Raw genomic sequence first — 134,038 nt, 5'->3', positions numbered from 1 at the left:
TCGGGGGTGGCCGGCACCGGCACCGGCCCCGGCACCGCCACATCCCGCTGGGGCTCCGGGAGGGCTCCCGCTGCTGGCTGCACCCAGATTGCCGGCATACCAAGGGCGGTGGAGAGTTTGTCGAACTGGCCCGTGTGGTGGAGAGGAGGAAAAAGGACCGGGCTCAGTCACCAGCCTGCCACGACTCCAGTCACCGGCAGCAGCTGAGAGGGTAGTTCCAAGTGCCTGGTTCAGTCCCGCCTGTGCCACGGAGTGCGTTTGGAAGCTCCTGCCGCTGCCTCCACAGCCCCGGCTGTCAGCCCACAAAACCGGCCCGAGAGGAAAGGTGGCGAGCAAGCACAGCCCGCCGTGCCCACGGGGAGCCGCGCGGGCCCCGTCCCCGGCCGCCTCCTCGGAGCCCGCGGCGCCAGGCTGCCCCGGGGTGCTCCTGCTCGCAGCAGGGAGAAGGGGGAGAGGACTCGGGAGCAGAAAGCCCCAGCCCCACAGCTATCCAATGAAGATACTCCTGGCTTTTGAGGAAGCCTAAAGCACCTTCAACTGTTACCATGGAGTCTCTTCCTCCTGCTCCTGTTCTATCTGCCCTTTGCCAAGGTAACCTCAGAGAGCTGGTTTGATCCACCTGCACCAGGGCACAGCAGGAGAGAGACAGCAGCGACTCCCAGCCTGGCCCCAGTGGCTTAGGTTCATCCCAAAGCCATAGGTCCTGGACACAATGGACACCTCAGGGGCTGTGCGGAACAAGAAGAGATGTTTCTGACCCTCAGGGCCGCAGCAAGCAGCTCCAGATGCTGACACCAAAGGCTCAGTCAGACAATACAGAAAAAATCCCATTTTTTAACCTGCAGATTTTGAGCCAGTCTTCAGATCTCTCTCCCTAGGGTTGAACCAAGGGAGCCCTCACCTCTGCAGGAGCAAAGCAGGGGCCAGCAGCCATCTCAGCCACCAGCATCTTCTTCTCCCAGTTGTCTCTCAAGACTCCCAATCTCATGTGGGCTCAGGAGGGTCTCATCACCTGCACCTCTCTTCAACAGGCTGCTTCTGCTTGGAGACAGTGGCCACGTTCTGAGCTGGAAAACCATACTGAGTACTTTGGAGCAGACTTGACATGTGCTCTTCCATCCTGAGAGCAGACACAGGCGAAAGGAGTGGGCTGCAGACCCAGGAGGGAGGTGCTGGATGCGTGGTCTCAGCCTGATACCTTCCAGCAGAGACCAGGACTCTGATGCCTCCACAGCACAAGGAGTGGGGTCAGAGCAACAAGGGACAGGCCTGAGCAGCTGATAGGGAGGACAGGCTGAGGAGCAGCAGCCGTAGTGAGGACAGTTCTCAGCATTTTGTTCTCCTAAAGCCAGGTACTAAGTTTATTTTCCTCTCCAATAGCTGATTAAGAGGCTGGTTAGGGGAAGACAAGTATTTCATCGTCTGACTCAGGACAGGGAACTGAAGACTGCTCTCTGTGATGCTTCTGGACAGCTGGAAAGGGACGGGGGGAGAATGTCTGTCCATACTGGAAGTGACCAAAATAACGCAGCAGTATCAGAGGGCAGACAGCCCATCACAGCCAGAGTGTGCCACGGGATGCTGTTGTATTTAAATAAACACTTTGGGAGGGCCCAGATTTCTTCAGCTCTTCTGAGACTGGCCCAGCTGAGGGTACAGCCTGACTCATGTCCTCCTTCCTGGGTGAGCCCAGTGCGATCCAGCTGGCTGCTAACCCGCAGGGTCCTTTCTGGGAGCACAGCTCTCCTGTGGGATAAGCTATGGCTGGAATGTTGTAAGGCACATAGCAGGGGCTGCTGCCACAGCTCAGTTCCAGAGCACACGGAGAGCTGGGTGAGGGGATGGGAAGCAGGGACAAACTTCTGTGTAAACATTTCCAGGAATGGGGCAGCCACAGCTTCTCTGGGCACCCTGTGCCAGCGTCTTGCCACCCTCAGGGCCAAGAACTTCTTCCTAATCTCTAATCTGAATCTCTCCTCTTTTAGTTTACACCTTGTCCTATCACAACAGGCTTTGCTAAAAAGTTTGTCCCCAGCTCTCTTGAAGCCCCTTTTGGCCCTGGAAGGGGCTCTGGAGTCTACTTGGAGGTCTTCCCTTCTTCAGGGGAACATTCCCAGCTCTCCCAGCCTGGCCCCAGAGCAGAGGGTCTCCAGCTCTGGAACAGCTCGGTGGCTCCTCTGAACTCTCTCCAACAGCTCCAGGTCCCTCTGCTGTGGGAGCCCAGGGCTGGGGCAGCTCTGCAGGTGGGGTCTCACCTGAGCACAGGGGCAGAGGGGCAGAATCCCTCCCTCCCCTGCTGCCCACACTGGGATCAGCCCAGGACACCGGGGGTCTCTGGGCTGCCAGTGCACGTTTCCAGGTCGAGTCCAGCCTCTGGCAGCCCCTCCTGTTCCTTGGGGTTTCACTGGCTGTAACTGAGCGAGCGGTGTCCTCCGTCACCCCCCTGCGAGGGCTCCGAGCTGCTGTGAGCCTTTGAACAGCTGGCAGAGGCTGTTCGAGGGCTGGCTGCGTTCTGCCTCTGGGAGGAGTTTGCAATGACGCCACCAAAAAGAAAAGGGGAAAAGGAATTCTGTCTGTGCCCGCTGCATGGAGAAACGTTTCCACACAAGGTGGCACCTGTCTCCTTCCTTCCAGTCTCGAGCCGGAGACGCTGAAAGGCGCCTGGAAATATTCTCTGAAAATTAACTCCTGGTAAACGGGATGCAGAATCTGTCATTAATTCCCTCATTAGCCATCGCTTTTCGCTGGGCACTCAGGCAGGCACCGCAGGAATTGCTGCAAGTCAGCGCTGGGGCTGGCCAGCAGAGATGGGGTGACAGCAGCTGCCTCCACTCCGAGTGCCCGGCTCTGGGACACACAGACATCCACCCGGAGCCTCCCAGCACCAGGAGGTGCCTGGGACCTGAGGGGGATCCCTGCCCAGTCCCCACGTGCAGCACTGCACATCCCACTGCACATGGGCAGAGGTTTATGTGCTCCAGATCTGACAGAGATTAACGCTCTGTGCCCGTAATTTAAATCACAATTAAGGAATTTTAGAATATCTCTTCCTACACTCTGCAGACTGGTGCAGGCACTACTAGTATGAAATGGTTTTGCATTCCCATGCAGGATGCTGGAGAGGCCTGCCTTCCACTGCAGGGCTTTGCTTCTGATCCTGACCTTTCCACTCAAGGAAAATGCAATTATTGTTGCATATTAGAAATGCAGCGTAGCTAGAACAGCTGTGGCATCAAGCAGTGAGGCAGTACCACCACTCGCAGGCTAAGGAAGGAGCTGGGCTGTCCTGTACCCCGTGCCCTTGGCACCTGCACAGAGCCCCTTGGGCACCCACAGGAGCCCTCAGCCCAGCAAGGGGGCCCTGCACAGAGATGCTCCTGCTGAGCATCTCCTCTGGCAGCACAGCCAGCAGTGCCATCCCACCCAGCCCTGCCCCACAGTGTGCACACCTGAGCACAGTGGTTTTAAGCCTTAACCTTGTGAAGCACGGAGGTGCCAGATCCCTTACTTGCATCAAGGTCCTTGGTCCTCAGAGCTGCAGAGAAAGGCAGGGATCTGTCTTGAAGGCTGCAAGAGACCACTTTGATTTTCATGTGATTATTTTAATCCCTATCATGCTTCTCCCACCTGTCTCCAGCTCCATGGTCTCTGCCTGCCCTGTGCTGACCCAGTACCTGGGGGCTCAGTCTCCTATGTTGGTCAAGCATGACAGCAGGTAGGGAGGGGTGCAGAACAAACTCTCCCTCTCCAGCCTTCCTGGAGGAGAAGGAGAAAGGACACAGGGGCAGAAAATATGATAAACACAGGGAAAAGGAAAGGAATTGTTTGAAAAAGGAAAAAAAACCAAACTTCAAACCTTCTTGGTCTACCTGGGTTCAGGGAAAAGGGAGGAAAGGCAGGGATGGTTTTGCTGCAGTCTTCCATGTATGTCCACAGGGCACTGAAATGCAGAGCCGGCATCAACAGAAGTAAGTGCCTCCTCTGGAACCAGCATTTTTTCCCTTTAGCTGTTTCCATTGCAATAAAGTTGGATAAAGTAGGGTCTGGATGCTTCATTTTGAAATAGTGGGGCCAGTGTAAGTCTGCCCTTACATGGAAGCCCCTAATGCCCCATGGAGTGCAGGAAAGTGAACAGCTGTGCTCAGTGAGCTCAGATCCTGGCAAATCCAGCACATGAGGTGATGTAGCAGCTGCCACCAAGACCACCACACTGCCAGGGCTGAGGACCACGTCCTGCCATGCTCCAGCCCTGCACCAGCTGTGGGCACTCCATCCGTGTGGGGCACACAGGAAGGAGGGCAGCTTGGGGGCACAGTGCTGGGGCTCAGCCGCCCAAGCCTCCACATGTTTCCTGATGGGAAATTGTTCCTAGTCCTGTTTCTGAGACGTGATTGGGCTTGATGAGCAGCGTGGCTTTACGAACTGTGCTCAGCCTTGCGTCATTTGCCTTATTGTGGCCGAAATCTCCTCCCAGCCCTCCCTCCTGCCTGCACCCACAGGCACCAGCGGCTGCAACAGGCACCCACAAGCCCAAAGAGTGAAAGACAAAAGGATAAAAATACCGTGTAAGAAAAATAAAAGAAAAAGGAAGAAAAAACCCAGGCACCATCTGGAGAGCAGAGAAGTACCGGGCAGGAAGGGAGCAAGCAGAGAGGGGCTCGCTTGCAGGTTCCGATTCTGTGTCTGCTCCCACCACAGCTGGCCTTTGGAGCTACACCCTACTCTGTCACAGCAAACTGGGCATTTACACAAACCTCTGTGGGTACTCCCCGCAGGCAGTAGATCACCCATCCCTGTGGGGTGGGAAGGGTTGGAGCAGCTCACCCACCCCTGCAGTGTGGAGGGAACAAAAAGCAGCATGGAGGAAGGCAAGGGGGAACCTAGCCCAGAGCGGATGAGAGGTCCCTGTTGCCAAACTGCCCCACTGTTCATCTTCCTTCTCACCAATTTCATCCTGCCTGCAGGCACAAAAGGAACTCAGCCTTGGGAGAAGCAAGATGCCAGAAGCAACATTTCCTGCTGAAGTGTAGCCATGTGGGGCCAGTGAAGGCATCTGTCCAGGATGGGCAGCATCAATCCATGTGGAGCCAGGCAGAGCCAGGACAGGACCTCTGCTCATGCAGCAAGCCAGCACCAACCACAGCCAGAAACTGGGTTTAAACCTAAGCTGAACCCATTTCCCAAGGTGTGTGCAGGGCCGGCCTGGTACTCCTTGAACCTGCAAGGGCAGACATGCATGGCTGCCACCCTAGTGTCCTCACCTCCTGGGTAGCCCAGCAGGGCAGGACGCCCAGAGCGTGGGCACAGCCCTGGGGTAGGGCAGACAAATCCCTGCCTGCTCCCAGGGTGAATCCCACCTGCCATGGGCAAGGCTGCAGAGAGGGAATGGTGGGAAGAGTGACTTGTCCACAACTCTAAGGAACATTCCTGCAGTGGAACAGCAGCACTCTCAGCCCCTCCTGTGGAGTGACACGGGACTGGCCGATCAGCAGCTCCTGAATAAATCCTGAATAGTAACACAGATCAGGCAGCTGATTTCTGCCTGAAATAAATGGCTTTGCAATAGTGCTTCCCTCAGGGGAAACATGTTCTGACAAGCTGCGGTTACTCTAGTGCCCCGAGGGTTTGTGGAGCCTGGTTCCTTTGGGGACTGTTTTACTGTCTGCTCCCAATGCCAAGAGCAGCTTTATACCAATAATAAACAAGGCAAAACATGGAGCCAGAGCAAACAGCTGATAAAAATCCACATTTTGCTTTCCCAGCTCCGCAGAACAGGCCGGGTAAGGGGAGCAGGAAATCTTTGTGCCGCTGGCACATGGCCTTCCTCCTGCCAGGTAAAACACTCCCCGGTGCTTCTGCTGCTCCCTCATGCCGACTGCCAGCAATCATCGCTAGAGGAATGCACAAGACATGCCTCGGACTGCGAATGTTCCTCAGCTCCCTGATATTGCAGCAAAACTATGAGGCTGAGCACAGGCTCACATGCCCTGCCGGGGTGGTGGTGGAGGAGCTCACTCCTGCGACGGGCACCACCTGCTCCTCCTGCCCAGCCCGACCCGGCGGCCACAGACAGGGCTGAGCTCCGGGCTGCTGGAATATCTCACGCAGCAGCAGCTCCAGGGAGGCGCAGCAGCAGCACGGCGGGAGGGAAGGCAGAGACGAGCCGAGTGAAGAAGGAGCTGCCGGGGCTCCCTGGGAGCAAGGCTGCAGAGCCCTGGCAGGACACGGCAGGTGCGAGCTCCCTGCCGCGCACAGGCTGCCATCGCTGTCTGTACTAAAATAGCATTTAACATGACGAGAGGTGTCGGATGGGCGCGGGGAGCGCTGGCTCTCCCCATCTCTTCCCTTGCCGAGAGCCTGTCTACAATGCCATATGTTATTCTGCCGTATACTTCATCGTGCTTTATTTGTCATCCTCTAGCACATATGGTAACAGCTCCACTGCCTGGCACTTGGAGAGGCTGGATTTAGCTCTGAATCAGGCACAAACAAACACTCACTTGGGGCAGTGCTCTTTGCTTCTCACTATCCCCACCTCCCCACACTCCCTTGAGGAAGAGAAACAGGCAGGCAGCTGGGCTAGATCAGCACTGCAGGTCCCTTTCAACTGAAAGCATTTTATTTTAGTATTTTATCCTGTCCTAGTCCATTATTCTATTCTATTCTATTCTATTCTATTCTATTCTATTCTATTCTATTCTATTCTATTCTATTCTATTCTATTCTATTCTATTCTATTCTATTCTATTCCATTCCATTCCATTCCATTCCATTCCATTCCATTCCATTCCATTCTATTCTGCAGCCTCTGCCATGGAAAGCAGGAGAGACAGGAAAAGAACAGCCACACTTCAGTTTGGGATTTACTGAAAGCCATCCCAAAGAAGAACAACCATGAGAAAAATAATAATGGACAGAGGAACCAAAAGTAAGGGACTGCTCATACTGGCCAGGCAGGGAGCTGACCTGAGCCAGACAGGCCCTGAAACCTGAATGGCCATGGTGGTGGCTGCTGTCCCTTCTCTTCAACGTCACTTCTGGGAAGTCAAAAGCACAATCCAACCATTTCCCTTGGTGCAATCATGTTTACTTAAACAGAACACACTGGCTCCTTTTACCTTGGGCACAGCAGGGACAAACACCGCAGGAACATTTCTTACCCACCAGTTCTCAGCCTGACATTCCAATAGAGCTGTGGATCCAGGGGCTCTGTCCCTGCTCTTCAGCAGGAACACCCTCCAAAATCTAGCCCCTTTTGCCAGCACAGGGGAGGGTCCCTGCCTGGGACGGAGCACACCAGGGGCAGAGCCTGAAGCAGGGCAGGGCAGGGGCTTTGCTGACCACCAGGCAGGGATGTCCCAGCTGGTTGTGCTGGAACACTATTTTTCATAAGAAAATATTTAAGAAGTTGTCCATGTGCTTGGGAAAATTGTTTTATCGTGGGATGGTTTGAACCATGCAGGTGTGCATCCTTCCAGGTATGCCCAGAAATACTCTGCCATGGAAGGCAGGCAGAGAAAGGGGAGACAAGGAAGCACTGCCTTTACCAGCGCAGGCAGCATGTGGGAACGCTCATGCCCTGCCCCAGAGTCACTCAGGTGTCCAGCTGTCTGTCCATCTGTCCACACATCCATCCACCATTCTGCTGAACCCTTTCATCCCTGATGAAAGCCCTGCCCAGCCATGCTAGAGGTGGGTGCAGGGCCGGGGCCTCATGTTCCTCCAGGCAAATAAGACCGGAGAAGGAGGAGAATTCGCAGGAAGCCTCAACCTGATCCCACCTCCCCCAGAGCACAACCAGCCACCTCTGGCAAACAGCAGCAAACCTTTTGCTTGTTCCCCAGATCAGGTAACTCTCACTGGACACAACTGGAAGCTCTGCATGGAGCCCACTGCACAATCTGCTGTGCACCTGAAACCACAGCAATCACACCAAGTGACTTCAGGAGGCAGAAGGTGCGTGCAGCCCCAAAGAAACTTTTTCTGTGCCCCTCACAGAAATCTGGTGCTTTCTGAAAGGGAGAAGAGTCTCCAGATCCTCATTCTTCAAGAGTGCTGAGGAGCGTCAGTAATAAGTCATTTTTGGCAGGCATATGTGAACAGCATCCAGGGAGGGAGAACTTCATCAGAGCAGAGAAATCCTTCCAGCCTGCCTTGGTATGACTCCAGAAAGCCTGAAATATCCCTGAGAGCTCTGCTCCTTCCCCTTCTCAGAGATATCCTGATCCTATTTTGGACAAGGTACCCAATTTACATGTTCCCAGGACACTGGCTTGCAGTGTTTGCTTATTTTTATACAGGGTTTTGCAATTTAAAGTAAATTTGGGTAGCAAAATGGGCATTTGCTCAGGGAAAGACTTCCTCAGTTACAACAATTTCTGTCCCTCCCCATTAGGAAAGCAGGACTGCTTCACTGCCTGAATGCAGGGTGCCAGTGAGCCCCACACCATGTGCTTTCACCCAATATTTAATTACCTATCACTTCTCTAATTATCAGAGGTTCCATTGACAATTCCCAGAGGTCAACAGCAAATGCCAGATTCTGCCCCTCCAGCAGCTGCCTAAAATAACTTCCAGGGCAGTGCCTCCTGTCATTGGGACAGGAAGCAGGAGCAGTATCTCCAGTCTCCTCCTGCTTCTGCGGGAGCATCACACGCTCATCCCACAGTCCCACGAGCACTCTGGCTGCTCTGGACTGGGAGCTGTGCAAGGCTGTCCCTGGCACACAGAGCACTGTTCTGACAGGCTCCAGCTGAGATGGGGCTGGGTGGACCATGAGAGCCAACAGTGAGTGCTGTCTGGGCATTGCTGAGAGTGAAATTAGCCTCCCCAGGCCAGGCTGTGGTCCAGGAGCTGTTCTGAGCAGGGCTGGAGGTTGGCTACAGCCCAAATTCCAGTTTTGTGCACCCCAGACAAATGCAGGGACGTTTTGGATTTGCACCTACTGGGGCCAGAGAATGGCCCAGCTGGTAGAAGTGTCCAGGCCAGCAGCAGTGGCCAGGCTGTCAGTGTCCTTCAGTCCCCAGGGCCAAAGAAACACAGCCCGAGGTGGGAGCACAGCAACATCCAGCTCAGACAAACCATGTCCCCAGGGTGCACATGTGCAGCCACGTGCTCGGTGCCCTTCCCACCGGCCAGAGGGCAAAATGTCACCTGAGGGCCAGCAGGCCACTGGCCCCAGCCCCAGGGCCGCCAGTCAAGGTTATTGGTGACGCACCTGCCGAAAAAGCCAGCCTAGGCGGAACCATGCCAGCCAAGGAGGAACCTTGGCACACACGAGCGGGTGGTGGGGCAGGGGGACTGGCCAGTGTTGACCTTGGGAGCTGCACAAAGCACAGGAGGTATTTAACCTCCTGCAGAGCCCCTTGAAACCTCTTCTGCGCTCTAAACCTCGACAGCTGAGAACACAGGCAGTGTTTTCCTTACCTTTTTGGCAGAGTATCACTTTCAGCTGACTCTGACGGAGCCGCTATGACCGAAACAACAGGTTACTCGAGGTGAGTAATGGGAACATCTGAATCTGTTTTAAAAAGAGAAGAAAAATGATCTCCGTGTTTCATTTAAGCCACATTTATAAAAGTAACCTGCACTGTTAGTTGCTTCCCATCTCTTACAGCCGGTGGAAAGGGACAGCAAGCTGGCCTCTGGCTGCCTGCAGGGTCTGCACTCACCCTGCCAGGCAGTTATTTGGGACAAGTGTGAAATCCTGATTCGCTAAGAGCTCAATAAACTGTCACATAGAAAATAGCACAGTATATCATCCCTGGACATTGCTGGCAAAACCCTATGAAGGAAAGAGCTAAGGAGCCATTGACAGAATTGATAAATACTGAGACATATTTTTTGCCAAATACATAGATATAATAACAGACATGTCAAAGAGGTTACCTGGAGAAAAAAGACAGCTGGTCCAAACACCACACACACCTGGCTTGTCCCTTGTCCCTGTCCCATCCCTTGTCCAACACCAGGGCTGTGTATACCTTTGCAGAGCTTTCAGGCTGCCCTGTGCCCCACTTCTGCCTGTCCCCTTCCTTGTGGGCACTGCCTGGTGCCCCAACCCATCTCCTCATTGTCTCCCTGCAGGAGTGGGCTTGTCCTTGTTAAAAACCCACACCTGGACTTGATGGAGGAGGATGTCCTGTACCACTTGGACTTGGGAACGAAGACGCACGACCTGCCAGCAATGTTTGGGGACATAAAGGTAAAGAGCAGGTCCAAAAGCGAGGCAGCAGCTCCCCCCTGCACAGGCTTTCCAGCTGTGCATCCCATGGTGCTGCCGGCCCATGCTGGGCCCCGCTGCTGCCAAAGCTCCCATGGGGTGGGGTCTGGCTGCTCAGCTAAGGGACTCTGCAGCCAAAGCAGCCTGGCCAAGGAGGTTGTCTGTTGTTGTTTGTTTTGGGCAGAAATCACAACAGAAAATCATCCTTTTAAAAACCTGTAAAACCTGATTTAATATTGGCCCCATGTTGGAGGACAGACAGAAGAGGCATTTGTCCAAAGAATCTTGATCATCATCTACTGGAGGCAAGAGAAGGAGAATGCCATATCAGTTTTGGCTGAGCCCTGCTGTCAAAACTGACTTGTCACGATGGCATCCTCTTTAATTTCAAACCAGAGTCTTTCCCTAGTTGTGCAGGGGAAGAGCCTCAGTGCCCAGGGCTAGAGCAGCCTTGCACAGCACAGCGTGGGCTCCTGTGCCCTGCACCCTGGCAGCAGGATCAGCACTGCCCTGGCAGCTGCACACTCATCCTCCTCCTACCTTCAGCAAGCATATTTCCTTTTAATATGTAAAATTTGTCCTTTTTACTCCCTGACTTTATGGCCTCTGTGCCATCAGCAGTGCTCACTAATTGCTGTCAGCATTGTTCACAGAATAAATTAACCAATGAGCTCCTCCAACATCTGGGTTTGCTTTGCTATCAGTGGTGATACTACCAGCTCAAATTTGTGAAATTATTTTAGATTTTCTTGCCTAGGACTGATACCCAAGTCTGTGCAGCTGTATGGCTGCCCAGACCCAGGGTAGTCACCACCCTGCCAGAGTGACAGCCTGGGTTTCGTGACCCTCGGCTGTTCCAATGTTCCTTGACAGATGGTGAGGAAGCGGCATCCAGCTGCTTTGTCTGGGAAGATGTGCCTGGCACAGCCACCACTGCCCCATTCAGGCTGACCGGGGGTACTTGTTCTAGCTAGGTACCAACACGCCGGTACTTTATTCCAGTTTGTCTGCGTCGGCGGCAGCCCGAACAGGATGCGGGCGTTTGCCCAGTTCATGCGGCAGGAGCTGGGGCTGGCGGGTGCCGGGGAGGACGTGGCTGACATCTGCGCGGGGTCGGACCGCTACGCCATGTACCGGGCAGGGCCCGTGCTCTCCATCAGCGTGAGTTCTGCGCCGCGTTCGCGGGGCCCCTGGGGCTGCGGCTGGTGGGGGCCGTCTGCCCTGGCACAGGGACGGGGCTGGCACCACCTCTCCCTCACATGCCCTCGCCTCCCCCAGCACCCACCAGCAGAGCTTTTTCCTCTTTTCGCTGTTCAGCCGCTACCACCAGTGCAACCTCAGCCATGGCAAAGCTGCTCCTGTTTGAATAGCATTCTCCTGCACTCTCCATTTGGAAAGGGCCGCATTAACAACAGACATGCACGTGTTCTGCTTAGCTCAGTTTGGGAGGCAAAACCACTTCTCACCACACATGAACTATGAAACACTGCTGGGAGCATTACATTGATACAGGCTCTAAAAGAAAAAGCTGGCCTTATTATTAATTAATCTTTCAGAGCAGGATTTTTGGCACTGAACAAAGGAAAAAGCAAACACAGGCTGTGCTGGGGAGCACTCGCACCCAAAACTTTGGTCCTGACACCATTTCTTCAGGCACAAGATTAGTCTGAAGTGTGATTCACAGCAGATGGAATCACTCACACAACAGAGCTTGTGTTTCGTCCCTCTGACAAAACCAAACCAATCCTGACCAAGGGAATCAAGCCTGAGGGAATCAATCTGAGAGGATCCAAGGGGGAGAACTGCCACAAGATTTGCTGTTCCCCAGCCTGGCAGCAGCAGTGACACGGCCAGAAGCAAACCCTCACTGAGCTTGTGGCCACGCACCAGCTTTGGCCAGTGCAGCAGGGGACACGGGGCAGAGCACACGGCTGCCCTGAGAAGCATCATGCAGAGCTACTGCCAACATCACATTTCTGCAAGTTGCTTAGAAACACAACTGAGCACAAACACACAGGGGCAGGAACACAGATTCCAGCTCTGAATATTTACAATGAGAATTAATTTTTTAGGCATCGGCAAATAAGCCAGGCTGATGTTCCAGAATAACAACATGCAAAAAGATTTCATATTTAAAACATGATACAAGGCAAACAGAGCATTGGTCTCACAGCAAAGAGAAAGGAGACAAAGCAACACAAAAACTGGCTTTTTTTCCTTAATCAATGGAGCTTCTATACATGCTTCCTTCAGGTTTTTGAAGGTGATAGCAAAACCAAAAAAATGCGAGGTATTTTCAAGAGGAAAAACCAAACACCACAGCACCAAACACTTTTTGTACTTAAAAGTAAAGCTAAGAAAAGGATGTTGGTCTAGCAACGGAACAGAAGACAGATGACCAAGCAACAGAGCACTGGGCAGATGCAGCAGAAGCCCCAGCAGCTCCAGGCCTGCAGAACTTCTGCCAGCCCTGGGGAGCAGCAGCAGAGATGGGAGTGAGGCAGCATTGTCTGTGGAGGATGGGAACAAGCCAGCAGTGGGGAGCCAGCGGTAACCAGGCAGGGGCTGGGGACAGAAGGGCAGCAGGGCAGGGAATGTCAGCCAGGAAGAAGGACAGGCAGCCTGCAACACATGCAGCAAACACCTGACCCTGAAGCCTGTCCTCACCAAGGGACACAAACCCTTCCATTGTCCATTGTTCCCAGCAATGTTGCAGAGATGCTCCAATGTGGGTGAGGACAGGCTGGAAGGCACATGGAGAAGTGGAGGCTCAGGTTGTTCTTGCTGAAATTCACCGCTCCCAGAGCACGAGCAGGACACAACCAAGTGCGAGTCAGCACATGGTGTAAGGATTCACAATGCATGGGGAAGGTCTGGGAGCATTCAGATGTTGGGAAGCATTTGTGGACCTCCCTTGAAGGACAGGCACCATCTGTGTGCCCACACAAGGTCCCTAGGGATGAACACCAGCTCTACTAACTTGAAGAACCTTTAAAGCATCGAGGGGAGGAGAAGGGGTTAGACACCTGGACAGACTAAAAAGACACCAAGATGTCTCTTCCCCCTCAAAAAAATTGCTGTTGGCATCAGCAGCAGAAGAGGCCACGGCATAACCCTGAGCTTGTGGCAGTCACGTACCTGTACCCTGCTGCAGCCTCGTGGGGACTGATGTTTCTCTTTTCTCTCCTTCCAACAGCATGGAATGGGCATCCCTTCCATTTCTATTATGCTTCATGAGCTGATCAAACTGCTGCACCACGCAAAATGCCGGGACGTTACTATTATACGCATGGGTACTTCTGGGGGCTTAGGTAAGCAATTCATGGTCTTTCTTCAGAGCAAAACAGCTATTATTAAAAAGAACTCTCAGCAATACGTCATGCAGCTCTGAACTTCAGCATTTTTCCAGGTCTCTAAATATCCATCATGGTATTTTGTTTTGGGTCAAACCCAGAGAACGTGTGGTGACTGGTTTGGCAGAGTGCACATCCTCACAGTGTACAAAGGCCTTGAATCCACTACAGCCATGTGTCACTTTCCAAGCAGAAAACCTGGATTAGAGGTGACCCAAATGAATCCATGCCTCCTGGCTGAGGCAGTGGTGCTGGCCATCCCATCCCTGCACAAGCTGGTAGGGGATACAGGATCCCTGCAAGCCAGAAGCAGCTCAACTCCTGTCACTCAGCACATTCTCACAATCACTTACCTGGTGCTGATTCTGTACATTTTACTTGTACATCCATGCTACTTCATGAATTTCAATTATTCTCTGACGTCTTCTTTACTTGCTGAAAAGAAGAGCCCTGCAAGCATATATAGATCTATTGAGATTTTCCGATTGTGCGGAGGTTTGGCAGCAGGACACAGGTGTTATGAGCTCTGGCAAGCTCAGCTTCCATTTCCACAGGGATCGAGGCTGGGTCTGTTGTGATCACTGACACGGCCGTGGACTCCTCCTTCCAGCCACGTTTTGAGCAGGTGGTGCTGGACGACGTGGTGGTGCGGAGCACCGAGCTGGACAAGGACCTTGCGGAGGAGCTGCTCGCCTGCAGCAGGGACATTCCCGACTTCCCCACGCTCATTGGCCGCACCATGTGCACCTACGACTTCTACGAAGGTAAAACCAGCTTTGTCTGTCCTTCCTCACCACGCATAATGCCAAGTCTTTCTACTCCTCCGTGGACAAAGCTACCCAGGGAACCCAGGCCCCAGAAGGGCTGCAGGCAGAGACCCACATGGTGTTGGGGGGCCCAGGCAGAGCAGGAGGCACCCCTACAACACACAGTACCACTGCTTGCACCTTGCTGAGTTTGCTACCAAGCTGCTCCCCTACTACGAGACTGTCACTTCAGAACTACCAAACACTAGGAAAACATTAAGTTGCCTGTGAGATTTCCGTAAACAAGCTTTGGTTACTCTGGAACCGTTTCCTTTGCAAAATTAAACGCTGATTGCAGAATAGATGAAACGTAATAAATGAAGAATTAATAATCTGAGCACTATTTATAAACCTTTAGATCTGCTTGCAGATGCAGCCATCTGTGTACTGCTCGAGTCCATATTTTATTTAAATAAAAAGCCATTTGAGAGGATTAAAGTAGGAGCAGCAATAAACTGTAGGGTGGCCCAGGCTGGCCAGCCATAGGTAAGCACTTGCCTGCCCCAGGGCCTTCAGACAGTGCAAGAGGAGGAGCTGCACGGGGCACAGGTCTGCTCTGAGCGCACAGCAGGACAGCCAGAGCCCCCGGAGGGGTTAGAGCAGAGGCTCGGGATGGCTGCCCTCACTGAACACAGCGTTTGTCCTGCCTGCAGCAGAACCTGGAGCTGCAGTAGGGGAGCACCAGTGCCCTGGGACCAGCTCCCCGACCACACCGGTGCTGCCCACACCAGGAATGCCTCTGTAAGTGGCTCCAGCTTCCATCCGCAGCAGCCCCAGCAGAAAAATTAAACCCACATTAAAGGGGTTTCCTCTCCTCAGTGTTCCCATTCTGCACAGCGTGTTGCACCTCTTCTGCTGCCAGTTGGCATTTTTGGGATTTAACCTGGCAGACTTTCACAGCTGATATGCAGCAATGGCATGTCCCCACAGAGCACAGCATCCCCTGGTACCTCCCATCTGGGGGTGGACTCGACCTTTTACCAATGTTGAAACCTGCATCATTCTTTACCCTGCACAAAGACACATCTCCACGGCTTTAACGCTGAGGGGAATACGAATTAACCACCTGCTCACAGGAAGACTTTGTGGGCACTGCTGGATTTCCCATTTGCAACTGTGGTCCATGATGCCATGCAAGGCCAACAGTGACAGTTCTCTGCTTCCTTTCCAGGTCAGGGGAGATTAGATGGTGCATTATGCTCTTTTTCCAGTGAAAAAAAGTTGGAGTACTTAAGGAGAGCTTATGAGGCCGGTGTGAGGAATATTGAGATGGAGTCCACTGCATTTGCTGCCCTGTGTGGACTGTGCGGCCTCAAAGGTGAGTCTTGTCGCTTCCACCTCCTCCGGACACACAGGCTAAACCCCCTCTAAGGGTCCTGTTCTGTGTCAGAGGGCCAAACACACATCCTTAATGATTTTATCTAGACAAGAACACTAAAGCAAATTTCATAGTTCAATTAAACCCAAGCGTGCATTAGGATACCTAACTGCGTGCTGGACAAACCAACAGCTCGCTCCCTTCCCACCCCTCCTGGCCCCGTCCTGGCCGTGCTGCCGCAGCCCCTGAGGGTTTGGGGGCAGCAGAGCCGCGGCTCCCGGCGAGGGCCGGCGAGGGCCGGGCGGCAGAGGGCCGGGCAGCAGGGCCGGGCAGCAGAGGGCCGGAGAGGGCCGGGCAGGAGAGGGCCGGGCGGGCGGCAGAGGGCCGGGCGGCAGAGGGCCGGGCAGGCGAGGGCCGGGCGGCAGAGGGCCGGGCGGCAGAGGGCCGGGCGGCAGAGGGCCGGGCGGCAGAGGGCCGGGCGGCAGAGGGCCGGGCGGCAGAGGGCCGGGCGGCAGAGGGCCGGAGAGGGCCGGGCAGGAGAGAGCCGCGCAGCAGGGCCCGCTCCGCCCAGGGCCCGCTCCGCCCAGGGCCCGGCCGCGGGCTGACCGCGCTCCGTCCCCCCGCAGCCGCCGTCGTGTGCGTGGCGCTCCTGGACCGGCTGGAGGAGGACCAGATCCGGGCGTCCCACGAGGTGCTGTGGGAGTACCAGCAGCGGCCGCAGCGCCTCATCGCCGCCTTCATCCGCAAGCGCCTGGGGCTCACCCGCACGGACTGAGGCGGCGGCACCAGCACGGGGCCCCGCGCCGGGAGCGGGCCCGGCCCGGCCCGCGGAGCCCGCTCCGAGAGCGGCGGAGCTGCGGGCCCCGGGCTGCCCGGAGCCAGCGGGCACCGCGGCGCGGCTGGGACCGCGCTGACACCATCTGCGCTGACGGCAAGCTCAGGCTGTGGAACGGAGCTGCAGATTCCTCACTCCCGGCTCCAGCCGCCGTAAAGGACTGTCCTGTTAGGCTCACTCCTGTCCACAGCGATCTTCCAGGAAGGAGATCTCTTTGCTTTGGGCATAAAGACAAAACCTAAGTAAATGACATGAAAATTAATCCATATTTGTGACCAGCCAAGGGGTCTGCAGAGCTCTGCTGGCTGAGCAGCCTTGGTAGTGCTGTGCGGAACTCTTTTACTGACCTGCATGTTCTCCACGCTCCGCTGTTTTGTGGACCTTCCTTGAAGGACAGGCACCATCTGTGGGGGTTTCACTGTTTTGTGAAACCCTCCCACCCCAAAATCCTCATTCTGGCCTCGCTATATCACTAAAGGCCCCGACTTACTGTTGCTCTGAGGTAGCCCAGACTTCTATAGACTTCTACTCAGTCTCCACCCTGAGACATTAAAGACATGAAAACAACCACAAGTCTCAGCCTAAAAATCTGTGCCCACTACTTCAAAACCAATGTCTGTTCCCTATAAACTTTCTTTTTGATTAACATCTTGGTATTTATAAAATATGACAACTATAATCTCAATTTCAGTGGTGCAAATTTTTTTAATCTTGTAGATCTGATTTTAAAGGCAAGGGGAAAAAAAATCAATTGCCTAGGTTTGGGATAATGCCTTTCTGGGAATCGTCTCGCAGCCAGTCTGTTCCCCACAGCAGAGCACTGCTGGTCTCCCCACAGGAATAGCCGGCTGTGAGGTGACCAAGTGTGTTTTAAAAATAATGAGTTACCCCAAAGGAGATACCAAAATAAAAAGCACAAATATACACAGAATTGTAATTTTAGCACAAGCACACCAAGGCTGAGTCCAGAAGACATCACTGCCCCAGCTCAGGGCAGGCTCTGCAGCATTTCCCCACTAAATGCAGCTGCAACACTGGGATTATGCTACTCCTGGGCCGGCCCTGTGCTCACTCTCAGGAGTCTGTCACACCAGAAAATAAAGAAATAAAGATCCTATCTCTATTTATAATTTATACTGAAAAACCAATCTGCAATATGAAATTGAATGGTTCGCAGTAAATATGATGCAGCAAGTTGCCTTCTAAATATAGACAAAGGTTTAAGTTTCATCTTACCATAATCAAGGAATATTAGAAACATTCATGGCAATGAAGATTTTATAACTAAAAAAATCAAATTCTCAAGAAACCTGGAAAGAAAATTGTAGGATTTATTCATGTAACATAATAAAATCTAAAGTAACTGCTGTGCAAAACTATTTTGGACTTCTGCTGCCAGTGAAATCCCAATAATTCCTCCTCGAGGTGCTGCACATCAGATTGGCCGGGCTGTGTGCAGGAGTCCTTGAGCAGTCAAAGGGACGTGGGCAATCCCGCTGCAGGAGCACACAGCCCAGCCTCTCCGGACCGCACCAGGCAGGCGTAACGTGCAGCAGCCCAGCTCACAAGGGCTTGGTGTGCTTTAGAATGGCTGCACACACAGGGAACTGAGCAGTTCTAGGACAGCCAAAGGGAATTCAGGATTTGCATATCGTGGGCCAGACCAGAGCCCTGATGCTGCTCTGCCCCTCAGATGAGACGTGCTCTACATTTCAAAAGCTGTAGATTCCATGTCTCTTCTTGGAAGCTTCGGTGGTGGAAGTTTTGACAAAACCTCTCTTGCATAAAGTGTTTTATGCAGTCCAGCTTCTCGGAGAGCGAGCTCAACACGGAGCCTGGGGTCAGAAATGACCTGTTAACAAAACCACAGCAATGATCAATAGAAGCCAAAAAGCTCCCTGAGGAGCTGCTGCCTTTGCCCATGCTCTCCGTGCACACAGCCCCAAGTGCAGCACCGACTCCAATCTCCCCCTGGCTGTTCCTACAGAATCCAAGCCCTTCAAATGTCGTTATGGTTTTTCTCACAGTGTCGCCTTGTGCTTACATGGCAGTGCCACTTCCTTTTGTCAGAATGACAATTAATCTGAAGGAAATTACTTCTTGAATTTGTCAGAAGTTTATCTGACAAAATTTGAAAGCCTCTTTCCAATCCCTGTTCCATGTCGTGCAGTGGGACTACACTGCAAGTACAAGGAAGAGCGACACATTGGTTCCAGTTCCAGCATCACCTCCCATTGCCCAGAGCTGCTGGACACCAGCACTGGGAACATGATCCACAGCCCCTGCAGCACAGGAAGGAGCACAAGGATGTGCTGGGTGGGAATCACATACTGCAGCCCAAGCAGCACCAAAACTGTCTGGAGTTGAAACACAAAGAGCATGCTGAGAATTAAGGCATAGGCCCCAAATATCCATGTTCAAAGCATCTTTAAGTTTTGTCAGAATCTCGTACATTGGTCAGATTTGGGGAATTTTAATAACCAAGCAAAACCCACATCTTTCCATTACCAAACTGAGAACCTTTAAAATGTCTTAAAATGGGCAGTGCTGGACAACATTAGCTATAAACAATGTCGAATTTCATCTTATTCAGTGCCAAAAGAATAAGACCACAGAATTACACCACAGAATTGTATCAGAGCACCTCTCTTTTCATAAATAATTTTCAAATTCCAGAGTGGGAATAATTGCAAATACATTGACTTAGAAGATAGGGAACAGCGAGGGAATTTAAAGATATCAAGATGTTCCTTGAGTGCATTTGAAATTGAGGGAGCAGCCTCCTCAGCAACCTGAGTGCCCTGAACCACGAGTACAGCCGGTTCAGTTCCTGATTCATTTACACAGCACAACGACAGCCCCTTACCTGCTCTTCGCTGTACGTGTGCAGCCTGAACAGGGGCTGCTGCAGCTCAAACTCCTCCTTGGCTCCAACGCCCATGCGAGCTTTTGACGCCACCGTGTCAGCCACCGCTCTGGCTGGATCTAATTTCGCAACAATGGCAACCTAAAGACGCGGTATGAAAGTCACAATTACTCTGCCTGTCTAGAGCTAAGGTGAGAGCAGGCCATTGTCAGGAGTGCACCCTTTGAGAACACCATTATTCGCTTCTCTGCAGTGACCCTGTACCAGCGGCGCAGAGCCAGCCTGGGCACGGCAAGGGGCTGTGAGGGAGAAGCAACAGCACCCTGAGCTCTCCAACAGACGCTGGCACGAGCTCCAGTGTCCAACCCAGTCTCTTCAAGGAGCCAGCAGCTCAAAATTCTGCAATACCCACAATTCCTGGAAGCCCAGACTTTCTTCCTTTTCTTTCAATGGAAACAAAGGTGTTCAGGGTGATAATTCACAATTTTACAGAGTCACTGGCAACAGCATTGAGTTATATGCCCCAAATAATACAACTTTGTTTTTTTCTGAAGTGCATCTGCTTTAACTGTGTAATTTCCTGTGGCTAGATCAATATCAAAGACTCCCAGACACTGTATTGTGCCAGAGTTAATATTTTTCATTGCTTACTCTCTTTGTGTTAAAATATTCAGATACAGGCTAATACTACTTTGGAAAAATACAGAAAGATACATGAGCAAAATAGCTAAAGTAAGAAGCCCATATGAAGAATGGCAAAAACCAGAAAAAAAGTACTTTAAATTGCATATGATATTTTTTTCATCCATCTCTTTAATAAAATATCACCTTTGTATTTACAGGCTGCCCAAATCTAGACATCAAATGACTTTAGTAAAGATCTTTCCTCCCCCTCCCCATACAAACATTGTACATACTTTATGCAGCAGCATTTCATTAGTGTGAAACAAAGAATATATGTGGATAAGACAAGTATAATGAAGTGGGAACATCAACATCCAGGCAAAGGCCCCTCTAGAAGTATTTTCTACTCTAGCAAGAGAATTGACTCAGTGGGAAGAACTCAACAGATCATGACTACCAACTAGCCTCTTTGGAGGAAAAAACAAGGAGATTACATACAAAAATGCAAATTAAGACAAAATTACTCTTTCAAAAGTCAGCAGTATAAAAAAATTACCCTAGCACTACTTTTACTATGACATTAGAAGCATTAGTGAGCATTTTAATTACTCAAATAAGTGTGTTTTTTTAAAAGTAATGTGCAAAAGTTTCAGAGACTTAAATATCTCTGAAGAAAAGTCATCCAAGGTGTGCAAGTTTCCAGAATTTAAAAAGAATATAAACTACTCATAAATCTTGCCTTAGACTCAAGGCAGACTTAAGGTTATTAAAACAAACAAAAACCAGAAAAAATCACAGAAGAAAAATCACATCCAACCTGGAAAAAAACCGTCTCTATCTCCTCTCAGATATCAGCAGCTCCTACAGTACAATTTAATGTCATAATATTCCTGTTTTCAGAGCTACAAAGGACACAGGATTTATGACAGGAGAGAATTCCTATCGGTCAGCCCTAAAGTGCCTTTCACCTTGTTCCCTTATTTGCTTTTGAGATTGTTCTTTTATCTTTGCCTTGCCTGGCAGTCAGCGCAGCCAGGGCCAGCCCACCTGCTGCCGGAGCGCTTCCAGGCGCTTCTCCTTCTCCTCCTGCCGCCGGGCCTGGAGCAGGGCCAGCTCCCTCTTCTGCAGCAGCCGCTCCTCCAGCAGGGCTCGTCGGAACCGCACTCTGCGGGCACAGGGAAGCGCTGGGCAGCGACCGCGCCGCTTCGGCGCTAAACTGCTCGGCTCTCTGGACACCCCTGGTGGGGCCGCGGTGGTTCATCAGAATGCCTCAGAAACACCAAGGTGCTTTTTCATTCCAACGTGTTCTTTCCTTGGGGTTCCTCGGTTTGGGTTTGTTGGGCAAGAGGAGTTTGGGGAGTTGTGCTTTTTGATTTGTTTCTCGGTGGGTTTTGGCCGGTCAGTTGTTCTTTTAAACGACTTGGCTAACCTTTCAGATTCCGTGTCTAGACCACAGATTTTCTCTAGCATGCTTTATATAGCCCTGGTACTCTTTTTTTCTCCCCCATTTTCTTTGCCAAGAAGAAATGTTCTCTCACATCTGTGTATGGCAGAAGAAATCTTTCCTATAACCCTTTCCATTAAAAGAAACACCTCACTCCCAGTCTTGTCACTGGAAAAAGGAAAAAAAACTTGAGACTTGCACCCTTCTTTCAAAGGAAAAAGCTGGAGGTTCACACCAGTAACTCCAGAACTTTACCCACAGCACTACTGTGCTGCTCCAACCTTCACTCAGGCATTTTTAGACTATAGTGCAGAGTCTGTTCCTTATGGAGCTATAGATATTTGTTGGGATGTCACTTTTAGTCCTTCTACAGGAGTTGCCAATGCCATGCTTTGAATTTGGATAATTACTCTCCTTTTGCCCTTCAAGTTTGAACTTGCCTTTAGAGAAATTGAGACGAGACAGCCGCTTCAACTACAATAAAACATGTATTGTTATTTTCTTACTCTCCAAATTTTAGCAATTTGGAGAGTAAAAAGTAAGTTCAAAGGAGAGTTCAAAGAGTAAGTTCAAAGGAGCATAAAACTTGTGCTCTAAACTGCAACAATCAGAACTAAACCTACAGTTCTGCAGGTGGCTGGTGAAGACCTCTGCGTCAATAACCCAATCACAATTAGCAGGACAAACAGATTTAGCAGGACAAACAGGAGTGTGGTACAAGGCTGCCTGAGGATATCCCAGAGAGGCTTCCAGTTTCTGACATTGTCCAGTGTAGTTTAGGCAGAGAAATGCTACAGCAGCAGTGCTCAGGGGTCATTCTGTGCCAGGGAAAAAGCGTTATCTGATTTTTATATGGAGAACATTTAATAAAAAGCAGACTCTTCTTTTTTGAAAAATGACAAAAATTATACTGAAATCCTTTCACTCTGCTTGAGCTGACTATTGTGATACATGTTTTAAAATACTCCAGGGTTATCAAACATGAAATTAAGTACTCTGGAAGCTTCTGTGCCAAGCCAAGAAGGAAGGCTGGGGGGCACTTGGCCAGGCCTAAGGTCAAACACTTTGTGTGCCCCTGGCAGTTTTCCTGCCCAGGGGAATACAAAGCAGTGCTAAACTGAAGCATTCTGCGGGCAGAGCCAGGCACCACGGGTCCTGTTCTGTGGCTGTCATCCTCCACAGGCTGCAGAGAGCGCAGCCAGCATTATCAAAGGTGCAGTTCATTGTTAGCAGGCAATGGCCCAGTGATGAAATCCACACCCAGGGAAGGCAGACACCTTGGAAATACATCTTCACCTGCACATCATGTTCCTAAGCTGGAGCACCCTTCCAGTACTTTTGTATACTTGGCTTTTATACTTGGTTTCAAGTGCCTTTAATCTCTTATTTTGATCTGGTCAGAGCCCTGGCTATTGCAATTACAAACTAAGACCTGAATAAACAGAACGCCTTAGACTCTGTGATAGTAGGTTTTGTTTTTCATAAACAAACCCAATTAGTTAATGTTAAATAAATTAAACAAATAATTAATTTCTTTTGATTAAAAGCAATTCAGGATAATAGCAGAGTTTAAAAAAAAAAATTTTTTATACCTGTTAGAAACTCTATGCACTATCCAGGCCATCTCCTGTACTTGCAATAGTCAGTCAGCCCATTTTTTTTCCTTTTCCAAAAGACCCTGAAAATGTTGGATCAGAACTGTAGTGCCACCTGTGCCATGTTTCATGAGTGTTCTGCAAAGACTCAAACCCAGTTTCTGTGCTCTGGCAGGTGGCACATACCAGGACACTGTCAGTTTTGCAGTGCTGCTCTGGACGTGACAATGCCACATGTGCACCTGAGCCTGGACAGAAATGTTTCATTTTGTACAGTAGGTCAGTTCTGAGTGACAGAATGCACAACATTTACTGACTTCTGATTCACAATAGCCTGAAGGGGTGATTATTTCCTCCTAGTAATTCAAATACATGTGTGCCTACTCCTACGAGCTAAAACCACTGCAGGCATGTTTAAGGAAAGGTGGAGATATATTTGTGGCATAAGGACACAGACTTGTAAATTAAGTTGTCAGAAAGCTGTCCTAACAAAGTAATACTCAAGTAGTGTTTCCCACAGAATCCTTACGACCAACTTTAATAATCTAATGCCAATGGCACTTTAATCCTATTTTGATTCCACTTTTGATCCACACAACTTGGTGGCTTCCTCTATGTAAAAAGAGTCAGCCTGTACTTGGAGAACAGTTATAACCAGACTACATGCAGGGGTTTTATGGTCCTCTGACAGAGGGATTCCTCTGTGAAATCCAATATTTCTTCAACAGGCTGTGAAAGGTCATATTGTGCAACAAAGACTTGGCAATTCAAGCCTGATCAGGCTCAAGTCCTAAATCCCATCAAACAGGTGAAGAGCATCTACAACTAGATGAGCAATTCAGGACTCCCTAAGATAACAATAAATATCTTTGAGTTTGTTAATGTGTCCCTTGCACTTGCCCCTCACACAAACCAAACCTGATTATAAATCATTATGCAAAGTGAGATATAGGTCTTATTACTCAGCTACATTTTATGACAGTTTAGTGCTTACAATGGTCTGAAATTTTGATGGATGTTAATTAATTAATTCAAACTGAAATAAATTGCATCTAGGATACAATCACCTAGGATGCAATCTTACTAAATGGTTTGAAGCGTTTGCCAAACATGAAGGAAAAAAATATATTATCCTCAATTTATTCTAAAAAAGAAAGTCAGGAGATCAAAGCAAATTGGATTATGAGAAGATCCTATTGATACTAAAGGTATTCACATTTAATTTCTTTTACCTTTCTCTGTCTTTGGCTGCTTGTTCAGCCATTAATTTTCTCAATTCCTCCAGTTGTTGTAGATCTCTTTCCTCCTGTTCTTGCCACTTGAGCTCTTTCTCAGCCCAGTATTTTTTCAGCTAGAGTTTGACAAAATACAGCAAACCAAATAACACTCATTCCAAAGCCCAGACAGTGAGAACAAAGCAAGTAAGAAAAGCATTAAGTTAGAGATTCCAATTTTGATCCTTTTAGAATAAAATTTCTATTTTAGAGCACTACATGCAAACAGAATATTTACTAGGAGACCAAGAGGGTGTGGAGCTCCCACAACAAAAGTAGTAAAATCAGACTGTGAACACTAATTTGAATATATTTTTCCACCACAATTTGAAGACCACCACTTCCATTCTGCTTGCATTCCCCAGAAAAGCAGCTGCAGTATGAGGTTATCAGCCATTTCAAAGACCTAGGATGTAAAATACTTCAATGAAACATATGACTGCTGACCCCAAACAGCTGCTATTCCATCTGTGCATTGGCTGTTCTATCTAGACATTACACACAGCAAGAGAAAAGTTTGCACAACCAGAATATTTACAGATAAAATGAATATTGGTGGTGGTTGGGTCAGCACTGGCTCCCTAAACCTCTTCCTTCCCTGTGGTTTTAGAGCCACCTGCCACTACAAACGCCGTGTGTACAAAGGCAAATACACAGAATGAGCTGGAACAAGAAGAGAAGCAGTGGCAAAGCTACTCCTGACCTAAGCAGCAACCCTCACTAAATGTCCCTCCCTGTGCCACCGGACTCGGAGGCAGAAGCTCAGTGGAACAACCACACGGATTTCTGCCTTATCACTTCGGTTAGAAGGCCAACACAAATACTTGGCACACAGCTTGATTTTCTAAAGAGTTACATTCACTACAGTGCATTTTGAGCTTCTCTTAAGCTGCATCCACACCATTTCCCAAGGAGGCAGCACACAAGCCCTGGGAGCATTGTCCCCCAGGAGCGCCCCTGCAGCTGTGCTGCGCTGCAGGCACCCTGCTGCCGGGCTCCCCTGCTGCATTGCAGCACACAGCTGCAGCACTGGCAGCTTCCCTGCTGCTCAAAGCACACACCTGTGCAGGCAGACCCTGCTGTGCCTCTGTGCTTCTTTTGTGACACTGACACACTGACTTGCTGAGGCTTTTTTTTCTAAGAAATGCAATAGAGTAACATCACTGGTGTGTCAGCTCAGGCAGCTTTAGAGCTGAAATGGGCAGGAGAAAGACCTGACTAATCACTTGCCCATCTCTGCATCAGTACATAATACTTTACAAGAATACATGTGCTATGAGATCAGCTGTAGATTTTAGAGGCAATGGTACACATTAATATGTGCAAAAATGTATAAAATTTTCTCATACTTTCTCTTTATCCTGAGCTCTACGGATGGTTTCCTGTTCTCTCTGTAGCCTTTCTCTCTCATCTTCCTTTTCTTTTCTTCTGGCAGCTACAGCAGCTTCTAGTTTAGCAGCTTCTTCCTGTTGTGCTTTCCACTGTAGAACCTGGAAGAAACAGTTGAAGAGACAGTCCTGCAGCAGACTGTGTAACACTGATCCTGCCAAGCTGAAGCTGGGGAGGAAACTCACATAACCCTCTTACAAAATAAGTTTTATAATCTTATCAACAACACAACCATTTAGCAAGCACCACCTTTCTGCATGTTCACATGCAGCTCCCAGCTGATAGCATAATATGCAATGAAATCACATATGAAAAGGTTTTAGGCAAAATTGCTAAAACCATCTCAGTAACTCACATGTCCCTTCAGCACTTAGAACCTGTGCAGGGATGGAGACCAAGAGTCACAGAGCCGAGTCCACTTGAGCCCTTAGCACAGGCACTCCTGTGCCAGCTCCCTGCTCACACCCAGGGCTCAGTGCAGGGACAGGGACATCACCTCTGTCAGCACAGAGGGTGCAGCCCAGTCTGGAGCCCTGCTCAGAGCCCTCCACACCCGACACCCCCCTCCTCTGCGGGAAGAGAGGCACAGCAGGACAGGGACACGCTCCCTGCACCCCCTGCTGCAGGGCCTGCCACACTTCCCAAAAACCTCCTGGGGGTGGCACGGGCCACCCCGCCCAGCGTGCCAAAATCCCTTCCTGACACAATCCTGACTGTGCTGGTTAAAGCACACAGCTCGTCCCCATCCCTGGCCGTGGGCAGGGACTCATCTGCAGGGTCCCGGCCAGCGTGGCCCATGCACCTCAGGGCTCTCACAGCAGTTCTGTGCTCATCTGTTTCACACTGCTTTCTACAGCATCAGTGATGTCTCCTTTCTGTTGGCTTGCCAGCTTCTTTTCTAATGGATTTGCCAAGCACTAACAGAACTCTGCCTTCCTCTAAGGAGCAAGCACTGCAGCCGTTTTTCAGCTGGTTTTCTACACTACAGCACTTAAATACAAAGATATGAAAATGCTTATAATTTTCCACTTTTTCTGCATTTCACTGGCTGTGTGTGCAGATTATTAATTCTTCTGGTTTGTGCTTATAAAAGATGTTCTGTGTAGAAATCCAGCACTCCCCATGGTCCAAAGTTCTCAGAGAGCTGCATCTATAAACAATGCCTTGCTTGCCCTGCTTCTTGCTAAAATAACAATTAGACCTTTTTCTTTGCAATACACTGAACAATGCTGTGGCTTCTCCTGGAGTGCAGGCAAAGTGATAACGTGAAAATAACCTGAAAATGCAGGTGTTGCAAAGAGGACAGAGCCAAGCTCTTCCAGAGGTGCCCAGAGACAGGGGGAAAATAACAGGCACAGGCTGAAACACCTGAAATTCCAATGCATTCATCACTTCCCTACTGGTGGCTGGGTGAACACTAGAACATGCTGGCCAGGGAGGTTGTGGAGCTGCTTAGACCTGGATTCCACAGTCACCAGCTGTACCTGACCCTGCTTGGGCGGGGGTGACCTTGGGGTCTGGAGAGGTCCCTTCAGCCTCAGCTGCAACACCCAAATCAAGCTTCCCACACACTTGAAACTTGTGACACCAGGGCTGTCGAAATTGAAATCTTCATGTAGCAATTTTGCCAGCAGCTTGTTCATGCAGTTTAGTGGTTTAAAAATCTAAAATAAAATTGTTTCAGTTACCTGTCACTTGCCACGCTAATGAACTTAAAAAGAAATGCTTTGAAAATGAGTTAGAAGAACATGCAATCCTTTCTACCTTGCTTTTGAAACAGACTGAAGCAAAACCATATATAGAAAGATTTAAAATCTGACAACAAGCAAACAGTGAATGAAATCTGCAAAAAGCATACTCAGATTGGAGCTAGGATAAGCTGCAGGAGCATTTGAAGGAGCTTTAAACTTCTGTAATAACATCACAGATTTTTCTCAACTGGTATGAGGTAACAGTCAGATTATATAACAAAAAAATTGCTTTTTGTAAGCCTGGATTTCCCTACATCCTGCTTCCCACTCCTTTCAAATGCTCTGCAATGCTGAGGTCAATGCCAGCGGGTGCACTTCATGATGCAGCCTCAGTTCCCTCCGTGTCTTCCCTGGATATTCATTTATCTATTAACCAGGGACTTGTTTGGTTGTTTAATTGGTTTGATTGCAGCCATTAGTATGGCAAGGCCATAAACTGGTCTCAACAAAAGCTGCATTTCCCTGATGCTTCAGGGGAACCAGTGCCTGGAAATGCCCACGGAGAACAGAGCAAACCCTGCAGGGAGCCTGGGACGATGGCAGCTGACTGAAGGAAGCAAACCACACTGAAGCAGTGAGCAGACACAGACACTAATCTGTCCTGGGATCATCTCAAGCCTCCCTATTAACCCATTTCATTGCCAGCAGCCTGCGTGGTGCATGTGACACCTCACCCTTGTGGTGTGCTGAGATCACCTTCTGGGGCTGTTTCCAACAGCTCTTTCCTTGCAGCCCTTTGATCCAAGTCAGAAATCAACACTGGGGCACAATCTAGGTTTCTGACAGCTCATGTACAAACAAATGAGCATAACCAAGTACCAAATTCAGAACTTAACTGAGCTGAGAAAGCTTTAATCACACAGTAGTGTTCCCCAGACAGAAGTGGTGGGCCAGTAACTCAGTGTGTATCTCCCCTCCTACAATGCTCCCTACTCTGCCCTAAATCACTACTAACACATATATTTACTCAGGGGGTAGAACATGGTTTCTATTTTTTAAATTTCAATTCTGAATCTTTTTCATTTTTTAGTTAGGTTTTTAAATGTATGAGCCCAAGGCCAATCATAAAAATGGGTAACAAGAATACCAGAGGAGAGTTTCACTGTACCATATTTGTTCACAATACCCAGTTATTATTTTCTGTATTCAGCATATGAAATTAGTTTATATTATCCCTGCTCCCTCCCATGTTTGTCTAATCCACGCCTTTTCATTAGGGCAAAATAAGAATAATTTCCTTTAAAAAAATTTATAATTGTGACAAAAAGGACATTGTTCCAACAAACACAATCCCCCCCCCAAAAAAAAACCAACAAAACAACAAACAAAAAAGGAACATTGGTAAAAACCAGAGAAGCAATGTATACAAAATATGTATAATATGTGACAGTGTTTCTGTAGGCTGGCCTTATGCCATGGCTTTTCCAAGAACAAGAGTTGAAATCATATAGGATAAAATGTTCTTAACCGAGCAGAGGTAGAGTGAAGTGTAAGAAGTAACAAAAATTAGACATTAACCAAGTGATTCAAATACCACTATATTTCAATTTTAAACCACATTTGAACATTAAAATCCTCTGTGCTAGAGAGCAGTTCTAGTCTCACAGCCCCAGATCACTTTGTGCGCCAGGCAGGGGAATCCGAATCCTCCAGAGGTGCCAGGAGGTTCCCAAACCCGTCCTGTCCATGTGGTGGCAGGTTAGGAATGAGGATCTGGGCTCTGGCTGATGGTCAGACAGGACAGAGCACAGCCTGACCTGCATCTCCTGCCCTGGGCAGCCCCACCTGGCGCTGGGACAGCTCTGCAGGGAGCATCTCCTGGCCTGTGCTGGCCAAAAGGGACCACCTGATGCTGAAGTGCCAGCCTTCCCACAATTGAGGTGTGCCAAGAAAGCCTGCTGCATTAATCAGGATTTTGTCTCCAGAAGCAGGATCATGTCGGTCTGGAGAGCAAAAACCTCCCAAACAATAATTCTGCTTCACTAGAGCAGCAATCTGGGACCACAGACTGCACCAAAAAAATTAACGTGTTCTTGATTGCATTCTTCCATTCCTATCAGTTCAAAATCAGAAGGGTATCTTTTACTGTGTCAACAGTAAATATTTTATTTAAATATTAAAAAAAATCATAGCAGTTAAACTAATATTGAAAATACACTGAAACCTGGCTCTCCCACTGCCTGTTCCACAAAACTGTTTTCATTTTAGCAGTACAAGCACTGCCAACATTAGGTTCTGAAAGTTTTTAATTACAAATGGCATTTCAAGTACATTTCACAGTTCATGCATTATTAGAGGAGGTTTTGCCGAGTGAATTATTAAATTGCTGTGCTGAACCAAATGCATACACACCTTTTTTCAGTTCATTATTTCAATATTGCATATTACAATAATGTAAAGTGCACTACAAACTAATTAAAGTAATAAATTAGTTCTTTCACTGTAACATCTGAATAGCAATAATGTATTTACCATTCACCTAATGTTACCGATACAACTCTTTTAAAGACAAAACAATGCAGAATACCACAGCACCATGTGAAGTTTTCTGTTCAAGCAGCCATGACTTTTTACAAACAGACACAAGAGGTGGCATCAAGCTCCTCAGCTGGGTACCCAGGAGCACAGGGCAGCTGGCTGTGCTGGCAAAGGTTGAGCAGAGGCAACCTCAGCTTTGGAAACAGAGGAAAACGTGCACAAGGAACCAAAAGGATGCAAAATCCTGGGAGGAAGGGTGTCAGAAATTACTACCAAGAGCTCAGATCACTCTGTGCCACGCAGACATACTAAGCTTGTAGAATCCAAGTTCTAAGCTCCCAATAATTGTGTGATAAAGCCAGTACTGTTTATCACAAGGGAAGGCATAAAAGGAAAATCCTCTGAGATCCCACTCTCATGTTTTCTAGCTCACTTTTTCAACTGTATAAAATGACACAATCTAAATGCTCTTCTAGTATCTCACAGAGTTTTATTAATCTCTGAATCACTTCTGCTCATCTTTCCTTATTTATACTATAGTTTGCAATTTTCGTTTTCTTCTTCCAATTGTTCACAACTGGTTCTAAGAATCCCTGGGAAAAAATTTAGGGAGTCTCTTCAAGAAAAATAACTTCACAAGTGAAGATTCTACATGGTAGAAGAAACCACAAAAAAGAAGAATCACAAAATTTGGCTAGTCATGGAAGCCCACAGCAGAACAGAGCCAGCCTGTTCGTGGTGGGATCACAGGAACACAGCAGCTGCAGGTCAGGGCTGCATGGTCACAAGCAGCAAAATGAGATTATGAGACAACTAGAGATTCAAACACTATTTAAAGGAGTTCAGTATTTTAAAAATTTCACGCATAAAAAAAGAAAACAGACAGCGCGTCTCCCCACTTTGTGCCACAGTTCCCACAGGCTGCTGCACAAAGCAGGTGGGAGATCCCAGGGAGCCAGAGGCACAAAGAACCATTCCACCATTCCACGTTTCCCAGTGGGGCCAGCACAGGCTGCCTGAGCTGGGTGTTAGGTGTGCGTGGCATGTGCACCAAAAGCCAGTGCAAGTACCAGCACATTGCCATTGGCTGGCAAAGCTCCATGCTGGGCTACTGAAGGTGCCTTGGAGCACAGGACAAGCCCAGCAGCTTTTGGGCCAGCCCAGGCAGTCACTGAGAAGCAGAAATAAGCCCTGGCCAGGATGGGCACTGTGCTGTACGGGACCCGCAGCACTGCTCAGTCACCTCGGCTGCTCACATTGTGCTCGGGAGAGGGAGAAAGCTGGGAGCCAAGACAGCCCCAAAGCACACCGAGAAATGAGCGTGGTCTGATAACCACAGCGATCCACTGCCCAAACCAGCTCTGCTCCTCTCCTCTCCTTCCTCTCCCTGCGTCATCACCATCTCCTCTGCTCAGGGTCTTGCTGAATATAGAACTGAGAGTTATCCCATTTATGGCAAGTCAGAGATACCTCTTGGTTCTTCCAGATGGAAGCCGCAAGGCACAGAGGGGGGAAAAAGCCTCTCAATTGCAAATTTGGATTTAAACCGCGTCAACTATGACATTTTTCCTTCGCATTTTTAAAATAAGGGCTGCAGCCAGAGAATAAGTTAGTGACCAAAGAAATTCTTTTTCTAGAGAAATGGCCACTTTAGAGCTATGCCTTTCTCGTGTGTTCTGAAAAAGAGAAAAAAGCAAAGCAGATGTAAAAGGTGATTAAGTCATAAGAAGTCACATGCTGAAGAAACAGCAGGATTGCAACACCAGCCCTTCAGCAGGGATATTGCTCTGGGTCCAGTTCCTGATGGACACATCATCGAACAAGGAAGACGATTTTGTTTAGATTTGGCAAGCTTTTTATTTCTTCACACAAGATCATTGCTTTTTATCTCCTCTAGAATGGGGTTAAACTGAGATCGCTACAAGATTAACATGGAAAACTCGTTAAAAGGTGACTTTCAAAGCCAGCAGTGCCGCCTCTTTACTTGCAAAGTAGCTCAGCCATTCATACTTCAGATGGAAGCAGCACATGCTGATCTGTGTCTCCTGCCTGAGCAATTCCCTGCCATTCCGACATGCACAAAAAAAGAAAACATTTTTAAGAAAATGGGAGGGAAACGTAGAAGAAAAAAGCATTTAAAGACCCAGTCTCCCATGGAAAAGTAAGGATTCAGTCAATTTCTCTCAAGAATAATAGAAGTTAAACACAGAAATCCCACTTGGGTTAATAGGATAATAAATCCCTTGGATATAAATATTTTACAAACTAAACAGGAACATAGAAGTCTGTGTTACAAAACTAACCAAGTTTTTCAAGTCACTAACTGTATGGAAATATCTATCCAACAACTACTAAAAAGTAGTGCACTTCATTCCCAAAAAAAGTTTTTTTTTCAAATATACTTGCATTCACCCACAATTTCTCCATACAAACTCTAGTTCACCTGCTCAAACTCTTCCCTGTGTGCCAGGACTAGGAAGGGGATGGATGTTGCAGCCATTCCCACCTGCAGGACAGAGCGTGACCCTGCCAGGGCCTGCCCAGTGCAGGACACACACGCAGGGTTGGGGCAGGCCTGGCAAACAGGGGATTTGGGGGGCACTGCGCCTGCTCCAGCTGATGCCAAGGAGCAGGAGCCCCCCAGCCCTGGGGAGGGCTCTGTGCACACCTCAGGTTTCACATCTCCAGGCAGGACTTGCTTGCCAAGACTTCAGAAGCCACAAGCAAATTGTGTCCCAGCAAAGCTGACATTGCCGAGGAAACTGGGATGTATGGGAGACCTGCTACTGATGTGTAATTGTATTAACTGATAATAATAAAAAAAGACTTGCACTATTCAAAGCCACCACACACCAAAATAAAAAATATTAACAGTGTTATTTCTGGAAATACAATAAGAATAGGAAGTGTATCTGTGTATTCCTAAATGGAAAGCTAATGAGATGGGTGCCTCAGGGTGTGAATACTGGAGCTTATAAAAGGGAAAAAATTAAAGTGTATATTAAGAACAGTTCCCTGGAGTCTAAAATATTACAGGGCAGGGGGAGTTCATCCAAACAATATGAAAAAGCCATCATTTTTTAAATTTAGAGAGTGCTTTTTTATAAGCATGGTACGTATCATTTTTCTTTTCTCAGGTGTCAGTAACCTCCTGAAGTGCCACAGAGGTTTTAAAAAGCCAGTCTGTCAGGGGCTGCAGAAGGAGGTGGGAGAAGTGCAGATTTGCACAGGAGCTCCACATGAGATGCCCCTAACGCAGAACCATTGCTGTTCAGGTTCTGCTGAGATGCTGAGGGCAGAGAGGTCCTGCTGTCTGTGCTCTGTGGGTCTCTGCCTGCAGCTCTGGGTCTGTCACGCTCACACACTGCAAACCCGTGCCAACCCCAGCAGTAGGAGCAAAGCCCAGCTGCCTCCACCCTGCTCAGCAGAGAGAAGGCTGCTCCCTCTCCTCTCCTGGGCTCTGTGTTACTGGACAGTCCTGACACCACACAGAGGGGAAGCTCTGACTTCAGCAGGTACAGACATCCACAACAACAAACTCCTGTGGTATTAACAGCTGCGGGTCTGAAGTCTCCAGTAACTTTCAGCTCTAAAAACCTGCCCGTTTGTCTCTAAACTGGGGGTTCTTCAACCCTAAAAACTTCTGAACACCACCTGGAATCACATCCCAACTCCACAGGGTCTTGAATGACAAACAATAAATGGTAAAAGCTAACAATTTCTGCATCTGACTGGCCTACACAGGACCTATGAGAAGAATTAGAGCAGCATTAGAGCATTTGGCAGTAGGATAATTAAGAAATAATACATTTACAAGTTTGCTAATCTCAGAAGGTAATCTTGTTCTGGCTGTGGTTAGAAAAACAATGGAGGTTCACATCCCTAATAGATTTTTGACGATCCTTGTGCTCCACAGGCTACCTCTAAGAGGTTAAAAAAAATAAATACTCGAAAAGTGGTTAAAAGTAACTGTTTTGATCATTAGCAGAATATTGTCATTAGTTACATAAGTGTTGAAATCTGAAAAAGGGATATGAAAGAAAAGCACTTGAGCACAGCCCTCAGTCATGCCATGAGGAGCAACACCAGGTACCAATTTCAGTGAGGAAACTGGTCACAAGGGCTGTGATCAGCCCTGGTAAAACTTGGGATCCAGAACAGGAGCAGTGCCATTCCCTGGGGCTGCCAGCACGTCACATCAGCTTTGCTCAAGGCAGTGTGTGAGCAGTTCATTTCTCACAGCTTCTCCGTGTAGTTCCTCTCTTTCCTCATCCAGCACTATTGGGAACATCTTCCTGTTCTTGACAATGGGAATGCCAACATTTTATTAACATGTGTAAATATTATATAGGCTTAAATATTCACACATGCATAACCTTAGGTAGGCTGCATTTCTATTTACAACTACTTATTTAAATTGCTTCCTTTAGATATAGAATTCTCTCTTCTAGACCCATTGAGCTCTCATATGGATGATCCTTTGATTCTTTACAACTGCAAAAGTTTGGTGCAGCTTTGCTTGCCTGAGGTGCCACTTTGCTCACTGATGACCATTCTAAGAAAACACTGTGGGCAAGAGCAGTCTGCTTGTCTAGTTATCCATCCTCAAGTAATTTTAGGTGTCACTGGACAACTTCAACTAGATTTGAAAGAGAAGTGCTTCTCTCAAGCACACTCCAGCTCTCACCAGCACACAGGTAGCTGAGCAGGTTATTTCCCAGGCTGAGGCCCTGCTCCTCTGAGCAGCTGCTGTGGGTTGTTTCAGTGATCTCAGAGCTCTCACATCAGCCCAGGGTCTCCTCCCATGCAGGACCCTGCAGCCCCTGTTCCCAAAAGCCTGCAGTTTAACCCAGGGGTCAGGCAGGAAGCTGTGACCGTGTCCTTGGAGGAATCCAAAGGAACAGGCTTGGAGCTTTGGCAAACTGCCCTCAGCAGCTTCCCGTGGGCACCCAGGGCAAACATCAGGAGCACAGTGGGAGGAGATTAACAGGAGATAAATCAGGAATAACAGCATCATGTGATGGAACACAGGTACAGGAAAACGGGGGGAGAAAGACTGGTGGAAGGGCAAGCAAGGCAAGCGTGCAGAGACAACCTCTGCAAGTGCTCCACACCTACAGTGCAGTGCACGAGCTGGGTCTGACCCAAAAGACACAATATGTCAGTGCTGTGCTCACCTCAGACTACTACATCCAGCTTTATTAGGTCTGGATTGAAGACTTATTACTGAGTCACAGCTGGCTCATCTTTGAGTGTCAGAGTCCTAGACACTTGCTCACATACATTTTGGAGAAATATTGTAGCATCCTACAGCTCTTCAGTTCACCACAAACATGAGTAGCTGTATTTAAAATTTAGGTTATTATAACTTCCTTGTATTTTTTACGTCCAACAAATGAATGGGTCAACTCAGTGGTGAATAGACAACACTTCTGAAAAAGAGAACCATTCTTTTAAGTACCTTACTATTCAAATATTTATTCTTTTTAAAATTTCCTTCAAAATGACCGGATTATAGTCAAAGCACTGGATCTGATACCTCTGTGGAATTTTTTTAACATTCAGCTGTATACTTCAATGTTGATCTCTTCTGATAGTCACAGCATTTAAGCCAGTGACCTGACTACATGCTGAATAGAGATTTTTTTTTTTTACCTAAGTCTACTGTCACATTCTTTCTTACAATACAGGAAAAGAAAAGGAAAACAATCTGCACGATGTTTTATACAATTTGCAATACCGCTCGTAATTCCACCTAATGCTTTTCTTTTTGAAATTAATTTATCTTAGCCTCTGCCAGGATAAGAAATGCAAGAGCTGCTCTCCCAAACTTCACAATGTGTTGCAAGAGATTTTAGCATTCGAGTGGGGATTAATCCTGGAGCACAAAACGAGGGAAGAAGAGATTTAAAGGCAAGCAGGCACACAGCTTTGTGCTGGGAAGGAAAAAGCCCCCCCTAAGCAGCACACACAGGGGATCCAACCGCCCTAATGTCTGCTGCTGTAGGTCTTCCCTCTAGTCTTCTCTTAAAATAATTTTCTATGAAGATGGGAAGTACCAGATTACAAATATTTTAAGATAGATTCAATAGAAAAATAAGGCTTGGAATGCATGCAGACACCAACAGAATTTGTGGTGTAATACAGCAAGTACTTCAAACCCCAGCTGTGAGGCAGCACCTCCTAATCCTCTGAAAAGATCACTCCTCACTTCTTGCCTTACCTGCCTTGCAACATGGAAAAATTTGCTTCTCTGTGTTGTTTAGGAAAAGGAATTTTACAGAGATTGAATTTGTTTTACACAGTGTCTGCTCCAGAGCCCTGGGGGATCAGATTCCCACAGCTCAAAGCACACCAGATCTGAGTGACTCTTGATCACTCAAAGTGTGATCCCTCAGGGTTTGTTTTGTTTGTTTTCCCATGAAAAACACAAAAATATGTACCAGGCATTTAGTCTTTAAGAATGTACACTGTACCCTCCCCAGCATTATCCATTTCACATTTTATTTCCTTCAGATGGCTACCATATGGCCCTCATGATTTATTTCACCTGAGCTTCTTCAGTTTTTTCAAACTTCCTCCTTAGGAACTATGATTTCTGTTAAGGACACACATTGATCTTCCGTGAGATGGAACTTGGAAGAAAAATTTGAAAGTCCTTTCCCCAAGTAAAAACTGCTATAAATATTAATTTAATTAAAAAATAAAGCAGCAGAGAAGTTATTCCTCCCTGTCAGTCACAAGACCTAGAGTCTCACCAATGGCATAGGTGCATTTAAAACAGCTTTAAATCATGTTTTCTTTAGTCAGTCTACTGCCCCTTTGGTTTGTTGTTGCCAGAGGAAGAGAACAGTACAAAAGCTGGGTGGTATTGCGTGGTTATTGCAGTAACTACACCAGGGCACAGCCTGTTGGTTATTACACCTCTGTCTCTGCGTGTGCCATCGCTTCCTGTCACAGATGGGCTCAACAGAAAAGCTGTGGCTCTCTGAAAGCTGCTGCAGAAATGGAGGAGATCTCTGTCCCTCTCAGTCAGATACAGCCTCCTCACGAGCACACCCAGGGTTTGCTTACAGGTAAATCATTACAGCAACTGCACTGCCCCTCTGGGAGGGGAGACAACTAAGATTTCCTGATGTGAAACTGCAAAATGTTGTCAATCAATGGTCAAAAAGGAAAGGTAGAAGGACAGCCCTAATCCCTGATTTCCAGTTCCACACCCTTTCCCTCAGAGATAGACTCACTTTTTACCCATCTTATGGATCTCTCTCAGGATGGAATTTACCTGTGTGAATTGTACTGGACTGAGTTCCATTTTACCTGCCAGCAGCTGCTTTCCATGTCCAGCACTCAGTAGTTGTAAAGTTCAGAAGTGTAGAAAGACAAGTCTGTAAAATGAACTATAACTGGGCAAACTATGAGCTTTCAAATGCATATCCCCATCAAAGCAAAACAGAACCCATGGATATATTGAGAATCCTTTCTCTGAAAATGAGTGAGCTCTGTGCCCAAGCCCAGCTTCCGCCCTGCAGCCCTTTCAGTTGTGGAGCTGATCAAAACAAGGTCACAATGATATCCTCCTTTAATGAAAGAAATGTTCCTTTTTCATTCCACTTTTCTGGGAAACAGGTGAGTTGATTTTGTTCAAACGTTCAACATTTTAACGAAGACCCCTTTGAAAACACCCTTGAAAAGTGCAGGCCTAATAGGTTTAAGTTTCAAACAGTTCCTGGAAACAGGAGGTCAGAATCCAAAAATCTTTCAGACAATGTCAGTGCATCTGTGAGAATCTTACATGGAGACAACAAAGTACTCCAAAACCAGCTTGTTACTTCTTGTGCGGAAGAAAAGTAAAAGAAACAAAGGAAAAAAAGTGGCTCAAATTCACAGTTCTGGAATAATTGGCCCTTCCATCTCTGGTTGTGCGGGTAAGAGACACACAGGCATTCCAGAAAGGAAGGCCTAGGTAAAAAATCACCAAACATCCCCTCAGCTCCAGAGAACCACTCCTTCCTGCCCCTGGCTCAAGGGAAGGCTGACACAGGAGTCAGAGCAGGGTACTCCCCACTTAGTCATGCCCAGACAGTTTCTAACCCTAAAGTGTTTAGATTCAAACCTTCCTACGCCAGAACAACTCCAGAACACAAGACAGAAGGGCTTTTGTGTTATTGCTAACTAAAAACTAGCATCAACTTCAAAATCCTGCCTCACAGAACAGGTTTTACCATGCTTCTTTCTCGTAGGAAACCTGAATCAAGTGTTTAGTGTTTCACTGAAAAGTGAGGGCACAGCAGAGAGAATATTGGTAAAGTGAGAATAACACATCATGCATGCTCTCAGATGTTCATTTCTGTGCAAGTCAAAAATCACAGAGAACAGTTTAAACAAATCTTAACATGCCTCATGCCCAGAAATGGGATTCCTCCTACAAACACCTTAGGCATGAATATCACAACATCTTCCTCTTGCGTCCAGCCTCCTCCCACTTTACCCTATTCACTTACCAAAACCACACAGGTATTTTTATCTTTTTTCACCTCTCGCCACAGTAAATCAGAATATTGTGAACCTTCTATAACAAGGCCAAACAAGTTATGGGATCCATTATTTCATGTCTTAAAAAGCATTCTTTAAAAAACCCAGATGGACAGACAGATACCCATTATTTACCTGAAAACAGATTGGTGCTAATGTAAAAACCTTCACTTTGAATGCATCTGTTAGTACAGATTTGGCGATGGATTTATAACCGAACGTACCTTTGCTTTCAGATCAGCGCAGATCTCCAGCTGCCTTTGCCTGGAATCAGCCAGCGCCGCCTCTGCCTCGTGAGCAGCAGCAGCCTCAGCAGCAGCAGCCACGGCCCTGAGGACAAAGGCTTTCCTGACCTGAGCCCAGGCTGACAGCAAGACTCTGCGCTGGTTCCTGATGCGATGGTAATGATCCCGAGCCTTCTCGTGAGCAACCTGAAACAGGAAGGCATTGCAGAAAGGCTTAAAAACTATTTGTTAATAAAATTATTATTCTAGACATTTTTGCAAACCTGGCTGTAGCTGATTTAGGTCTTGTATCACCAATATTCCCACGGAATCCACAGCGCAGGCCCAGGGCACTCTGCCAGGTGCCAGGGATGTCACTATGTCCTGGTGTCCTGGGCAGTGACACCCTTCAGCACCACAGCATCCCCCTGGCCCACTGCTCTCTGTTCAGCTGTGCTTTTACAATGGGAATAAATGAAATGCAACAGTCCCTCCCTGCCCTGAAGGACATAATATATAAGTAGGTCCTTCAATATATCTCCAGAGATATTGAACACCTCCAGCAAGATGAGGCTTTTCCTAGCAAATTCTAATCTGCACAGAAAGGGGACACCAATAACAGCAATTGTACAAAAGCAGTACAGGGGGGAATCAGCTTCACTTCTTTCCTAGCAGGAAATTTGGAAATAAAAATCTTAGTTGGCCAAGCAGCACAGAGCGACCACCAGTGTCACCACTTAGCAAAAACAGGGAGTGTTTAATCCAAAATCCACTTGCTTTGGCCTAACTCAGTGGGGTTCATGAGGATATTCAAAGTTCAAAGCCTTGATGGAAGCAGTGTCAGGTAAGGCTGCATAGAATGCTGCAGCAGAGTCTTGAACCTGTCTTATATCCCCAAAATATATAGGGATGAATGAGATTCTAGAGGTGGCTGGCTGCTCTCAGGTGTCAAGGGGACCATTCCAGATGCTAATTCCAGGCCTCTGGCAGGGAGCAGGGGGTGCTGAGTCACCTGGTGCCTGGCTCACAGATTTTCCTATCAGCCCTGGCTGGCTGAGGCTGCACCTCGAGCTTCCCCACGGCCAAACCCAGCACTGTGCCTCAGCAGCTCCCACTGCCAGGGCTGCTGCAGCCAAGACCCTCCTGAGCAAGGCAGGGGCTGGAGTTTGCTCCTCCCGACACAGAGCTCCCCCAGGACCTGCTCTGGGACCAGGCTCTGACCCCTGACCCCTCTGCACAGGGGGAAGGAGGTGAGGAAGGCTCTAGGCTGCTGTTCCAGTGTGACACAAACATGTTCTAAGAACAGTGGTTTAACGTTTCCACAGTCATCATGCTAATAGTCATACCAAGACATATCAACTCAATGTAGAATCATGTTTTTAAATTTTAAATGAACCTTCCAAGGTGTAGAGAAACCCTTTAATAGTGTTTGTGCCTAAAACATACCTGCATTGTCCAAAGCACATGACTATTCAGCCCTGGGCAAAATTTCTGAAGTCCACAAGAACTTTATTTTTAGTGAAACTCTGGCTAATTAGCAGTATCACTTCACTGTCATTTCCTTGCACTAGACACTCCTCAAACACAGGGAAGTAGATGGTCTAAAAATACAGACAGAGATAAGAAAAGCCTCCTACTTTCCTTATGACATCCTGAAGTGTTCTGGCCTCGAAATGGGTTTCTCAATTAGCTGCTATGTGCTTATTCACTGTGGAGTGCAAGAGGAGTCAGCAATCAATTTGAAAGCATTATGTATATAAAAATAGCCTCTCCCTTAGAGTGGGAGATAACTTTCTACTTTTCTTGCTATATATGTGCCACAGAACAATTAAAATAACTATTCCAAGACAGTGCAACAAGGCTGTACATCCTCACAAAAAATAAAAACACCAAGAGAAGCAGAGTGGCGTAACACAGCTATAAAACTGTCTGGCAGAAACAATGCTAACAAATTATTTTTGTGAGTTTGGCTGTAAGAGTATGTGGAACTAAAAAATCTGCCCAGGAGTTGTTTTGAAGAGATTATAGGTTTTAAAATTCCTGCATTTTAAAAACACAGATGTTTCTTCTCTATTGCTCACAATAACATTTATAATTAAGAAATTTTAAAATGAAAAAAATTTAATAAACATACATTCTTTAATACAACCGTTCACTACATAGTTTAAGAATTTGCATATTTGAATGAATAGGTAAACCAGCACTGACCAGCTCCTGCCTGGATTTGTGGGGAAGATACCTCTGCAGCATATCCAGGTACAAAGTCCTCCTCCTCTGAAGATCGCTTGGGTACTGATTGATAACAGTCTGGAAAACCCACTGATCTTCTTCCTTCCAGTCACTGTTCCTATAGGAATACAAAACAATCCATCCCAGTATAACTTAACCCCTGAAAAGGAGGAGTTTGGTTCTGGACAGCCCAGCCCCAAGTGGGCTCACAGTCCTGATGCTGTAAACTGATGTTGGGTTAGAGGTGACAAATCAGATTAATGAAATAAAGCAAACATACATTGCTTTGCTGATATGACACTTACTGTGTCATCATTTGAGAGATTTGTTCTGTTTCTAATCTGGCGTTTTACTGGGGAATGTCACTGTGTTTCTCAAACGTGCCACATAATCGGATAATCAGTGACCCCACAGGGAAAATACAGCGTAAAAAGAACAAGATGATCAGACTCCCCCACTGAGCACTTAATAAATGATCAAAAAGGAATGCATGAAGTGACAATCCTTGCACACAGCTAAATGAGGATCTAGTTTACCAAACTCCTAACAGCCATAAATTCATCAGCAAGGCATAAGAGTCACCGTCTTTTAGAGTAGGATCTATAGCAATCAGCTTGCATGCCTCTGTCTCAGAAAATGAGAGCAGCAAGAAGTAACATCCATCTGAAAGAATACCACAGGCTGGGATGCAGATTTTTAGCCTCAATCTGAACTCTTGGCCCTGAAGGGATTAATGTCAGGCTGTCATTGTCAGCATTAACATCCAAGCAGCAACACTGAGTCAGACCAAAGGGTCTCTGGCCCAGTGACCTGGTTTCAGAAGTGACTAAGAGCCCAGGGATAATTAAAAGAAGGCAATCATGAGACTCTACCACCCCCCAAATTCCTGCTGCCTCCAGCTGCTGCAGTTCCTGGACTCCCCAGGCCAGCTGCCCTGTCTCAGTATTCCATAGCACTGCATCCAGGGAGGTGTTGGAACAGCCTTATCCTTATGCCAGCAGAAAGAACAGGTGCTTCCAAAAGGGGATTTTAAAACCTCACAGGTAATTAATATTAAGCTCGACTCCATGATCTACCATTAAAGGAATCAGTAATTCTCCTCTGTGAGTCCTGACACACCTCAGTATGAGGTGGCACCTGAACATGCCACTTCAGTGACAGTAGGGAGACAGTTCTAAGAGCTGAGATTCGTTTTGTAACATTTTGCTTTGGATGTATCTGCCCCTGAAGGTTGGTGAACGAACAGAGATGTGCCTGCAGAGGGGAGTGGGGCGGGGTGAGATCCCCCCTGGCCAGGGATCACCGCGGGCACTCAGAGCCCCAGCCCGGCCAGCTCCTCCCTCCCGCACCGCTGTCAGCTCGCTGATTGATATTCCTCTAATGGCCAGCTAACCACCAACCTCTGCACTGCTCAAAACAAGGACAAGTCATTGTGGGAGATCCTTCGGGGGGCAATCAGCTGGGGAGAGAGCTACAAGTACTTTATTGTAAGTAGGGACAAACCGACTGCCAATGCCTTGGTTTGTCAGCTGTGCCAAAATTTGTCAGCTGTGCTGAGATTTTGTCAGCTGCGCTGAGATTTTGTCAGCTGCTCATAGAAAAATAGTGAAAAAAAACCCAAACCCAACCAAAAAACCCAGAACAGCATGACCCAGCCCAGTATATTCATAGCCACCAAACACATGGAGAATTTCAACATATCCTGCTGGGTGAATCTGAGATGTCACCTCACTTACACTTCTGTAAAATTCCAGAAAGGAATATCTCATCTAAAACAAGTCTGAAAAGTGCCGACACGTTTGACATGAATATTTAAGGTATTATCAAGTTTCTGCACTGTCAAGATATTGACAAACATTTGCCAGGCTGAATGCCTGACCCAAATTTTAAATGTAGAGCTTGGTTTTCTTGTATGCAGCATTGTACCAGAGCACAGCACAATCTCTATTTTGTTTCAGAGCTGAAACACGGCAATTGTCTCACCCGCACAGCCCTGAGGCAGCTGCTTCCTTTGAACCAGATTCACCCAGCGCTAATCCCCGGCTTTGCACACTCCAAGGAATGCAAACAGCTCCGGGGGAAGCTCCCTCTCCCCGCTGCAATCCCGCAGATCCCTCGCTGTAGCGGCGGGGACCGGCAGCGGGGACCGGCAGCGGGGACCGGCAGCGGGGACCGGCACCGCGCCGCGTCCATCGGCAGGAACACACCGTGCCGCTGTGACAGTGCCACAATGCCACTACAGAGTGCCACCGTGACAGACACACACGGTGCCACCCTGACAGAGTGCCACAATGCCACCGCACAGTGCCACCGAGACACAGACACACACAGTGCCACCGAGACAGAGTGCCACAATGCCACCGCACAGTGCCACCCTGACAGAGTGCCACAATGCCACCGCACAGTGCCACCGTGACACAGACACACACAGTGCCACCGTGACAGAGTGCCACAATGCCACCGCACAGTGCCACCGTGACACAGACACACACAGTGCCACCGTGACAGAGTGCCACAATGCCACCACAGAGTGCCACCCTGACAGAGTGCCACAATGCCACTACAGAGTGCCACAATGCCACTACAGAGTGCCACCGAGACACAGACACACACAGTGCCACCGAGACAGAGTGCCACAATGCCACCACAGAGTGCCACCGAGACAGAGTGCCACAATGCCACCACACACACAGTGCCACAATGCCCCCACACACAGTCACACACACACAGTGCCACAGCCACGTGCCCCCAGGTGCCAGCCCAGCCCTGCTGTCCCCGGAGCGCTGCCCATTGCAGCACGAACGGCCCGGCAGGGCCCGCAAGAGGAGCTGACCCCACTCTGTGCTGCGCTCCCATTCCTTTGAAAGGGTGCTGCACAGCATGCACTGCTGAGTCTGCAATGCTCCATTCATCCCTCTGTGATTTAAATAATTCAGACACCCTTGGAAATTGTGGAAAAAATATAATAGTGCTTAGAGAATCATTCTAACACACATCAGTCCAAGCCCATAATTTGTGGGATAACTCATGACCTGGGTATTTCCCAAGCACAAACATTTGTGTTTCAGCAACATCAAAAAATATTAAATTAGATTATAAAATATTGTAATCCTTTATAAGGCTTGGAAAACAAATCCAAGCTCTTCTTCCATTTCCAAAAGCAATGACTACTGCAATGTGTATTCTACTGTGAATGAAAATCACACAGAATACACTAGACCAGAACATTATGTTATTCTAAAGTTTCTGTTTTGAACATTTTATGTACATTTACTAAATTCTCTGTTCCAGACAGTCTGAAGTCTTAAAAAAATGGGATGTGCAATGCCAGAGTAGCATTAACTGAAGGTTTCTTTACTGTACAATCAACATATGATGACAGAGGAAGTGAAGTGGCCAAGTGACCCACCTGAAGTGACCAAGCTATTCTGTTATCATAGAATCACGTGCTACTGAGCAACTTCTCAAATCACAGAAATAGGAAAAGAATGTTTTGCAGGAGGGTGTGTGGTCTCTCTGGGTACAGAGCAGAGACAGTAACTGCAAAGGCTTTGTTAAGGCTGTATTAACCAGCAGAGCACAGGGGATACACACCAAGGTCGAGGACCTGTCACTCCATTTCTGACAGCATTATCTGTGCCAGTTGATTCACATTCACATGATGAATTATGGAATACTTCAATCACAAGGCCCCATCTTTGCAAACTCATAGGATATCTCCATGCAAATTAGCCAATATAAATGTAAGAAGCGAGTTGAGTTTTACAAACCCATACCTTGGAAGCAAGCAATGCTATAAGAACAAAGTCTTTCTTTTTTTTAAAATTGAAAACTCATTTTTAATCCTGTTATGGATAAAATCATTGGAACATAAATAAGCAACACATTAAAAATTTGGAGACCAGAAGGCAAACAATAGCCCCCAAGGTCTAGTTTTAAATCAAATGCCTGGTGGTTCATTTATGATTCCCTCCATTTCCAGTTCTCAGGACTGGCACACTGGCCCAAACTGGGTCCATGGCCCTGCAGGCTCCTACAGCCCCAGCAGATTCCTGCCCCACCACCAGCATGTCCCCCAGCTCCATCCACTGCATTCTTCCCATCCAGAGGTCACACCCTCCTTCCTTCAAAGTGCCACTGCACATGTGTTCAGGCTACAACTGATTTTCTTTCCATTGCAAATATGGCATTTTATCTTTAAGTCCCAATATTATTTAATTATTGGTGCAAAATTAGCTAGCTCCAGACCTAAACTCACATGGCCTATGATCAGTGAAAATACCATGGCAGATTTTTCAACCCTTTTCAGAAATTGTGTTGTCTATATCCACACCTGTCTATTGTTCAGTAGCACACATGCTGTGTGAGTCAAGGATTTTAATTTATTAATTTTCGCCAAAATTGTGTTGATCACAAACTTTGACGCAGCTTTGATTAAAACCACTAGGAAGACTTTGTACATATTTACTGATTTAGCATTTGCCACAGGTCTTTCTCATTGAGGTTGTTAAAACTTCTTCTGTAAGAGAAATCATAACAAAATATCAGAGAGATCAGCAAAAGAAGTGCTTAAATTTGCCATTTGTGGCTCCATAAATCAAAACAATTTTCAATAAGTATCATGTTCTGACTGCTAGGATGCTTCAGCAATAGCATATATGTTTCAGGTACCACAAGAAGATTATACAGAATATTTGTACAATCTGTACAAAGGAGCAGTAGATAATAACATCCCTTTCTATGGCAGCCAGCATCTTCAGCCTGTTTCAGCACACCAGACTCTTTCAGCAGCAGGGACAGAACAAACTCTGCACTGTCTGTGTACACAGAAAACCAATTTGGAAGCAACATGTGATTGTTTTACCAAAGAAATTCAGGGCCCTTCCTGTTCTCCCCAGTTTCTCCTGCCCAGGCTTCAAACCACTCCACTGGCCTACTCCATCTTAGTCTTTTGACACCCTGAAGCCATCCAGAGGAATATCAGGGATGGCAAAAACAAAGGCCATGCAATGTCTGCAACTCAGTTCCTCCTGGACTCTATACAGCCTCAGCAGAAAGGCTAAGCTTTATATTATTAATACACAGGTTTATTACACTTCTAGATCATTATGAATACTGCTCTTTCAATAAACATTTTCATTTACAGAAAAATCTCTCCTCCTTTTGGTTATCTGAATCAGAGCTATACACATCTACATTTCTTTGTGATGTCAATTACTGCAGTGATCCAAAATTTGTGCAAAGATTGGTCCTTTTTGTCTGCTTGATTGATAAAAGCCCTGGAGGTGTGTCTTGGAAAAAGACTGTACTTTTCTGTCATAACCTTGCTAGTGTAATTACCACAGAGAAGGAGCAATTTCCATTCCTGCAAGAGCATATGCAAAGGACATTTGATGCACACCAGACTGTTGGTTCCTTAACTCACCTGACCCATTGCTCATTATTTTAGCTGATAACTCTGGCAAGGACTGCCTTCACTCCAGCTGTGAGAGCACCACTGTCCGAGCCCAGGGCTGGGCAGTGCCCCCCTGTTTGCACAGATCCAAGCCACAGCGAGGGGCACAGCCACCACAGCACCACTGTCCAAGCTGGGGCTGGGCAGTGTCCCCCTGTTTGCACAGAGCAGAGCCACAGCGAGGGGCACAGCCACCACAGCACCCACTGTCCAAGCCCAGGGCTGGGCAGTGTCCCCCTGCTTGCACAGAGCAGAGCACAGAGCAGAGCACAGCCACCAGAGCACCACTGTCCAAGCTGGGGCTGGGCAGTGTCCCCTGTTTGCACAGAGCAGAGCCACAGCGAGGGGCACAGCCACCACAGCACCACTGTCCGAGCCCAGGGCTGGGCAGTGTCCCCTGTTTGCACAGAGCAGAGCACAGAGCAGAGCACAGAGCAGAGCCACAGCGAGGGGCACAGCGACCACAGCACCACTGTCCAAGCCCAGGGCTGGGCAGTGTCCCCCTGTTTGCACAGAGCAGAGCACAGAGCAGAGCACAGAGCAGAGCACAGCCGCCAGAGCGCCCACCCAGCGCCGCCAGCCCCGCTCAGAGCTGGCAGTACCTGCACACAGCCTCCAGCTGCTCATCCACCTCCTGCAGCCGGGCCCCAAAGCCACGGGCCAGCTCCTGGTACTCCTCCACCACCAAGGCCTGCAGCTCGGGGTAGGGGCACTCCAGAGACACCAGCTCGGGAGGGATCTCAAGGAAAAGCCCGTTCTTCTCTTCAGAAGAGCGCACTAATGCCTGCAATGAAGAAACGCTGCTCAGGGCGCTCCTCTGCAACATATTTACCCCCTCAATCAACTTCTACTTGAACTTTTAAGGAAAAGCTTACATTTTCTTTGAACTCTTCAAGCTCTTTTTCCAAAGCCAGACTTTCAAGGATGAGACCTTCCAAAATTGCCTTCTGTTGATTCTTCATAAATTTGATCTATTTCATGAAACACATTACTGTTACTCTTTCTCTTGCTTCAATATGAAAACTCTTATTTAGAAACAGAGTCAGATTTCCAGCCCTACACTGCTACGCTTTTACAGACTTTTGAGCAGATTTACACCACGATAAGAAGAAGGGGGTTATGGCACACCCTGTATGTGAGTTATAGTCTCAAAATTCAACAAAAAAATAAATGAAAATGCTAAAAATATGGTGATAGTAAATTGTAAAAATAAAGTTAAAATACCAACCTGCTGTAACACCTCAGCTGCATTGATCTTGGGTTTCTGACAAGATTCTTTTGAGAGGTAACGCTGCACTTGAGACAGCTTGAGTTTCAAATCCTCCTTTAGCTGCCAGACAGGAACTAAAGTGTTTGTTTGATAAGTGTCCCACTCCTTGGACAATTTCTGCTCTGTATGAACATAAAGCTTTCTCAAACACACAAAAAATGTTACACAGCACTGTGCTCTGCAAATCTAAACCTGTCAAGGAAGGGATTAAAAAACCCAAACAAACAATCAAGATAGTGTTGACTATAAAAAAAAAAATTAAGACATTAATAAAAAATACTTACCTAATTCCCTCAAATCAAAAAAAAAGTTGTTCTTATGGCTTTCTTCATCAAGAAAAGTCTTCATTTCTTCTTCTGCTTTTTGCCTGAAGAAAATGAACATGTGTTTTGCAGAAGACTTAATTTCTTATTCATTACATTTGCAAGAATGATGAGCCTCAAATACTCCAATAATTACATTAAAAAGGAGATTCTTTGCATGGGAAGGTATGAAGTGAAGGCCTTGGACACAAAGATGGTAAAGAAGCCACAAATGCTCTTGTTGAGTACACAGGGTAATGGACAAGAGCACTGTTAATGTCCCCTGTTGTGTGACCTCAACACACAGCCTAGAGACAGCCTCTAAAGGAACTAAAAAGCATCTGAAAACTTTTGATACTCTTGCAAAGACACAGCTTCAGATGCTGCAGATCAACTGAACAGCTCTGAGAGCAATGTTCCCTGCTCTCCCTGCCCTCAGGTGAGCTCTTCATGTCACAGACCCCTCTCCATGCGGATCACAAACCTTCATTCCCCACACAAAAATACCTTCAGATCAGGTATTATAATCTTTTTTTTTCTCAGAGCCCCTTGAATCAATTATGCCAGCCCAAAAACTCTGTCTGCTGGTCTCTTTAGTAGTCACTCATTCAGATTCCTCAGCCCTTACCTGCTCTCACTCAGTCTTTTATACTCTTGCCACCACACCTGACGATGCTGTTTCAGCAGCATTTGCTCTTTGCTAATTTTTGAAACTTGCTCTGCTTTTTTAATCTGCAGGGAAAATTAAAGGTTGTGTTTTGAACATATTCAACAGCTTTATCAAATGCCTTTACATGGAAACTTTTAAATACAGAATGATGAACCTAATAGCTTTTTTTAAAACTGTGTTTTGCTAAAGAACAATGGGGTCAAATGTAATCAATTTACATTAAATAAGTTTGTTGCATTTCAAATCACAATTAATGAGAGGAGAAAGTGAAAAACAATCAGTTTTTTTCTCTCCTGTCCCATCCCTATGTCCCTGGAAGTAAAGATGAGGAAGGATAAGCAGAAGAACAAAAAACACACTTTCTTACAGGTGGGAAGATGAAAGACTGAAAATACGTCAAGAAAAAGACTTTCAAAAATGTATTACTAAAAAAGAAGTTTTTTACAACATCTATCCAATTAGAGAGGCTCTCAAACTGAGGACTTCACAAAAACATTGCTTCACACTTTGGATAAAATAGGAATACCTGCTTTTGAAACAGATGGAGTTCCTGCTTAAACCAGAGGAAAGCCTGCCAGGGGAAGGCGGCTGAAGTGGGACCAGCTGACTCTGGCCAGCCAGCAATGAAGGAAAAGGGATCAGGAGCCTGAGAGAAGCGGTTTCCTCTGACCCTCCTGTGCCCTGACTGTCTCTGGCCCTCGTGCCTGCTGAGGACAAAGCTCCCTCCCACTTTCCTTGGTGCTCCCTTGCCATCCCTTTCCTCCAGAGCTGCACCCAGCAGCTCCCACAGCTCCTGCACTGACCCTTTTCCCCTCCCCAGCTCCCCCCTCACACAGATACATTGTCCTATGGCAAAATAGCAGCAAGGCAAGAAAAATGCATGGGAAAGTCTTGTGTTACTTCATAACAGGGAGAAATGAATAAAGATCTCACTCCACATCTAGTTCAGCAAAGGAATGATGTTTCAGGTCAAAACTGCTGGAAACAACCTGCAATTGTCCTGCCCAGGGCAAAGCTGCACAAAGCCACCAGGAGCCCCCTGTGTTCACACACACCAGGGCACTGGGCACACACACAGAGAGAGACGTGTCCCCTGCATGTCCCCACTCCTGTTCACACACACCAGGGCACTGGGTGGGCAGACACACCCAGACACAGACGTGTCCCCTGCATGTCCCCACTCCTGTTCACACACACCAGGGCACTGGGCAGACACACCCAGACACGGACGTGTCCCCTGCACGTCCCCGCTCCTGCCCCGCTGGGCTGGACACGGCGCAGGAAAAGGGGTGGAATTCTCTTGGCAGCAGTCACACACAGACCAGGAAAGCTCTGCAGTGGCAGTCCCTCAGCCACCCCCAAGGAAGCTGACATCCCCCTCAGACACGGACACAGCTCAGACGAGTGCGGAGCCCTGGGGAGCAGCCTGGCTCCGGACAGCGCACAGGGCAGAGCCCGGTGCAGGGCCCGATGCTCCTGCCTGGCTCCGAGCCCGCCCTGGCGCTGTGCCTGCGGCGAGAAGCTGCAGAGGGGCCGTGGGGACGCGGTGTGCCTGCGGTGGGACACGGGGGCACAGGAGCTGCGCTGGCCTGGGCTGCACGCACCCGTTCCGGGCCTTCACTCACCGCCTTACAACGCTTGGTATCAAAGATCACGTCTCAGCTTCCTTGCTTAAATATTTTCACACTCTAAAAGTTACTTATGGTTTCCTCTATTTCATGAAACGTGTTACTGTTACTTCTTTCTCTTGTTACAATATGAAAACTCTTATATGAAATCAGACTTAAGCAAACAGAATACTGTATTTAAAGCGATTTGAAGATAGTTACGTTTTCAAACCAATTCTAAAACTAAGTGGAACGAAAGTTGAAGTACCTTTGTATGTAAAGTTCAACATGCTCTTGAAATTATTTTATAGCAACAGCATTGCCATTTATGCATAACTGCTGCAATATTACCTTTTTTCCCTGTGGAGCTGTCTTTTTATTTCTTAAGCAGTCAGCAGCTGATTTACCATTTGTTTCTTTGGTTCTACCTCAGAGGAAGAGGAACCCAGCTCTTCAAAATCTGAATGGCTTGAATCAGCAACAAAAAGTAGTAGGTGGAACACATACTAGTCTCTCTGGAGCTTCCAGCCTATATATTTTACTACCTACTCAGTTGGAAAACACTTGAGAAGGTGAAAAAACAAAAGAAAGATGAAAAAATAAAGCTTGAATGAATTCAGTAGAATTTGGTCTTGCCAATCCATGACCAATATCTGCCAGAATTGTTGATATACGATACCTACATGCACTAAAGAAGCAATATTATAAAGGAAGTATTGTTTTTTCTCTCATTCACCCTTCTCTAGCATTAAATAAGGCTCCTCTTGTCTTTACCCCTTGAGATGTTCTGCACCAATTTATACCTTTCTGTCTGCTACACATTATCATTTTATGGCTGTTAAACATTTTTAATCGTCTTTTTAAGATCTACCTCTGCTTAAGTTTTGGAAATCCTCATTTCATATCTTTTTGTTTGGCTTTTTTTTCTGGATCAGCCTTCCCTTCTCATTTAATCACAGAAATTATTCATTGCTCCCAGGATTATGTAATAAATTTGGGTGAATTTCCTCAAGGCAGTAAAACACAAATTTTTCCTGTCTTCTGAGGAAGTAGAATCCACACATCCTTGCATCCCTGATATGAACAAAGTCCCCCCATTGACATGAACACATCCAGATCACAGTTTAGCTATGATAAACTTTCATATTTGACCCCCTCTTGCTGAAAGAAATATGGTCACTGAATTCCAAAACCATTCGCATTACAAATAAAACAAAAATCATACCTTTAAGTGAATTTGTGCAGAGGCCATTTTTGCCTCTGTAGCAAGTTCATACAGATGTTTGTAGTCAACAGGTTTGTACTTCTGGCTGCAAAGAGCATTTCTGGCAGGAACCACCAAATTGTCTAGTTATCATATAAAACACATAAGGACATTTCAAATTCTTGAGAAATAATTTAAGTGCAAGGCATAAAATGAAAGCTGTATAGATAGAAATCAGAACCAATGTTTTCAACACTGGAAGTTTTCATACCAATATCATTAGTTGGTGAATGACAATTTGAAGCAAACAAACTAATATATTAAAGTCAAAATTGTATCAGAAACAGTAACCAGTTTGTTTACAAAAAGTTAATTTGAAAAGTCTTTAGTTTACAAATGAATTTAGTTATCAATTCATTTTAAACTGTGTTTACAGGCATTGTAATGACCTCTAATACAGAAATACCAAACTTTCAATAAATGCACCCTTCTTGCACTGATTGGAAAACTGCCTCAATGTTTTTTGCAACCTGGGTTGAGCAACAGGAGTAGTTTTTTTCTAGAAGGTATAAAATTGAGGTACAATTACAACTGTAACTGAACTACCTGAACTTTTGTCCTAGCACTGCGAAGCCCTCGTGCACAGATACTCACTCATCCTACCTAAGCCAGGGGGCTTACAGGGATAAGGGATGGGCATTTCCTTACAACCTCTGCTTCAGTTTCCCTTAGCAGTGAAATTGGCCATTATGTTTTGCATTCCCTACTAAGCCCCCGGCTGGAAGTGCTGTGCTTGCCGTGTGGTTTTACAGAGGGGTAAAAGGTAAAATAAATCCTGCAGAGCCATCCCACGATCCTCCTTCAAGCCCCCCCCAGGCCTGTCATTTGCTGCCTGCCTGCACAAGGCTGACAGCACATCTCCAGACAATGCCTCGCTGGGGAAGGGTTTTTCCAAGTGCCCCTGCCAGGCAGTGCCCTGGGACAGGCAGAGACTGGGCACTGAAGGACGGGAGCAGCCCTGGGGAGAGCAACTTGGGCATCCTGTGGGCAAAAAAACTGGGCATGAGCTGGCAAGGAGCCCAGCAAGGCAGCCTGGGCCTGGCCTGCAGGAGAGGCAGCGTGCAATTTAGGTATTAATTTATTTTATGAATGGTGCCAGGGAAGGTGTTCTGCCCCTCTGCACCTGGACCTGCAGTGACCGACACTCAGCTCCAGGTCCCTGGCACAGGGGGACAGAAACCTGGCCCAGAGACCGTGGAAATGGGCTGGAACATTGCTCCTGTGAAGACAGGCTGAGAGAGGTGGGGATGCTTGGCTAGAAGACACTCCAGGGAAACCTTATTGCAGCCTCTTGGTATGTAAAGGGCGATTATATGGGAAACAGAAAGGCTCCTCACCAGGATCTGTAAGTGACAGCGCGGTGGATACAGACAGGAACTAAAGAAGGGATTGTTCCTGGCAGGGTGGGCAGCCCTGGCACAGGTGCCCAGAGCAGCTGGGGCTGCCCCTGGATCCCTGGCAGTGCCCAAGGCCAGGCTGGACACTGGGGCTGGAGCACCTGGGACAGTGGGAGGTGTCCCTGCCATGGCAGGGGTGGCACTGGGGGGGATTGCAGGTCCCTTCCAACTCAAACCATAACCAGAGTGCTATAACAGCTCCTACATGAGGCTATTCATTGCAGAGTGCTTCATAAACAGTCAAGAAAACAATTAAACATGATAGCATACATACCTCCACCACTATGAGCTGAAAACAATGTTCCATGGTCCAGTTCACCCATTCTTATTTTTTATGTATTTTTTATACCTGTTGAGAAACAAACATACGTTTTGAGAATATCAACATTGCGGATGCAATCTAAAAACGCTTTCAAAAATATCTATTTTTTTTTGAGAAGAGGTCCATCTCACTAAAAATGTAATTAGACAGAAATTCCTCCAGTTTATCTTTCACTTTAGGAGAGATTTCATGTGCCTCATACCATTTAGCAGCCAAGAAAAGAAAATACTATTTCCTTTATGCGTTTGTAATGCTGTGACATAGCTCATCTATTCTTTGCTTTATGCTTTTCAAAATATGAGTCCCTTGATCCAGATGTCAGATCAGGTTTTGAGGTGTCCTTTGCTTTATAGAAATTAAGCCTGAAAAGATCACTCCTTCGTTTGGAGACTGCTCAGGTCCCTTTAACCCCTCTGTAGTAACTCCTGTGAAACCAGGGCAGGTGTTTGGGCAGCAGTGGCTCAGCTCTTGGTGAGCAGCATGTATCAAACACCCACATCACCATGGGTCAAACGGAATGTGTCAGATGCAATAAGTTACACAACACAGCAAAAAAATGTCTCGTTTGTGTCAAACCCCTTCCTTTCAATTAAGCATGCATTGGTGTCATCCCAGGTCTGGCATAGAAATAAAAGCAATAGGTCCACCTGAGGTGTTTCAGCTGAACTGAATCAACAGCTGAGTCACACCAGAAAGGAAAGGCCATGTCCAGCAAGGCTGCCCACGAACCCTCTCCCTCAAACCCAGCCATACTGTGACAAAGTTTCATACACACAAAATTCCATCTCTCTGCCATACCTTTGACATTTGCCTGGTCCCACAGCAAGCAGCAACACAGCAAATAGTAGAGCAGCAAAATTTATTCATTTGTGGAGTTATTTCCTCACTGTTCTAGTGAGACGAACTAGGCTATCCCTACAAATTCCAAGGATGGCACAATGCAACAGGAAGGTGGGAAGGAAGACCAGCAGAAGAAATGTAAAGGGGACTACTCTGACAGAGAGCTATTAATGTCAGTCAAATAAAAAGGTGAGACTGCAATTGAAGACAGTTTACAGTGTACTTTGCTGTGAGCTGTTTGACACTCTGCATCCAGCTTTCTGCTATAGACAGTCAGTCTTCCTCCTGCCTGCTTTTTGTGGTTTCTGATCATCTGAGCGAGGCTTCTACTGATAAACTTGGGAAGGGAGTACCACAGTGACTCTCATCCACACCATATAATGAAGGCAAAAACAACACTGATGGAAAATTGGGAGTACTCAAAAGCTCTAAGGAGATTGGATCCATCACAGCCACGTCCCTCTATTAAAACCCTTTATTACTGCTCCCTGCGCAGCTGCCGCATCAGCGTCATTCTCCTGTATTACACGTTTGGGGAACCATCATCCTAATCTGGGTCCATCTGGCCAGCTTTAAATGACAAGCTTCTAACACAAGACATGCTGTCCTTTTTGAAAAATAACTATGGATACTAGAAAGATTAGCAGGAGCAGAGCTACGCCTCTGGGTTATTTATTTATTTACTTGTTCATTTGGAAAATTGTTAATATCATCTTTCTATTGACATGTTTCTGATTTAATGTCAGTATTTGAACAAAACTTCACATATATTAACCTTAGCTTCACCTCCTTTCACAAGAAACCAAGAATAGATCTCGAGAACAGAACTGATGCAAAAAAATATACTGGCCATTTTCTATAAATTTAGGGCTACTGTATTTGATGAACCAAGCCCTTATTCCCTTCTACCCAACCCATTTCTCTCTTCCACAATGATGTCATACATTTGTATTTGATCTCAGCCTTTCATGGGCATTATTTTCTTTTATTCAACATTATGACCTAACTAAAACACTGAAAGTGAATGCTAAGATGGTTCTAGAAAAGGACAAGATCCATATAAATCTGCATTTTATCTTCAGTAACTAATGAACATACTAATCAAAATTATAAAAACCCTGCCAGTTATATTTATTTCTGCTTTAATGCAGATATATCTAGAAGCATCTCCAATACTATAAGCCCAAATTCCAATACCCTGCCTCAAAGCTTTGCTCAAACTTCATTACAGGCTCTAGGCTGGGAGTCTTGATGCATCTTAAAAAGTGCACAGGATCAACCAGCCACCAGGCAGAAGTCCCTGTACATAGGAAGCTGTCCCCCAAGAATGCCAAGTCAGCTCTGCCTACAGCCAACCACAGCTAAATCTTTTAGCAGCAGTACAAAGCATAAGGTTTATCAAATCTCTTTTTCTGTTCCTTTGACAATTTAGTACTTCACTATTCACCAAACTCTTTTAGGCAATAAAAACATGTCCTCTTAAAAGATTTCATCTCCAATTCAACCAAACTCTTCAGTACATTCTTAATGTAAGCCCTTGCCGATGTCTGAGGTATATGACCCATGTTTATTCTTACATATGGAAATAGCCAATACCGAGGCAAGACTCTCCTTCCTTTCATTTAAATAGAAATTAAACTCCCCAGTGTCAGTCAGCATTCCTGGAAGAAGCAAAGCCTGGTGCTTACCACATACTGCTCCTGGGGATGAGTCAGGTCCAGCCCAGGCCCCAGTTCCACACCTGAGTGCTCCCAGTGAGTTTAACCAGTGATTTAAAAAGTCTAATTCCACTGTCTCCATTCAACAAGTTGTTTGCATACATAAACCTGTGCAGATCTGGGTCACCAGTGCCATTTGCTCTCCCAACTAAAGTGCTGCTCATCAAGTGAAGGACTGATGGATTTCTGGCAGGGAGGCACAGTGCTTAACGAGCCAGACATGCCTTTTGAAACAATTTCTTGTGCATGTTTTAAATCACTCGCATTATTAAATGCAAAAATCAATAATATGAATCAAGTCTTCACAAAGGACAATTTAGTAGTATCACCAGTGGCAGTACAGCCAGTGCTCCTCAGGTTTGTGTGAAGAAAGGATGCAGAATCCTGTGACAGCAGGTGCCACAGTCCTCTCCGTGGCTCACCTGATGTACTGCTGGGGCTACACCACCAAAACCCAGAGCTGAACCACAGAGTTACTGAGAGCAGCATCAACAGGAACTTGGATTATACATTAGAGCACAGGTTCCTAGAAAATACAAACTCAGGAAAAATCCCCAAACTCAGAAGTCCTTTATTCTCAGCGCTCTCTTTTGAATATCTGGCTATGCCTTGAACATTTTGTGGAAGGCTTTTTAAAAGATTTTAAAGTTTAATGGAAATGTTAATCGCTTAGCTACTGCATGTTTTCATTTAAAGAAAAAGCATATTAATATGCAGTTGTTGAACCCTCTGATCCTAATTATTGTTAAGGAAAAGAGGCAAAGATTCACTCCCATTGTAGGGTGTAGAGTACAAATAACAAACAAATAATGAGCTTGATCCCTTAATCAGATCCTTTCTCTTCTAGTTGAACTAACTATCTGAAAATGGCACCCATCCAGAACGTGTTAATCTTGCACCAGTCAATCCTTTCCACAGGAAGAAAATACACAGTATAATACTGCTATCATTCAGTGCCAAAACAATTTCTATAAAAATCCCATTGTTTGATTGTAATTTAAATTTACATTCCCCTAAAGAAAGAATTATAGCTCTCTTTGAAATAAAGTCAAGTCTCAGAAATGGTATGTTCCCAAAAGAGACATAGTCCTTTTTGTCTCTGATAATCTCATTACTTCCTCATTAAGTAAAACTTAATCCAAATTAGGAAGATCAATTTGAGTAACACTTAAAACAATCAGCTTCATGGACTGCTCTGTCACACTGCAGGGGTAGGGAATAGCTCATCTGCTTTCTGAGAATCTGCACATCACAAAGGAACTCTACTTCCCCACCATTCTTGGAATATTCTTAGAAAATCCAAGAGAAAAAAACTTTAAGAACACTTAGAAAAAACATTGAAACAAGCAGATAAAAAAAAGGAAGCAAATGCTTTAGAAGTTGGTAAGTTGACACAAAAAGGATAGGAAATGAAGTCACCACGTCACCTTGGATCAAGTGAGTCAGCTGGCATTTTATGTCGCTTTGTTTTGAAGAAAATGTGCACAATCCATTTTCAGTGACCAGACGCAGCTGGCCTGCTGCAGCGAGCACACCTGGCGACTGCAAGCTTTAAATGAAAGAGCACGAAATGAGAAAATGCTCTGAAGCCCTGAGTAGTTAGTCGTAGAACATTTGGGGTTGGATCTTAAAGCTCATCCAGCTTCAACCCTCCGTGGCAGGGACACCTCCCACTGTCCCAGGTGCTCCAGCCCCACTGTCCAGCCTGGCCTTGGGCACTGCCAGGGATCCAGGGGCAGCCACAGCTGCTCTGGGCAATTCCTGGCATGAGCCTGCACAAACCTGGACAAAGTCCAGCTTTGCTGAGCTAAAGGCAAAAATTCTGAGGCATCATTTACAGACTTCTGTAACGCAAGAGATTTGCAGAATTTTGTCATATGTTGTTTTTATTAATGTTCTATTTTGATTTCTATTTATTACCTCCATGTACAACAAAAGCTAGAAAATGAAACAATATGCACAAATATATGGAAGAATAATTGGGAGTTGTGGGGCCAAGTTATCCATTACAGGACCCTACAATTTTTCTCCATTACTTAAGAAATAATAAATGTCTTGTTAAATTGATCTGTGACTGCCTGGCCTGTAAAGCATACCTGCTGTAGGCTAGGCTGTGTGCAAAGGTTTGTTTGGAATGGTACAGTGAGCAACTCACCCTCTGCTGCTCTGCATCCATCAGAAAAAACACTTAAATCTACAGAATTCACTTAGCACAACAGAAGTAAAGGTGCTGTTACACAAAACTGCAGAGAATCAACATTCCCTGCAATACAACAAAGTACCTGGGCTCTGTACTTCTTATCAAGAGGCAGGATTTGCAATGTACCACAGGAATTGCAGAAACAGATTTCACATGCAACACCACTGGGCCAGTGGAATAAGGATGCAATTTAACAGGCAGGGTTAATTAAGGAGCTAGACCTCAAAAGGAGCTTCAGCAGATCAGTGTGTTCTGCAAGAAGCATCACATGTACTGAGCCATCAGATACTGAAATAGTCAATACTAAGTAGTAGCAGAAGTTCAACGGAAGATAGTTAAAGAAGCTCAGAGCAGGCTGAAGCCATTGAGTCACTTTAAAAGGAAAAAAATAAGAACAAAAACATAACTGAAGACTGGACTTAAAAAAAATCTGTGCAGCATATTTAATAACTGGATTCCATTTGTTAAACTACAGCCCCATTACTCTTCAGATAAACCAGCCAATGTGATTTTGCTTCCATTGCTGCAAAATGCACAATTGGAAATATATAGTTTGAGAGTCCTGGTAGCTTTATTTTCTATATCTAGCTAGATCTCAGATTTTATCAAAGCAAGAAGGGAAACAGGAGTCAGGTTCCTTATTTAAGGAATTAAAAAGGTGATTTTAAGTTGTCGTCACCTTTTGCACTTGCCTCTGCCTTTACTGTTGCCTTCTTTCATTTCATGTTTAATGAAAGTATTTCCTCCTACCCCATTTTCATGCTAGTTTTGTTACTGATGATTTTTGCTTAACAAACCCAAATCTGCATGGAAGGGTTCCCTGCCCCACTGCTGGAGGCCCCTTCCCCACAGCCCTGCTGACAGACCAATTTCTGCACGCATTTCCTAACGAACTGCAGGCAGAAGTCAGCTGGCTTAGTTTATGTTGCTGGCAGAACAGTTTAACAGTGCTTCAAGAACACGTGACTCTGTCAGAATAAGCCCAGTTTCTCCTTAAGCCAAGACACTTTTCCCTGTTTAACCCAGAGAAGCTGTGGCTGTCTGGAGCTGCAGCCCTTTGCACTTTAGAGCAATACTGCATCTCACCTGCCCGAGCTGCACACCTCACTGCCCACTGCCAGCTGCAGGTGGGACACACAGCCAGGGCAAACCCCTCGGGGCAGAGAGGATCCTGATGGACCTTGTGAGGCAGTGCTGGCACCAGCTGCTCTCTGGCACTGTCCTTTAAGCCAGCGCAGATGATTTTTGCCTAAGCAGTGTAGTGGGAGTCAGAGCAGAATGTTTGTCTGCAGCCTATGAGAGACAAGCCAGAGGGACAGATAATTCATGTGATTTAGGAGCCACTGCAGCTTATTTTGTCAGGAGCATCAGTATCATTTTGTACAGCTTTTGCCAGCTCTGCTAGGCCAAGTTCCCAGAGTTATGTGCAGGGAAGCATTTGGCACAACTTCACTTTAAATTATTGCATAATGTTGTCTGATATCTTACTACAAAAAGCAACTCATTCTTGTCTGGGGCCTCTCAGTCACAGCCATCAGAAACGTACAGTCCGTAAACATTAATTAAATAATCTTTCTGCATATTCGCTTTGTTGCCTCCTTATTCAGAAGTATCTCTAGATTTCAGCCTGACATTCTGTATCCCTGGTTTGGTAAGAAAGATTACAATTTGGTTAATTTCTCAACATTTTTGCCAGCCTCATGTACAAACTAGTAAGAAGATAGGTAATATTTTGTTCAGTAACTGTAGCAGTTGGTAGAAACTGCAAAGGATTTTAGCAGACCTTCCCCTGCCCTAGAGCAGATAGAAGTACCTGCCTTGCCCAGAGCTGGGGTGCTGAGGGATTTTTTATTTCTTTGCGGGCTTTGGGGAGACTTGTTGTGGGCTTTGGTTGTGGGGTTTTTTTTGTTTTGTTTTTAAGGTTTTTTACTCAACAATTACAAGCTTAGGACCTGAAAACCCACAGAACAGACCAGCTGCTGATGACCTTGTCTTTACATCTCACTCAGCATTTCCTGCCATCTTTTCTCCAAATCATTCTCTTGGCTGTTGCCAAGCTGCCTGCTTATTTCCAGGTGCTGCAGTATCCTGGAGGTACCCTGACTTACAGGTGCACACCTGATGAAACTGATTTCATCAGTAGCTGGCTTCAGCAGCACAGCTCACTTAAGGACATCCCTTCTCCTGCTGCCCCCCTCCACTCCTGGGACCACTCTACCAGCTGAAACCATAGCCTGGACAGGATTCACAGGGCTTGCCAAGGACAGGTGACTGGGCTACACAACAGGTCAGCAAGCTGCTGTTGCTCACACCTCCTCCATTCTGGTGAGACAGGTACCCAGGGCAAAAGAGGAGCCCCCAGTCCTGCTGCACACAGCTGCTTGCACATTCCTTGGTGCAGGCATTACAGGCAGCAATGGTACGCTTTGGGAGACTGATCCCCCTGAAAAAATAAGGGCATGTGTGCCAGGGAGGTTCCTGGGGAAGCAGGATCAGTTCCATGATGCAGCCCCCTGCATGGCTGCAGGATCCTGGTGCTGGCACTGGGAAAGCTGCAGAGAAGTATCATTACAGGGCATTATTGTCCTTCCCATGGCAGCTGGGCTTGAGCAGAGCACCGGGCCCTGCAAGGAAGGCCAGTGGTCACGCTGAGCACTGTGCACCGTCTACAATCAAATACTCCTACTTGATGCTTCAAAGCCATGCAAGAAAAAAGGAAAGTGCAAACAACCTGTCAGGATCCAATAGTTTTTCCTTGATATTTTGTTTTACCACTGGGAAAGAGTAATATCTATCCACAGCAGAGCAGTAATTTTGAATGGCACTGTCTGAAACAGAACATTTCTATAAAGCCCTGACTGAAAAAGAAAGATGTCAGCCCACCACTTTCCTCAGAAATATACCTGTTAGGTGCCTTATCTCCCCAGTTAAACAATAAAAAGCAGGAGAACATTTAGTGCTTTCTATACCAAATGAAATTACAGTTTCAAAATTACCCAAAATCAATTGTATTGTGATTGACTGAGTTGCTGTGACATCAACACAATGGCTTGCAGTAACTTTTGAAATCAAATTGTATGTTTTAATGAGAGGAAAAAACCCCCACATATCTAAATAACTCCCCCTGTGAACACTAAACAGCTGTTCATGTGTTGTATTAGCCTGCCATGTCATCACTCTCTTCTCCCAACCTTCATAATTTCAGTATCTGGAAGAGATTACAGTTAAAGCAGGTACCATTAAATAGCTTCTAGCAGAAACCAAACCACGCCCCCCAACCTCCCCCAAATAACCCCCCAAAACCAAACCAACCTAATTCACAAAAACAAAACAAAAAGCAGAAAAAAAAAAGAGAAAAACAAAACACCAAGAAACAAAGCAACACTGTTTTTGTGACTGATATTTATCACTAAAAGATAAGCATGTCAACATTCTGCAAGGGCTGTAAACATCTGTGGAATATATATATAAAGCAAGACTTGATTAAGGATAGATTAAATAAAGCAGAAAAACATATTAATGACTGGAAATGCTGAAGAAGCACAGCAGCAGCAAAACAACTAGCAAATACCTGTCAACCACATTGCTATCCAAAGCACTGGAAGATGAGCACAGTCAGTTTAAGGGGTCAGATTTAAGGCTCAAGAGAAACTAGTACAGTCCCAAAGGAAAACATGAGACTAGGTTGTTACAAATTGCAAACATAGTGGAATCATGGCTTTCCAAATGAGAATGATACTGACCATCTTACTTGCAAGTCTTATCCAGAAGGTGAATAAAAAGAAAATGGACTTGTTTGCTGCCAATTTTAAAAATTATGTAAGAATTTAAACTTTCTGCTAAAGGAATAAGAAATCAAAGAATCAGCCTGCATGCAGCCCTTTGCATTGGAAAGTTAACATGGGGTGCCTTTCCACAGCCGATGTCATCCCTGTTGGACAGGGCTGCTGCTCTGGGACACTCAGCAGGCAATTAGATAATGTATTGGCTGCTCAGGGTGCCAAAACTAATAAACGAGCCATGAGGGTATGACTAATACCAGACAGAATGAAACAGCCTTTCCTCACTGACAGTCATTCAACAGATTTCCAAATCTGACAGAACCTCAAAACGTTACTTTCAATTCTCTCTACTTCTTTTGTGCCAAAACAAACTGACTCAAGATCCCTTTCTCCTTCCCAACAGCATTTCTTACCCTTTCCCATCTCACCCCACAGGAAACTCTAAAGCACAGCCAGACGCTGCAGTGCCTGGCTCTGCAGGGATGCAGGGCACCTGGAGCAGCCTGTTCCTGATCACCTGGAACCAGCCAGAACCAGGAAGGCCTGGGGATCCTGGGGGTGGCATTGTGCCACATCCTGCCTGCAGGCTGTGCCTTCCACAGCCCCCACAGCGACATCCAGGAATTGTCTCTTTTACTGAGGGGCAAGTGAGCCTCCTCCTTTCCCCAAAGCTGTTAACTCTGAAAGCCAAGCCAGCATAATAACACCCAAATTACAGGTGAAAACCAGTTGAGACTGATCTGAAGCTAATTTAATTAATCCAGTACACCTTTGGAAGAAGCAACTTTGCAACTAAGGAAGGTCACAGTTCTCACACATTCTTCACTTTCTCTTCCCTTTATTCTAGATCTAGTTAGTTCACATTTTATCTTTCCTTTACTCCAGTTCTCCACTCTCATTTTACCCTTCTACCACTTATTTTATTTCACACCTGCTACTTTATTTTCCTAAGTTTCTATTGTTATCCCCGTGAGCTCCTGTTTCCCATTTCCTAGACAGGGATCACCATTTTGGTTTGGTAATATTTTATATGTAGTTCACATGGCATAAATCATGAGATTTTTCCAGAGCAGTGAGGACTCAAGACTCCTGTTTACAGCTGCCAAGCGTTTTCCATGTGGATAGCATCATAATGTAGAAGTTCCTACTGCATTATTGAACATACAAATAATTATAGAAATAGCAACAAAAACCTCAGAGGTTAAATACCTTACCAAGAGCCTACATGGTTTCCATGTAGCACATTATAATCCAACGGGGAAATTCAGAGAAGGGACTATAAGAGTTTACAGGTCACTCTCCATATCCACCTGCCTCCTCCTTGTTACCTGCAGCTCCCTCCTAGCAGAGGCTAACGAAGGACATAATTCTACCTGCAGCATCAGCACCAATTAAAACACATCACGAGTTCATGTGTCCTTATGCCTAACATAAAACTACCGTTCACCCCATCAGACACTAAACCAAAAAACTGAGCTGGATGGAAAACAGACACAAATTACAATGCGGATACTTTTTTCATGTTCTTTTACAGTAGGCTTTCTACACCATCCGCATCTATCCAACAGGGGAAGAGGGTGAGTAAAACAACCTCTTGAGACAGCAAGAGCTGCTGATTCAATCGCCATTTGGTTTTGGCTCCCCCGACCCATTTACAGTGTCATTCAATGAAGTGGACAGTGTCGATCGCTATCGTACCTGCCGGGCGGGAGAAGAGAATTAGTACATGGAAAACCAGTCACACCTGGGCTGCACCGGGACAGGCTGTTCGGGAAGGAGAGGAATGGCCCCAGTCAGATTCCCGAGACACACCGAGATGGTGAATCCAGGACAGGCATGGGATGCAAAAAGTTGATCAAGCATTTAACACGGCCAAAACCTGTTATTGAAATGTTTTGCGGCGATTTTAGGACACTGGCTTTTCTTTTCTGCATCCATGATTCCTCACGCGCCATCAAGAGAGTTCGGCTGCTACTGGAAGCTTAAAATGGTAGGATGTTAAAACACTCTGGAAAGCGTTTTTCCATCTTTCCCAAACACCCGGACCTAGCCCGTCGGGTCTGAGCAGCGCCGCGGGCTGTGCGTTCCGCCGGTACCGGGACGCCGCAGGTCACAGGCGCGACAGGTCGGGCGGGACCACGGGCGGCCAGCCGCTCCAAGCTCCCGGCTGAAGCAGAGCCGTCCCGGAGCCCGTGGCACACGGCGACGGGCAGACGGGCCCGGCTCGGGGGCTCGGCGAAGCCCCCGGGGCTCCGGGCTGCTCCGCTCCCCGGGGCTCCTTCGGCGGGGCAGGAGGCGGCCAGCACCGCGGGCACCCCGCACCGGCCATTTTACAGCCGGTTGCTCCATCCATCCACTCACACACCGCTCGCCCCCGCCGCGCTCGGACACTCACCGCCACGGGTCCGGTGGGTGGCGCCGGAGCAGCCTCCTGTCCCCACAGGCCGTCCCGGCGGAGCCGCCCCAGGCACGGGTCGGGTCAGGCTGGGGTGGGGTGGGGTGGGGTGGGGTGGGGTCCGGTCCGGTCCGGTCCGTCCCGGCCCGTCCCGTCCCCGCCGTCTCCCCCGCACGGCATCGGTAACCACGGTAACCTCAAGTTGCGCCGCCATTGGCGGGTTTAACGCGGAGCAGTAGCCAATGGGGCGCCGCCCCAGGCCGCTCCTGGCCAATGGGGGCGGGCGCCGGGCCGGGCGGCGCGTGACGCGAGGCGCGGGCGGGGCGGGGCCGGCGGAGCGGGCGGCGGGGCCGCCACCATGGAGACCCCGGGGTAGGGCGGGCGCGCCCGGCGGGGCCGCTCCGCGCGGTGAGTGCGGGGCACGGGGGAGCCGCGGGCTGGGGCCGCCGCGCGGGGGAGGCGAGGGGGCGGCGGGGTGCGGCGAGGCGGGCGGCACGGGAGGCGAGGCGGCGGACCCCGCCGGGGCATCGGGGCCGAAGAGCCGTCGTCTCGGGCGGACCCGCGGGCGGAGCACCGCGCACTCTCCGCGCCCGCGGGGCCGTCCGGAGCCCGGTGGAGCCGCCCGGAGGGGCCCTACGGGTGGAGGTGCCGCCGCCCGGCCCCTGCCCCGGGCGCTGCGCGGCACCGGGCGGGAGTGCGGAGCCCGGGCCCGCCGGTGTCCGCGGCCGCGCCGTGTGCGTGGGGTGTGCGCGGCGCCGCGCCGGGAGCTGCGAGCCCGGCGGGGCCGCAGCGGGCAGGGCCACCGGGCCTCGCCGTGCCCGCAGCGGCGCGCGGCCCCGGGCGCGGGGCCGGGCGGGCACACGGCGGGTGCTGCGGGGGATGGCGGGGTCGGCGGAGCGGGCGGGGGCAGCCGGCAGCGCCGGGCCCTGCGCGCCCGGTGTGTCCGCACGGGGCGGCCGCGGGGCCCAGTGTCCGCCCCGGTGTTCCCCGCAGCGCCAGGCTTCGGCTGCCGCCCCGGTGTTCCCGGGGGTGCCTGGCCCCGCTGCCGTCGCGGTGCTTCCTGCGCGGGATTTAAATATGGATTTTTCACCCTTCGTGTGACCGCGGAATGAGCCGCGCTCCCGCCGCCGAGTACCGGGAGCCGCGGAGCATCCTCGGCCCGTGCAGCGCGAGCACGGCTCTCGGGGCTGTAGTAACTTGTGGCGGTGTTTTCTCCCCCGTCTCCGATCGCATTGGCGGGGCTGGCAGCGGAGCAGCACGTGCGGGGCGTGGGCGCGGCGGGGACAGCGGTGGCCCGCGGGGACAGGTGGCCGTGCCGCCGGCTGGCCGTGCCTCGGGCACGCTGCAGTGTGTGCGAGAACAGAAAGTGCTCTGCAGGTGCGGGTTACCGAGTGCGACTGCCGTGCCTTGGGCTGGGAGAGCTGGGAAATGAAGTCTCGCCGCAATAAAATAAATGCTGATGCTGAACCCAGGCTGTTTAAGCACGGAAAAACCAGAGCTGATGACTCAAGCCCCCTCTGGTCCATTTCTCCTCTCGGCTGACGCTTAGGAGACATCACCAGTTCACGGGCAGAGAACTGAGTGTTTCTGAAGTGCCTCTGTTTGCCCCATAGACCTTTGTACTTTTTTTTTTTTTTTCTAAATAGCCTCCTGCTCCCTGTTAATTTTACATTAGTCATTGCTTCCAGATTCGACTGTTTGAAGGAAAAGGTGTGGTTGGACTGAGAGCACTAGTGTTGCATGAGCTGGCTTTTCAGTTTTTTCAGCATTGTCAGTTTTTGATAAATTGGAGTTTAGAGATTAGGAGATTGCAAGGATGATAATGTTTCCCCCTTAACTAATAACTGTATTTTTGAGGTCACCATCAAATAATTTGTTCGTTGCGATAAAGATATGGGAACTTACTAAATGTGCTTGATTAGTTTGTGAGGAGACAGTAATTCAGTCATGTTCATCAGATTTAAAGTGGGGGGAGTGTGTGTTGGGGGCAAAAGCTTTTTCTTGGCAGTTATATCCTGTAATGTTTCGGTTAAACATTACAATGTTATATGCAAGTAAATGTAACCTGGCCGTGGAAAGGTAGGTTGCAGTAACTTTCTCCTTCTGTTGAAATTGCTTGTGAAGTGCTCTGCTGCTGCTGAAATAAGATGATATTAATATTTTTAATTAAGGTAGAAAAGCTGATAGGCCTTTTCCAGTAAAAACTGTGTCTTTTTCCCTTTCATCTTGTTAGATGTTCAGCACAAATAGCAGTACTGATACCAGAAGTTCTGCTTTGAAACACAGTTGGAGAAAGTTTTGTGAGAGTCATCTTCTATGAGAGGGGAGAATTTGTTCTAATTTTTCTTAGAATGTCAACAAGATAATACCTTTTGGAGGTTGCATTTTTCAATAGTAATGCAGATCCTTTTATAATGAACAGTTGAATTCAGTCACACAATGTAAACAAGGAAAGTTATAGGATGCACTACCTTTTTATAGAAGCTTCTTGCAACAGCAAAACAGTGTCTGTAGTGCATTTTGAGGTATTTTTCAAATTCAGTGATAGCATATGCTATGTACAAATGATAGTACTCTTAATTAGTAATGTGTGTTTGCTGTTTAGTGTAGAAATCTGCATGCACTGAGAGAAGACTCTCTGGAGAAAAGCTGCATTTTAAATGAACAGAAAACATAAATAAGATCTTCATGTACTTCTGCTTCACTTTATGTAGATTACTTCAATACATTTAGTACAGATGAAGAGCTAAAGCAGTTCTGAACTATGGGACTGTGTGAGTAATGTCTCCATTTTTTTACGGGGATTTTTTTTTTCTTAATTTTGATGCTGAAAATAATCAAGTCCTGTTACATTTGGTTATTTGTTTGGTGCATAAAAGCAATGGCTAGTTCAGGGAGTTCAGTGAACTTAACAGTGGATTAGTTTGCTTTAGTACCAGGTTTAGTGCTTAGTGTAATGTGGTACCGAAAAGTCCCCTAAAAAAGCAAGCAGAACTTGTGATACTTGTCTGGAAAAGCATAGTTTGAGCCTGTTGTTGGCCATAGTGTGTGTGGCTCTCAGTTCCTTTTCTGTCACGTTCAGTCAGTCGGTGAGTGTGGGTGGGCTCCGTGGCGGTGCCCGGTGAGCGGAGCCGTGCCCGGGGGCAGAGCACGGTCCTGACAGGCTGCCCTGGGCTGGGACCCCGCTCCAGGAGTTCCCAGCGTGTTCTGCTGCCTGGCACAACAAGCATGTGGACATATCCCTGGGAGCATGTGTTGGTGCGGGTCAGAATTCTGGAATCTTCAGCATTTTTGGTTAGGTTTGGTGGGGTTTTTTTCTCAAGCAAAAATAAGACGTTAAATCGTTATGAAAATGGCATGTACTGCCAGTCCAAAGTTAAACTGGTTTGAGCTTTAGTAATGAGGTGGGAAAGGAGAAAGGCCTGGCATAGCTTGGTGTGCGAGTGACCAGGAACCAGATGTGAAACTGGGCTGTTGGGCATGGCCAGTAGCTATCACTTGCTACGTGCCTCCGCCTCGATTGCAGTATTGCTGACAAGAAGGCAGTTCAAATGCTAGCGAAGATGGGGAGTGAACGCACAACCATGGGCCAGCCCAGAGCCAGGGCCTGTGGAAATGGCCCTTCCCAAGGAGCAGGCTGTGCTGGCCCTGGCAGCAGAACCTGGGAATGGAGCTGGCGGGGATGATGGCACTGAGGGGTCTCTGGGCGTGCTTGGGAGCTTTGCTGATTCTCAGCTGCTTTTCCTGAGGCCTGCGAGATGTCCTAGCTCATTGGATAACTTCTCATGCTTTTTTATCCAAACAGAATACTCATTTATTCTGCTCGGGGGAGGTTTGTGGAGGGAGGGGAGGAGGTGGATAAAGACAGCCAAAAACTGCCTCTGGTGACCTTCCCAAAGATTTTGCTTGCATGAAAGAAAATCCCAGTGTCTCGTCAGTGAAATCTCTGCAGCTGGCAGCAGCATTCAGACCTTTGCTCCTCTCACCCCCCGCTGCCCTTAGTACCTCTCTCCTTTATTTTGAGGCAGATGAGAGAGGCCTGGATTTCAGGAGGAAGGAAGGAGTCCATCACTTTCACAGAAGATTAATTATTTTCTTTTTTGATAGTGAAATATCCAACTCTGTCATTGAAGGGGAAGGCTGAAGGAGAAGGGTCTGGGAGTGGTGTGTCACGGCAGCTGAGCTGGGCCATGGGAGGCTGGAGGCTGTGGTGCTCGGCCATGGGGCAGCCGTGTGTCCAGGGGCAGGGAGGGCATGGAATGGCCGTGTGTCCAGGGAGCTGTGCAATGGCCGTGTGTCCAGGGAGCTGTGGGATGGCCGTGTGTCCAGGCCAGGGAGGCCATGGAATGGCCGTGTGTCCAGGGAGCCGTGGAATGGCCGTGTGTCCAGGGGCAGGGAGCTGTGGAATGGCCGTGTGTCCTGGCCAGGGAGCTGTGGAATGGCCGTGTGTCCTGGCCAGGGAGGCCGTGGGATGGCCGTGTGTCCAGGGGCAGGGAGGGCATGGAATGGCCGTGTGTCCAGGGAGGCTGTGGAATGGCCGTGTGTCCAGGGAGCCGTGGAATGGCCGTGTGTCCAGGGAGCCGTGGAATGGCCGTGTGTCCAGGGAGCCGTGGAATGGCCGTGTGTCCAGGGGCAGGGAGGCCGTGGGATGGCCGTGTGTCCAGGCCAAGGAGCTGTGGGATGGCCGTGTGTCCAGGGACAGGGAGGCCGTGGAATGGCCGTGTGTCCGGGGCAGGGAGCTGTGCAATGGCCGTGTGTCCAGGGGGCTGTGCAATGGCCATGTGTCCAGGGAGGCCGTGCAATGTCCGTGTGTCCAGGGAGGCCGTGCAATGGCCGTGTGTCCAGGGAGGCCGTGGGATGGCCGTGTGTCCAGGGAGCTGTGCAATGGCCGTGTGTCCAGGGAGCTGTGCAATGGCCGTGTGTCCTGGGCCAGGGAGGGCATGGAATGGCCGTGTGTCCAGGGCAGGGAGGCCGTGGGATGGCTGTGTGTCCAGGGCAGGGAGCTGTGGAATGGCTGTGTGTCCAGGGACAGAGAGGGCATGGAATGGCCGTGTGTCCAGGGAGGCCGTGCAATGTCCGTGTGTCCAGGGAGGCCGTGGAATATCCGTGTGTCCAGGGAGCTGTGGGATGGCCGTGTGTCCAGGGCAGGGAGGCCGTGGAATGGCCGTGTGTCCTGGCCAGGGAGGCCGTGGGATGGCCGTGTGTCCTGGCCAGGGAGGCTGTGGAATGGCCGTGTGTCCAGGGAGGCCGTGCAATGGCCGTGTGTCCAGGGAGGCCGTGGAATATCCGTGTGTCCAGGGAGCTGTGGGATGGCCGTGTGTCCAGAGCAGGGAGCTGTGGAATGGCCGTGTGTCCGGGGAGCTGTGGGATGGCCGTGTGTCCTGAGGCAGGGAGCTGTGGAATGGCCGTGTGTCCAGGGAGGCCGTGCAATGGCCGTGTGTCCGGGGGCAGGGAGGCCGTGGGATGTCCGTGTGTCCAGGGAGCTGTGCAATGGCCGTGTGTCCAGGGAGCCCGTGGAATGTCCGTGTGTCCAGGGAGCTGTGGAATGTCCGTGTGTCCAGGGGGCTGTGCAATGTCCGTGTGTCCAGGGGGCTGTGCAATGTCCGTGTGTCCAGGGAGCTGTGCAATGGCCGTGTGTCCAGGGAGCTGTGCAATGGCCGTGTGTCCAGGGGGCTGTGCAATGTCCGTGTGTCCAGGGAGCCCGTGCAATGGCCGTGTGTCCAGGGAGCCCGTGCAATGTCCGTGTGTCCGGGCAGGGAGTGACTCCAGCACAGGCTTGCCTCCTGCAGGATGGGCTGTGTGAGTCAGCCCTCCTTCCTGCAGAGCCGGTGGTGTCTGCTGGAACCGGCCCGGCCAGTTCCCTGCTGCCTCTCCTGCCTCTCCTCCCTGCCTGTGGCTGCCGGGTTCATGCAGAACGTCTGGGGGTCTCTGCAACTTTCTGCTCCTCTTCATTGCATCCCACTCTTACGGGAAAAAAAGATTACTTTGGAAAACTGGGAAAAATCCCTTCTTTGAGTATGGTGTCTTTAAACAAGGCGCCATTTTAACAGAGTTTTTGGCATGCTTTTGTTATACGTGTGTTTTCCTACTTTAATTTTAAGCAATTTTACTATATTAAGAAAAAGAAATAGCTATTTCTCCAAAATATCTCCATCCATCTCTTACAGATCTTCCCCTTTTTTTTAACTTTGCACAGCATTTTAGAGATTTTACCTAGCTAGGTAAGAAATTTCCTTACTAGGAATTGAAGACCAGTCAGCTTCCTGTTTAATTGATTTTAAAAATAATTTAAAATATGTCTTTATTTTAGTAGAGGAAATGAAACCAGGAGTTGTTACTTAATTTGAGAGTCATTAAACCACTATTCAAGCAATAGGTAAAATTAACCCCCCCATGTAGTGTTCTAACTGAAATGTAGTGTGTTTTTGTAAGCCTTCAATTAACATTATAGTTGATCTAATGTTTTGACTGATGTTGCGATGAATTCATTATTGAAGAGCAGAAGGGAATCTGTTGTAAACTCTTTGAAGGTGCACAAGTTGAAACTTGCATTCTGCATCACAGCTCAGTGGGGGGATTTTTAATGTATTTACTGTTTGTGGATGGGTTGGTGGTTGTGGGCAGTGCACGAAATCCCCCTGTGGCTATGGGATCTATGGGATGTGTGGGGCAGGTGGTTCACAGCCCCTGTGCAGGCTGTGGGATGAGCTGGCCTTCAGGGTTGGCAGAGTTTGTGCAGAGGAGTTTAGGGCACCAGGTCAGAGGAGTTTAGGGCACCAGGTCTCCACTCCCTGATAAGGGAGGTGCATCTTGGAGCATGGCATTGCATGGGGGAGCCCTGATGGGATTTGCTTGTCTTGGGGCACCTGGCTGGCAGTAGGGGTAGCTGTGCATCAGGTTGGTCCAAGAAATGCCCTTAGACTGACTGGGGCCACCTCCAGAGGCAGCAGGAGCGAGAGGGAGAATGTCCTGGGAGGAGGTGGAGGGGCTGAAGGTAGGGGCAGTTTTCCTAGTGCAGGTAGGGCAAGGAGTAGCACAGTTCTGGGAGCAAGTGAGGAAAAGAAGGAGCTGTGGTGTGATGCCAAATATCACCTTTTGTCCTATGAGGTCCAGCTGTAAGGCACAAGGAAGAAGCATTAAAAAATTTCTGGATTTCTGTTTGTTTCTGTGGGTGCCAAAAACTTTTCCTGTCCTTATCTTCTTATCAAAAGCTCATTTTCTGTCTGTGGTGTGGCAAGCCAAAGACTATCATCTGGGCTATGCTTTTAACAGGTTTTTATAAATGCACTCAAAAGCATTTGTATTACACGTGTCCAAACAGAAAGCACCTAATCTATCCCTTAGTTTGCTCTATATGATGTAACTTAATGCCATCTGTGCTAGAAATCTGATGTGAATGGGAGATTTCCATTTTCTGGTGGATTTCTATCCTCTTCCCCAGGAAGGCAGCAGCAGGCAATGCATCCTAGGTGCTCTGAAAGGAAACCTCTTCGGTTCCAAACCCATGTTCTTCACTGTCTTGCCTTGGCAGAATTTCTTGTTGTGTAGCCTGGGAATTAAGTGTTGGCACACTTGTTATCATACAGGTAAATCTGATTGGTGAAAACTAAAACCACAGAAACTCACCTCTCTCTGAAATGATTTCAGACAAATGATAATTCTTTAACTTCCATGTCAATGTGGCAGGCTTAAAGCTGAAGCATTTCATATCTTTCACAAAATGAACCCAAGGTAGTATATGTAATGTAACTGATTTCAGTGGCTTCTGGAAAGTGGAGCACTGAACTGTTAATTGGAGGCATTCTGTGTACAGGCATGTTTATTTAATGGTGTTCAACAATTGTCTTCTGCTAATTCATGCTCAAGTCTTGTGTTGTATCTAAAGGTACAAAGGGAAACAGATCTCAGAAAGACTTAGTATTTTCATAATGTTTTTATTAAAAAAAAATTACCTATATTCTTATTGAGAAATACAGAGCAGTATTGAAATTTTAGCCTATTGTGAAAGGAGATTTAATTTGTATCATACTGGTGCCTAAACTCCAAATTGACGGGGCCCTCTGTGAAGTAGAGGGAAGGAAGTCTGTGCTCCACAGAGCTTACAGGGAGAAAAGCAAAACTTATGAAACAACTGGAGAAGATACCAAGACCATGCCTTTCTGTAACACACGCCTTATCCAGGGTGCTTGTGGGCCAGTACTCAGCCTGGGCTGTGTAATTTGGTTCAGCCTTAATCAGATATAATGACAGAACTTGCCACCTGTTGCTGCTCCATAGCCTTCATATCCGGCTCTGTCCTTGTAACTAATGTAATGAAAATACCCAGTCCCATATTGCAGCTGAAATTTAAAATACTGGCAGTGAGATGACTGATACAACGCATCACTTGTTCCTGGGAGCATGTTTATATTTTGGATGGGAGATGAAAAAACATTGACCCCAGAAATCTCAGACTAGCTTGTAGACTTGTGAGATGTGCCCATTTGCCCTGTGTTATTTGGAGTTTTCTTAGTTTTGGTATTGTTCCTTAGCATAAATCATAGCAACAGCATACACTGAGATTTGGGAAATTGCACTGTCATTAAATACATTCTTTTCCAGAAGATACTTTTTTAAAAAATCCTAGTTTAGTTTTTTCCACAGAATAGCCAGACTGGCAGAAAAACTTCCTGTGGTTCAAGAACTTGACACTTCTTAAGGAAGTTCTGAAGTTCTGGTAGAGAGCATTGCCTGTTGTGGGATGCTTTTTGTTCAGGCTGACGTAGTCAGTCTTTCAACACTCAGAGTTTTTTAATTTAGTTGTGGAACCCAGGTTATTTTTAAGCAGCAAAAAAATTCACCAGGTCATGTTCTGACACTGAGACAAAATCAAAAACTGCAACAACAAAAGACCCAAATCCTAAAAGAAAAAAAAAAAATCCTGAAGATATGTGGTTAAAAAGTGTTGAATCCAGGAACTGGATTTGTCTGATGAGCTACTGAGTTTTATTTTGGCTAACTTGAGTGCTCTGAAAGGAACCACCCACTATCCATTGGGAGCTGCTACTGCATTGATCCAGTCTGGAAATGTAGTCACACAGTGGAGGAGGATAACATTTTGTATTAAACTTAATGCATTTATTGCTGTTCATAATGGGTAGATTTTAAATATCTCATTTACTGTTGTAAATATAGATACAAAAGAAGATATCCTGAATCACAACTTCCTGCTTTTAGGAGGTGTGAAGTGCATTACATTTAGGAAGTCTTGCCTTGTTAGAATACAGCAAATGCTATTTTAGTGATACAGTTCATTATTAGTTAATATGGTAATATTGAATTGTTTTGTATTGATAGTATATTGATTTAACCTGTAATAGAAATATTAACATATTTCAGACAGAAATTTGAAATGCTAAAGGAAGTTACTTTTTTTTAGATTGCAAACATAATTCAAGTTATTGCAATTTTTCCAGAATTTTCCTTTGTTTTCTCAATGCCTTACAGAGTCATCTTGCAATAGAACAAAAATGTTTTACTATGGCAATATTCCAGGGTTTTTTTGTTTTGTTTTTTTTAGAAAGTTGAAGAATATGCTTTATGTGCAGCAGGACGTACCACCCCACAGTGTGCACACCTGGTCAGGTGTTCCCAGTTCAGTAGTGTCCATGTGGTGAAGGCTGTGTTGGTCAGGCCTGTGTGCACCTCTCAGGTAGAGCAGCTGTGGAAGTTCCAGCTGGGAACACCAGTGACTGCATGAAACCCAGTCTGCACCACTGCAAACAAACCCCTGCACAGGCTGGCCTGCTGGGGCTGCTGCAGGAGCACCTGGAATCCTCAGCTCTTCACTGAGTGCCAGAGCTGTTTTCCCAGAGTTTACTGAATCCTGTCTTTCCAAACTGATTGTTCTCCAACTTGGTGCTGTGATTGAGCACGGTGAAAACAAAGGACTCTGCTGCGCAGACACTTTGTGTTTTGAAGCGTAAGCGTGACCTTTTTCCTTGTGCGTGGAAGCTGATTGATCATGCTGTAGAAGAATGCCCTGGTGTTAAAAGTTCAGACAGCCTTTCCTGCAGCTGTGCAGCACTCAGGAAGGCCTCATTGCACAGGCCAGCAGCCGCCTTCTGCTCGTGTGGGATGTCCTCACAAAAGGAAGAACTGCTAACTCTGAGCAGATCACTTCTAGAGCTGCTCTTGCTTCTCTTGGAGCTGATAATTGGTTCTTCCTTCCCCCAGGTTCCCTGAAACAGGCAAGCCTTTGGAAGAACTTGTTACTGTTGTCTGCATGGCAAATAGCCACCTGCCTGTGAGGATTTTCTTTCCAAATATTTGACATGTCTGTCTCACTTCCAAGTCTTTAGTGGGCAAACTTAAACATGTTGGAGGAAGGGGAGACAGGCTGTGCTGCTGCATGGATTGTGTTCAGCTGTTTCACTTGCGCGGGATCTCCGGACTTAAAACTATCCTCTAGCTCACTGAAATGGTTTGCATCTTGCACAGAATTATAGCCAGAAGAGAGATTTTTATCTTGGAAGCAAAAATGCCTTGTAAGTCCAGAAATTCAAGGGTGGTGCGTCCTTTTCCCTAGTACAAACATAAATACTACCTGTGAAAGCTCTGCTATGTCATGCTGCTAATGGCCAGGAACTAATTAACAGCCAGCCCCAGAGCCTCTGCTCTGGCAACTTACAACAGCCTGGGGCAGGAGCAGAGCAGGGATATACTTGGGATGTCTACACAGGCTTCTTAATTTCTAAATTTTTACAACATTTATCAGCCCTCCCATTGTACTGCTGTCTTTTGGATTTACACTTGTCAATGTATTTTATTAATTCTTCTGCCAAAGTATGAGGTGAAAATCCTTATAGAAGAGTTTAGTCTGTTGAAATTCTAAACTCTTAAGCTTGCTCGACCTGTATTTTAGAACCAAGTTTTAGTTGGTTCTACTCAACAGATGAAAAACCAATGTTCTGCAATTTCTTTTGTTGCAAGAATCACTTGTAGTTGGAGCTTTTAAAAGATTCCTTACAGACTATGGGAAAAAAACTTCTGGGAAACAGCTAGTGCTTGGTGTTCCTTCAATGTACTTATCCATTTTACACAGCTTTAAAAAAGATATTGTAAGTTGGAATTTATCTCCTTTACAATTACGTCCCCATAGTTGAGCTGAATCTCGTGATTCCAGACTTGAAGATGCAGTGTCTGTGCAGCCAGCTCATTTCCTAGTGGAGGCTGGGAGAGGGCCCCAGGGTACAGAACACCCTCTGCTCAGGTCCCTGTCAGTCGGGATTAGCCAGGGGGATCTCTGCTCTGCTGCACTGGAGCTGTTCTGAAGGGTTTGTGGATAGCTCCGTTTGCCACGTGCCTGTGATATTTGGACCTTTTCAGTCTCTGAAATGGCACACTTCAGTGGGAAGACAATGCTTGTCACGGAGGATTTTGGAATACAGTGCTTGTTAATGCATTGGCTGGTCTCACACATAGTGCATGGAGCGAGCAGCTCTCTGCTCTGTAGTGTTGGGGACTTTGTTTGCCTTTCAAAGGCCCTCACTGATGGACAGCCTTGCATGCTCCAAAGTTCAGCCTTCTTGCCAATGTACTTTTTCAATATGCATGTGAATCAGCTTGGTGTGTTAAATTTGTGAGACTTATGACTTCATAGATTTATGAACACTAATGGCAGCCTTTTAGTTTTAGGTGTGCATCAGTTTTTCACTCGGTTTTCCTTGAAACAAAAGCTGGTGTTTGATGTGATTAATCTTGTCCAGGATACTGGCAGTGGGCCTGTGAAACTGACTGAGGTGGTGTTAATGCCTGGCTTTATTTCTGTTTTGCCTTTTTTGTCTTGAAGTGTTTGTTAGGAGATGCAGTGACTGTGCCTCTCACCTGGCCAACACTGATCATTTCTTCTTCTAGATTAAAGAACATGTCTGTCAGACTTCCTGCAGTGTAGGATCTGTGTGGGTTTACACGGCAGATTCAAAGAGATTTGTGACTTGTGTGTGCAGGGTGACTTGGGTAGGAGACAATCAACATGTCCCCCAAGTTATTGTTTATCTTGGCACAGCTACAACTGTGATGCTCATTTGGGTGGGATACAGCAGTTGTGGCCTTGACTTGCTCCTACACTGGACTGACAGGATCAGATCCCTCTTTATCCCAGGTGAACTTAAACCAAGATGTGAAGTCTTGACACAGTAGAGGAGGGAGACAAAGTGATTTGAACTAATGGTTTTCACATGCCAGCTTGTACTTTAAATGAGGTGGAACCTGAACGTGTGATGTTGTGGGTATGCAGACGTTCCTGGCATTGCTGGAGTGCTGTGGGTGGATGCTACGTGCAGTAATAGCTTTGGTTGTTACTTAGTTGAGCTACTGTATGGAGATACGGGTGTATGTTTTATTAGAGTCCTAACTGAAATGGCCCTGCCACAGGAGGAAAGCAAGCAAATCACCTTGAGTTGACCTTAACATTTTCCAGCTGCAGAGATGCCAGCAGAATGTGAATCAAAACAGTGCTGCCTGTAAACACATCCCAGAGGAGCCAGCTACTTTCTGCTGGTTTAACTCTGATTGAAGGAGTTTGACTCCCCTTAAGGTAGATATGATTTTTTATTTGTACAAATAAGAAAAAATAAGTCAGATGTACTGGTATGATAGGAATCCTCTCTATGGATCCTAACAGTGCAATTACAACAGTGGAGAAAATAGCCACCAGTAATTCTGTTCTCCATTGGTATATTCACTGTACTTTTTTACTTTTCCAAAATGTTCATTTCACTGGGCAATTTCCCAATTTGTAGCTAGAGTGATAAATTTCTTTATGGTCATTTAAGACCTGTTTGGCCTTCTGTCAAATGTTTCCTTATCCTTATTTTTACACCAAGTATTAATAGAAAACAATATCTTCTCAGTCTCTATTTTGAAAGGTTTCTGGTGATCAAAAAGGAGGATTTGGTTTCTTTATCATCATGACAGCCTTTGAATTCAGGCAGACCAGCAGAACTTACTGCAAATGTGAGAATCAAGGCCTGTGCCAGGTGCTGAGTTAACTTCAATTTCATTCTAAGGGGAGCAACACTTCAGATTCTCTGCTGGAAGTGTGTTTTTGATGCCCTCTACGACAGCATGTGCTGTCACTGTGGCCATCTCACAGGAGCAGCTATGTTCTTCTCTCCATTTACCTCTGGGTGATGCCCTTGCTGTCTGTCACAGAAACTTTCTTTGGTCACTGTGTGTGGCTTGGGTAAAGAGCATTGGCAGGATTAATGCCCCATGCCCTTCTTGCCTGCCAAACCCCCCCCCCCCCCAAATTTGGAAGATATGAAAGCCCATTGTTTTGCCAGTGTTAAGAGTGATCAATCACAAGGCAATTCCTAGTGGAGAAACTTCTGTCCCGATGGAGAAGTTAATTCTGCTTCTTTGTCTTCCTTCCCTTAAGCAGGCTGCATACATAATGATGGTCATTTGACAACAGAGACTCTGTTTACCTTTGTCTGAGATACCTGCTGGCCTGTTACCTGGCTGTGTTTTCTCTGCAAACAGATGTTTCTGTCATTCTTAGTTGCTGTGCTGCTTTAGCTTGCTTGTCTCCAGCTTTCTCATAACTCCATTATTATTTGACTTGGAAAACAGCAGCAGGCAGGTAGATTTCTCCTCTCCCCTTAGGCTAGGAAGGGAACATCAACCTTCTTTTGCATTTGTATCTCTTTTAAAAAGTAGGTATGCTTCCCAGATAAGGACTCCTCTATTAGCGTAGTTACGTGCCTCTGTGTGTCATCCCTTCCACTGCTTTGGATAGCTATGGATTTGTTTGGGAGCAGGAGATCAGCCCTGCTGGGTTCAACTGGTGCATATCACAACATTGCTTCCTATTTTGTAAGACTGCTTCTTCTTAAGTCCACCACTTAAGTTACAGTTCTGCCTCCTTGAATTGTCTTTCCATTTAGAAATTGAATCGGTCCATAATGATGTGCTCCGTAGCAATTTTGGCAACTGATTTTTTTTCTGTTCTTTTAGGCTTGAGTTTGTTGAGTAATCTTTTTTATTTAACTGCATTTTTTTGTCACCATATCCATTAAATGAATAGCTGTACCCCACCACTGTGCTGATTATTCATGCCTCCATTGATGTCTTGAGCAGCTGGGTCCCACAGGACCAAGATTCTGGTGGTATCTCTTTCTAACAGAGCTCGCACCCCAAAGTGTGAGTGGCCACTACTAGCAGCTGTCTCTGCTGTTGGAGATTGACTGAACAGCTTAAATGGCTATGCTGTAACCTCTATCTTTTGTCATGTGAGGAAACTCCAGTTACAAAACTGAACAGCCTTCAGCGAGGTAATTACCTTCTTTGACTTCTCTTGGTGACATGACTCTTCCTATCCTCCGGTCAGTGGGTCTTACAGTTCACTGATGGATTAAGATTGTAACTAGTAAATTACAAATACGACAGAAGTCTATTGTGAAGACAGTGAATTGGTAGCTTACTAAGGAAGCCCTTTTTTCCTGTTGGAAGTTGGTAGCTTTGAGCATGCTGTACTTTGTACCAGCGCAAGTTTTTCAGTCTTTTGCTAAGAGGGTGTCTGTGAGATTGGGTCATCAGTTCTTTAGAATTCAGTGTGAAACCTGCAGCTCATATTGCCATTCCAGTAAACGGTTTCACTTTCATGAAGACTTACGTGAGGATAATGGAGTCTAAAGACTTGTCCCACCCCTGCATGGTGTTTGTTCGCCTAAGGTGTGGAACAAGTAACCAGCCTTGTGTCAGAGCTTTGTCCCATCCTACCGCCTTTTCCTCTCTTTAAATGCTTTCATTTCTCATTCCCCTGCAGGACAGGGCTAGTGATCTTGGCTTTGAAGGAGTATCAGGCTGGCTTCACCAAGATGAGGGCTGGCTCCCTGGCACTGCCTGTGGCCTGAGAGGCAGGCCTGACCCCAGAGGCGCAGGTGTGCCAGCAGTGCCACAGTGCTGTCCCTGGTGCCAGGGCCACAGCAGCAGTGTGTGGCCAGGACAGTACTCCTGGGAGGAAGCCTGGGCTGTTCTGGGCTGGATTATCAGCCTGGCAGGGTTCTGCTCAGCCCTCGTGCTGTGTTTGGGTGGGGGCTGCCCTGCCTCAAGGCAGCTGTGCTCGGGTCCCCGAGTGCCCAAGGACAGCACCTTTCCAGGAGGTGACCCCAAGACACATGGGCAGGGTACTCTGTCAGTTCAGTTGGAAGTAAATGCTGTCTTTTAAGGTGACCATAAGTGACAAGAGACTTCTTGCTTATTCCTGGGCATATCCTTTCTGTGGCTCACCAAGAGGATGATGACAGGCAGCAGCAGCCATCGGTATTAAGAACAGAGCAAAATGGGACAAGGTAATGTGTGTGCATGTTTACCCTGCTGTACGGGAATGTGCTGATCTGAAGTCTGCATTAGTGACCTTGCTGAGGGCTACTTTTAAATCATATAGAAAAAGATTTTGACCATATTCATCAGAAGATGTGTGCTGAGGGTTTTTTGGAATTAACCAGCAGCATTGCTGTAGAGAAACAACTTACAAAATCTATTTACATTTTAAAGAAGTAGTTTCTTTGAAAACCTTATTTGAAATAATAATTATGTGCAGACCATATATATATATATATATATATATATATATATATATATATATATATGACATTTTTCATCAAGTTTTTATTGGACTTTTCTCAAAAAGTTTAACAAAAGAAGGGCAGTGTTACACATTTCTTTTAAACTCAGTGTGTGTAAGGTAGATTTTTGAGCCTACTTTTGCCCCTCCTTGCTGAGCATGTTCACATTTGCTCTGGTATTTGCAGCTTTACCTCTTTGGTCGTATGACAACTGAAGTAATAGAGAATGTCCTATATTATATTAAGTTAAAGAATAAAAACCAATGGTTTGAACCTCTGTAGAATTCCTGTGCTATTGCTGAAAAGCTCAATTTTAAATGTTTTGGGTTTGAAGTGGTGTCTCACAAATAGGCAAGAAAATGCTATTAGGTGGATATGCATTCTGTTACTATCTGTGATTTATCCTGCTGTCTGTGATACCAAGAAGATAACTAGCAGCTGCCTCGGAGCACCTTACTGAAATGGTTCATTTTAGCAGCATAAATGGTTCGTGTGCCAAGTATTTTCAGCTTGTGCAATCCAGAGGTTGGGGTGTTGGTGATTCCTGCCTTCCGCCCAGGCCGGGGCTCGGTGCTGCATCCTGCCACAGGGGCCGGTTCCTGCCGGCGCTCCTGCCGCCTCTGCCGCGCTGCACGGCCCCGGGAAGGACAGCTCAATAGCAGCTCTCTGAAACTGTAGATATTCTTATGGAGCTAAGGAAGACATTCTAAAAATGGAAAGATATGCTTCTAACTACAATTACCCCGTAAGCGTTACATAAAAGAGCAATAAAGAGCAATCTTGCAAGTGGTGGAAGTGCATTCTTTTCTGCTGGTGTCATCCAGGAGTGTATTTCCTGAGTTGTTGTATTGACATTCTCCTGGACTTGCAGAGAGCAAGCAGGAGCAGGCTTTCTCAGGTTTGAAAGTGGAAATCCCCTAAAACACTAATTAATTGTTGTATTTTTTAAGACTTAAAATTGCGTAATTTTCCAACTCCCTCCTTGTTACTGAGAGGCTTTGCTTTTTAGCAAAGCTTTTAAACCCTTCATTCTGAGATTTGTGTTACAGCACAGTGAAAATAACTGGTTGAGTTTGTATCTTCACTGTTGGTAGATTTGCTTATTTAAGTATATCAGTATTAATTGTCAGGCATATCTATATTTTAAGTGTGAACATTTAATTTTTTCTATCATATGTAGATGTGAAGTGATCCAAAAAATCATGTTCGTTTGAATTTGGAAGGGCAAAAAGGAACCCCTGTATTCCATTTAGAGAAGACAGCAACACTTGAATAATTAATGTCATTTATGTTGTCTGATACTGGCAAGAAGGTAGCTGTAGCTCTTTTAAATATTATCCTTGATTATTGTTTTGTCTTTCCTGCAGTGACTTCAGTATTTTGGCTGTTACTGCTTTTCCCAAAAGTCTCTGCTTTATATCCGAACACAGGCAACTTCTGCATAAAATTTGCTTTGCTTTGGTTGCTTTTTCTGACTTTTCAATTGATCCAGCTTGAAATTGGATGCACAAAACTTCAGTGAAGCAGTCTGGGAAGATTGTGCATTTTCAATGCAGTGCAAAATGGAAAAGAAGCAGGAGGGATCAGTAAGGTATCTTTTTTTTCTTTTCCCTCTCTTTTCTTTGCCAGGGGAAGGTACTTTGATTATAGGCATCCCAGCTTTGTGTTTTCCTCAGAGCTGTTGTTTTGCAGAATCTGCTTTGATGCAGGACTCGGTTCTCTGTGTCACCCCCATCACCTGGAGTGTGGGTGAGGCAGGGCTGTGTGTGGGAGGCGATAGGAAATTGGGTATTGCTGGGGTCGATGAGCAGACTTCAGTGTTTGGCGTGTTGGGGTCAGTTGGTTTTGAGCTTGCTGTTTGTTTTAAGCTGCATTCTCCTGTAGTTCCTGACTCTGCATGCTGGCCCAGCACTCCCTGCTTTGTGTGTCCCCTGCCCCAGCCCTGCCCTATGGAATGCCTACAAGTGCCAGCTCCTGCTGCTGTCCCGGGGAGCCTGGGCACAGCTGGGACAGAGCCCACTCCCAAGCTGCCTTTCCATGCAAGTGAACTGCTGCTTTGGTTTCAGCTTCCTAAGGAGGTGGGTGCCCTGGTCACCTCCCTTTTCTCCAGGGCTCTCACCTTGGCTTTCTTGGTTGGGCCTCACAAAACCACATGGCAGTGTCAAGACTTTATACCAAATGTGTTTCCCTAGTGCTCTTGTCATTGAGCAAAATTAGGTAGATTTGATAAAACAAGCCCATGCTTTTTCCTAACACTTGAAATTCTAGTGCCTGTTACTGGTTTTGGTGTGCTTAGTTGCCCTGCTCAGGAATTAGCATGTGACTAGAATATAGGGCAGGGAATTAAAAGGTAGAAATAAGATTGGTGTTGTGACGACTCTTTGAGATTCCTTTGATGTTAGCATCTAAATTATGTTTGAGTCATACTTTCAGTCTTTCAGGAACTGAGGCAGGAAAGCTATCTAAATTGCATCTCCAACTGGTAAACTTTGATGGCAAAATGTTGCCATCTCATGACGAAATTACATGCCTTTAGCAGATATTACAGGAAGAAATCTTTTTCGCTGTGAGAAGAAAATCTCCTCTTAGGATCTTGTAGTGCTGCGTAACAATGCAGCCCTGCCACACAGCAGGAAGCCTGTGAATGCTGTTCTGAAAGCTTCTTGTTTCAACTGAGCATCAGCAAAGAACCATATGCCTTCATTCAGTATTTGTTTTGCTTCTTGACCATTTCCACACTTAATCTTCATTCCTTCAATAGATAGTTTTCTGTCTCTCTGATTTTTTTTTTTTTTTTGTTGCTGTATGCTGGATTGTCTACATTTTGCACTGTGGATGTGTGTTTTGGAGTGTAGTTACAATTATTGACATTATTTAATGTACCATTGACCTGACTTTTCCCCCTCTGGCACTTCAGCAAAAGGTTTCCCTGCCTAGCCAGACACTTTAACCTGAGCCTGCCTAATTTTGTAGCTGTGTTTCTGTCACCTACCCCTGCTACAGGATGGGTCACTTGGATGGGAACTGTTTGTGTGATTTTGTGTTTATCAACATTGGCTCATTCATCTTTCCTTGTGGTTTTCCTCAAATTAGTCGGTTGTCCTTGATCTCCTCTAATTGTGATATAATTTGTAAATTTTGGTGTTCACAACTTTTCATCTTGTCATAAAGTATAAGTAGAAATACTAAATTATCTGTAGAGTTATGTATAATCCTACTACAGTACTTTAAATTTTGAGGGGTGAACAAAATCAAATACACCTCAGAAAATATCACCTTTGGGATATTGGAGAACTGATGGAAGTATTGGTAACTGTGGCCTGAAAACCCAGATGCTTGTTGTCTAATTCTTATATTTTGCTTCCACATTCAAGGAGTTTTTTAACTTCTAGCTTGGAGAACGGAAGAGGAGAGAGCTTCATTTACTTAAATGCAAAAGTTTGCAAGTAGAGTTTTCTTGGCAGCAAACAGAGTTTTATTGTGCAGTTCTTCTTCAGGGCAAAAGGAAGAGTAAACTGCAGTTTAGTAATTGATGAAACTTCATTTTAGTAAAACCTTTTGCTAATCGGAAGCCATGTTTATTGGAAAACAGCGATATCCCTCAATTTATGTTTATGGTATGCAAGAATTTGACATTTCTGTAGCAGTCATTTGGGAGGAGCATCCAGCGGTAGCACTGAAGAACTCACGAATGTATCCTGAGTACCAGCAGGCTTTCAGCATCCGCCGTTTCTCAGTTTTGCGGGGGCACAGCTGGGTTGCTGTCCCTGCTGAAGGCGGCCGAGCCGCTGCCGGTCCGTGGCTCGGTGCTGCGGCACGGCTGTCCCTGCAGATGTGCAGGCTGTGGTGCCACTGAGCACACAGCTGTGCAGGGGCGAGCGCCGCTCGCAGCTCCTTGCTTTCTGAAGGCAGGAGATGACTGGCGTTGGTAGTGGCCAGCTCCAGACCATCTCAGGGGTGCATGTGACACCACATCGCTCAAAAACTGTCATTGTCCAAACAGGGAGCTGTGGAAGTCTGTAACTCTCCAGCTGTCTTTTGTAATGGGGATTGTAGCTGATAATTGTTATCACTGAGAACAGTTTTTGTATAATAATTTTTTTCAAATATACTGTATGACAAAATTGAGAAGCGTACTTTCATAAAGGCATATAACATATATTTGGGTTGCTAATACTTCCAGCTGAGGCATGTCTCCCTGCGGGTAGTGAGCATTCTCTCTAGCAATAACATAGTCACACTTCAGCAATAATTTTGCTAGGAGAAAATACAAGTAGAAATTGATCAGCAGCTGCAGCCATTGTTGTGGTTGGTAGTGGTCATATCTGTACTTACAGCCATTCTCATTTTAATTGCCATTTGCTTGTTTGTAGTTTTCAGGTGTGGGAGATGGAGCAGGTACGGGTTTGGAGGTGGGGCACAGGGCAGCAGCGCTGTCAGCACAGCATGCCTGCGCTGCAGGTTCTCAGCTGTCACTCTGCAAGTTATGTTGTTCTGTGAAATTCATTCATAAGGACTTCCTACCTATATTAATTGCATCTATTCCAACACCAGACTGAGAATTTATCCTTCTGTGCATGGTTGAATGAGTAATTGATGGATGCCCTAGCCACCTGACAGTCTGTTTGGAAAACCTAAAATCCTTCTGTGATGCTATGTGTCCCTCCTCCCCCTCAGTCTGCGATAGAAGAGAGACTGAACTTCATCCCTCGAGATCAATCTGCTGTCTGTTTGCTTTTCTGCAGAGCTGGCTTTGAGCACTGTGCTCTGATGAGGCTGTATTCAATGGCAGTGGATTTGGATACTTCAGCAGAAAAGAGCAACACAGATGTGGGATGGCCCAAAGGGAAGGTTCAGATTTGGGGTCTCTTTTTTCTTATAAGTCATGGAGCCTCGTTGACTTAAACTACTGAAAACTCTATTGCCATGTAGCTTCTCATACTTCATACGTTTCGTAAGTGTAAATGCTCTCCAGACATCCTTCAGATGACAAAGAGGCTTCTTTTCAGGTGAGCTACAGACAGTGCCTCAGGCCTTGAAGGACATGGTTATAAATATGTCTTTATTCAAAATGGTTGTCTTGCTGTACATGTCTGATACCTTCTGGTGAATGGAAAGCTATAAAAGATATTAGTCTCGTGAGCATGTTACAACTAGATATTTGTGGATGTAGAATCTTGCCTGCTCCCTGGAGTGGAGTTAAAGTATGTAGCCATCAGCCAAAAAAGCCCAAAAAACTGTCTTTTCCTAGGAACTGGAACAAAAATATGTTTATCAAAAAGCTAGGGTAATGTACATTTTAAGATTTTAATCTGTGCATAGGACCAAATGGTTTTTGAACCAGCATATATTTAAGTCAAAAACAAACAAACAAAAAAAAAAGGGAAAAAATATGTCTTGTAAATAAAAAGGGATTAGGAAGAGGCTAAATTTAGTGGTGAATCAGTTAAACACATCTCCCACATTTCTCAGGCAATAATGGGTCAGGTGTGTGTAGGTTTCCTTTTTGACTATGGGACTCAGTCTGCACAACTGTGCAGGTGGTTTTTATCCTGTCATTACTAAAGTTACTTTCTTCCATGTTTTATCAGATAACATTTATTTTCTTGGTTTCATCCTTAAGTCCACATGAACTTGTGCACTATTAGTGTCCATAAGGAAAACATGTCTCTGAACACAGTGGCTAGCCTGCAGTTGATGTTTGGAGTATCTTCCCTTACTGCATCTGGAAATTTCAAACCCTGTCTTTTATGTAAACACTGGAGCCATGTTTCACAGAATCCATTTTTAGTTGCTTGCATCATCTTTGCAAGTGAGTAAGTTGTCATCTGCTGCCTCTCCATCCAAAGACATTCTGCAGGCTGGCAGACAGAACGCAGAGCCTGGTTCAGTCACTTGGTTGCAGGAAGCTCGAGCGTGTGAATCCCTGCCTGGTTCTTAGGTGAGCAGCAGGGTGGAACCCTGGAAACTGCTCCTGCCTGGAAGTGTTGTGACAGCTCTGTGAAGGAACCTGAAAACAGATAAATTTTAATCGTATCTTCCTGTAAAAACTAGAAACATAGTATGTCTTGTTCAGATTTTGACTTTTCATGCACACTGTAAAGGATGAGCAGAGTCTTTGACCAAGAGCTGAGATTTGCCTTGTTGCTCTAAGCGTAGATATACAAGAATAACTTTGTCACCTAGTAAATAATGTTAGTGTCCCAGCAAGATGATTTTAGCTTATAGGAGCTTTTCCCCTCTGTACTAATGAGTATTTGTCTAATATCATTTGTAATTTACTATTGTTGCTTGAATTACCCTTGTAGCTAGATAAATATGAGGATTTTCAGTGATGAGAGGGTGCCCTTTGTTTTTCTCATGTTGCCCTCATGAAATAAATACATTATTATCATTATTATTGATCAATTATTATTATTATCATGTCCTAGTTGGCAGAGTTGGTAAGAATTTTATTACCTCTTCAGCATGAATTGTGCTGGTGACTGTTCTTACTCGCTGCAGGTCAGCAGGGTGAGGCTCAGAAACAGGGAACATAGGTAAGAAGAAAATTTGGAAGAATAACCAATGGAAGGAAGGAAGGAGGAATATGAAAGGAAGGGATTAGGAGGTTGTGAAAAAGCACCACTTCTGTCTGGCATCAATCCTCAAAAGGTCTGGCTTTTTCTTGGGCCTGCACTAAAAGTAGTGAGATTATTCAGTACTGGCAAAGCTGTCTGGATATGTCTAAGAAAATAACAGGAAGAGGAAAAGTGGGAAGTAGAGACTAATGACAATGAAAACTTAAAGTACGGTTTACTACACTTGGTTTAGTGATTTCTCATATTTCTTCTCTGTTTCTCAGTAGCGTGTTCTTGCTTCCTTGTGTCAGTGATTACTTGGCTACAAGATCAGCTGGCTCAGGAAAGCACACCCCCCATCTGATCCCCAAAAGCAAGGCTGAGTCAGATGAACTCCCTGAACTGCTGGCTTTGCAGTGTTGGAGCAGTCAGTCAGACACAAAAGAAGGTATTTCCCAGGTGCCTTCCCTGTGCACTGAGAGCAGTGTGAGAGCCCAGGCTGGCTGCTGCTGGGCCGCCGGGTGACTCTGCCCAGCCCAGCGCAGGGCTCTGTGGAAGGAGAAGGGCTGGGAGCAGTCTCCTGTTCCAGGTGAGGTCTGACTGCTCAGCCACGACAGGCAAAACAACTGTGAACCTCATTTGTTTGAGGTATGAAATCTGGCTGCTAGTTTTCCAATAACAAATCAGTTATCTATCTGCAAATGAGTGGTAGCACAAGTCCAGGGAGTATTTTGAGTAGTTAAATCCCAGTCTTGTGTAGGGAAGAAAGAGGGTTTTGTATTAACTCCTCTCAACTTCTTATTCATGCCAGATTTCAAGGCTCTCGCAACACCTCCCCTTGCTATTTCCTGTTCCTATAAGGTGAAGATGAGAACCTGCCTTGACTTAGTGAGTTCCTGTCCTTAAGCAGCATCCCTAGACAGAGCTGTGGGACTGGGCCCTGCAGAGCTCCCCTGCTCCCTTGCTCTCCTGTGCTGTCACTCAAGCCCACGGGCCCTGCAGGAGCGCAGGGAGGGGATGAGCAGACTTGCTTATTAGCTCAAGTGTGTACCTAAGTGTTTGTAGGATCAGAGCCAACAGTTATTTAATGTTGGAATCAAGATTAGAAAATCAGTAACTTTGCCAAGAAATGTGTTAATTGAAGGAACATCAGTTGAAACAACTGCCTGTGTGAAAGGGTGTAGGTCTGTGATTACATCTCTTAACACTGAGATAGATGTACATTTAACACTGACACCTTCACTAATAATTAATTTGATTGGTTTTTATCTGGATGTTTTTATTATATACTCAATACTGGGTAGATTTTCTGTTCCAATGAATTAGCACACCTTCCAGCCAGCTCAGAGGGATGTTTTCTGGACTGGTTTCTTACAGAAATCTGCTGCAGATGGGTTGAGAAGTTATTCACAGTGTTGGGGTGAGAAGAGAGAGAGAAAACTATGGAAAAACCAAATTGAGATTGTTTCACTGCTGTATTTTGTACTTCTCTCCTGGAAATCCCAAACAGGATCCCTGCCCAAGCAAGCACCGCCCTGTTACGTGCAGGTGGAGACACAGTGGGATACATGGACCAACAAGCAGCCCCCTTCTGAGAGAAGGGCATGTGTAACTTGTGAGTTTTTGAGACTTGTCCTTTAGATTGCTTAGCAGATGTTTCTAAATGAAGGAAAGGCTTGATTGGGTAGCTTTATTACTTGATATGCTTGCAAATTTATCAGGTCATTTAGAAACCTGAAACACTGAGTTATAGTCATAAAAGAACTATGGAAAGTGATATAAAAAATCAGATATGACACAAGGAATTGTGGCATGTATTCTGTGCTTTGGGTTCTTACTGCTTGATTAAAGAGTTGGTTTTCAGAAGTAAAACTTTGAAAAAACAATTTCTATTTTCTAAAACCGTAAAGTTGTGCATTTGACTTTTCAAAATCCTATTATACAACTATTAGAGGTTGTTTTTTATTCTGCTTGCTTAATTGCTGTTTAATGGGTTCGGTAGTTCTGTAGAAATGGTCCTTGAAGCGTTAGTTGTGTGCCCACCTGACGTGCAGCTTGTGATAGGCTCAGTGTGGCAGCCTTTGTATCTGCAAGCTGAAACCAATAAAAATAGTGTTTCAAAAATAGCCAGATATGTCTGGTTATTCATTTGTGGCACCTTGGAAGTCAAGTAGCATTTAATGCCACTTTATTTGTCAAGAGTGAGTTCTGTTCCAGTTGCAGTTGACAGAGGTCTCCTGCACACCCACGAGCCGGGAGCTCGGCTGAGCATGAGGAATTCCTGCGGGAGCCGCCGTGGGTGGTGGGGCAGGAGGGAAGGAGCCCTCGCCGTGGGGCAGGAGGGAAGGAGCCCTCGCCGTGGGGCAGGAGGGAAGGAGCCCTCGCCGTGGGGCAGGAGGGAAGGAGCCCTCGCCGTGGGGCAGGAGGGAAGGAACGCTCGCCGTGGGGCAGGAGGGAAGGAACGCTCGCCGTGGGGCAGGAGGGAAGGAACGCTCACCGTGGGGCAGGAGGGAAGGAACGCTCACCGTGGGGCAGGAGGGAGTGAAGGCTCACCGTGGGGCAGGAGGGAAGGAACGCTCACCGTGGGGCAGGAGGGAGCAAAGGCTCACTGTGGGGCAGGAGGGAAGGAACGCTCACCATGGGGCAGGAGGGAGCGAAGGCTCACCGTGGGGCAGGAGGGAGTGAAGGCTCACCGTGGGGCAGGATGGAGTGAAGGCTCACCGTGGGGCAGGATGGAGTGAAGGCTCACCGTGGGGCAGGAGGGAAGGAGCCCTCGACGTGGGGCAGGAGGGAAGGAACGCTCGCCGTGTGCCACGGGGCTTGGCCGTGAGGAGGACAGCGTGGCGTGGTCCTCACAGTGCCGTGTCTGTGTGAGGGGAGAGCCACGTCTGTGGGGAGGAAAGGCAAGGGGAGACCCGTCTGTGGGGAGGGGTGGCCGTGTCTGTGGGAGGGGGAGAAGGCAGTAGAGGGGCTCTTGGTGTGGCTGGGCTGCTCAGGTGTCCTTGTGCAGTTTCTTTTGCCTTGTTCCAGAAGGTCCGTGTGGTGTAGATGTATGGTGAGAATGGGCTGCTCATACGGGCTCATTTCAGGGCATGTAGAGGGCAGCCTTCCTGTGCTTCACCTGCAAGGTGAGGTGGGCAAAGTCCCACCATGCTGAGTTGGGCTTCTTCTCTGATGTGTTTGGGAAGCAGCTTTTTTTCCTCCATTTGCAGTGGTGGAAGCTGGTGGGTGACCAGGCTTTGGCACCACAGGTTGCCGAAGGACTACTCCACTGCCTCTCATCACACCTCTCACCTGAGTTTTGCCAAAAACTCTTTGATTCCCTCAGTGGCTGGTGTGAAACTGCACGTGAAGCGTGCCACGAGCTCTTTTAGCAGACTGGAACAGAGTGGTCAATAAAGACTCCGTGCTAGTGCCAGAAGAGCTGGTGGGCCTGAAGAGGAGCCGCTCCTCTCACAGCCCACGTGCTGCTGTACACAGAGCAGAACAGAAGCACTTGTTCTTACACCATCACTTCACCTCTCCATTAGCAGCACTGGGCTCTGCCTACAGGCTGAGGGAGAAACCTCTCAAGAGGCCAGCGAGAGATCCCTCCAGGGTCAGCTCGAGTGCCCTTTCAGCCCTGTCAGACACATGCAGCACAGGTGTGCCCTGATCCTGTGCATTGCCCTGTGCTCACTCAGGTGCTCGTGGCTGATACAGCTCCACACTGAGGGGTCTCATGGGTCTGTTCTTGGCCTTGGAGCCCATTTGCAGCCTAAGCATCTCCTCACCCTTTGAGTAATGAATGGAATGGGGAAGGAATCTGTTCCTGTTAGTCTGCCCTAGGAATATTGGATGAGTTTGTTCTGAAAATCTAAAATGAAATATGGATTACTTCTAACATTAGACCTCACAAGCGTTATTTTCTGAAGGAAATTAAAGCGTGGGATCTGTGTATCAGCTTTGTGAATGCCAGTTTCTTGCTGTTTTCAAAGCGTTAAACACACTTTGTAGCTATCTCTGTAATATTGGTTAATAGTGACTTTGATAATTGAACAAATTAATTGCTCTTTTCCATGGATTGGAGTTCTTAGTGTGCTGCCTCTGCAATAACACAGTTTGGGATTATTGGACGCTAATCCTGTCAGTCCTTTCCACACTATCCACAGCCCAGGGCAATTGCTTTAACTTTAGCGTTTTAATTTCCTCTTTTGCGAAAAGAGCATTAGAAGCATTGCTCCCATTAAGCTTTTATTACCATAATTAGTCTCTTCCATAGTTTGTTCCTGACAGCAGAGCATTCTGCTGTTATGTGTCATTCTTCTGTGCTGAAAACTGCATGTGGTAAACTTGTACTGATCCTGGGTGTGCTTAACACTAGTATTTTTCATGCATCTTGAATTGTGCTAGTTTTATTGACCACAAAATAGTATTTTTAAACATAATCTCGAGTTATCATGCAGCCTGCTTGCTTCTGCCCAACCCTTGAGTTGTGTAGGTGATTCTGTTCTCCATTTGTGAAGATGAAACACAGTCACACAGCATAGATGGAGTAATGCAAAGTTCTCTGCTAATTTAGTTAAGTTTGGAAGGCTTCTAGAAAAAATGAATATAATTCATAATCCTGAAAACTTGGATTTTAAACATCACTGGCTGAAAATGTAAACTATATTAAAATCTTGTTTTTGCAGGCAAAATGCCAGCCCCTGAGCAGAGCCCAATGGTGGAGGAGGGGCTGCTGCAGACAGCACAGGAGACTTCCACAGGCCCAGGCATGGAACCAGAGACAACTGCCACGACCATTTTAGCCTCTGTGAAGGAACAGGTATCTGCCTTGCTTTCAGCAATTCATCAGTTGAGTGTGTGTGTGGAGTTAACCGCTGTGTCTTCCTGCATTGCTGCAGCAACCATGGCTGTTTGTTTCTGTGGCATGTCACCCAGTGCCACCATAGTCTATTTCATGTTTCGGTTTTGGAATCTGAATGTAAAGGGTTCAGTTACTGCTTTAAACAGAAGCATCATTCTGGTGTTCTGTATCCCTTGGAATGTCTGCACTGCTGTTATAAGTCAGACTGGAAATGCAGGTTTAGTGGCAAAGAAAGAGAAAAGCTAGTGTAGAATTGATGCAACATTAGAATCAGTCCTTGTAAGTCCTGCAAAGCCAAGTGTTCCGTGCTACAAAGTCCTGCACATACAGACTGGGTGTGATTAATTGAACTTATTAAAAAATGGTCTTTAAACTCTGAGTTTGTTTTCAGTTATCAATACCAAGGTACTAATACATTTTAAATCTGAAGTACATTTATGGATGCGTATCTAAAGGGATAATTTCTACAGGAAAAATAAAATTGCTTTTGCAATCAGATTCAGCCTTAATTTCTAAAAATCGTTCAAGTGGAAAAAATAGTAATTCTACAAAGAAACACTCCAGTTAAAGTTTTTGTTGTTTTTTTTTTCTTTTTTAAATTTAAGGAACACAAAGAGAGAAGGGATACTTTGGCTTTCATTGTATCATACTGAGAAATAATGATCATCTTTGTTGCCTTTATACACAAACTGTAATATCTGAGCCTCAGAATACATCTGCTTTGTTGTCTCTGTTTTGGAACTTCCTTGAAGATGAATCACAGCTTGATTCAAGATGGTAGCTCTGAATGCAAACGATATAATAGTTCTTATGTTGTCCCACATAAATATTTTTTTAAAAAGCTGAGAATTAGGTTATATCTTCTTGATATCAACATTTTTCACACCCATAATACCTTATTGTTAAAAATTTTCTGCAGGAAGATGAAATTTGAATCTTAATTTTTGTGCCTAAATTAATAGTTTCAAAAGTAATTTAAGGTGACAATAGTAGCCCTAAAAATTTCTTAGCAGCGTTAAAATTAGTATTCACATTTGCAGTGTGCAGGATATCACTGCCAGAGGCTGATGCAGTGTGAGAAGTCAGCCAAGAGTTACAGATACCTTCAGTCCCCTCTCTCCAAACCACAGTTTGCCTTGTGCCATCTTAGCCTGTCACAAATGGGGCCGTTAGGAGTCATTTGCCTCAAGTAGGTGTGTGGTGGCTTCAGGCTGTGCAGTGCAGCATGAAATGCACCAAGGAGAGTGCTGGCGGTGTGGCCGAGCTGCAGAGCAGGGGCAGAGTCAGAGCTGGGCTCTCCAGGCAGGGATGCTGTGCCCAGAACAGCTCTGTGCTCCAGCTGGGCTGATCCCACCCAGTGAGCAGGCAGGGAGCTGCTGTCAGGAGCAACTCCAGACATGAGTGTGCACTAAAGGCTCTTGGTAGTGTTCCTTTGCCTGCCCAGGCAATAGTCCTAGAGAAAAAATTATAATGGAATATTTCTTTCTTTTGAAATGGAGGTTAAAACCTCTTCCTCTTTTCATTTATAAAAAGACTATTAAATATGTTGCTATTACAGAACTAAATTCTGATGAAAGCTAAAAAAAATTAAATAGTCATTTATCACCAGCGTTGCACACAGTTCAGAATTGGAGCCTTACTGTGAAATGTACAGACACATAAAATGAGTGTGAGGGGAGGAAGATATAAATTGTCCTTCAGTCTTGGAAGTGATAATATGAAAGAATTAAGGGGCGAACTGCTGCTTTCTGGTATTTTTTCTGTTGATAATAATTAAGGACACTGACATGTTCAACACCCTTCCTGTGTGGCAGAAAGCCCAGACCAGAATATTTTCCAGCGAAGTTCTTCACTTTATTAAGCTTGCACAGAAACTGCTACACTGTTTGCTGTTTCCTTTGGTACAGGAATTGCTGAGAGGTGTAGCAGGTCAGTGTTTGTAAAATAGAGCTGCCACACCCTGGCCCAAGTACTTCAGAAACACTTCAGTGGAAACACAATCAAGAAAAGCCTTTACTATTACTTGTCAATTGGGCAAGATTTTAACTTAATAAAAACTTTTAAAATTACTACAATAGCTCTAAGATAGATAAATGTATTCAATTACTTCAAGTTTTCTGCCATAGCCATGAGACGATAGTTATGATTATATAAAAAGTTTCACTAAATAGCCTTTGAACTCTACGAGCTGCTTCTAAAAAAAGTTCCCATTTGTTTCCATTTGTTTCCTTTTCCTAGGATTTCAAATTAGCTTAAAGCAACTATTTTACCAAATTGCAGTGTGTTGTCCAAACTCTGAACAGTCTCTTGTTGAGTCAGGTGGCAGACAGCTGTGTTAATCTGCCTTGTTCATATTTTAGGAAAGAAACATTTCAATTCACTCGTAGTGTTATAAAATAACACAAGCAGAAGAGGTTTAACCTACAAAGAAATTTAGATCCCGATAGCTTTGTGCTTTTCTGACAAAGCTCAAGATCTGTTTTGAAGTGAATATGAGCCCAGGTGGGGAAGAAAGCCAAAGGCACCTGGCCCTTGTCAAAACTTGCATGGCCATCGGGACTAGGGCAATGCCCTCCCCTGTGCTGGCGCTGCTGGGACATCTCCAGATCGGGGGGCAGCTCTGGGTGCCTCGATATGAGAAAGACATTGAGGGGCTGGAGTGTGTCAAGGGAAGGGAACAGGCCTGGAGAATTCCTGAGGGAGCTGAGAAAGGGGCTCAGCCTGGAGCAAAGGAGGCTCAGGGGGCCCTTGTGGCTCTGCACAGCTCCTGCCAGGAGGGCACAGCCGGGGGGATTTGGGATCTGCTCCAGGGAACAGGGACAGGAGCAGAGGGAACGGCCCCAGGCTGGCCCAGGGCAGCTCAGGGTGGGCACAGCAGGAATTTGCCCATGGAAAGGGGGCTCAGGGATTGGAACTGCCCAGGGAGGTTTGCAGTGCCCATCCCTGGAGGTGTCCCAGGAATTCCTGGAGGTGGCACTCGGGGCTCTGGGCTGGGGACAAGGTGAGGACTGGGCACAGCTGGGACTCCATGGGCTGGGAGGGCATTTTCCAACCTCAGGAATTCTGTGATTTGAATAGAGGAATTCGTTTTTGAATGCAGGAGAATCCCAAGACTAATTGTAATGAAGTTGTAACATTTTCATATTTTTGTCTTTAAGTAAATTTTATTATGAATTTTGAGTATTTTGGGGTTTTTGTGGTTCATTTTTTATTTGTTTTGTTGGGGGAGGGGATTGTTTTCTATGGGTTTGTTTTAGAGGAGGGTTGAGATTTTTTTTTTCCCTAAAACATGAATTTCCCTTCTAAAATGTTACAAGGCTTCCATACTATCATGGGTACAAGTATCTTAGGAATTGCTGAAACAAGTTTTAAATAAAAGTAAAACATGTCTGTACTTCTGAATCCTGGAGAGTTCTGAATCCTGCATAGACATTTCGTTGAGTTCTGTAGGGAATCTCTTATCCAAGTTAAAAGTAAATTGAGTATTTTCATACTAAAATAAAAATGTATTAGAAATTGTAGGGGCAGGATGGTATTTTGGGGAGCTTGGAATGTAGGGCAGCTAATTGCCAACTGCTCCTTGTAGGTTTGTGGAATCATTGCTATTTTCTGTGTTCAAGCTGTATCCTGCTGGATTTGGAATGAACTGCTGCTGAATTGACAAGATTAAATGGGATCATTTGGAATTGTAAATTTCATGCTTACCACATTATTTTTCAATGGCTGGGCTGAGAAAAGGTCTTGCAGGAAACACCACTCATCAATGCAGTTTTCAAAAGTAACTGGAATATGCTGATTTTAATGTCTTTGCTAAGACAGAAACACTTGCAGCAGTGGCTGGTTTTTTAGTTCGTTCTTTGGTCTAGCTGTTTGTGACACTTAGAGATGGGCAGCTTTTCACCTTTAGTAAATAGGTGAACAAGTAAGACTGATTGGATATGCTATGGAAAATACTTGGGTTTCTTTACATGTTTTCCTAGAAGAGTTGTTTGTTCAGGACTTCAGCAAAATCTTTTTCTTTTGTCTAAGTGTATTGAACTGTATTGTATAAATAGAGAATGTGCACCTCACTTTTTTCCTTCATTATTGTTTAAGTACAAATTTTTACATTATTTTTGAGATGCTTTTTATAGGGTCTGGGAGCAGGGAGCAAACCTCTGTTTTTCAGATGGAAACTGAAGGAAGAATGCACTCTTTTTGACTGAGAACTGGAGATTTCTTTACAGTTTAGATATGTAGTGCTGTACATTCAGTAGTCTGTGTAGGCATGTCATTTCATGGAGATACCTGAAAAGAGACTAAGTGAACTTTCAGTAATTGGGCACAAACTTTGAAATTCTGATTTGCATGCATCTAGTGATCAGTTAGGTGATAAACGTGTGGCAGTTCTGAATTGAAGGCAGTACTTTTTGGTGAAAGGACTCCAAAGTTCGGCATGAGGGAAACAAAAATCTTGTGAATGGCTGGAAGAACTGGGGTTTTCTTCCAACTCTCTTAGTGTTGTGTTCAATTGCATAAGTCACTCTTGCCTACTTAATCCTAGAACTTTGAGGTTTAGAGTTTCTGCTGTTTACCAGCATTTTAGTTTCATTGAGTCAAGTCTGAGAAGTCAACTTCCTAAAGGTCTTACTCTAGAATAAATTTAATGCCACTTCTGTCTCAGGTGAAATAGCTAGCTCATTTCCTTAATCAAAATTCTCTGTACTCCTTTATCCATACGATGACCCAGAAATTAATTTTCCTTTCTCCTTTGTACTGTTAGGCTTCAGAGGAGAAACTCCCCTTGAAAAAGAGCCTATCTGGAGCTGTGGGGGCCTCTGACAAATGCTGGAGTATTGACACCTTGTGTAGCACACTTGTTTTAGCTTGTCAGCTGGTGTGCTCAGCAGCGACTGAACCCTGGTGCCCAGCTGGCAGAGCGGCACCCTCGGCTCCAGCGCTGACTTGGGCTGCCCCAGTGTTGTCACAAAGCTTCCAGAGAGGATGTGTCAGAGGCAGTCCGGGAACGCCTCCAGTGCCATCCTTCCCTCCTGCCACTGGCAACAGTAAGCTTTTTATAAAATACTAAAATTTTGATCTCTCACCAGCTAGAGCAGCACTAAACTGTTGTACCAGACTAGTGAACAATGCATGCATAAAAGTATTAAGGGCTTTAATGGTCTGCTGCTGTTGAATACAGAGTAAGTGTGATCAGCCAGTAATTGTAGCTGTGTCATCTCACATCCTGTAATCTGTAATTCTCTCTACACTGTCCAATTTTTTATCTTTTGTCTTCTGTTTTGGAAGATACTGAGATACTGAAAGCATGCAAATGCAGTTGTGTGCGTGAGTAAACTTAATTTTTACAGAAAATATTAAGGTTGCTCTAATATGGTTAGTTAGAAGCACAGGCTTTTTATGCAATAGATTCTGGTAGAGAATTTAAATATTGGGTCGCTACGGTATGACATCCATTTTGGAAAATATGGTATTCAGTGTGGGTTTAAGTAGTCAGTTGCTTGATCTAGCTCTGAATTATGGCAGGTAGGAACAGAGAACTTTGCATAGATGAGTGCAAGAGGCTAACATAAAGGAAGGTATAAATCAACTTCTGTTTTGTTCTCTTCTTTGTTGCACATTTGTATCGTGAAAATATCCAAAATATAATAGCCTTTTCTGTAGCACTGTGTGAACTTTCACAGGTGGTGGAAGTTGTGTGGCTGTGCACTGTGTTTACAGTTGAATAGGAAATAGTAAACACAAGGTAAAAATATTCCTCTCAAATGTAGGCTACACTTTCTTAGATTAGAGTAACTTGAGCAATTGAAAGAGGCTCAGCTCAATTGTTCAACAGACAACACTTTTGTGATTAGAAAGCATTTCATAGTTCAGCTTACAATTACCTTCATAATGTTTTGCAGACAGTGACATTTGGCATTTGAGGCACCTTAGCATATCCCAGTGTTACTGCAACTGGGAGTCCAGCCCGTCCTAGCCCAGTCTCCTGCCACAGCAGCCACTGAGAACTGGTCAAGTCAAGGAGCTGCTAGAGATGCCTTTGTTTATTGGAGACATTGTCTCCCTCCGATGTCCAGCTGCCCAGTCTGGGTCTGGCTAGCCAGGTGTGAACCATTCAAAAGGATTCTGTGGCTTCTCTTCATTGCTTGTGCAATTGCTACTGATTCTTGCAGAGCTGTCAGTAGAACAGGTGGCTTTCCCTAGCCACCTGGACCACTGTTTGTTTAAAGTTGTCTGTGTTTTTCCAGACGTCCTCAAATCACAACAGGGTGGGAAGGAAGTAATTTTTATTTTTCAGGGTGGTGAATGTAGATTCCTTATTCTCATCTATGTTATAAAAGTTCCCCATTAGCATAAATAAAAAAGGTGAATCTGCAACATGGTATCATGATAGGATGCAGATAGAAGGCACAGAATTGCCCCTAAGCCCTCTTTTATTATGCAGTGTCTGCAACAGGAGAATGGCAGTCTTCATGGTCAGTTGTGCTAACAGCATTCTCATTACTTACTTGTTTTCAAATATTTGCTGGCAAGAGCCCAGCACAGTGGTGGTTGTTGTCCCTTGCCTTGGAGCCACCAGCCTCTCAGGGACACTGAGCTTTTACATAGAAAGAAGATTCAGCTGCTGGGATTGGTGTAGCTGGCCTTGCCTGAACCTTGGTGCAGTGAAATGTCATCCCAAGTGAGATTCCTGCCGGGCAGAGCTCACCAAGGAGGAGCAGTTGGTCACCTGGTGTGAGCACTACAACACCAACACAGGGTTTGGCCCTCTAAAAAAGCTGCAGCCTCCAAAAGGAGATTAGGCAGCTCTGTAATGTTCTGGGCTCTGGCCTGTCTGCCTGCAGTTGGTGCAACTGCTTTCAAAGCAAGCTGCTTTCCTCCCCCATGTGCGTGCGCTTCCTGATTTGGGGCTGAAATTGTGCTTAAGGCTTTTATTGTAGTTTCGTATTAAGAATTATGGCCTGTGGCTTTGCAGTAGAATTTTAGGTTATGAACATAAAACCTACAGTTCTATAAGGTGATTAAGTAGTTGCTGCTAAAGAGGTTTATAGAATTACAGGTTGCTTTTTTTCCCCTCAATGTATGTTGAATAATTTTGAATAAAAGTCGTTCTGGCTGAGCCAGTGTAGCGTATCTAAGGTTTGTTTGCTCCTTGGTATGCAGTATGGCAGTGTGTCCTGTGATTTTATGTCTGATTCTACTATGTGCTTGCCACATAGGTGTTCTGCTGCAAATGCTAATAAGCTTATTAATAGTTGTATTTGAGTCCTGCAATGCCATTTTGTCAGTAGCCAGTGCTGTAGGAGTCAGTGAGTTTTGATTTGTGCCCAGGGCAGAGCTCTGTGCAGGGAGCATCCTGTTCAAGAAGTGAGCTCTCCCACTGCTCCCAGAGAAGCTGGAGAGAGAAACAAATCCCGATAGATTCCTGCCAGAACTAGTGTGCTGTCTGATAGATACCCATTGTGGGGGCAAGTCCAATGTGCACTCAGAGTGGTATAAAATTTCGTTATAAGGAGGCATAAACTAGAAGGGTGATTAATTTAGAGCTGGTTAGGACTTAGTTTTCAATAATAATAATAATAATAATAATAATAATAATAATAATAATAATAATAATAATAATAATAATAAAAGAAAAAAGTTTTAAAGCTGTAAAAAAGATGGTAGCTCTAAAACTATCCATCTTGTGTACTTATGAAGGTATTTAAGACATAGCACCTGCTGCCGATCTCAAATTTAAGAAGGTACATGCACAAATCAGCACTCATGGTTTCAAAGTTTGTAAACTGCTGGTTCAGTGGACTCCCAGGCTGGGCATGCCAGAATGTTCTCAGATTAGAAAATAGAGCTGGATTTTTTTTCTTACTATGCTTGCACTTACAAAAGCACATTGGATCTTGCTAAGCATCAGCGTGATTGAAAACTGGCAGATGAGTTGCAGGCCTCCAGCCCCTCTGCTGTTCAGTGCACTATGCAGTTTGTGGCTTTCTGGTCAAGAAAAAGTGAGGAGCAGTGTAAATAGACAGCTGATGGAGTTGTTCCCAACTCAGCAGTGCTAGTGTCTCTGAAGTGGCCAAATGAGGCTTGGTGGCCTTTGCTCCTAGTTCTCCCTATCTCAGTTTTTCTGGTAGAATATAAGCGAGTTTTGCTTTTAAATGTAGTTTAAATATTGCTGTGTTGTCCACTTACATCATTCACCGCTTCTACTCTCAAAAAGAATAGAAGTATAGTTCTTCTGTTTTAACTGCCTTTGAATTTTTGTAGTGTGGGGCAAAAATCAGGGATTTTTATTTAAATGGGCAATTTATTACTTCAAATGTTATGCAGCAATATGTTTTCTGGAATAATGTGTTCATTAATGCCTCTATCTGTAATGGAAAGGGAAATTAATACAGATTGGTTGAATGGAAGCAATTAATGGCTAGTATGTTTAATTCTATTCATCTAATTAAAAGATCAGTAAATAACAATAGGTTCAGATTTGCAGTTTGCATCCATGACATTGCTGTTTAAATATTGGTTTAAATAGTGAGGAACAGGAAACATGTCCTGGATGCAAACCCACTTTTTCTGGCCAAAACTGGGGATGCTAAGGTGTTTATTGAGTTTGGTTAGCGAGTTATCAGAAACGTTCGGACGTGTCCACAATGTCACATGTATCCTCTGGAAGGGCAGGAGTAGAGAGTGGCTGGTGAAGGGGAAATGGTTCCACCCCATTCTGTGGGTGTGGAGGAGCAGTTTGCAGGAGCTGATATCCCTGGCTCCATGCAGCTGCTGGGCAGAACCGTAAGGTGAGTCACAGAAACCGCATCAGTCATTTGAGCTTTCACATCAGACCGGTGCTCTGTGCTGCACTTGACCTCTATATAAGACTTGCTTCATCTGATCACTAAATATTGGTGCTCATCTATTTTTAGATGTTTTACCTAAACTTCAGAGGGTTTACAGTATCAGTTTGAAAAATAATGCAATTGCTCAGTAGAACCCTTTTCTCTGGTCAATAAAAGCTAACTGAGGAGAAAAACGCCTTCAATATCCTTTGATGTGACATAGTCTGGATTTCAGAGAGCTTTAGAAAATGTTCCAGTTTCAGTTACACCCGTCCTGTGCAGCACTGGTATTTCCCACATCACCCTTGCAGTGTTGCATCCCAAAAGCCTCTTAAAAAGGCTGAAGAAGTTTGGTACTCTTGACCAAGAAATATAAAAAAAGCTGAACACAGAAAAGGTGAAATTGCACATCTCTACATGAAATAGCGCATCTCTACACTCAGCCATTTTGAAGTTATATCTTAAGGTTTCCAATTTCAGTCAGAATGTAGGAAAACTTATGATTTGAAGGTTTGTGATTGGAAAGGTTAGGATATTTTCTGGTTTCCTTGTTTATAGATTACATTGAAGACTGACTTTATAGGCACTGATTTTGTTAGACTGTGGTAATGTAAGACAAAAATTTTAATTGCAGGAGTAATAAAACCCAAGAATGATTAAACATGTTTTTCTTTCTGTAACAGGTGATAAATCAATATTTGCATGAACCACTGATTTAAAGACCCATTTAATTTCCACTTTTGTAGTTTATTCACCTAAGGAAGAGTCAAAACACAACACAAACTGTGATGAATCAGTGATTGTTTCAGAGTTAATCCACACCCATTTTTTAACATCAAGAATGCTTTTCTTTTTATTTTAAAATTTCAGGAGCTTCAATTTCAAAGACTTACCAGAGAACTGGAAGTGGAAAGGCAAATTGTGGCTAATCAGCTAGAGAGATGTAGGCTTGGAGCAGAGTCACCAAGTATCGCCAGCACAAGGTACAGGTCCTGATGACTTTACTTTCATTTGTCCCAGAAATTAAAGGCTTTTTAGTAGTGCTTATGTCCTCTATACGTATATTTTTACTGATAGCTATTCACCTCTATTAATATCTGAAGGATTAAAAAAATTCAGGTTTGCTGTAAAGAGTTATGGGACAGTTTCAAGAGGCCTCTGTAATGATTACAGTGTATTCCAGACACTTTCTGAATTCACATCTGGAGAATTAGTGGTTTCCAGGGTCCCCTGGAAACAGCCAGCAAGTCCCAGGACTACCTGTTGTTGGTGACAGTGCTGGTTAATTTGTTTTGGGGGGGCATCATAGGATTGCTTAGGTTCCTGGTACAGGGTCTGGCAGAGTGGGTAGAAAAATCAGTTACGTTGGTGAATTCAAGAAGAAAAGTTGAAGACTGAAAATCACCCCATTTACTTAAAATATTTGTGAAAACATCTGCTTACCTGTCTCAACAAGAAAAGCGAAATACTGGGTTTTGTGGTTTCCAGTGGCTTGTAAGGGGTAATATAAGTTTATGGAGTTTAGTACATGACATTTCATTAGAGAAACCCCCTACACTAAGAATTCAAAGTGACACCAAGTTTTCCGTATAGTGCACACAGCTGTAAATGTGTTGTCGATGTAGATACATATTTAAAAGGAAGCCAGAGGCCAGGGAGGCAGCCCAGTCAGGGTGCAGGGCGCTGGAGCGTGGCTGGCGGCTCCGTGGGCAGCGCGCCCGGCCGGCGGCCGCAGCCCCGCGCTGCCGCTGCTGCCTCGCAGCACAGATGTATTCCAACACGGGGGCGTAGCCACAGGGAGCTGAAATACCACTCCAGTATGTGTGAAGTACATACATTTTTAACACAATTATGTTTTCAGCTTTTTACAGCTTTTCACCGTTTTATAAATATTTAATAAATAGTACTTAATTTTTTCATCTGTTGCCTTTTCTTGATGACAGCAGCAGTATAGCCAAGCAGGAAGGTGGGCGACGGAAATCGCTGCTTTTCTCTCGGGTGGTGCTGTTTAAATCAGAAATACTTTTCGCCGTATGGACTACTTGCAGAGATAATAGGCTTAAACTGTTTCATGTCGTGCAAAACCTGCAAAAGATGTACTGGGAATTGACCTCTCCAATCTAGGAACTGGAGATCATAATTGTGTTTACATAATTTTTAAAAAAATAGCACACCGCTACCTAAAATCAGAAATCTGCAATTTCCCTAGGTGTCAGTGTTGTTCCTGAAGGCCTGCTGTGCTGTGCACAGGTGTGGGCTGAGACCTGTCTGGGACCTCCACCAGCCCCTTCTGCCTTAGCAGAGTGGCAGAGCCATTTCACTGGGAGATACTGACCCCTGTTCTAACCTGGAAATTCAAAGCTGGAGTGTGTTTGTGAGCTGCCACATGAAAATGTAAAGCAGTGCTGGTGATCCTTAGTGTGTTTTGTTTCTAAATGTTTTCATGCAAAACCTTTTCCATTTATCAGGTTTTTACTTTTCCAGATTGGCAGCTGGTTCAATTTTATATCTAAGATAGCTTTGAACTGAAGCAGTGAAATGGCAAGGAAAAGGTGTGAAATTAAGAAAGGTGCAAAACCAAAAAACAAACAAACAACAAAAAATCAAATTAGTCAAAACCTCAAACAAAAAAAACCAAAACAAACCAATCTAAATCCTTAAAACTACGAGTGAGGAAAAACATCAAAAGGGTTAAAAAAAAAAAAGGGGCAGAAATGGATTTCAGCACATTTTTTATGCATGCTCCATCTCCAGTTGCCAAATATTTGTGTTACTGTCGTATTTGTCTCTATCTTCTCTAATTGAAAACTGAACCTCATACCAAGCTGTTACGATATTTCTGATAGAGGACTATTTCTGCATTTCTACTCTACTAACCTAATTCTTTTTCAAGGATAGTAGTGTGCTAAATTAACATTTTCCAAAGTGCAGCTTGCCACATGTGGGCTCTCTTTGGATCTATTACATGCTGCTGTCAGGAAGAGGCATCATTGTGACTAATTCCAGCAATAGCTTGGCAGTGTCACCACAGAGGCTTTTAAACACTGGGATGAAATGCACTGGAGTTACTGCTCAAAGCTGACAGATTTGCTGTTTTCCAAATATTGCACCTGCTAGGTGACAAAATCTGGTGGTGATATCAGTAGGTGATGTATGCTAGACTTGTTCCAAAATCATTTAATAAGAGTCAAGTTAAATGCTTAACCAGTTGAAGTGTCAATGAAGTGGCTTTCTTCCTGTGATCCTGGGTCAGAGCAGCCTTTTTCATTCCTGCATTCTGTACCTGTAGAGGAAATTCAAGTAGTCAGGTATGTTGGGCAGGGATGTGCTCTGGGTTATAGCCTTGCCTGTGTGTGACAATGAAGTATGTGTGTGTATTCAGTGTGTGCCACCATTGCCAGCAACACTGAGCCATGTTGCCTCAGTGTAAGGAATTGAGTTTCCAAAGAGTCTCAAGAGCAGAGCAAAAGGGCAAGAGTGGAAAACTTGGTATTCAGGTAGCATGAGAATTCTGGGGCCAGAGGTTGACTTTCAGACGCCTGTAATCTGCATTGGAATTCTCCTTTTACTTGAAGTCTCGTTGTAACTCTAGTTCAGTTTGTGCTGGCATCTGTCTTTAGCACTCTTTTCTACAAATATTTCATTTCCAAAAAGGCTTCTAAATGGTTGTTTCATTTTAGAAAACAAGTATCTCATGCTGTTCATGTGGCCAAGCTAGCTTTTTGTAATCAGTGGCTGTGGTAGAAAGAACTAAAATAAAAGGTCATTTAGAAATTGCTACATCTTACCCAAAATCACAGTCTCATGCTGATATTAAGACTCAATCAAATCTGATGGACTTGCCTGTTTTTCCTTTGAAAATATTTTTATTTGGAAAACAGTAGCTTATAATCACTGCAAAAAATTATGTATTATTTAAAGTTTGATATTTTGTATTTAGAGTGAGGAAATACATTTTCTCATAAAAATATTTAGACTAACGTTAATAATACATGAATGAATTCTGCATTTGCCTGCATGAGTACTACTGTAAGCACAGGAAAGCACATGACTCTCTGGAAGGACAAAAGGGTGAAGATAGTTTGATAAAAAATCAGTATTAGAAAACTGCAGGAGAAGGTTTGGTTTTACACTGACACCAGACACCTGCTTGGTCTGTGCAGTAGTTGGCTCCGAAGGCATCTTGCTAACCTGACGTCTGTCATCTCCTCACTCTCAGATGTCACAGACATGTTTTATGAAAAATCCTTTCCTTTGGATTTTTTCTCCAGAAAAGAGAAGCTGAGAGGCCTCAGGAGCAAAATGTGAGCAATGATTGTTTGCTGCTGTGGGATGCAACAGGTGGATCTGTGATGGGTCTCACGTGGTTGTTTCTAATTAATGGCCAATCCCAGTCCGGCTGTCCAGACTGTCTCCGTCAGAGACAAACCTTTGTTATTCATTCCTTTTCTATTCTTAGCCAGCCTTCTGATGAAATCCTTCCTTCTATTCTTTTAGTATAGTTTTAATATAATATATATCATAAAATAATAAATCAGCCTTCTGAAACATGGAGTCAACTTTCTCGTCTCTTCCCTCGTGCTGGGACCCCTGCCATCGCTGGCACACTCAGAGTTGTAGCTATGTGTGTCAGGTGGTTTGACTTGTTCTGTACAAAGGATCAGAAATCGCTCTGGAAACTGAAAAAACGGTGAGAAAATGAACAGAAACAGACCTACGATTTTTGACCTGCTTTACATGTAGAAGGCAGATGCTCTCGAGTGGTGATCCCCAGACCTCCTTTGCTGGACCCTGCCGCGAGCAGAGCCTGCTGTCTGAAGAGAAGGGTGCTGGTGGTACACAGGGGTCTGCAGGCTGTGCAGGGCTGCTGCTGGCACTGACACACAGCACCTCAAACAGGAGTTGGGGTCATAAGCTGTGCTCTCACCTGTCCTCTTGCAGACAGGTTGTGCTGCCTGCTGCTGTGATGTACAGGAAGTTGCAGTGAATAATTCCTACTGACTAATAGAAAATTGAACTCAATAGCCAGTGGTTTGGTTGTCAGGTATAAAGCACTGAAGAATGATATTTACATGAACTATTTTTTAAGTTTTATCTGCTGGGGGATTTTGTAAAGGTTTCTATGAGTAATTAAAAATAAAATAAAAACTAACCACATAGTTCATTTGTGTGATTTTTTTTTTCTTTCTGCAGCTCTACTGAGAAGTCATTTCCTTGGAGATCCTCAGGTATTATCTTTTATGTACAAATTGCTTTAAGCCCAAGTAGATTTATTTTCTTGGCATTCATTGTTTTGACACAAATTGAACATTAAGCAGCAATGCTACATATCTTTTCCAAGTGTCTTTTCTAAAGTATGGCATTGTTTTCTTTGTCACATATGGGACACATGTGTTCTCTATGTTACTGTAAAAGCTGCTTGAGCTTATAGGTAGCTGCAAGTACTTGTATCTTTATGTGCCTTTGCATTTCTGTGTGAGCTGTGACTCTAACATAAGGCTTGTCTTGTATTGGGTCTTGCTTGCAATTAACTAAAATTTGCTTGTGAGTCTTCCCCTTGGCAGGTAAGGAGCATGAAAAAATACTGCATGTTTTAAGCTTGAAAACTGTTTTTTTTTTTTTTTCTTTTTGCAGATGTTCTTACTTAACTTAGAAAATCTCTGATAAGTGGAGGTTTTTCTGAGAGTGCTTTTTCTGCTTTTGTATCTTGAGATAGTGTGAACTTTCTTTCCAAAATAAGCATTTTTCTTATACTGCTACATCTGCTCCTGGTTATACTGGGGGAGAGGGTAGGACTGTATCTTCAAGGTGGCCTTCCTGGTCTGTTGGGATAATCCCTTCTGGCCCTGACAGCCAGAGCACAGGGTTCTGACAGGTTGTGTGCGCAGCTGATGTTTGACATTGCGGAGTTGCTCTCTGAGCCCCACGGGCTCTGGAGCCATGGGGGCACAGGCAGGAGCTGCTGCAGGACAGGCAGGACAGGCAGGACAGGCAGGACAGGGGCTCCTGGGCTCCTGGGCTCCTTGTGCTGGGTCACTGTGTGCTCTTGTCATGCTGGCCAAAGTGGCCCAGGGCAATCCCAGTGCAGCTGGCATTGTAGGGTGAGAGCTGCACGAGCCCCATTCTGCAGAGCCTTCCTGTGCCACTCGTGCAAGGTGCTGTCTGTCTGTCCTCAGAGCTGTGTGGCTGCTGCACAGGGACCCTGCCTGCTGCTGCCGCTCAATCAAGCGTATTCATAATTGCCATCATTGGCATTACTTTATATGCCATTCCTGGTTTTTGTTTTATTTGGAGATTAAGCCCTTAAACTTGTGCCTAATTGTATTTTCATGGTTTCTGTTGCTGCAGCTGAGATGAGGCACATGTTAGCTTTTTTCCTTTATTTTAAAGCCAATATTCTCAACAGCCTACTTGCACTGCCATTTAACTTCTGCTAGTCATGGTGGTGCTTTTCAGGTATTCTTTCAGCAGTGGTTTTAAACAAAAATCAAATTTGTTTTTTCAAGTAACTGAGAAACAAGTCTTGCATATTTTTTCAATGTGAGTGTTGGATTTGTGGGTTTTGTTTGTTGGCAATTTTTTAAATCACATTGCTTCCCCTTGCTCTATAATGTCCCAATGATATTTCATAACTGGTACAGATTCCTACTGAGAGCTCTCAGGTGTTGTTTTACTTACTTATTTCAGCCAGTTCCATTCCACTGCTTTATGTCCTCTTCTGATTTTCCCATAACTTACTCACTTTACTCCATGACCTTCTATTAGTCTTCCTTTCTCTCTTTCTCTCTCCCCTTCTCTCTCCCCCTCTCTCTCTCTCTCTCTTTTTCTCTCTTTCTCTCTTTCCTTCCTTCATCCAGCTCATGTTTTTATTTTGTTCTTTAATTCTCCCTTCACATTTGTGTACTTTTCTTTAGAAATCTCATGTGCATCTCCCTGCTAAGCAGTCACTTGATACATGGCCCAAAATTCTACTTCTGTTTCAATGCTCTATGTGTTAATGCAAACCTACACGTGTATTTTGCACATCTCTATATTCAAAGTAGCCATTCCTGAAGTAATTGCTCAGAAATGGGCATGTTGGAAAAAACCCTATATCTTGCTTAGAAGTTCCTGATCTATATTTCATTTCCTGTTTACATTTATGCTGTGATTGTGGTTTGATTGTTTATATTCCCCAATTCACCATGAATCTTTGTTTTGTATAAGTGTCACTAGTTGCTTTATGAACTGTAATCTGAAAATACTGAAGATAAAGATGGATTAAACCACTGCCTTAAATCACCTTTTCTGTGACTGTAGGTAGTGGCTTATGTCAAAAGCATCAGCGGATGATAAGATGTGACTGTAGCTGTAATTGCTTTCTACATCAGTGGAATTATACAGAATTTTTCACAGAAATATCAAGTGATGTTGTTTTGCAGATGCTTATAAATAGAATATGAGATCAGCCATTTATAAGAAGGGTATTATTTTATTCAGGGCATTCCTTCTGTTTTATGGTAGTGGAGTCAGAAAGAAAGACAACAATTCATTTTATTGTGCATTCTTGCCTTTGTTAAACAGCCTAAACAATCTTTATTTTTTAGCCCTATGAAGGCTTTGGCCTGGTGGGCAGTGTGTGATGGGAGCAAGATTGGGCTCAAACCTCTGTCCTGAGAACATCTGCATTGAACAGCACAATTGGGCCTTATTCTTCATGTGTCTCTCCAAACTGATTGTCAGTTTGACATTGGTTTAGTATCATGTAATATCCAGTAACTGAGACAATAGGGCCTTGTATTAGATAAACAAAAAGATTAAAGTATTGAAGTTGGATGTAATCCTAATGTAAATGTCCAAGTCCTCCAAGTGTTTTATTCCAAAGAACATGGAACACCCACTGGTGGCTGTTACCATCTGGTGTTGAGCTGGTGTAATAGATTGTGAAGTCAGTTTTGGCAGTGTTGGTTCTCTGGATCATTTCTAGGCATACTGATGATTAAACTAATGGAAGTGTAGTAACACTTCTTATTCAATCTAAATTAAATTTGGTCATAATACTCCTAGTAAAATAACTAGCCTCAAATTTTACAAGCTAGTTTTGACCTAAGAATGTACTACTGGTAAGTAGCTGCTGACTGTCTAGGATTTATTGATTTTTTAAAAATCTAGCATTCAGGCATTCTTCATAATAGCAATTGCTGAGTAACATTTTTCGTATGAATGTTCCTTATGGGTCATTATGCAGGTAGTGAGACACCAGCATTTTGTGTGCAGCCACTGGAAAAGCCAGAGTATTTCTGTGCATCAGGCATCACTGCCCAGAGCCCACCAAACCCCACCAAGTAGTCCTTGGGGCTGGGCTGGTGCTCCTTGGCACATTCCCGTTGGATTTGCTCCAGGCTGTTTCGTGGATTTCTGCAGCAAGAATTGACATTTCAGGTGTTACCTTGAAACAACCTCCATTGCCTACTCTGCTTCCTCAGAGAGGTTTAGCTTGGACATTAGGGGAAATTCTTGCTGGAAGGGCTGTCCAGGCCTGGCACAGCTGCCCAGGACAGGGCGGGGTCCCCATCCCTGGAGGGATTTAGAAGCCATGTGGATGTGTCACTTTGGGATCGTGGGGCAGTGGTGGCCTTGTGCTGGGGGAGCAGCTGGGCTCCGTGGTCCCAGAGGGCTTTTCCAGCCCAGACCATTCTGTGGTTCTGTACTGCATCTCTGCTGCCTGCTTAACATGGTAACTGAATGCTTAATGTTTCTGTTAAAATGATGTTGATTCAGTATCCTCATCTTTGTGCTTTTTTTCCAGACTCTTTAAGTTTTTCCTTTCTTCATAGGAGTGTTGCTGTGCCTCCTTTGCATTTCCTTACAACACTGTCATTTGTTTGTACAGTTCAGCTGGCATTCTTGGAACTGAAGTTAGCTTAAGAGGCATATATTTAGATATTAGTTTACTAAGTAAAAAATACATATAGAAATTTGCAGCAACTACTGTTCATAGTACACAAACAGGGATGAAATTCAGCTCAGCCTTTTACATCTGGAGGTATTGATTACAGGGCCTTAAGACAAGGGTAGCTATCACAGGCCACTGCGGCACAGTTGCACAGTGTTTCTATTCTTCAGAGTGTACTAGATAATCAATTAATTTTTCATTAAAATAGGTTGGAACATTTATTTGAAAAATTAGAATTTTAGAGCTACATCAAAACTTTCAGGTAACAAAATTCTCAGATATTTATATTAACATTCAGTTCACTGTGTTTGGGAGATGATACCTGTCTGCCAGTAAACTGATTCTGTTTGGTGTAAGTCCTGCATTAGTATGTATGAGAAAATGATCGTTATTGAGTTTGCAGGAACCTTGCATATGAAACACTGAATTTATCTAAACAATTTATTCTTTCAGATCCTCCGCCCACCAGTGTAAGCAAACCCCAGGTGTCAGAGGGTGTTCACACCAATGCCTATGATATTAGGACAGAAGCAGAGCAAGGGACTCTCTACTCACCAGAGCAGACATCTCTCCATGAAAGTGAGGGTCTGTTGTGTGCATTTTAAATATTAGAATATATTTCTCTATTGAAAGTATAAAAACGCAATGTAGTAATGAATGCAACAAATAATAAAGTTATATAATCCTTGGTGAGGTGACTTGTTAGATGATTTTATTCTTATGCTGGCTTCATATTTACAGGGTCTGTAGGTAACTCAAGAAGTTCAACACAAATGAATTCTTATTCTGACAGTGGTTACCAGGAAATAAGCAGTTTCCATAACAGCCAAAACTTGAACAAGGCAGAGCTCAGACAGCAGCATTCCCTTGGTGGACCCCTCAGCAACCATGATGTGGTGAGGAGCTCGCGCGCCGAGGGGCAGACGTCAGTCCAGGTACTCTGACCAGTGCCCTGTGCACCTGCGGCTGTGCACAGGCTCCAGCAGGGCTTAGAGGCAGGAGCTGTACAGCTGGGCCCCCTTTGGGCTGGAGTTAATGTTACAAAATCAGTTTTTGTTTAAAGCTTTCACTGGTTACAAAGCGGGAATGGCTTGCAGCAGAGACTCCTTTGCTGGGATCAGCACATGTGGTCTGGGTCATTTACAGGAGATGAAGTGAAGTAGCACTCCTGACTGCACAGTACACTGCTATTATCATATCAAGAAAGTATCACTTCCTCAAAATTCATCGTAAAGTGGGGGAAAACCTTCCTAGAAGTTAGCCTGTATGTAAGCATAGTTCTTAAAGGAAGATGCTACTTGTGTTCCTGTACATTCTGTGGTTTCTAGCTTTTCCCTCCTTTTTCAGTAAATGGAATGATAGTAAGGCAGTAATTCTTAGAATATTTCTGGATTATACCAGAATTCTTTGCATTACTGTTCCTGAGTTTCCAGAGTGGTCGAGTAGTGAGGAAGGAAAGCATAGGTGAAGATTAACATAGCAAGCCAAATGAGAATGAGAAAGAGGTGGGTTTTTAATGTTAAGTCGTCATTTTATGTACTAAGAAGCATTGGTTAGAAAAACATTACAGGGAAACTTGAAGAAATTAGGTTCAGAGTAAAAGCTACAGTCCAGCTGCCTGTATGTGCCATTAAGTTGTGTGCATTTCCCACTGACTTCTCCATCTTTCAGGAGAACAATAACCACTCTGTGGCCTAAATGATAAAACTCTGAAATGTTTTTGATTTTCAACAGCCTTCAGCAAGTACCGCTCCCAACCGTGTGATGAGACGGGTCAGCTCGGTGCCATCCAGAGCGCAGTCTCCCTCCTACATGGTCAGCACGAGCATGTCCCCGTCGCGGGGGTCGCTGCGGACGTCTCTGGGGAGCGGGTACGGCTCTCCCGGCGTTGCTGAGCAGAGATCCCTGCCCTCCCACGCCTACTCCTCCACCACCCTGCCCGTGCAGCGGGCGGGCTCCCCGTACGCCGCGCACAGACCCGCCTCGCCCTCGGCCGTGCGCCGCGTGGGCTCGCTCACCTCGCGGCAGGCCAACCCTGGCGGCAGCGCTGCCCCGTACCCGGCGGCAGGCAGGGTCGGCTCTCCTCTCGCCCTCGCTGATGTGCAGACCAGAGTGGGTTCTCCATCCCAAACTCAGCTGGGATCCTCTTCCCCGAAGCGCTCTGGCATGACGGCAGTTCCGCAGCACCTGGGGACGACGCTGCAGAGGACCGTTCATGACATGGAGCAGTACGGACAGCAGTACGACATCTATGAGAGGATGGTCCCCCCACGGCCAGATAGCCTCACGGGTGAGTTAGGGGCGCAGACCGCAGCTGGAGAAAGGCCAGAATGCAGTCCTGGTGGTGTGGATGAAACGTTGTAGCGCTGGGGCACAATTGCCGTGCTAGTGTCGGCTCAGTTGTACATACTGATGTCAAACATTGTGTCAATCACAAGTTCCTCATGAATACTGGATTTATGATTATTAATTGCTAGCCATGCAATTAAATCCTATGATGTAAGTTGCTAAGAGAAATTCTAAGTCTTACATAGACATGTCAGCAGGCTAAACATAAAGTAAAGCGTACTAGCCTGGAACTAATTTTATGTCTAGTTCCTTCCTAAAATATATAGTTTATTACCACTGAATAGTAGGGGTTTTTTCCACTGATATTTCTAGACTATCTCACACTTCGAGTTAAATATAGGGTAACCATTTTAATACTAGCTTAAAATAGAGCCCTAAAAGGTAGAATCTATTCATCTGAGAGGTAGCTCTTGTTAACATGTGTGTTACTGATTTTATTGTGTCCTTCATCTGAATGAGCACAGACAAGGTGATTTTCCAATTAGACCATGTTCCTTTTGAAACAGATGGCAATTTCTGTTTTATCTTTTGAACCATTATAGTGCAGAAAACTCCAAAATGCTCTCATTCCTCAGTAAAAGATAAAATGTGCCTTCTCCTTCACGTCTGTTTGCAAGACTTAATAATATGCCAGTTTGATAAGGGGTTGGGAACGAGTTTGATGGGAAAGGCCCTGCTGCCCTCTTTGCCTGCTCAAGTCCTCTTTTCTCACCACCTGTAAATGTGTTTTCTCAGTGATGGCCCAAAGCTTTCCTTGCAGACACTGTGGCAGAGTCGGTCTGGGATTTTGGGGGAGAAGATTTAACACACAAAGGATACATTTTGTTACACATCACTACTCCATTGTACTTTTGAAGTTGTTCTGTAATCTCCATCATTTCATCATCCTTGCATAGCTCATTTCACATATTCTGCTGCTCTGGTAACTGCCAAAGTTTTAGTGCCTACAGTGGTAATGCCAAAGTCAACAAAGTTGTATACGTTTTATATGAAATATTAAATATATAGGAAGGTGAAAAATACTAATCCAGCTGCTACACAGCTATTCATATATACTCCCATCATAGGCTATTTAAACCTTTATAAAGATTTTTCTCCATGTGCTTACATTTCTGTGGCCACTATCAAGCAGATGTTTGCTCTTACTGCTGCAGACTGTTTCAGTGTCAGGATTACAGCCCCTTTAGTCTGTACCCTCTGTTTGACAGGATTTCTGTCAGGTCCATACTTACCCTCTTATTGCTGAATCTGTGCACCGTGTGTGCTAACTCAGCTTTTATGCTCTGTGGTTTAGACTGTAAGTGATACCAAAACATTAAGTCAGAAAATTTCAAGTTGTTGGTATATGGACAAAACTTTTGGTCAAGGAAATGCTGCTTTGTCAGCGAGCCTTTTAGTATGGGCCATTTAATAATGGAAAAAATGTAATGAATAAGTCTTTGTAACTGGTAGGTTTAAACAACACCTTTTCTTGGCTGAAGGAAGAAAGATTCAGTCCGGACAGCTCTGTTGCTTTGCTGAAGATTGTCCCTGTGCTTGGTTGCAGGCCTGAGGAGTTCATACGCGAGCCAGCACAGCCAGCTGGGGCAGGAGCTGCGCTCAGCAGTGTCCCCAGACATGCACATCACCCCCATCTACGAGGGCAGGACGTTCTACAGCCCCGTGTACCGCAGCCCCAACCACGGCACCATCGAGCTGCACCACGGCTCCCAGGCCGCCCTGTTCCGCTCCGGCTCCGGTGGGTGACGGCCCCGGCTCCGGCGGGCACGGGGGGCAGGGGGGACACACGGAGTGCCAGTGCAGGAGGAGGGACTAGAGGGTGTTAATTAATGGAGACAGAAGCTAGGTTTGAAGGACTTAAAATAACCTGCAGGAATTAAAAGGCTCCTGTGATGTTTGCAGGGAATGCTTGGGGCTGTACATCGCTGTCAGCCTGGGGTCAGAGTGTTTTCTGTTTGATAGCGCATGCACAGGTACATCCCAGATAAGTGTGTTCATGACACACAGAATTTATTGCTTCCTCTCTTGCATTCTCTATGCATCTCTCTCCTAAGAATTGAGTTGGTTCATGGGTTTTTTTATTCATCAATACAGTAAAACAAGAGCTTGCCACTAAAATTACCTACCGCATCTTTCACAGTAAAAGTACCGTTTTACCCAACTTCTCAACAAAGCATTATGATAAATGCTACAGCTGAGGATTGTCTATTGAAACTGAAATATTCCTCTTGTATCTCATAGAAGTGCCACTTATGTATTATGAAGAGCATAGGCATTAGATTAGTGTTAGGATTTATGTTCTGTAGAGACAAATGTAATGCATGTTGAAATGCAGTTTGTTCTTTAAGGTTGATTAATAATCTGAATAGTGGTTTCCAAAAAGTCTTAAGATATTAGAGTGATTTAGTTAAGTAACTCTCTAGAATTATTTATAGAGAACTGTCCAATTCATATGCCATGTTTTCACACACTTGAAAATGCCTTTTTAATGTTTGCTAATGTAACTGCAATACCAAGAGAATAGTGTTGAAGGAGCAACCAGTTTTTGCAATTCTCCCGCCTTCCACAACCTAGAATAAATAGTTTGTCGGGATGTGCCAATGAAGAAATATAACTAGAAACTGGAATTCTTTGTTAACTTGTCTACTTAATACCACTTTCCTTGGGAGAATAAGAGCCACCACAACAGCTCTGTTCAGACGCATGTTCTGGTTCCCGAACCGCTCAGCTTCATCTTTGCAATGATCCACTTGTTACCTTTTGTCAGGGAAAGTGTACGTGTAATTAGGAAAAGCAAACTATCATATAAACAAAATGCATTTTTGTTTACTTGTTCTTCCTTTTTGGTACAGCTGGTGAATTGATATTATGAACTTTGAAAACACTTTGCACCCAGATTTCTGCTTGTTGGCATGGGATGCGTTTCCTACTTTAAATACTTGTTGAGGGAAACTGAGACACGAGTCTGATCCCACCAAACCTTTCATTCTGTAACCAACCGCTCCATTTGCATGGGACACTGAGGAGTTGCTCCCTGAAATCCGGCATCAATTTGCATCGTGGAGCACAGTACGCATTTTCAAGACTGATGGGTTTTTTGCTTGCAGCGTTAAGTAGGTGTCGCCCCTGTTCTTCAGCAGGCACTTGCTACCTGGTTGGTTTTGACACTGTTTTATCCTAGGCATGGGTAACCTGCAGCGATCCTCCAGCCAGCGTAGCACCCTCACATACCAAAGAAACACCTACGGGCTGCCCACGGCGGCCGCGCTGGCGGAGCCGCTGCGGGCGGTGCCGTTCCGGCTGCCCGAGCCCGGCTACGGCCGCCTGCACCCCGCGCCCGACGGCGGCACCACGCGCTCGCCCTCCATCGACAGCATCCACAAGGACCCCAGGCAAGTCCCCGCGGGGCTGCGGCTGCAGCCGGGGCACGGCTCCCCTCGCCGTCCGCCTGGCCCCGTCAGCCCCGGCTCCTTTAAATACTCACAGCTCCGCGAAACGGTGAACGCGGGCTGCTTATTGCAGTGAGAAAAAACAGCTGGCACACGTTTCATTATTACAGTTTTCTTTCGTGTTTGTTTTCATGGAGAAGTTATTACAGGGAACACAACTTCGATGAGATTTGACTGGGTTATTAAAAATATTTTTTAGTAACCTGTAACACTGCAGTGAGTTTTCTCTTTCTATGAATGGGAATTGGGACTTGAAAAGTCAAAAGTACAGACCTAATTTATTTGAATTAATTTTTTATGTATGGCTTGCTTAAATTTCAAAACAAAGTAAGTGTTAAAACTATTTATAAATGTGCCATTCTGAAAGTAAGCACATATATTTCTGCAAGAATTACTGGTTTGATGTAGCAGATGTCTGTGCATAGTGTGAGCCTCTGACAAGTGTAGTGTCATTGTCATTTACTCTAGACACCGTGCACTGAAACCTTGTATTTAACCTGGGAGTATCAAAGCCCAGGCCGTGCACAGCCTGGAAAGACTTATGTGCATATTTAGTGTGGATTTGGAATTACTAGGAATTTCAGTCCCTTCTCATATTGCTGGTTCACTGAGAAACCAGCTCATCCTGGAGGAGCTGGGCTGAGCTGTGCCTCCAGGGCTGTCCTAGGGACATGTTGGGCTCCAAGGAAGCCTGAAGCAGAGATGGTGAGACTGAAGTTTTCTGTTGCATTCCCCTGCTCCCATCTACAGCAGGCTCATAGCACCAGGCAGTTATCTAGTCTGGGCCAATCCTGTCATCTCAGCAATAAAAATGCTGCTTTAATGGATTTTGTTATTCTACTTATTAGTGGAAATTGATATATTTAATTTGTTAATAGATATCGAGAGACAGAAGTAGTTTCATTTAACTGAATGGTGCATTCATCCAAATGATGTTAATAGGATAATCTTACCTCTAGGTAGTAAAGATTGGAGGCTGCCTGCTCTGATATGGTGGCAAGAAGAGTTACTTATGGCAGGGATGCTTCCCATTCATAGCAAGGAACTTTAAAGAAACTCTGACTCAAGTTGTCACTGCTGATGCACCTTCTTAACTTGTTACAGAGGAATACTTATTACAGAGGAATAGCTTTTACCTTTCATTTAATCTGTTCCAGTTTCTGATGTGCATACCTGGCTGTGGCAGGGGAGCATGTTACACAGCATCAGAGTGGGCTGTTAGGAAGCACCACTCTGGAATGAGAGGGAAAGCAACTAGTTTTATCACAAAGCAAATTTCCTCTAGGGTTTTCCTGTCATTAGTATGGAAAATTAAACCTCTGAATTGTTGAGCCGTTCAAAGTGGGCACAGACATGAGCTTCCCCTTTGTGTGACTGGGAGTCCTGGGGAGACCTGAACGGCCAGGCCAGCATTAGTCTTGGAACAGCTTCCCAGCTACTGTTCTTGGAACATACTTTGCTCTTTTTTTTTTTTTCATTTTGGGTTTGGTTTTTGGTTTTTTGGTGGGGTGGTTGGTTGGTTGGTTGGTTTGTTTGATTGATTGATTGTTCTGGGAGTTTGGTTTTGGGTTTGTTTTCGTTTTTTTGTTTAGTTGGATTTTTGAGCCTGAGAAAAGTTAAGATACTGCTTTATCCCTCTCCAGTTCTCTTTTGCAGAAGGCAAATGGCCCAGCAAATATTAATTACTATGTTTCTAAATCTGCAAACTGGGCATGTTTCATGACTTTTCCAGGACTGGTCTGCACAAAATCATTGTGGTTTAATGAAGGAGATATTATTTAATGATTTTAAATTTACAATCCGTGAATAACTCAAATCAAGCAAATATCCTGCATCTGATTCTGACCAATAACACTTCAGGATGTGCAGGTTTTGTTGAGATATAATTGGCTTCTGCCTAGGGAGAACATTAAACACTGAGAGAAAAATGTTGTGCAGAAATGATGCCCCTAAGCAGCACTGTTGAGGGGGTATCTTTTGCATTATATATGTAACTTTTGGGAGACTTTTTGTAGATTGAAATGTTTGAGTTGGTGTTACTTTAGTGATTATTTGTATTTGTGTGGTCCATAAGCCAACTGAAGCACCCTGGATATAGTGTCCTTTTCCAGTTGGAAGACTAAAAGGCGATGTGACCCACTGCTATCCCATTATACCTGGGTTTCCTTCTAGCCCTCTTACTCCAGAACAAAACTGAATTGTTGGAAAGCTGTTGAGATGCTCCAGTACTTGTAGTTAGTAAATCCCCATCCTTTGTGAGTAATGCCTTCTCTCCGTGTGCTGCCCACTCAAGGGAGTTTGCGTGGCGGGATCCAGAGCTGCCTGAGGTCATTCACATGCTCCAGCACCAGTTCCCGTCGGTGCAGGCCAATGCAGCTGCCTATCTGCAGCACCTCTGCTTCGGGGATAACAAGGTGAAAACAGAGGTAGGTGCTGCTTGTGCTGCTCCTCCAGAGCACTGGCACAGGAGGAGTAAGCCTCTTGCCTCTTCCCTTTTTTTTCATCATGACACAGTATTTGTGAGCCTCCTGTGTTCCTGTCCGTACCAGGTGGATGCTAGTATTGAACTGCCTAGGGGTTGTAATTATGCACACTGAGATTCTTCCTGTCATAAGAGCTGCATGGAAATTCTATGGAAATCTTTTGCCTTAAAGTTGTCATCCAGCAGAACTCTAAAGCAGGTTTGCCAGAGCCTGGCTACGTGTAACCTGTTGGTGACTGGAGACAAGGACAACCAGGAGCTCTGGAGTGCTTTCACTGGTTTTTATCAAGGCATTTTAAGGCATCATAGGGAATGAGTGAGCTGCCAGGAAAAGGAAAGGAGCCCAATCCTAGAGAAACATGGAGAAAACTGTTTATGCCACTGTGATGTGGGGGCAGAATACATCTGAGTGAACATTCAGGTTATTATTGACATCTCTTGAAACTTTGCCTTCAAAGACCTGCTGTTTTTGCGAAGCAGCTGTGACCTGTTGACTTGAGGGAATTTGCTTTTTCATTTGCACACTCTGTGTGTGTGTGTGTGTGTGTGCTAGATATTATTTTCAGTGTGAATTTTATTTATGTTAATAAAATGTTGGTTCAACTTTTGTAAGAAGGTAGCCCACATAATTCACTGTTGCTGGGAGATGAGAATGTGGTGGTTTCGATGGTTTGGTGACGATCACAGTGATAATCAGCTCTTATTTCCAATATTCCCTAAAAACATATTTTGGGTATAGGAAATTACTTGTAAAACTGGAAACAAAACTGATGCAATAACAATTCTCTGAACACCACAAGTGTCTGAAAATGACCCTCGGCCATTCCAGTGGGGTGGAGGGAGAGGTTCGGTCCCATGTAGCAGTCGAGTCAATAAGCTTCAGCAGCTGTTTCTTCTGGAAGTAGAATGCGAAGTACTGTTCTTGTAAAAACAAAAGCCTTTTACATCTGTGGAGTGAGGTGGGTGGGATCAGTTGGTGCTGATGGTCCTGACATTCTACTTTCCAGGTCTGTAGGCTAGGAGGTATCAAGCACCTGGTGGATCTCCTGGATCACAGAGTCCTGGAGGTTCAGAAGAATGCCTGTGGTGCGCTGAGGAACCTCGTTTATGGAAAGTCCACTGATGAGAACAAAATAGCCATGAAGAACGTGGGAGGGATACCTGCCCTTCTGCGACTGCTGAGGAAGTCAGTCGATGCTGAGGTCAAAGAGCTGGTGACAGGTAAGCTTGGAAGGTATTTTCCTGGACACTTATCTTGATCAGTTAATACAGCACAGAGTGTAGAGTCATTGGGAGAAGTGAATGCTGAGGTAGTTGCACTAAACCTCCACTTAGGGTGGATTTTCCCTCATATGAGTCTCCTGTACACACAGCAGGTGTTTCTTTATTGATCCTGAACATTCATTTTATTACCAGCTTTTTTTATCTTTTCTTGACAACAGTTTTAAACGAGGTCTTGCAGAATTCATAAGATGCATCCAAACTATGAAAATGCATATGGTATTTAATCTGAATTATAATCAAGGATGACTTCTTCAGAAAATTATTTAAGCTGTGTTTCATGATGAAAAAGAAGATTTGATGCTGTTCAGTATGTTATTTGTATATGCAGTTCTGGTGGTAATTTACGTCAGGTTTCATACTTCTGTATCTGAATGTCATGTATGGAAACTTTGCGGGGCAGGGGACTAGGGATCTCTGCCCAAGGATAAAAGATGGATAGCAGTTACATGCAGCTGATAGGTGGATGGGACGTGCTTTGGACATGTTACTGTTGTTTCCAAGAAGAAAGTTTCCGTAGGATTTTTATATCCCTTCTTGTATGTTCAGTTCTGCTCCTCAGTACCTGACATCCCTGGTATATGGTGCGAGGTAGCAGGAATGTCAGAGCAGACCATCCTTTTCATTGGCAGAAAACCAAACCAAAGCCATGCCCTCCTCCACTTTTCACTTTGTTCACCTTGCTTTCCTCCTTTTTGGATGCTAGCTTTCTGCGTCCTGCCTGCTCTAGAATCACATCACATATTTAAAGTAATGTCTTTTAAGTTGTCAGTGTTGCTTCATGTTTGTTTGCCAAGTCTCTGCTGACTCTTCTGCTCTGGAAATGTCTACTAAGGGGTTCTCTGGAACTTGTCTTCATGTGATGCTGTGAAGATGACAATCATTAGGGATGCTCTGTCCACGCTGACAAACACTGTGATAGTGCCCCACTCAGGATGGAACAGCTCCTCCTTTGATGACGATCATAAAATTAAATTTCAGACTTCCCTTGTTCTGCGCAATACAACAGGATGCCTGAGGTATTTGCTCTTCTAGAATACTCCCTTTTAAAAAGTAATCATGTTTTCCAGCAGGTCTTTCTTGTATTGTAAAGACAAAGGAATTGTTTTAGTCTATAAATTACAGAGTTCCATCATGTAGACAGCTTTTCCAATTGTCTTTTTTTCCTAATAGAAAAATATGAAAATTACCAAGTTAGTCACTAAGAGTTGCTAACCAATTACTAATCAGCTGCATAAAAACCTTCTGCAGACTGTCTAATAAGTGATTATCTGTATGTCCTTACATACACCTTGTCATTTGTCATTCCAACTTTCAGGAACCTGAGCTCTGCTGGGGAAGAGGCACGAAAGCAGATGAGGTCTTGCGAAGGACTGGTCGATTCGCTGCTCTACGTGATCCACACCTGTGTGAACACCTCAGATTATGACAGCAAGGTGTGTGCATGTCTCATGTACAGAGACTTTAGTGCTAAACTGTGTATCTGATCTTGGGGGTTTGTATAGCTCAGCTGAGCATGGTGATGTCCTCAGCTCAACTGGCATCACTCCCAGCCCCAGGTTACTGAGGCACAGCCAAACTCAGCTGTGTAACACAGGGTCACCTCTTGTTTTCAGCAGTGCTGCAGTATTTGTTTCTTAATAAAGCAGTAATAAGCTCTTATGCTTTTCATTTTCAGAATACTAAAGAATAAGCCACTCTTATAAATACTGTCAGATTTGAGAGAGATTGCATTTTCCAAGAGAAGCAGCCACAACACAGCCCAAGGCTCAGCATTAGAGTTTAGCACTTGTGCTCCCAGTGCCTTTTCTCCTCTGCTGGCCTGGTTTGGTTAGGTTTGTGTCTGTGTGAGGAAGAACTGATGACGTGGTGTCTCTCTGGTTTGGTTCAGACAGTGGAGAATTGTGTGTGCACCTTGAGGAACCTTTCCTACCGCTTAGAACTGGAGGTACCTCAGGCACGGCTGCTGGGAATCAATGAACTGGATGACTTGTTGGGAAAAGAGTCACCCAGCAAAGACTCAGAGCCAAGCTGCTGGGGGAAGAAAAAGAAGAAGAAAAAAAAAACTTCCCAGGAGGATCAGGTTTGTATTTTCAATGTACTGCAAATACCTCAGATGGGGTTTGGCTCATGGTGGGGAAGGACATAACTTGACAAAAACAGCCCTACATTGAATGAAAATACAGAGGTTTTGTCCAGTTACAAATCTGCATTCCTTTCTCAGTGGGATGGAGTTGGCCCTATCCCAGGATTTTCCAAGTCTCCTAAAGGGGTGGAGATGCTCTGGCACCCATCGGTGGTGAAGCCATACCTGACACTCCTGGCAGAGAGCTCCAACCCAGCCACTCTGGAGGGCTCTGCAGGATCACTCCAGAACCTTTCTGCAGGCAATTGGAAGGTAAGGGATTTCCTGCTCCTCCTCCTCTTTGTAGTCCAGCTGATTTTTCTAGTAAGACCCTGGAATGTGTTTGGGGGGGACATGCCATTTTCTTGTGTTCATCTGAGCACTACCCTCTTGTCTGTGCATTAGTGCTCATGTGCTGCACTTATGTTTCCACAGTGAAGAGCCTTGGCAAAGAGCAGGGGCCATAAGAGCCATATGGATGTTGGCATTTATTTTAAATAAACAGAAAAAGCTTCTTCCAGCTTCATCTTTTGATCTTATCAGATCAAAACAATTTTCTGGCTTCTTCTAGCTGTGAATTCTGGTGGGGAGGGGCTGTTGAAATAAGACCAGGACAAATAAATTTACCTTATTTCCATAATCCATTATTTATTTCCATATATTCTGGCCATTGCATATATAATGTGCTACAAAAGCACCATATGAGAACACTATATTGTGTCATGTATTTGTTATGGAGAAATTAAAAAACAAAGCAAGCATTAATTGCTTCCCTTGCTTGCAGCAAGCCAGCTAAGCTGTTTTCAGTTTGACCATTATGAAATTGGTATTAAAAAAAAAAAAATACAAACAAAACCCAACCCCCCTGCTCCCTTTTCAATAATCATCATCTATTCAGATACTTTCTCTCTTTGTAAGAGGAATGAGTGAAAAATGGCAAAGAGCCAGCTCTCTCTAATCACAGAAAAAGCACACATCAAACATGTCATCTTTTATTGGAAAGGACCAAGCATGCTTGAGAGTGCCAGCCCAGCCCAAGGCTGTTTCAGTGGCAGTGCTGTGGAGGGTTGGCGGGTAACCGAGGTTCTGTGTCAGTTCGCAGCCTACATCCGCGCTGCCGTGAGGAAGGAGAAGGGGCTGCCCATCCTCGTGGAGCTGCTGAGGATGGACAACGACAGAGTGGTGTCATCTGTGGCCACTGCCTTAAGGAACATGGCCTTAGACGTCCGGAACAAGGAGCTTATTGGTACGTACGGACCATCCTCAAGAGAGCACCAGCACCGGGATGTCAGACCTTGGATGGGAAATCCAAGGGGAGATTCCACTAATGGGAACAGCACGCTTGATGTTTCTGTGTCACATCACTTGTGTCACATAAGTGAGTCCTCCTGACAGCAGCAGCTTTCCAGAGCAACTTTGCCACATTAGTTTGCTGCTGGCCACCTTTCATGGATGGGAGTCAGCCAAACCAGACAGAAAACCCTCAATGCCAAATAGGATGGAAACACCGCTCTGCTTCCTTGGAGCTCAGTGCTCACCTGCTTGGGGAGTGCAGGTCTCCCACGTGTTCCTGGGGGATGGAACAGCTCTGCTTCACGACAACCGTGCTTTTTTAACAATCTTGAACAGGAAGGGAGGGAAGAAATCTTCTCCAGGAAAACACAGATATAAAGCCTCACCTATGTCTTTGCTGAACTAAGTCATCAACAGAGGTGCTTGCTAGAAAAACTTACAGTCTTGTCAGTTCTAATATTTAACCCTTTAAACAGTCATCTGTGCCTTTTTTATCTAGCGTTAAAAAAACCCAACAAAATAACAATCAGCTTTCCTGCCTTTCCTGCCCTGAGTTTTCTCAGTCTGTTAGTGTTGAACATGCTTCAGCCTCAAGCTGCTGTGGCTTCAGTGAACCCTGTTAACAAATGGTGTGATATAAAAAGTCTCATTTTTGTTACAAAAGCATTTTCTATATATAGAATTGTGGGGTCACAGCTCTAACAACTGTTCATAGAGATAGGAGGATCATTATTCTCAAAAAGAGAAATACGGGTTGTTATCTGTTTCTGAAGCTTCTCATCTGGGACATTCAGGGTGTGTTTTCCGGCAGTGCAAGTGTTACACGTGAGAAATTTGTAAAGAGAGAATCTTATTCCATAGCACCAGCCCTGTGCAGGTCAGATTCAGGTGATACTCTCTTGTCAGGATGTTTCTTCCATTCCTGGCAAAATTTTTCAGCTCAGGAAGGTCCTCCACCTGCTCCCTCTCCCTGTCAAAGCTGTACCTCTGAAAGAATTTCTGGCCTCAGACACACACTGAAACAGACCACTGGATAATATATTGCCAGATGTGAAGCAAGTTCTGCACTACCCCATGCTAGAAATCATCTTTAGGAGCTTCTCTGCTGGTATAGGAAAGGAACAATGGGCTCACAGGGTCACACTGAAGGAAACGAGAGATGAGGACTCCAGCAAATCACAATATATGTTGTAACATGCAGCATGTGGCTGAGCTTGCTAAAGGGCTGGCAATGGCAGGGTATTGCTGCAGATGCTGTTGTGGGGATAATTTCCTAGTGAGCTTCCTTCTGCCTGCAGAATTCCTTTTTGTTTCTTTTTTCTTTCAGGCACATTATGCAAATAGATAGTGAATGACTTTGTGCAAAGCTCCTTCATTATTCACTGTTATGTGCAAATACATGTCTACTATAAAATCAATTAATCATTCAATTAACAGTACAGCCCAAACAGGAAGAAACCTTGACCTTATCTTAGTTACTGTCCCTTGTGTGCAGCTTATTTTTGACATCAGTCAGCAACTGGAGCCTGACAGAGCTGCGCACTGACAGGTAGTAAACAAGGTGAACAGAACATCCAGAAGAAAGAATTTCCAGTTACTGTAAGGATTCCTTTATTCCTCCCATAGATGAAGCCCAGCAATATGCATTGCTCTGTCAATCATAATACGTAGCAACATTTTTCCTTGAACAATTCTTCTTTCTCCAAATAATTCTTGTTTAAAATTGTTCCTCCTTTAGTGCAAAGTTCAGCTCCTCACACTTTTAAGTTAAAAGGAAAAAAAAATACAAAAATTGTCATGTGGTCTCCCTGGGCTCTGTGTAAAATGTGAATTCTTGGCAAGTGCTTCTCACTGCCCTCCTGCAGTTTTATGCTGCAGTTTTATGCTGAGTCCTGCAATTTCCAGCCTGAAGGACTGAACTGTGGTTTTGACCTGGTTCTGTGGGCGTGTGTTTCCAGGTAAATATGCGATGCGAGACCTGGTCAATCGGCTGCCAGGAGGCAATGGGCCGAGCATCCTGTCGGACGAGACGGTGGCCGCGATCTGCTGCGCCCTGCACGAGGTCACCAGCAAGAACATGGAGAATGCCAAGGCCCTCGCCGACACCGGTGGGATAGAGAAGCTGGTCAACATAACCAAGGGAAGAGGTGACAGGCAAGTAGGCAGCAAAGATCATACCTGAGCTGTTTGTGTCCATTTAAAATGCTTAAGAATGTGGGAAATGCTTTAGTGAGTGAAAAAAAGATCTGCCTTTGCAGTCTGGGTCTGAGGAGCTGTCAGCTGGAGTCTCACTGGGAGGGAGGAGGCACTGGTACAACTGACTTGGGGCAGTGTTCTCTGTCCCAGGCTTCTGGAAGCTTGTACAGCTGCTCACAGTAACCATGGTCATGGGACCTGTTCACGTTCAATGAGTTAGCCAGTCACCTCTTTAACACCTACAAGATTAATAAAATATTTGGAGCTTTTCCAAGTCAGACTCTGTGGGCACCTTTGTCAGGATGTATCCCGGCAACTATGAATTGTACCTAGTACAGTCCTTTGGACTGTGGAAGGAGAACACGGCCAGGGGAATGCCCTCGAACAGCATTGCCAAGCAAGTGCTGGCTGAGGAGAGCTGGTCCTGCCCACTGTATCAGGGCTCCAGAGAAAGGCCATGAGACAAGTTCTCTGCTGGCACCGTGGTTGTCTAGCAGAAATGAAACCTGTGAGCGTGTGGTGGGTCAGCAGCAGGAGGCCCCTGTGGCTGATGGGTGGGGCAGCAGGAGCCCCATCTGTGGTGAGGCTGCTGGCTTGGCTGTGCTCATGCTGGTGATGCAGGGTCTGGTTTGCCCCACAGCAGCAGGTTCAGGCTGTTACAAAGCTCAGGAACACTTTCTTTTGAAGTGGAATTCTGTGGCTTTCTAACACTGCCATATTCTTCACCTCCTCAGGTCCTCACTAAAGGTTGTCAAGGCGGCAGCCCAGGTACTGAACACACTGTGGCAGTACCGAGACCTCCGGAGCATTTACAAAAAGGTAAATTGTAAAATTAGCTTACACTGGAAAATGGTGCCACAAAAACTCCTCATTTATTTATAACTTGCACCTTATTCTGATCTGTTTTTCTTTTTGCTACTCCATAGGATGGATGGAATCAAAGTCACTTTATTACACCAGTATCAACACTGGAACGAGAGAGGTTCAAATCCCATCCTTCTCTATCCACAGCCAATCAGCAGATGTCACCTGTCATGCAGTCAGGTCAGTCAGGGAGGGTGAAGGGGACTTGCTGTCCCATGTTTTTAACTCAAACACCTCTCAGTTTGGTACTAATCCCGTTTAAAACACAGAGGTCAGCCTGTTGCTCCTTAGTGTTTGAGCAAGTCACTTCACGTGCTCTGAGTGTTCCCTGAATTGTTCCTGCAAACTGAAATCCTCAATGAATAGAACTGGACGTTGTTACCAACCACTGCTCTGTTCAAAGCCACTCCTCCTGCTCTGTGTGGGGATTGCGGAGTGGCCTCATGGAACATGGGGACCTGGCAGCATAAATAGCAACACACCCACTGTGAGGAGCTCATTTGCAATCCCAGCTATGTCATGTTCTGTAAGAATGAGCAACCAAACCCAAAAACCTTACCTTTCTGACTCCTCCTTGTTTATTTCTCACCTTTGTTCCTTCAATGTGTTCAGTGCTAGGATTTAGATCTTCAAGACAGCTGATACAAAACCTACCTGAAGCCTTCTATTTTGTCATCATTTGGCATTTTATTTACCCAATTTACTCTTCTAGAAGCTATCTAGAGCAGATCTCTGTTAATACTGAGAAATACCTACCCACTGTGACTGCTAAAATTAGTGACCAGTTCCTACAACACACTTGTTTAATTACTTCTTTACTTAAAAGTAACAACCCCCACACATTCCTTTATGACATGGTTGACTTGAAAAACGAGGACTCCAGGGATTTGTTTTCCTACAAGAGGTAAACCTGTTGTGCCAGAGTTCCTCTAACCCACCAAGAAAGCCAGTACAGTTTATGCTCAGGGAATGACTGGATTCTACCCAGGTGTAAAAGGATATTCTGACACCAACTGTCAAATTTCTATCTTGGCACTTTCTCTCCCAGGATACACCAGCAGAACAACGGTGTTACTCCAGTTCTTTGAATGACAAGTAGGAAGTAGATGAGCAGCTCTAATTTAATATTCAGGGGATGCTGTATTTCAAAGAGCATTTAGTAAAAGTTCCTAATGGGAAGTGTCTGCTTTTCTGCTCTAGAGCACAGCCAAGCCCAAGGGAGTCAGTGGAAGTTGGTGAAAGGCCCACATCCCCAGAGGAGCTGTGCAGCATCATGCTGAGCACAGCAGATGCCTGTTGGAACAGATACGCTTGGCCTGAAACAGTTGTTCTTGTTTCAGTCACTCCATCATTAAAATAAGCATTATGTTGACTCATGTCAGATTTTTAAGAAAATAGCATATTTTCTTAAAAAATGTACCATGGATGTACCAGGAAAATACCAGTAATTAAACTATCCATAATGACACAAAATTCTGAGCTATGATGTAATGGACACATCAGTGGAGGAAGATTATCACTGAACTAATATTTTGATACAAAATTTATAGAAATTGTTTTTAACTATTTTACTCCCGGTGCTGGAGTCTTTTGAGCCAACAAAGCCCAAGGGATGTGTAGACCAGGGAGGATTTAGAAGAACAAACTTCTTACAATGGCAGTTGAGATTCAGCTGCTTATTGAGGAACAGAGTGATCCCTTGCTGGGATCCCTGCATGGCCATTGGCCTCCCAGAGCACGCCGTGCTCAGGACTCATCTGTGTATACAGGGGTCACCAGGTAGGTTGGGCAAGTGGCAGGGTAGCCTTAAGTATTGTGTCTAAGTATAACTTAGATAAACCATCACCATTAGCAGAGTGTCATCTTCTCCCTCTACACAGGTGGTGTCCTAGCATGGTAAGGTGTGAGTGTCACAAAAGTCCTGTGTCTGCCTGTCAGCACCACAGAGCAGTGACTGCCCCTTGCGGTCTCTGGTACCTTGCTGGCCGCTCTAGGGTGTTCACCCAGGAATGGCTCCGGCTGTTCTGTCCTTACCCATCCCCTGGTAGTGAGCACTTGAAGCAGGGAGTGGTGAGGAAGTCTGGCTGTGCAAAAGGCTTTTGTTGTCAATGTTGAGAACCACTCTTTTCCCATCAGTTGGCAGCACGTCCTCGTCCCCGGCTTTGTTGGGAATCAGAGAGCCTCGCTCCGAATACGACAGGACGCACCCTTCTATGCAGTATTACAGTAGCCAGGGCGATGTCATTGCACATAAAGACATCTACACTGGTAAGAGACCAGCTGAGCATCTTCTGGAACAGGGAACTATCCCTTGTGGGAAGAGTTCACAGTCATAGACAGACTACTGCATTAGTGGGCTGGTTGCTGCCAGCTGCTGCTTTCCCTTTCCATTCTTTCTATTCCCTGGCTGTGGCACAGGGCAGGGTGTCTCCAGCTCTGCTGTTCTCTGTAAAACTGCCCAGTACCAGAATAAACACAGATCCCTTTCTATACTGGGAGGTGAGAGGCAGTTGGAATTCTTATTTTTATTTAAAATACTAGTACAGAAAATTTTATTACTATGTACATTATATTATAATGATGATGTTATAAATTTTAATGTGCAGTTGTATATTATTATATTAGTAAATTATATCAAGATTTCATTTTTCTATGATTTCTTTTCCTTCTTACTATGCCACACAAGTAGCAAAACAATAGATGACAGTGACTAAAGAGAAGGAAACTCCTTGCTTTAAAGATTTTCAGTCTGTAAAATGAGAAACAGCGACATAAGCCTTCTGGCTTTGCTGTAAATGCTGCTGAGGAACATTTGCCTTCATTCTGATATTACATTGTATCATTAGCAGGTACTGAAATCTGCAGATTTAATAGTATGGGTGCTACATAAAAGGCAAGATAAAAACCAATAGACTTAGGGCTACATTAATAAAGACTGAAGTTATGCATTAAACCTTTTTCTCTCAGGTTCTAGCAAAGCTTCACCAATTTACATCAGTTCCTATTCCTCACCAGCGAGAGAACAGAACCGGCGGCTGCAGGTGAGCCCAGAGATGTGTTCGGGTAGCGCGGCTGCCCAGGCCCAGCAGGAGGGGCTAAGCTTGGGGCTCTGGGCACATGGCCTGTTCCCACCATCCTGGCGCAGTGCCCTGAGCTGGCAGGGCCTCAGGGCTGCTGGAGTCTGGCTGGTTCCATATGAGTCATGTGTTTGAGCACCTTCTTACAGTGGGATCTGAGACCTCTTTTCTGACTCGAGTTGGGTTTGGGCTGGTTTTGGTAGGTATGGCCAGGTTCTGCACTTACTGTACTTGAGCTCTAAAATTGTGCACTTTTGGAGTTACTCCCTTCAAGTGATGGAGGAGGAGACACAAAGCAAACTCAGGGGCATTTCCTCCGTTTCCCTGGGTACATTTCATGGAGGTTTGGAACCTGCATTACTGTTATGGGTAGAGCTGCACTTGGGTAAAGTATTTTCTCTGCTAATTATATTTTAGAAAGTTTATTTTGATATCATTTTACCAGCAGCATCAGCAATTGTACTACAGCCAAGAAGATACCACCAGGAAAAACTACGATGCCTATCGGTTGTACCTGCAGTCCCCACACAGCTACGAGGACCCTTACTTTGACGATCGAGTTCACTTTCCTGCTACTTCAGATTACACAACACAGTATGGACTGAAATCAACCACCAATTATGTAGACTTTTATTCCACCAGACGATCTTCTTACCGAGCAGAACAGTACCCAGGCTCTCCTGACTCCTGGGTGTAGCACCAGAGAGAAAAACCCAGTGTGTTTCTTGTCTGGCTTGAGAAGGACTGGAATGGCCCCGTGTTGTTTTGGTTAAGAAATATGAAAGAAAAGAAGGAAAAAGGATGATTTTTTTTTTTTTTGGGGGGGGGTAGTGGGGCAGCTTGGTTTTGTTTTTGGGATTTTTTTTTTTGTTTGGTTGGTTTTGGTTTTTTGGGGGGTTTTTTGAGTGAGGAATTGTCAGGAGAAAAAGCTGGCAGGGATGGTTTTGCTCTGCTTAGGTGTTAGGTATCATTACTTGTAGCTCCTGTAGTCTGGTGAGGGTGTGGGTGATGTGATGAAAGGTTTGAGAATTGAGTATGATGAATTTGGAAAGTGTGTAGGTCAGAGCAAATTAAAGCCGATTTTTTTAATGTGAATAAAAGTCTTGTTCTGATAGTTTGTACAGAAAAAATCCAATGGCTGCCCTTGTTTTATTGCTATTACTGAATGTCAGGATTGTATGCTACTGCGTCATGTAAATTTCTTTGTTGGTGTAAATATGGAAATGCCACATTGGTCTCAAGTGCCATCCATTTGTAATGCAGTGTGTCATTGGAAAAGGAATTTGAAACATCATGCACAAAAAAAAAAAAAAACCAAAACCAAGAAAGTGTTGTGAATTCTAAGAGGAAAAGAGCCCAAATTTTAAAAAGTGAATAGTGTAATTTTGAAGCACAAAGTCTAGTCCAGTATATCCACATCTCTCCCATTCCCTGCCTATTTCATAAGGAACTTCACTGCCATTTTCTATGCACATGGAATAACAATAAATATGGAAGTCTCATCCATGGAAAGCTGTTCCCTGTTCATTTTTTTCTTATTATTTTCTCTGTGTGATATTCAGAAACAAATACCATGAAAATTAAGTCTGCATGTTCTTAAGCAGGTTAAACATATCAAAACATTTGGGCCATTTTCCTAGCTCTCTCCAGTGGAAATGTCCTGAATGTGTCAGGCTAGTGGCCCAAAGTGCTAAATCCAGCACCTTCCTACCAAGATTCCTCAGACTTGTGTTTTTACTTTTGGTATTGGCAATCCAAGATACTTCAGAAGTCTAGCCTGTTTTCTTTCCATCACTCCTCTACCCCTCCCCTTGCTCTCTCAAGGAAATTGAGGTCATCTTGCTGTCCTAGAAATGATGGTCTCCCTTCTGACTACAGTCTGCTTGGATTTCTTTCCAATAAATATGTTTGATTATTTTAAGTAACTAAATCACAAACTCTCCTGTGCTGTACAGTCTGTTACCTCTACCCTGTCTGTAACCACCATTATTGCTCCACATCACTGCATTTTCCTTGGGTTTTCAGGGTTTCCGGTATTCTGAAGAAGGATGGGAGAACACTGGGAAAAGGGTAATGAGTTTTTCCATCAGAGTAAACTCAGCCGAGGACAGTACTCAAGCATGTATTCTTCATTTGCGTTACTGTATCTAAGACTAACACTCACAAAAGGTAACATAAAGATGAACAATCTTTTTGAAAAACAAGGCAAACATGACTTTGTAGCTACAAGTAGATTCCTGTAGCTGTCCACAACAGCAGGCACAAGGGAAAAGCTGTCACTGAGACGTGCTGGAAGGTTGGTCATTTCCCATCACAGAGTGCAGGGATTCATTTGTGGCCATCAGGTGGAGGTGAGGGAAGGACTTAGTGCTGGCTGCCCCACTTGAAAACCTCTCCAAACACTGCCATGGAGTGGGGGTAAGTGACTGTCTGCCTGGAAGGCAGAAATCAGCGGAAAGGTTCTTCACTTGCTCACAATTAGCATCAAAGTGATATTCATGAGTTCTGTTATCCAAAGACATCACTACCTTATTAGAGATTCTAAATATTTTGTATTGAGATGGATACAACTTACAGGGCATTCACTAGTTAAAAATGCATGCATTTCCAAAAAATACTGAGTTTTCTTTTTGCTCTTATTAAGGTTTTTACCCCATTAAAAAATAGTAATATTTATTTGGCTTGGTTAATGGCATTTTAGTTCAGAGTAGAGTTGGTAATTACATTACAATTAGACAAAAAGGAAGGCTGACCTTGTTTCTTCCCATGGCTGGATGGTGCCCTGCACACAAGTGGCCTGGGTGGTTGGACAGTCAGCTGTCCTGGCCTTGTTGGTTATTCTGCTGCCACACCTGTCACATTCTTTTATACCCACTCTATAGACTAAATACTGGAGTAAGAACTTCCTAATTTTGCCTTTTACTAGCACACCTGCCCAGGGAACACTGCCATGCTGAATCCTGGGCTGTGTTTGGAAGGGCTACAAGCAACATTTCAGTTGTCCACATTAACTTGCCTGCCCTCATTCTGTGTCAGCAGTCCCTGAATCTTTAAATAATGTGTAGGAGTTGAATTAACTTTTCATATGGTTTGAACAGAAAGAAATGCTATGAACATAGAAAGAGAACCAAAAGCTGAGTATAACATGTTCAACAATGGAATGGGCAGGTATGTGTGATGGTATCTCTGAAGAAGCTGTGGTATTGTCCTTTTAAAACTCCAGTAAGTATTCCTGTTCTGATACTTGTCCTCACATCCCCCTGTAGAGCTTGTCTCAATGTGATTAATTCCTCAATTTTATTTTTCAATTTCACTCTATTTTTTTTAACTACATTCCACAAACAAGGGATAACTGTTGTCTTAATTGTTTGTATGAGCCATGTCACTGAAGATTTAGTGTGCAGGCATAGTAGACTCATTGTCATGCCAGTAGAAATTGATAGTGCCGTGTAAAACAAAGCAGGCATCATCCCTTGGGGAGCCTGCAGCAGTAGCATTTCTGCGGATATCCAAAAGGCTGGATTAGCTTGTCAGGGTGAGCTGGTTCTAGCACTAGTCCTAGAGCAGGCCAATGATATCAGGCACCATATCTCCTTACTGCTCCAGGGCACCCCAGATATTAGTAAATACTGTTATACATACCGTTCTATTGTATGAAACCACCTTCTGGTCTGTCCCACGTTATATGAATCGTGTGTAAAAGAACAAGACAACTAGCAGGATGCGTAATGTGCTAATTTTCAGCTGGCTCTCAAAGTCAGAAGGATTGTGGAATGAACTTTCTGCCTATTCATTCACAAAAAGCAATCACACTCTGAGAAGAAACTGATCTCCATTAAGGTGAAATTCCAAAGGCCTTTGTCTGTGTGTTGCAACCTAATTCTTTAGAATTCACTCACTTATTCCACTGCCCAGTAATACTTTTTAAACATGGGCACTTAGGTGGATATAACATGTGATGACAAAGGTATATCTTTTTAGTCCTTCTTTGGGGAAAAAAAAATAAAACTGTGATTGAAATTAACCAGTAAAGTTCCTCTGCTTAATGATGTTGCCCTTTACCTTCCAGCACTTTCCAGCCTGGAGACTTCTTTTTCTCCTGTGGTCTAAGAAACAACCCGCATCCAGATCAGAACCAAGACCTGAACTTGTCAGGTTTCCTACAAGAAACAGGCAAGCTTTACAGATGTGAAGCCAGACTTATCCTCCAGATTTTATCAAATATATACTACATGCACGAGTGAACAATTTTATCAATACAAACCCCATTGAAAAGATGTCTGCCTTTACTTCTCATTGCTTTAGACACTTAACACAAATGATCTCTCTTTTTTAACTTTGTGCTGAACAGAAAATAAAACCAAGGGTGGGGGAAATGAAATGAAAGCATGATAAACAAAAAACAAAAGCAAAAAAAAAAGCGCTATATACCTGCCCCAGGATATTTGTTGTCTCCATTTGGCTCCTGAAGCATCTAAAACCAGCTATATTGACTCATCTGAAAAAGGTATTGCCTACCTGTCACTGAGTTTAAGAAAACAGCAGTAGAGTTTCACCATTCAGTTGCCAGATATAAAACCAGTATCAGTTTGTATCAGTAACCACAATTTAGCTAATTCTGACATTTGAAAACAAGCAATTCTAGAAATAAGACAGAGAAGGGAAAATACTGCAGAGTCATGAGCAATAGATCTTAACAACAGACAGATGTGATTTAAAATATGACACATGAGGAAGGTATTCCATATGTCTGCATGCTAACTGCTTGTTTTACATGTGGGCTATGTCTGGTTGTCATCCCAAGACACTGGTGTATAATTATGCTAATAGCTGTTAGCTGGATTAGAACAGACAGTCTGCTTGGAAGCATAGTGATTTTTGTTCCTGATAAGTGATTTTTCAAACTTTGCAATCAGCTAATAACCTGCCTGTAGAACATAGATTATTAAGGAGAAATTTCCAGGAACTTGAGAGATGCTGAGAGCACTACTCAGGAAAATTTAAATTACTATTGTCTCTCTATCACAGTTAAAATTCTGTGTCTGTCCCCAGGCTTTCCCACATCTGCCTCTGTTATGGAAAAAAAACACATTCTGAAAATACATAGAACCATTACAATATAAACTCATTTTTAATTCAGTCATTCACAAATTACTATAATTTGAATAAATTTATCCCTAGCATCAGATGAACATCTCTGAAGTTTGGTACTTATGTGATCAGGAAATGGGACTGAGGATGGCAGGAAAAGCAAAAGATTTCAACTGCACTATCCAATGGTCACAGAAGGATTATTCTCTTGCTGATTCTTCTCACCCAGACAAACCAGTCTAACAATTTCAAACAGGTAAAAAGTCTAAATGAAAACAGGAAAAAAGTCTAAATAAATGAAATCATTACATAAAATCAGGTTTACAAATCTAAGTTGGCACAGTGGCATTGTTGAGGTAGTGCCAAGGGCTGCCTATCAAGAATAAGGTGCCCCAAAAAGTACTATATAAATATGGTTTCACTCCACAACAACTTCTTGTTTAGAGATATACCAAGTGACAAAGGAAATGAAGTAAAGAGGGTGGAAGAAAAAGAAAAAAAAGAAATTGTATATTATATTTAATATGGTAAGAAGTCAACATGAACTTAAAATTTCTTATTTAAACCAAGTTCCCATGCTTGTCCCAAGGATTCCTAGAACAGATGTACAATGGCACTAAACCTTATCATTATTAATGCTTTAGGCAGCACACCAAAACTGCACTACATGACTGCCTTATGTGGTAAGTAATGAAATTTCACCTCTCCAATCTGTGCAGTAACAAACAGCTCAGGTAAACAAACTGAAAAAATCAGTATTTCTCTGCTGAGGCAGAGAAACATGAATATCAAAACCCTTTACTCCTGGCCAAGTACTTCAGAGTAGGGTTCTTTGCTTCTCTCTCCTGCAGATCATTTTACCTGAAAGAATTTATTTCCCCAA

General features: G+C 45.3%; 3 protein-coding genes across 9 annotated transcripts; 2 read left to right on the top strand and 1 right to left on the bottom strand.

The window, feature by feature from the left end:
• The first annotated feature begins 9,383 nt into the window (after positions 1–9,383).
• UPP2 (uridine phosphorylase 2) lies at positions 9,384–17,617 on the top strand. The gene is made up of 7 exons (XM_084209168.1): positions 9,384–9,497; positions 10,087–10,204; positions 11,225–11,383; positions 13,419–13,533; positions 14,130–14,339; positions 15,553–15,699; positions 16,326–17,617. Exons 1-7 carry the CDS (start codon positions 9,472–9,474, stop codon positions 16,472–16,474), a joined length of 924 nt encoding a protein of 307 aa, XP_084065294.1. The 5' UTR covers positions 9,384–9,471; the 3' UTR covers positions 16,475–17,617.
• Positions 17,618–18,239: 622 nt separating this feature from the next.
• Positions 18,240–53,231, bottom strand: CCDC148 (coiled-coil domain containing 148; the record flags this gene model as incomplete). The annotated part of the gene is made up of 14 exons (XM_084209559.1): positions 18,240–18,386; positions 19,401–19,541; positions 21,072–21,189; positions 24,296–24,414; positions 25,687–25,827; positions 38,715–38,921; positions 40,923–41,061; positions 47,001–47,182; positions 47,274–47,369; positions 47,627–47,790; positions 47,953–48,035; positions 48,599–48,702; positions 51,473–51,594; positions 53,183–53,231. The coding sequence occupies 14 exons, from the start codon at positions 53,229–53,231 to the stop codon at positions 18,240–18,242; spliced, it is 1,812 nt and encodes a 603-aa protein (XP_084065685.1).
• Positions 53,232–64,494: 11,263 nt separating this feature from the next.
• On the top strand, positions 64,495–129,708 carry PKP4 (plakophilin 4). Of its 7 annotated transcripts, none has more exons than XM_084209001.1 (22): positions 64,495–64,573; positions 91,010–91,143; positions 100,884–100,996; positions 105,207–105,241; positions 109,402–109,527; positions 109,690–109,883; positions 110,683–111,238; positions 112,844–113,035; positions 114,479–114,693; positions 117,044–117,172; positions 118,236–118,449; positions 119,345–119,528; positions 119,828–119,945; positions 120,401–120,592; positions 120,734–120,907; positions 121,730–121,880; positions 123,886–124,081; positions 124,858–124,942; positions 125,050–125,167; positions 127,124–127,255; positions 127,955–128,028; positions 128,513–129,708. In XM_084209001.1, the coding sequence occupies exons 2-22, from the start codon at positions 91,015–91,017 to the stop codon at positions 128,759–128,761; spliced, it is 3,576 nt and encodes a 1,191-aa protein (XP_084065127.1). In that variant the 5' UTR covers positions 64,495–64,573; positions 91,010–91,014; the 3' UTR covers positions 128,762–129,708. The 7 variants fall into 7 exon arrangements, with proteins under 7 accessions (XP_084065127.1, XP_084065126.1, XP_084065128.1 ...); XM_084209000.1 differs by having other exon boundaries at positions 128,510–129,708; XM_084209002.1 differs by having other exon boundaries at positions 109,402–109,533; positions 109,690–109,844; positions 128,510–129,708.
• The last annotated feature ends 4,330 nt before the right edge of the window (positions 129,709–134,038 follow it).

This window comes from Fringilla coelebs, assembly GCF_963513975.1.
Source record: "Fringilla coelebs genome assembly, chromosome: 7".
Classification (NCBI taxonomy): Eukaryota; Metazoa; Chordata; class Aves; order Passeriformes; family Fringillidae; genus Fringilla; species Fringilla coelebs.
This window is presented reverse-complemented; position numbering and strand designations above follow the sequence as displayed.

Excerpts from the sequence above, each read along its gene's own strand:
- PKP4 (XM_084208998.1), top strand. The coding sequence starts at position 91,015 with ATGCCAGCCCCTGAGCAGAGCCCAATGGTGGAGGAGGGGCTGCTGCAG. Across the intron at positions 117,173-118,235 it reads ATAACAAGGTGAAAACAGAG|GTCTGTAGGCTAGGAGGTAT; the intron begins GTAGGTGCTGCT and ends TCTACTTTCCAG. Across the intron at positions 128,029-128,509 it reads AACAGAACCGGCGGCTGCAG|CAGCATCAGCAATTGTACTA; the intron begins GTGAGCCCAGAG and ends TCATTTTACCAG.
- UPP2 (XM_084209168.1), top strand. The coding sequence starts at position 9,472 with ATGACCGAAACAACAGGTTACTCGAG. Across the intron at positions 11,384-13,418 it reads GGCCCGTGCTCTCCATCAGC|CATGGAATGGGCATCCCTTC; the intron begins GTGAGTTCTGCG and ends TCCTTCCAACAG. Across the intron at positions 13,534-14,129 it reads GGGTACTTCTGGGGGCTTAG|GGATCGAGGCTGGGTCTGTT; the intron begins GTAAGCAATTCA and ends CCATTTCCACAG.